At 44.2% G+C, this 144,179-nt stretch overlaps 3 protein-coding genes across 4 annotated transcripts in view; 2 read left to right on the top strand and 1 right to left on the bottom strand.

Moving 5' to 3' along the window:
- Positions 1 to 41,408: 41,408 nt before the first annotated feature.
- LOC129404404 (proline-rich protein 2-like) lies at positions 41,409 to 42,272 on the bottom strand. The gene has a single exon (XM_055136788.1). It carries the CDS (start codon positions 42,270 to 42,272, stop codon positions 41,409 to 41,411), a length of 864 nt encoding a protein of 287 aa, XP_054992763.1.
- Positions 41,908 to 119,992, top strand: TPST1 (tyrosylprotein sulfotransferase 1). The gene is made up of 6 exons (XM_004615917.2): positions 41,908 to 42,125; positions 67,552 to 68,496; positions 86,023 to 86,221; positions 111,067 to 111,117; positions 115,450 to 115,496; positions 119,457 to 119,992. Exons 2-5 carry the CDS (start codon positions 67,652 to 67,654, stop codon positions 115,465 to 115,467), a joined length of 1,113 nt encoding a protein of 370 aa, XP_004615974.1. The 5' UTR covers positions 41,908 to 42,125; positions 67,552 to 67,651; the 3' UTR covers positions 115,468 to 115,496; positions 119,457 to 119,992.
- A 15,526-nt stretch (positions 119,993 to 135,518) lies between these two features.
- Positions 135,519 to 144,179, top strand: part of KCTD7 (potassium channel tetramerization domain containing 7) — a 19,508-nt gene continuing 10,847 nt past the window's right edge. For both annotated transcript variants that reach the window (XM_055134283.1, XM_004615918.2), the window contains exons 1-3: positions 135,519 to 135,891; positions 138,753 to 138,922; positions 143,892 to 144,070. In XM_055134283.1, coding sequence (XP_054990258.1) covers positions 135,748 to 135,891; positions 138,753 to 138,922; positions 143,892 to 144,070 — 493 coding nt within the window. In that variant the 5' untranslated portion in view covers positions 135,519 to 135,747. The remainder of the gene's footprint in view (positions 135,892 to 138,752; positions 138,923 to 143,891; positions 144,071 to 144,179) is intronic.

Below are 144,179 nucleotides of genomic sequence, written 5' to 3'. Positions count from 1 at the left end.
GCACTGTCAGGTGTGACCCAAAAGCTTAAAGGGAAAAAAAGTTCAAATTTGGCCTTGAAACATGTTTCGGGTCTGTCAGTGGATAGTGTGTGGACTATATGCAAATGTAGACTTTAATCAACGCAATTCAGTAAAGCCAAAGACACTGTATCCTGCTGGTTAATCCCGTAACCATCCTAGAGTGACCATCTGGGCATTCTTAGTGACAAAGATGTTAACTAAATTATGACCAAAGTTATAAAGTTTTAGTGTGCGAGCATAAGAGTAGGACAAGTAAGTGCTTATGTTAGATAAAATTTTCTATAAAAGAGTATGAGGGTTTTTTTGTTTCTTTGTTTCTACCATTGACCTCTATTGATCCTTCCCAAAGAGAGACGGTGAAACTTCCACAGAGAACATAAAACAGAGTGTCTGCCAGCTCCTGAAGTGTGAGGGAGAAGCTTTCTAGAGGCACCAGAGAAAATGAAGTGCAATTTAGACTGTAAGCAGGTGAAAGCCAAGTGTCCAGGCCAGCCCCCCTGAAATCTATTTGGAAATAGCTATTTTAAATCTACTCATGTGCATTAATTGCACATGAGTTAATTGCATGTGCAAGAGAAATGAGTAATTTCTATTACTCGCTGAGTAAAAGAAATCCAGATAAACCTAGTTTAAGCCTAAATATGTATTTGCTTCTTTATTGTTTGCGGGTCATACCCAGCAGGCTCAGAAGGCCACTGCAAGGATGGGGTTTGGAGGTTGTTTCCACCGGTGCTTGGAAGACCTTACGGTACTTATGGTACTGAGGATTGAGCCTGGGGTCTCTGAGGCTGGAGCGATAGCACAGTGGGTAGGGCGTTTGCCTTGCATGCGGCCAACCCGGGTTCGATCCCCAGTATCCCATATGGTCCCCCGAGCACCGCCAGGAGTAATTCCTGAGTGCAGAGCCAGGAGTCAGCCCTGAGCACCACTGAATATGACCCAAAAAGAAAAAAAAAGAACCTGGGGATCCTGCATGCAGAGCATGTTCTCCATCTCTCTAAGTGTGTCTCTAGTGGGGCTTGGGGGACATATATGGTGCCAGAGATCAAACCTGGGTCAGCTGCATGAAAAGCAACACCTTACCAGTTTTACCGTTGCTCAGGTCCGCACATTTTTAATAATTGCCCTGCTCTCAATAAGATATTGTGGGAAAAATATTTACCTTTTAAGTTGCCTACCTAGAAAATAAAAAATTGTTAGAAAAATAAGTGTATATGTGTTTCATGTTATCTTTATTATTATTTCTACATCTTCCTGATTTTCAAACAGTTAAGTACTGTTTGCAATCTTATAAGCTTCTATGTGTGCTTTCCCCCTCCCCCACTTTTTGGGTCACACCCGGCAATGCACAGGGGTTACTCCTGGCTCATGCACTCAGAAATTACTCCTGGCAGTGCTCGGGGGACCATATGGGATGCCAGAAATCGAACCCGGGTCGGCCATATGCAAGGCAAACGCCCTACCTGCTGTGCTATTGCTCCAGCCCCCTCTATGTGTGCTTTGAAGTTATTTATTGTCACCTTGGCTAGATGGTTAACATAAGGATTATATTATAATGACCTGAGTTTCTTTCAGGCCAATTATCCAAACCCTTTTGATATTTTTACGAAGCTTTCCAAAGTTGAACTCTTAGTGAACACTTTTATTTTAAATGAACAAATTTTAGAGTGTTTTGGGAATATTTTATTTTTCTCATTTGTAGAGATAAAATAAACTAATTAGACTTGTTTGGTATTTATCATATTTCCAAAGTATTACTATTTGAAGGTTATTTGATGTTTCTTTTGGACCCCAAAGAACTTGAATGGTCAGCTGGTAAAAGAGCTAACCAAATAGTAAGGAGTTTAGACAAGATCAAAGTGATGATTTAGAGTCTCGGGCCGGGGCCAATACCGGCTCGCGCTACGCCAAGTCTCGACCCGGGCGGCCACACACTTTGGTGCGGCCGCTTTGCTGCTGATTGACCACGATCCAGAGGCCAGCTAGACTACTTTTGGTCCCAGAAACTGCTTGCAGCCATGTCTCTAGACTGTGGACTAAGCCATTGCCCCATACAATGAAGGGAAATTATGCAATTTCTAACATAAATCTTCCTGGACTTAATTACTAAAATACTAAAATACAGAAATCCAAGTCTAAATCCTAGGGACTTCATATCTCTCCATTCTCAGCAATGGAAAACAAATTATCAAATGCTTCCTTGTCAGTAGGGCTGGTTTTTTTTCGGGGGAAACTCCAACAACAGTGAGTTTTGTGTTGAAATATGGAGTGTAACCAAGGTAAAGAGAAAATGAAGTGAAATTTATCAGTTACGCAGGCGGGAGTGGGGGGTGGGAGGTATACTGGGGATTTTGGTGGTGGAATATGGGCACTGGTGAAGGGTTGGGTGTTTGAGCATTGTATAACTGAGACATAAGAAACTTTGTAACTTTCCACATGGTGATTCAATAAAATAAATTAAAAAAAGAGAAGGATAGGGAGGTATAAGAAGTTTTATATTTCTATTCTTTGAAAATTAAAAACAATTTTCTACTTCAAAAGAAAAACAAAGTGATGATTTATTGAATTCAGAGAGAGGTCTGCTTAGCACAGGCTGTAGAGCCTAATATCTTTTTTTTTTCTTTTTGGGTCACACCTGGCGATGCACAGGGGTTACTCCTGGATCTGTACTCAGGAGTTACTCCTGGCAATGCTCGGGGGACTATATGGGATGCTGGAAATTGAACCCGGTCGGCCACATGCAAGGCAAACGCCCTACCCACTGTGCTATCACTCCAGCTCCGGAGCCTATTATCTTTTTTAGCCCTCCTCACCCCTAGTGGTTATTTGGGGAGGGGAGATTAGGTAAAGGACACTATTGTTTTTGCAAAACCATAATCCTGGGAACCAGTGTCGAGCTTGGTGGGGCTGTATGATGCAGGAGGGAGCTCAGGTCCAGAGTCTGAACGAAGGGGAGGGCCAGTGCAGAACTCAGAGCATTTCTGGACCTGTCAAGCCTATTTTCATGACACAGACTGAGACAAACAGATCAGATAGTTTTCCCCCACGGGAACTAATTTTAATTCATTCTATTTGTGTTCTGCAAACCATTTAAAATTCCTAGCCATTTGATAATTTCTGGTCACAGAAAATAGCCAAATTATCCTATTAATTATATTATAATTAATCCTGATTAGATATTTAAGGGCTGGAGGGATAGCACAGTGGGTAGTTCTTAGAAATCCAGAGGCTGACCTCTCATCATACTCAAAGTGAGCAATAGAAAATAAATTATCTAGCATCTGCCTCTGACAGGCAGGCTTGAATGAGGCTGGGAAAATTTGAGCAAACTATAATGCCCCAAAGTAGAGAGAGTGTATTGGGAAAATTGTCTGCCATAGAGACAGGGTAAGGACTGGGATTGGGCATGGGGCGGGGGGAAACAGTGGGAACATTGGTGGTGGAAAATGTGCACTGAGGGGGGGAAGGGTGTTCCATCATTGTATGGCTGAAGCTCAAACATGAAAGCTTTGTAACTGTATCTCATGTTGATTCAACTAAATAAATAAACAAATAAAAGTGAACTGGGGGACTATGGACATAACTTCAAGGGCTATAGCTCATCCTTTAAGTGTGGGAGCTCTGTGTTTAGTTCTCAGTATAATATAACCCCCAAACACCATGGCAAAATAGCTCGTAAATACCACAAAGAGTGAGCCCGAACAAAACACAAAAACTAACCTGAGGAACCTTCTTTTCTGTAGTGAACACAACTGACAGTGCTCATCAGTTCTTCCTGGCACTGTGCTCAGGGGTCACTCCTGGCAGTGCTCAGGAGACCATATGCAGTGCATTTAGTCTGATGCAAGATAAGCACTTTAACCCCTGGACAACCAGTCTTCTAAACTGGGGGAATTTACTAGAACTAGTGGGAAAAAAATGGATTTAAGTAAAACAAGAATTGATTACACTGAACTGAATGATTGTGTAATTTATACCAATTTACACACTTTGTAAACAACAATGAGACTTCTTTATCCTTCCTTTCTTAATCCCTCCAGTATTTAAAAAATTTTTAAGTCCACATGCTTTTCTGAATAAGAGCAATATAATCTGTTTTCCTCATAATAGACTAACTGGAAACAACTGTTACAATATCGAGTTTTGACTGGAATGTCATATTTAACAGAGAAAGTCAATTAATTGTAGATATTGCGGGTAAAATCTGGTGGTGATGCATTATTTTTACCTCCTTATGTTAGTCTTTGAAAAGTTCCAACAAAGCAGTATTTTGTTTTCATTTGGCTTTGATTTTGGGGGATTATTTCTTGCTCTGTGGTTGGAGATCGCTCCCAATCGTGCTCAGGGGACCATATGGTGCCGGAGAGAGAAAGCAGGCTGAGTGCAATACAGCCAATTTTGTTATCTCTCCATCCCCCAACAAATCAGTCTTAAAAGGAATTTCACTTACAGGGCCAGGGATATGACTTAGCTGAGTAGTCCATGGTTTACATGTGTGGTTTATATGTGTGAGGCACTGGTCTTAATCCCTGACAAAAAAAAATCCACTTTACTTATAAAAATAAACATGTCAGACTTTATGGGAATTAATTAGTTTAATGTTGACTTCCTTTGGAAAGATTATGAGGGTAATTATAGCATTACAACATTTCTCTTGGTATATATAAAACCAAATAAATCAGCTACATTTCTTAGAAAATATCTACCTTTGCCCCGTCCAAACACTCCACCCAGAGCATTCTGATGTCAACTAAGCAGTGATTTTTATCTTATTGTGAAGAACAGTGGGGCAAAAAGCAGGGAAAAAACATGAGGAGAGCCTGTGTCCAAGCTGACCTCTGTCTTGTTTATAAGTTGCTAGAATAAGCAACAGACTACCCTCACATCTGTTTTAGGGACATTTCGAAAAGATTTAAACAATCTCTGATTCTCTCATCTTCCTAAACACAGATATTTCAGATGAAGTTAACTCTGTAAATTATGGACTGGAGCGATAGTACAGTGGGCAGAGTGTTGATTTGCACGTGGCCAACCCGGGTTCGATTCCTTCGTCCCTCTCGGAGAGCCCGACAAGCTATTGAGAGTATCCCGCCCGCATGCCAGAGCCTGGCAAGCTACCCGAGGCGTATTCGATACACCAAAAACAGTAACAAGTCTCACAATGGAGACGTTACTGATGCCTGCTTGAGCAAATAGATAAACAACGTGACGGCAGTGCTATAGTGCTGTAAATTATATCTAGGGATTTTAAATTAATGTTTTAAATAAAGTTCAAAGAAATCCCTAGAATGCTTCTTCTTTATCATTTATCTCTGTTTGAAATAAACTGAGACAGACTACTTATTGCAGAGGGATCAGCTGTGGTTTTCCTAAGTGTTTCCCAAGCACACCCTGAGGCTGCAATGCCCACTCCCCTCCTTCCACTGGGAGGGAAGCAGAGAGCCCCAAACACTAAGCAGACCCCTTGGAACCTAACTCCACTCAAAGGTCAGGAGTCCCAAGGTTTCCAGAAGTGGGTGTGGCCAGAAGATAATCTTCCTCCCTCCATGGAATCCCTCAAGAGCTCCCACACTTAAAGGATGAGCTATAGCCCTTGAAGTTATGTCCATAGTCCCCCAGTTCACTTTTATTTATTTATTTATTTGAATCAACATGAGATACAGTTACAAAGCTTTCATATTTGAGCTTCAGCCATACAATGATGGAACACTGGTCACTTACATAAAAAAATTTATTCAGACCTCTTTCTAACACCATTCACGAAAGTCAAATCAAAATGGATTAAAGACCTTGATATGAGACCTGAATCCATACTGTTTATAGAGGAAAACATAGGCAGAACTTATCATGATAATGAAACTAATGGCATCTTAAGCATGAAACACCACTGACCAAGCAAGTGAAAATGAAGATAAGCTAATGGGACTGTGTGAAACTAAGAAACTTCTGTACCTCAATGGAAATGATGGGATACAAATTCAACCCACAGAATGGGAGAAATTATTTGCCAACCACTCATCTGATATGGGGTTGATATCAAAGATATATAAGACACTGGTAGAAGTTTATAAGAAAATAAATACAACCCCACCAAAAAATGGGGAGAAGAGATGAGCAGGAACTTCCTGAAAGAAGAAATATAAATGCCCAAAAAGCACACAAAAATGCTCTGCATCATTAATCACCAGGGAGATGCAAACTAAAACAATAATGAGATATCACCTCACACCACAGAGAATGACACACATCAAAAAGTACAAGAGGGGCTGGAGCGATAGCACAGCGGGTAGGGCGTTTGCCTTGCACGCGGCCGACCCGGGTTCGATCCCCAGCATCCCATATGGTCCCCTGAGCACCGCCAGGAGTAACTCCTGAGTGCAAAGCCAGGAGTAACCCCTGTGCATCGCCGGGTGAGACCCAAAAAGCAAAAAAAAAAAAAAAAAAAAAAAAAAAAAAAAAAAAAGTACAAGAACAACCAGTGCTGGCATAGATGTGGGGAGAAAGGGATTCTCATCCACTGATGGTGGGACTATTGACTGGTCCAGTCTTTCTTCGAAACAATATGGACATTCCTTTAGAAATCTAGAAACTAAGCTTCCATTGGACCCAGCAACCCTGCTTCTTAGAATATACCCCAAAGACCCAAAAGCAAAATGGAGGAAAAGCATTTGTATCCCTGTGTTTCTATCAGCACTATCCACAATAGCCAAAGCCTTGAAGCAACTGAAGTGTCCAAGAATAGATGAATGGATAAAGAAACTATGGCGCACATAAACAGCAGAATATTTCTTAGCCACTGTAGCACTGTCATCCTGTTGTTCATTGATTTGCTCGAGCGGGCACCAGTAACATCTCCATTGTGAGACTTGTTACTGCTTTTGGCATATCAAATACGCCATGGGTAGCTTGCCAGGCTCTGCCGTGTGGGCAGGATATTCTTCGTACCTTGCCGGGATTTCTGAGAGGGACAGAGGAATCGAACCTGGGTCGGCCGCCTGCAAGACAAATGCCCTACCCACTGTGCTATCGCTCCAGTCCTTTGATAGGTAGCCATAAGAAAAGTAGAAGTAATGAAATTTGCTGCTACATGGAGGGACTTGGAGCATATCATGCTGAGTGAAGTTAATCAGAGGGAGACAGACAGACAGACAGACACAAAAATGATCTCTCTCATATACGGTATATAAAGAAACATAATGGTGGAATAACAAATATCAAAAGAGAATGGACACAAAGAACACAAGAACTGGTTTTCAGTAGGAAACATGTCACTTGAGGGGACTGGAGCATAGGAAGGAAGGGGTTGCAACAACTGTGCTTGGGGGAAGTGTTCAACCAGGAGGAATTGTTGCTAAAAGGTGGTCAAGGCGGTAAAACTATCAGCAACAGCACTGTAAATCACAGTGGAAAACTTTTTGTTTTTTGAAATGGACCTCTAAAAGGGACTGGAGTGATAGCACAACCGGGTAGGGCATTTACCTTGCATGCAGCCGACCCAGGTTCAATTCCTCCGCCTCTCTCGGAGAGCCGGCAAGCTACCAAGAGTATCTTGCCCGAACAGCAGAGCCTGGCAAGCTACCCCTGACGTATTCGATATGCCAAAAACAGTAACAACAGGGCTGGAGCAATAGCACAGCGGGTAGGGCGTTTGCCTTGCACGCGACCGACCCAGGTTCGATTCCCAGCATCCCGTATGGTCCCCCAGCACTGCCAGCAGTGATTCCTGAGTGCAGAGCCAGGAAGTAACCCCTGTGCACTGATGTGTGTGACCCAAAAAGAAAAAAAAAACAGTAACAACAGGTCTCACAATGGAGACGTTACTGGTGCCCACTCAAGCAAATCGATGAACAACTTGTACCTCTCAAAGGTACACTGGTACAGTGCTACCTCTCAAAGAGGCAGGCTAGTGGGTGGGAGGTAAATAACTGGTGGAGGGGCACACTGGTGGAGAGAAATGGGCACTAGTGAAGGGATTAGTGTTGAAACATTGTATTCCTGAAGCCAAATCATGAATAACTATAATTTCATGGTGACTAAATTGAAAAAAAAAATCAATGTAAATGTAGTCTATAATTGACCTAGACGGGAAACAATTAAAAAAAGCTTTTTCCTGAGAAAACTGCTTCTTTGTGCAAAGTTTCATGGCAACAATACTCTATTATTCCCTGAAGCAAACATCTTTGTGTTTATCCAATGGCCGTTTTAACTATTGCTCCTATTCTTTACCTTAACAACATCAATTACCTTTTCCCATCTTGGATCAGTTCTGTCTTTTATGGTGTCTCTTTTATGTACCCAAACATAAAATAAGTAAGGCAGCATATTATTTTCTGCTTGTTTCTTTTTTTTTCCTCTCTCTCCTTTTCCTTTTGTGGATTATGTTTTACAATACAGGTACTAATAGGTCATCGTGTTTGTTCAGGGCGTTCAGTATTTTTATTGGGATAGTAAGGCTGGATTAGCTTTTTAACTGGGTGGCAACTTTGAGGTGTGGACATGACTGCAGAGGCTTCCAGAAATATAGAGAAGTGGGGAGAGGTAGCCCATCCCGACCTCAAGAAAGTCTGGAAATTTGTCACAAACCCACATATCCGAATTGTCAGCAGATTACATCTTAGTGAGGTCTGTCCTGAGAAGATGGAGTCCAGTTAGGGGCATGGTGGCGATTTTGGAGTGTGCAAGCAAGCAGCTGCTGGGGCTCTGCTTGGGTGGGCACTAGGCTGACCCACCCACCCCCATCCAATTTACCCATGACTGTTACAGCCTTGCATGAGTCTAAGACTAACTTCGGTTTTTGATCTCTTCTGAAATTTGCTTGTGGGTCTCTGAAACAAGTCCGGTAATGAGCTTGTATAGCAGAGTTGGAGGTGGTTTGTGGGTGTGGCTCCCACATACCTAACTTTTGCTATTTGCTTTATCGGGAAACTTGGTCCTGAGTTGTTGGGGACAGGCCAGAGGCACAGCAGCAATTTTGGAGTATTAGGAAGCCTGAAGGCACCATCAGGCTGCTGATACACTTGCCCCACTGTACAGGTTGACCTGCTGGCAGCACTGCACCCGAGTGTGTATCACTGTATCACTGTCATCCCGTTGTTCGTCAATTTACTCGAGTGGGCACCAGTAACATCTCTCTTGCACTCAGCCCTGAGATTTTAGAAGCCCCTCCTTACTCGTCTTATCCAACGATTGGAGGCTCTTTCAGGGTCAAGGGAAGAGACCTATGGTTACTGTTTTGGGCATATCGAATACGTCACGGGTAGCTTGCTAGGCTCTGCCGTGCGGACGGAATAAAAAGGGCACCCGAGTGTGTACTTTTAAAATATACTTTTAGTAAACTATCATCCTTAGAAACTAAGCTACTAGGGGCTGGAGCAATAGCACAGTGAGTAGGGCGTTTGCCTTTCACTCGGCTGATCCAGGTTCGATTCCCAGCATCCCATAATGTCCCCCGGGCACCGCCAGGAGTAATTCCTGAGTGCAGAGCAAGGAGTAACCCCTGGGTATTGCTGGGTGTGACCCAAAAATTAAAAAAAAAAAGAAACTAAGCTACTAATTCTTTGGGGTACATTTTCACTCTGATTCATATGTGTATACTATTTTCTAACAAACCTTTGCTATTCTTTATTTAACTTGCACTTGAATCATTTCCATTGCAGGTAAAACAGACCTTGTTGCCAGATCAGTACCTAACAGTTTTAATCTTCACTGAACACTTCCTGTAATGCAACATTCCTTTGGTTAATTGAGAACAATAAGAAATTAACAAGATGTCTTTTCTCAAGAACAAGTGTATATTCTTTCTGTGTACATAACTTACCTACATAAATTAAGACCAAGCCTCTGAAGGTGGGTCAGTCACTCAACCAGAGAACCAAAAAGATCTGCTGAATGTTCTCCCAATCCAGGTAAATCACTTGGCTCTGACTAAATTTATTTCTTGTATCTAAATTCATTTTTATTGAATTGACGTTGGTTTATAAGACTATATTTTTAGAGCTATACTTCCACACCTCTTCAAATGTCTATGACCTCATAAAATCAAAGATCCAGTATCGCCCCACTGGATCTCTCCACTCTTTCAGCCTCCACCTCCTTCCATCTTTGGAAACTTAAGTCCTGTGATCAGAATCCAAGGGTTTGCTTTCATTTGATTTTGTCTGTCTCCTTGCTTTGATTCCATATGTGCCATATCAGTGAAGTCATCCAGTGTTCATTTTTCTTCTTCTAACTTATTCCACACACAGCGTGGCCTTCTTCATTTCTCTCCATGTTGTCATAAATGGCAAGATTGCAGCATTTTTATGGCTGCAATCCCATTGCGCATATAAACTTCATATTTATTATTTCTTTATTTGTTTATTTGCTTTTTGTGCCACACCTGGCGATACTCAGGGGTTACTCCTTGCTCTGCACCCAGGAATTACTCCTGGAGGTGCTCGGGGGACCATATGGAAGGCTGGGGATCGAACTCAGGTATCCTGCATGCAAGGCAATTGTCCTACCTGTTGTGCTATCACTCCAACCCCATATTTTGTTTGTTTGTTTTGTTGGGGGGGCCACATTCAGAAATACTCAGACTACTCCTGGATCAGTGCTCCCAGGTTGCTCCTGGTGGAACTTGGGGAATGAGACAGTCCCTGGGATTGAATCTGGACCATCTGTTCAATCCCTGACACCATAGAGATTAGAAAACAGGAAGCTTCAGCCCATTTAACTGTAGCTTTAGCCCTAAACCTAACATTGTATATTCACCTGTTGTTAAGTACTTGGGTTGTTTCCGTGTCATTGTTTAATCTTCACAGTTGTCTCCATGTCATGGCTCAGTGAACACCAGAAGTGCATGTTTCTTTTTTATATTGAAGTTTCTAAAACCATATGATTCATCGAATCACATAGTGGATCTTAGTTTGTTTGTTTTGGGGACCACACCCAGCAGTGGTCAGGACTTTCTTCTCACTAGGTGCTTAGGGATTTCCTGCCGGGCTCTGGGGACCAGACGAGATGCCAGGGATCAAACAGGTTGGCTGCATGCAATGCAAGCACCATACCCGTTATACTCCAACCCCTGGTAGATCTATTCTTAACAAGAATCATCCTGTTTCTTTAGGGACTAGACAGCTTGCGTTCCCATCCACAATGTAACAGCACTCTTATTAACATCCTCACCAGAACTTATTCCTGGTCTTTACTGTGGGCTGGAGCGATACACAGCGGTAGGGCATTTGCCTTGCTCACAGCCAACCTGGGTTCGATTCCTCTGCCCCCTCGGAGAGCCCGGCAAGCTAACAAGAGTATCTCGCCTACACGGCAGAGCCTGGCAAGCTACCCGTGGTGTATTCGATATGCCCAAAACAGTAACAACAAGTCTCGAGATGGAGACGTTACTGGTGCCCGCTCGAGCAAATCGATGAGCAACAGGATGACAGTGACAGTGACAGCTCTTATTGTATTTGGTCATTTTCACTAGTGTGAGATGAAATCACATTATCATTTTGTTTTTCATTTCCCTGATAATTAGGGATGATGAACAATTTCTCAGTGCCTGTTGGCATCAGTATATCTTCTTGGTAGTGTCTATTCAGTTCTTCACCCCATTTTTTTTATGAGGTTGTTTGTTGATGAATTATTTTGTGAATTATTCCTGTATCTAAGATATTAACCTTTCATTGGGTAAATTATTTGTGATATTTTCTATTTTAAATTACTTCTGATAAATTTCTCTTTTACTAAACCCGCTGTTTGCTCCTAGCAGTAATTGTTAGAGTTGACAGTTTAGCACCAAGTGACCCAAATGATTCTTGAGGAAAAATATTGTTCCATTATTTAATTTTATTCATCTGAATAAGAATCCAGAACACTATTCTTTATTTGATTTGCTGTCCACAGCAGGTGTGCTCAGAGGCTACTCACAGCAGTGCTCGGGGACCTTATGGGGCCCGGAATCAAATTTGGGCTTCCAGCATGCAAAACATGCCCTGTAGCCACTGAGCCACCTCCTGGCCCCCCAAATACTATTCTTTTTTTTTTTTTTTTTTTTTTTGCTTTTTGGGTCACACCCGGCGATGCACAGGGGTTACTCCTGGTTCTACACTCAGGAATTACTCCTGGCGGTGCTCAGGGGACCCTATGGGATGCTGGGATTTGAACCCGGGTAGGCCGCGTGCAAGGCAAACGCCCTACCCACTGTGCTATTGCTCCAGCCCCACCAAAATACTATTCTTGTGGGCTCAGAACAGTGGTGCTGCTGCAGGATACTAATTAAAGTAAAACTTCATGAAAGAAAGGGAAGTGAAAAAAAAAAACCACACATTTTTTAAGCATTCAACTTGAGGGCTACCCAGAGGAAGAAGTCAGCACAGCATGGCAATTCTAACATCCTGAATTAATTGGAAAAGGCATATTTGGAACTTGAATCATTCTTTCTGAGGCAAGGTTCATTTCAGGTGTGAGAAAATGCAGGTTAAGGGATAAAAAAAAATTGTCATAAGATTGGTGTGTGTGTGTCTGGAGGGGAGGAGGGGATAGGGATTGAACCAAGGGCTTCTTACATATAAGGCAAGAACTCTAGAGTTGAGTTATTTCTCCGGTCCCAAGAGTTTAGGTTAGATGAAAGTTGGGTTCTGGTTCTTATAAATGCTGTGGTCAGCCTGTCTCTTTGTGTAACTGCAGCAGGGGCTGTAATGTAGGTGGGCAGGGGCCACAGAGCTTTTTACAGTATAAAAGCTATTTTTTTTTAATGGTCGTCTCAAAACATTCCTGCAAGGCTGAGGGGAATAGCTCCGAGGCTGGAGTGTGTGTTTAGCATGTGGAAGGTCTGCATTCAATCCTAGCATCACATCGTTCCCCAAGCAGCACCGGAAGTGGCCCTTCTGTGCTCAGCATGTAGCCAGGACTAGCCCGTAGTCCCTGAACACTGCTAGGTGTGCTCCCCACACCCCCAAACACACGAATTGGTGGTGGGGGGGAACAAGCTGTGAAAATTCACCTCATCAGTGCTCAATTTTACTGCACTGGAGAGTATGTAGCACATAAAATCTCATTTGCTCTCCAAGTAGTTTCTGAGAGAGGAGAATCAGAAAACACTCCGAAAGAAAAGAGAGAAATTCCACTTTCTGTTTTGGTTCTTCTAGGCTGGTAAGTCAGTCAGTATCATACAGAGAAGGGAAATACCAAAACGACTAATAATATGGAGCCAGAGAAATAGTACAATGTCTTCATGCGATTGTCTTGGGGCCGCTCTCCAGCACCACATACGGTCCCCTGAGCATTGCCAGGAATGATCCCTTAGTACAAAGCCAGGAGCAAGCCCTGAGCACTGCCAGGTGTAGCTCCAAACCCAAAACCTCCTAAATAAAAAAGAGTAATATATTTATGGGGCTGGAGCAATAGCACAGCGGGTAGGGCGTTTGCCTTGTACACAGCCGACCTGGGTTTGATTCCTCTGCCCCTCTCAGAGAGCCTAGCAAGCTACCGAGAGCATTCCGCCTGCACGGCAGAGCCTGGCAAGCTACCCGTGGTATATTCAATATGCCAAAAACAGTAACAACGAGTCTCACCATGAAGACGTTACTGGTGCCCACTCGAGCAAATCGATGAGCAACGGGATGACAGTGACAGTCACAATATATTAATAATATGTACACATACAGAAAGCCTGAAATGACCATAGTAACCTACTTAAATAATATTAATTATGAGAGTTTACCAGGAAAGAACAGTAAAGGAGAGATGGGCTAAATGATTTAAGTTGCTATCTCCTCCATTGATAAGAGTTAAACAATTTCATGGAGGAAGATAAATGAAATGGTCTAGCATAAGGCCATGGAATGTTGTCCAACTTCTCTCCCCATATCTAAGATGCTTGATAATGTTGAAAGGTTCCTGCTAACATAGTCAGCTGTGATAGGAGACTCGAGAGACCCTATTGTCACTCTCTCTGCCACTCAACCCCCAAAGCAAGCTTAGGCAGCCCTGCCTCGCACAGCCAACTCAGCAAGTCAGTCTGTGCATCTTGCTCCCACTCAAGTTCCTAGAATTAGGCCCAGGACTCCTTTTCCTGGAAAGACTCAAAACTATTTTATATAGATCTCATTATCCTCACATGATTGGCTCAGAACAGTTAATATACAACTTGTTCTTTTCTAAGAGTTGGCTACCCATCTCCTGCTCACCCACTTCTCAGAATTTACTAATTTACAGAAAGCAGAAATAGCCAACCGAGGCAGCCCAGAGACATGCAATAAAAAGCTTCCCCCAGAGTGCTGGAGAACCTCTTTCCCAGGGAACGCTTCCACTGTGCCAGCCTGAATATGGAGCTTTTTCCTCTTAAAAACCTTGCTTTTTTTCTTGCCTACACAATATCACACTCCTACTAAATGCTTTCACAATTTCTACTCAAACCCAGAATTTGAGTGGGCCCAGAATTAAAAAAAATTTTTGTTAATGAATCACCATGAGATACAATTACAGACTTACAAACGTTCATGATTAGGTTTCAGTCATCCAGTGATTGCATAGCCGTCCCTCCACCAGTGCCCATCCTCCACCGCCAATGTTCCCAAGATCCCTCCCACCGCCCCCACCTTATCTCCCCCTGCCTCTGTGGCAGGCACATTCCCTTTTACTCTCTCTCCTTTGGGGTGTTATGGTTTGCAAGAGAGATATTAAGTGGCCATCATGTTCGGTCTATAGTCTACTTTTAGCACGCATCTCCCACCCCAAGTGAGCCCTCCAAGCATCCTTTACTTGGTGGTCCCTTCTCTATCTCAGCTGCCTTTCCCCCCCAGCATACGAGGCTGGCTTTGAGCCATGGAGCAATCCTCCTGGTCCTTATTTCTACTATCCTTGGGTGTTAGTCTCCCATCCTGTTACTTTATATTCCACAAATGAGTGCAGTCATTCTATGTCTGTCCCTCTCTCTGACTCATTTCACTTAGCATGATACTCTCCATGTCCATCCACTTATATGCAAATCAGATATTTTTTATTGAGATAAAAACCACTGTCACTGTCATCCTGTTGTTCATCAATTTGCTTGAGTTGCACCAGTACTGTCTCCATTGTGAGACTTGTTGTTACTGTTTTTAGCATATTGAATATGCCACGGGTAGCTTGCCAGGCTCCACTGTGGTAGGGCGAGATACTCTTGGTAGCTTGCTGGGCTCTCTGAGAGAGACAGAGTAATAGAACCCGGGTCGGCCCCATGCAAGGCAAACGCCCTACCCACTGTGCTATTGCTCCAGCCATTTTTATATAAAAATATCTTGATAAAAATAGCAAGATAATACAAAGCTTTCATGAGTTTCAGTCATACAATGATTGAATACATATCCCTCCACCAGTGCACATTTTCTACCACCAATGTCCCCAGTATCCCCCCTACTATCCCAAACCTCCCTTGCCTTTATGGCAGACAATTTCCCCCAGACTCTCTCTCTACTTTTGGGCATTATGGTTTGCAATATAGATACTGAGAGGCTATCACATTTGGTCCTTTATCTGCTTTCAGCACACATCTCCCATCCCGAACAATTCCTCCAACGATCATTGACTTAGTGATCCCTTCTCTATTCCAGCTGCCTTCTCCCCTAGCTTATGAGGCAAGCTTCCAACTATGAAGCAATACTCTTGGCCCTTGTGCCTACTGTCCTTGGGTATCTGCCTCATATTATGTTATTTTATATTCCACAAATGAATGCAGTCATTCTAAGTCTGTCCATCTCTTTCTGACTCATTTCACTTAGCATAATACTCTCCATGACCATCCACTTATAAGCAAATTTTATGACTTCATCTTTCCTAACACCTGCATAGTATTCCATTGTGTAGATGTACCAAAGTTTCTTTAACCAGTCATCTGTTCTCAGGGCCCAGAATTTGAGCTCCTTTCCCTTCAACAGATACAAATAGCAAATAGTGATATTCTTTTTTATATGTAAAAGTTGCTCACAGAATGCCAGCCTCCACCTAGCTTTCAGAGTACCTCCTAATGAAATAATATTTTTGCCAAAAACAAATTTTATGATGGTAAATTTTGATTCCCTACATTTCACACAGAGTATAAGAATGCACAGTAGGCTGTGAAAAGTGACTTAGGTTATAAATTAGGGCGCAAAGAGTCCCAATGAGGAGACTCAGTGAAGCCAGCATGTGCAATGCCATGTTGCAACCACCAAGGCCCAGTTCCACTGCTGTCTAGCCAAGAAATCAAGAGATTGGGTAGTGGGTCAAGGAAGAGCTTTGTTAGCAACTAGCTAGTAGGTTGGAAGATGATAGTTTCATGTCCTCAAAGGAATCTTATTCAGCTGCATGGCCACAGAAGAGGTTTTTATAGAGAAGGAGAACAGGGAAAGAGTGTTTCATACTTGTGATCACCAAAATAAACAGTAACATTTCCTTGTGGGCTGGGGCAAGTTCCCCGAGGCATGCTTTATCTTTTCTGCAAACATAAGAAGTATGGTTTAGGATTAGAGGGGAAGGGTCAATTGAGGTCTTATCTTTAAGCATTGGGGGGGGGGGGAGGATAATATGGAAAACAACCTTGCCTAGATAAGCTTGTTTTGGTCCCTGTCTCCCTCCTCCTCCCCCCTCCCCCCCTCATCTCCATCATCCCCTTGGTCCCATTTCAATCAATTCTCCCTTCCATGTCTATGAAAGTTGAGACTCCAAGTAAAATCTGGCCTCTTTTTGCTGTGTAGTGGTGGTTTGGTAATCAGGAATGAAAGAAGCTGTCATGGTGTAAAAAATAACCCATTAGGCAGTCTCGGGCCGGGGCCGGTGCCGGCTCGAGCTCCGCCGAGATTCGACCCGGGTGGCCATGCCTTTGCACAGCCGCTTTGCTGCTGAACGAGCAGGATCCCGAGCCAGCTATATGACTTGGGGGTCCAGTGAGTGCTTGCAGCCATGTCTCCAGGCTGTGAACTAAGCTTTTGCCCCACGGCGGCTAACGGAGGAAATATCCCTCTTCCTTGGTTTTTCTTCCCTTTGGAAGGAAGAGGTGTGGTGTCTGCCATTTTATGGGACTTTTAAGCAGGTTTTTTGAACTTGGTGGCACGGGAAAAAAAAATGTGCTTTGAACTTGAAACAGCGGGACGCCTGGGCAGTCTCGGGCTGGGGCCGGGGCCGGTGCCGGCTCGAGCTCCGCCGAGATTCGACCTGGGTGGCCATGCCTTTGCACAGCTGCTTTGCTGCTGAACGAGCAGGATCCAGAGCCAGCTATATGACTTGGGGTTCCAGCAAGTGCTTGCAGCCATATCTCTTCATATCTCTTCATTCTCATCAGTGGAAAACTAATTATCAAATATTTCCCTGTCAATAGGGCCGTATTCTTGGGGGATAAATTCCAACAAGAATAGTGAGTTCTGTGTTGAAACTCCAACAACAATAGTGAGTATTGTGTTGAAATGTGGAATGTAATCAAGGTAAAGAGAAAAGAAAGTGAAATTTTTCAGTTATGCAGCGGGGGGGGGTGGTTGGGGGGTGGGGCGTGGGATGTATATTGGGTTTTTTTTGTTTGTTTGTTTGTTTTCTTTTTGGTGGTGGAATATGGGCACTGGTGAAAGGACAGGTGTTTGAGCATTGTATAAATGAGACATAAGCCTGAGAACTTTGTAACTTTCCACATTGTGATTCAATAAAAGAAATTAAAAAAAAATAACCCATTAAGCCTTTCCCTGGATATTTGAGCATAAGAGAAAACTGTTTTCTACAAGTTGTTTTTTTTTGTTTGTTTGTTTGTTTTTGGGTCACACCTGGCGATGCACAGGATTTACTCCTGGCTCTGCACTCAGGAGTTACTCCTGGTGGTGCTCAGGGGACCATATGGAATGCTGGGAATCGAACCCAGGTTGGCCAAGTGTAAGGCAAACGCCCTACCCGCTGTACTATCACTCCAGCCCCCTGAGTTGTTTTTCTTATATGCCTGTCCTTTTAGTGCCTGCTGTCAGCTGTTACTTGTTCACTTGGGAAATGGGGTACCAACTCAGGTTCAGCTATTTCCTGCTGACTTACGCCATCACTGGGGGATGAGAGGAACAGAACAGTTTGGCATGGGTTTACCTTCAGAGCCCTCCTTTGAAGTAAAGCTTTTACCCAAGCAAGACATACTTTGGGGTAGTAGGGCGTTGCTTCTTTGCAGTTCTGCCTTTGGAACTACTCAAAAGTTGCGTGTTCATGGATGGGAAGGATTGTCAAAATGACAGTCTTGCCTGAAGTATTATACAGATCCAATGCAGTCCCCCCAAAATACCATTGACATTAAAAAAAAATCAAACACTCTTAAAATTCATATGGAATAATAGCCCCCTTCCTGAATAGTCACAGCAATCATAGAAAATGATTTGGATTTCAGAGTTGGAGACTTCTTTTTCCCCAACTTCAAACTGTACTATAAAGTTATAGTAATCAAAACAGGAAAATGGTATGGTGCTAGAATAAGAACAGACCAATGAAATGGAATTGAGAGTTCAAAGACAGATTCTCAGGTATCTGGACATTTATAGCTTCAGTAGAGGAGCAAAAAGTAAGAAATGAAACAAAGATACCTCTTCCACAAATAGTATTGGGATAACTGGTTGGTCACATGCTAAAAAATGAAGTTAGACCCCTTTCTTTAACCACTAACAAAGGTCAGATCCAAATGGATTATAGACCTTGATATCATACCTGAATCCATAAATTATATTGAGAAAAATATAAGTAGAACACTCCATGACATTGAAGCAAGAGGTATTTTTAATGAATCAACCACATTGCTCAAGCAGATGGGAGCAAAGACAAACAAATGGCACTAATTAAGAAGTTTCTGTACCACAGAAGAAACAAGAACCAGAATAAACAGATACCCCAAAGCTTGGGAGAGGACATTTGCCCACCACCCATCAGATAAACAATTAATATCCAAGATATATAAAGCACTGATGGAACTTTACAATAATAATTTTAAAAGCGCACATCAAAAATGGAGTGTAGAGAGATAATCATAAACTTGCTCAAAGAAGACATACAGATACCCAAGGTGTATTTTTAAAAAATGCTCTGGATCACTTCTCATTAAGGAAATACAAATTAAAACAATGATGAGATGTCATCTCATGCCAGTAAGATCTACACACATCATAAAGAGCAAAACAACTGGTGCTGTTGTTGTGGGGTATTTTGGTTTTTTTTTGTTTTTTTTTTTGCTTTTTGGGTCACACCCAGTGATGCTCAGGGGTTACTCCTGGCTTTGCACTCAGGAATTACTCCTGGAAGTACTTGGGGGACCATATGGGATGCCGGGGATCGAACCCGGGTCGGCCGCGTGCAAGGCAAAAAAGCTGTTGTGAATGCGGAACAAAGAGGGACCATCTCATTCACTGCTGGTGGGAATGTTGACTGATCTAGCCTTTGTGGAAAATAATATGGACACATCCCAGAAAACTAGGAATCTGAGCTCCCATATGATCCAGCAATTTCACTCCTTGGCATCTACCCAAGAGCCCCAACAATCTATTCAGAAAAGATGTTTTCCTATGTGCATTGCAGCTCTGTTCGCAATAGCTAAAATCCAGAGATATCCAAGATATCCAAGATATTGGAAACCGAGGTATCCAAGAACAGATGACTGGGTAAAGAAACTATGGTACATATACATATACATATACATATACACAATGTAATACTATTCAGTGATAAGAAAATATGAAATCATGTAATCTGCTGCTCTTAGATGGATTTGGAGAGTATCATGCTGAGTGAAGTTAGAAGGAGGGAGGTTGACCCAAAATGATCTCTCAAGTGTGGTATATTAAAAACAACCAAACTCACGATAGGGGTATAACAAATATCCAAAGGCATGAGGCTGGAGAGATAGTACAGCGGGTAGAGCGTTTGCCCTGCACATGGCTGACCCGGGTTCAATCCCCAGCATTCCATATGGTTCCCCAAGCAACACCAGGAATGATTCCTGAGTACAGAGCCAATAGTAACCCCTAAGCATCACCAAGTGTGACCCAAAAAAGCCAAAAAAAAAAAAAAAAAGAAAGAAAGAAAGAAAGAAAGAAAGAAAGAAAGAAAGAAAGAAAGAAAGAAAGAAAGAAAGAAAGAAAGAAAGAAAGAAAGAAAGAAAGAAAGAAAGAAAAAGAAAGAAAAATATCCAAAGGCAGAAACCAAGAACTGGTCAGTGGAAATCTTACCACAGGAGAGATGAGAGGAATTTTAATTTGGGTGGGGACACTGGACAATGGTGGAGGGAAGTAGAGGCTCTGAGGAAGGGTGTGGTAAGGGTTGTGTTATTCATGAAATCCTATCATTAATGGTGTTGTAAACCACAGTGCCTACCATAAAATTTAAAAGGAAAAAAACCCTTATATCCAGTTATTTCATAGAACAAATTTTTTAGTTCTAAGAATAAATCAGTCAACTTAAGGAGTTGGGTCGATCAAAGATTTTTCTATTTTTGTTTTGTTTTGTTTTGTGATTGTTTTGGGACCACACCCAGCAATGCTCAGGGGTTACTCCTCACTCTGCACTCAGTCAATTACTACTGGCAGTGCTTAGGGAACCCTATAGAATACTGGGGATCAAATCCAGGTTGGCTGCGTGCCAGGCAAGCGCCCCACTTGCCACACTACCTCTCTAGTCCCTGTCAAAGATTTTTCAGCATTACCCCTTCTTTTCCCCCACCTCCCAGAGTTTAGAAGGACTCTCTTGGCATTAAGAAAAACTTAAAAAAATATATCAGTCCAAGGCTTGTAGCTTGGAGGGTATAGCAATGTCTCCTAGAAGAAGCTACATTATTTATTTATACATTATTCTTACATTATTTAGACTTTGATTGGACCAAGACAGAACCTTAATACTTTTGTACTAAGAATCCCAGACCTGTGACTGGACAGTGCTGGCTCGGAGGAGAGTGGACACCTCTGCAACCTCCTTTCTTCTTGCCATTTAAGTGCATACTAAAAACACAGTTCTGGGGCTGGAGTGATAGCACAGCGGGTAGGGCGTTTGCCTTGCACATGGCCAACTTGAGTTTGATTCCCAGCATCCCATATAGTCCCCTGAGCACCGCCAGGGGTAATTCCTGAGTACAAGAGCTAGGAGTGACCCCTGTACATCGCCGGGTATGACCCAAAAAGAAAAAATAATAAAATAAAAACATAGCTCTAATGACATTTCTCCAACACTCTGTGTCCATGCAATGTGTTGGGCATACATTGCATGTTCTTCAGTTGCTCGTGGTCAAACATTAGGGTGCATAAGTGTGCATGAATTTCCTAAGAAACTAGAATACATATAAGCTTGTGACATCCCATCTATTGTTTGCTGGGCATTAAACCAGATTCTTTGTTCCTCTCTGAAGATGTTCTTCCAACAATGCTGCAGGATACCACCCCACTTAAGCTGTTTTCGTGCCATTCAAGACCTTTTTATTTAGTTGTTCCAGTGATTTTTTGGGATATCATTAAATCTTTGTTAAAAAAAAAGAGAAAACATTTAAAGGAAACTGAAAATCTAGTTAAGAGTTTCAAGAGCATACCAGTGTTCACTGATGTCCTCACACATTCAGAAAAACAGTGTTTCTGATTTGTATATCAAGCGCTTCATTTCCAGTTTTGCAGAAGACTGTCTGTTGGATAGCATTGGGTTGTCCTTGCTCCTCCCACAAACTTTAAGCTTAATATATGTCAACTAGTTAATATATATCAACTAAAAGACCAAGATGCCGATGTCCTGATGGATCTATCACATCTTCCAGAAGGGCAATGGAGAGGATTATTCAAGACTTCTACTCGGATCTCTTCGACAACCACATCCACCTACTCACACACCAAATTCCACAGGATGGATGTGTTGTTCCCAACGTCCTCCCTTCCAAAATCCGACATGCCATTTTGTCGGTAAAAACACGTACAGCACCCAGTCCAGACAAGGTCAGACCTGAACACCTGAAGAATCTGCCGCCAGTACTCATCAATGCACTGGCTTGGCTCTTCATACGTGACCTGTCCAAATGCAAGGTTCCGTCCCAATGGAAAACCAGCAAGACCATCCTATTGTACAAGAAGGGAGACATCCACGACATCGGCAACTATCGCCCAATCTGCCTGCTGTCTGTCGTCTACAAGTTGTTCACTTGTGTCATCCTGAATAGAATAGGCAGAACACTAGAAGAAGGACAACCATGTGAGCAAGCCGGGTTCCGAAAAGGATTCAGCACGATCGACCATATCCACACAGTAACCAAGCTCACTGAGGTCTCGAGAGAGTTCAAGATGCTGCTCTGTCTAACATCCATCGATTTAAAGAAGGTCTCCAATTCTGTTGAGACTGAAGCGGTTATCGAAACCCTAGCCAAACAGGGTGCTCAAACTCAGTACATCAAGATCTTCTGCGAACTGTATTATGGATTCACCACCAGGATCTCACCTTTCTACAAGGAAGTGATCATTGACGTAAAGAGAGGGGTTCAGCAGGATGATACCATTTCACTGAAACTCTTCAGTGCCACCCTCAAGAACGTCATGCAATGACTGCAATGGGAAGGAATGGGAGTGAAGATAGAGGGTCGGCAACTACACCACCTCCGCTTTGCTGATGACATATCCTAATAACACCAAACATTAGCCAAGCGGCACAAATGCTGGCCGACTTCGACCATGAGTGTTGAAAGGTCGGACTGCAGCTGAATCTCACCAAGACAATGTTCATGAAAAATGAACTAGTCCCTGACGTACCATTTGTTCTCAAGGGAACAAACATCTCCAAATGCAGCAGCTCTGTGTACCTGGGTTGAGAACTCAACATGAGGAACGACTTGGTGCCAGAACTGTGCAGGAGGAAGAGAGCATCATGGAAGGCCTTCAAGAGCATCAAAGAAGTGGTTAAGAGGATGAAGAAACTCTGGCTCCAGGCACATCTTTTCAATTGCACCGTTCTTCCTGCACTAACATACGCCTAGGAGACCCAGGCCCTACAAAAACAGGATAAGAAGACACGTAATGTGATTCAGAGACAACCGCTGGACTAGAGCTGTTACCAACTGGATTCCACGGGACATCAAAAGACCACGTGGCCACTCATCCATGAGTTGGTCAGACTTCTTCATCAAAACCCTGAGCAAATGGTTTGAGGCTCTTCGTGTTCCTGGAGTGAGCAGATACCATTGGACTATACTAGCATGTGATGGGAATTAATGGAGACATTACTGGCGCCTGCTCAAGCAAATTGAAGATCAATGGGATGACAAGTGATGATGAAGTGATATCTTTTACTGTGTTCATACAAAATGACTAGAAATATTATAAGTAAATTTCCTATGACTGTTTAAATGGATTACTAGCTGAGGAAAGGAGAAAGCAATACAACCTGGGTGGAATCCCGCCCTTGAGCGGATCTCCTAGTAATCTGGAGTGCCGAAACCCTCAAATGAGATTTTGTCCTTGAGTTAATCCCCTAGAACTTCCCCTGAAGGAGTGGCTTTACCTCTGTTTGTTGCTATGACAATGTTCAAGCCCACCTATGTGTACACCACCCTTCATGATTTCTATATAACTATGCTGTAAGGGGTAAGAGAAAGACGACTTTGAGGTCTACAAGGAGATTAGGATGATGGAACTATGATAACCAAGACTAAGACCAAAACTACGACTACAGCTGTGCTGTAAGGGAAGAGATCGGACCATGCTGGGGAGGAGAGAGAAATAAACTTTCTACCCAAAAGCCTGGGGTCCTGTTTCTTCGTTCTCCTGGTCATTCGTCCATCTGTTGCTGTGGGCTGGCCAGGGGAACAGTTCTCGGCCACCGAACACTCGAGTCCCCTGCATGCCTGTGCTTTTCCTTGAAACTCACAACTGTCCAAATTCTTTTTTTTTTCTTCCTGTTTTTGTTTTTGCTTTTCTGGTCATATCCTGTGATGCTCAGAGTTCTGGGCAATATGGGATGCTGGGATGAAACCCAGGTGGGCCCCCTGCAAGTCCAGTACCCTACCCACTGTTCTTTTGCACCAACCCCAGACTGTCCAAATTCTTAACCAATGACAAAGTCAACTAGAAAAATCCTGAACACAAGTTCAGAAACTCACAGCAAAGTAGTAGAAATATTCAGGATACATCCTGTTGACAAGCAAAAAAACTTCAGAAAAAAAAACCAAAAATAAAAAATGTTTTGAGGGGCTGGAGCAATAGCATAGCGGGTAAGGAGTTTGCCTTGCACGCGGCTGATCCGGGTTTGATTCCCAGCATCCCATATGGTCCCCTGAGCACCGCCAGGAGTAATTCCTGAGTGCAGAGCCAGGAGTAACCCCTGTGCATCGCCAGGTGTGACCCAAAAAGCAAAAATAAAATAAAATAAAATATTTTGAAACATTTTTCTTTCCACCCTCATGCCTAAAGTACCAAATAACAGTAAATCGTTAAATTTACTTTTAATACATGTGGCCAGTTAAATTACATAAGCACAATAGAAGCAGAGATGTTAAGTAAATATTCTATTCTTAGCACGCTGTTTACCTCCATTGTTTTGATTATTTTGCTAGGAGAAATCTTGGGAATTGGCTAAAGACAGTAGGCAGCTCCAATATCAATTAAATTTTAATATTCTTACTCTCTATGCTGAGTTAATTAAGGCTCAGCCTAATGATGATTCCTGGGAATAATCAGGTTAATGGGAGGCGGCTTTTAGCTTCTTTAGTCTTTTCCTCTCACCCCCTTTAGGATTGAGAGTGATTCTGTTTTCCAGAACTTTCTTTTGACAATTAGAGGAGGGGGCCATAGGCAGAGGTCACAGATTCTCTGACCAGTCTTTGTTCAGTCTTGTTTTCTTGTTTTGTTTTGTTTTCTTTTTGGGTCACAACCGGTGGTACACAGGGGTTACTCCTGGCTTTACACTCAGGAATCACTCCTGGTGGTGCTCAGGGGACCATATGGGATGCTGGGAATTGAACTTGGGTCAGCCACGTGCCAGACAAACGCCCTACCCGCTGTGCTAACACTCCAGCCCCTCAGTCTTATTTTCAACAGTAAAGATATTCCCAGTTTTTGGCTGGGTCTTCCTGTATTTAATCACCCCTGAGATTTTAGGGTGGACTTAGTCAACATCTGCTATCAGCTGAGCATTATTTTGTCATTGAAATACATGCCTCTGGACTTTCAGCTTCCTTGGAAGAGGGCTCTGGAGTCCCACAACAGACTTTTGAATTTTCATCTTTGTCTTAGAGGTAGTCTATTATAGAAAGGAATGATGTCTTCCTTTATACAAATATATATATACAAACACGTTGCCATTCTATTTGTAATAATATAGAATTTTCCAGTTTTCTGTAGTTCTAAATTACATTCATTCTCAATTATATATTCAATTTAACATAGAAAATCTTGATCTGTAATTTTTAAGTATCCAGTTTTTCCATAAGCTCTGCAATTTTTATCCTTGATTCTATGACAAATATGCACTCCGCGGTAACTATCAAAATCTTTCCTGCCCACAAACTTCTCTGAACACAAGGAATTCTTTAAATTCTATAAATGGCTTTAGAATGATCACAATTAGAGGTGTGTTTAATTTTGTAACATACAATTTCTTAAAGTACCCAGAAATGATCAGAATATATCAGAATCTTCAGGAGCTCCATATTAATTTTATATTATCCATCATATTATCCACATATATTAAGACAGCTTCTTTTTTTTCTTTTTGGTTTTTGGGTCATACCCGGCGATGCACAGGGGTTACTCCTGGCTCATGCACTCACCCGGGTCAGCCGTGTGCAAGGCAAATGCCCGACCCACTGTACTATTGCTCCAGCCCCAGTTTCTTTTTCTTTTTTTTGTAAAATATTTATTTGATTTGCTTTTTGTATCACACCTGGTGATGCACAGGGCTTACTTCTGGCTCTACACGCAGGAATTACTCCTGGTGGTGCTCGGGGACCATATGGGATGCCAGGGAATCGAACCCAAGTCCGCTATGTGCAAGGCAAATGCCCTCTCCACTGTTCTATCGCTCTGGCCCTAAGACAATTTGTTTTTATGAGGTAATGTTTTCTATATAGCTTTTCCATGCCAAATAGACCTAACCTATGTGCATTTTCCTTCCCATAAGGGGAGAAAGTAATTATTATGGAGTGCCTTAGAAATTCTCCTAAGCCCATCCGTATTTACTTTACCTTTAGCCAGCAACTAAATTTTGTTTTCCTAGAATTTTGATTCCTGGGAAGTTTTGTCTCACAGATATCAGAAGATTTAAAATACCTACAAAAATTACCATAGCACAAGAAAAGATTTCAGAACTGCAAATAAAATTTAGTCTTAAAACCAAAGTAGGTTTACATTATTTTAAAAAGTCTGATAATAAAATATAGAGTTATTTTAATAACATCTGTTTTTATTTACGAGGCAGGCCAGTTCAATAACTAAAATCATTTCATCTTTTACCCCTAGAGCAAGCTGACCTGACCATTGGCCTTAGCAAAAGTAACTCCATTTTGTCTCCATGCTAGTCCAAAAACTCAAAAGCCAGTCAATTTTCCTGTTAACATTACATGAACTAGTTTTAATTGATAAACAAAGTGAATAAAATTTTTGCATCCATTTTTATAACTTTAGAGATCTGCATGCTTTAAATGACACCATTAAAATTTAAATTAGTTTTTACTTACCAAAATTACTTCAGCTCATAAATATTTTAAGATCAGATTTAGAAGAATTCTATTCAGTAACAAAATAAAAGTGGGAAAGGCATACAAATATACATTCAGACATAAAATGAAGTCTTTTGTTTTTTATTAAAATATCAGATACCTAGGTTAGTTTAGAAGAAAATATTTGAGGAAGTACAGGGTTTAAGATATTTGCCTTGTTAGGCCTGGAGAAATGGTACAGTGAGCTGGGCGCGACCAACCTCAGCTGATCCCAGGCATTCCAAATGGTCCCAAGTCCCACCAGTAGTGATCCCTGAGCACAGAGCCAGGAGTAAGCCCTGAGCACTTTCAGATGTGGCCCCACACCCAATTCCCCCCAAAACAGACAAATAATTAAGAAAATCAGAGATTATAACTATTTATTTTTTTATTAGTGTATCACCATGAGGTACAGTTACAAACTTATGAACTTTCGTGTTTGCATTTCAGTCATACAGTGATCGTTTACCCACCCCTCCACCAGTGCCTGATTATAGCTATTTTTAAGTCATTTGCCTTGCATGCAGCTGACCCTGATTCAATCTCCAAAACTACGTAAGGCTCCTGATCATGGAGCCAGGAGTGATCCCTGAGCACTACCAGGTATGGTTCCCAAAACTAGCAAAAACAAGCAAAAGAAAGTATTTGGATTGCGAATCCTTGTAGAAACAGAAAAACTTTCTTTTATTTAATTTTAACATAGTTCTGGCTGGAGCGATAGCACAGTGGGTAGGGCGTTTGCCTTGCACACAGCCCACCCGGGTTTGATTTTTCTGTCCCTCTCGGAGAGCCTGGCAAGCTACCTGGGGCATATTCGATATGCCCAAAACAGTAACAAGTCTCAAGATGGAGACGTTACTGGTGCCCACTCGAGCAAATTGATGAGCAACAGGATGACAGTGATACAGTGAACATAGTTCTGTACCCTACTTCAAGAGGTATCTCTTTAGTGTTATTGAAATTTTACCTTTATTTGTAAGACAAAGATGGCCTAATTCCTAGTTGAACCTGGGTCTTGACTCGTAAAATAAGCTCTGTAGCAATTTAGTATTTAGTGAGTATAGGGGGCACTATTGCCAGTGCTCAGGGATTACTCCTGGTTTTGAGCTCAGGGATTACTTCTTGTGGATTTGGGGGACTATATATGGTGCGAGGAATCAAACCTAGGTCATCCCGGTTGGCCATATGCAAGGCAAGCACCCTACTTCCTGTATTTTATTTAATATTTTTGAGATCAAGACATTTACTGCAGTTTTTGTCAAGAAAGAAGAAAGAGAAAGAAAGAAAAGAAGAAAGAGAGGAAGAAAGGAAAGAAAGAAAGAAAGAAAGAAAGAAAGAAAGAAAGAAAGAAAGAAAGAAAGAAAGAAAGAAAGAAAGAAAGAAAGAAAGAAAGAAAGAAAGAAAGAAAGAAAGAGAAAGACTGACTTTAAATCTAGTCTCTCGATTTTCCCTTCTCCCTGAATGTCACAAAAATGGATCTCAGACAAAGGTAGGCTCAGAAGATATACGGATAGTTCTTTTCTTATTTTCCATCATTTCCAGACTTTAGCCAGATGATTCTATTTTGATCCTATAGAAACAAATTTTTTTCTATTTTTTTTTAGATCTGCTTGTTAGTACAGCTTTAAAGCACGCTTTTTTAAGCCTCAAAAGTACCTAGTGATGTGTACCTAGTGCCTTCTAAAATTTTTGTAGCTTTTTGACTTTTAAAATTTTCTTTCTATAAAAGAAAATGTTTCAGCATAGAAAGTTATGAGGCAGACATGAAGAAAAAAAAAACACCTCTCCAAACTCTCATGTTCACAGACAACCCTTCAAATCACCATATAACACAAACAACATACAACAACATATAACACAAAACAATATATAACACAAACCAAAACTGGCACATAAATAAAGCATCTGGTCACACTCCCCGGAGGCATGGGGAGGTCACGGGGGGGGGGTAGGAGAACTCATCAAGCTTTCCTAGCTAAGTAAGGGAAACCTAAGTCCCTCAAATTGCTAAGTAGGTTTTTTTTTTCTTTTTGGGTCACACCTGGAGATGCACAGGGGTTACTCCTGGCTCTGCACTCAGGAATTACTCCTGGCAGTGCTCAGGGGACCATATGGGATGCCGGGAATCGAACCCGGGTCAGCCACGTGCAAGGCAAACGCCCTACCTGCTGTGCTGTCATTCCAGCCCTAATTATTTAATATTCAAATTAAATAAATATATATTTAACATTTATTTCTAGATCCCCTACTCCTACTCTTGGCTTTTTTTGGGAGTGGAGGTCACATCCGGCGATGCACAGGGGTTACTCCTGGCTCTGCACTTTAGGAATTACTCCTGAGGGTGCTCGGGGGACCATATGGGACGCTGGTAATTGAACCCAGGTCGGCCGTGAGCAAGGCAAACGCCCTACCCACTGTGCTATCACTCCAGCCCCATAAATATAATATATATACATATATATATATATTGCTTTTGGGGTCACACCTGGCAATGCACAGTGGTTACTCCTGGCTCTGCACTCAGGAATTACTCCTGGTGGTGCTCAGGGGACTATATGGGATGCTGGGATTCGAACCCGGGTTGGCCTCATGCAAGGCAAACACCCTACCCACTGTGCTATCACTCCAGCCTCATATATATATATATTTTTAAATAAAAATTTTATTTTATTAAATCACCATGTGGAAGATTACAATGCTTTCAGGCTTAGGTCTCAGTTATACAATGCTGAAACAACCATCCCTTCACCAGCACCCATATACCACCACCAAAAAAAAAAACACACACAGTACACCTCCCATCCCGCCCCCCCACCCCCCCCCCCTTGTAACTGATAAGTTTCATTTTACATTATGTTTACTTTGGTTAAATTCAATATTTCAACACAAACCTCACTATTGTTGTTAGGAGTACCCCACTAGATTCAGACCTACTGTGAAGACAAATGAGGTCGCGCGGCCGCACTAGTGGCCGCGCGGTTTTGAATTTCCATACTTTAACAACTAAGTCCAGGGAGATTTCTTCCAGATATTGGATCATTGCAGGCTTGAAAATCCAATCTGTGGTCGTCATAATATGGCGGACACCGCGCCCTTCATCCCCGGAGAGAAAGAGGCAAGAGAGAGAGAGAGAGAGAGAGAGAGAGAGAGAGAGAGAGAGAGAGAGAGAGAGAGAGAGAGAGAGAGAGAGAGAGAGAAATACCTTTCCCCTCCTGGGCGGGCACGGGCCGAGGCTTAGTTCTCAGGCAGGAGACATTCTGCGAGGAGTTGCCCATGCCGAAAGAGGTTTTGCTGGGTCTGGATTCACACTCATGCAGCTGCGGAGAGCTATATATATATTTTTTAAAGCATTTTTTTGGCAACAAGATGGCAGGTTAGAAGACAGACTTGTGTCCTCAAAGCGGCCATCTTGTCTGCATGTCATCAGAACTGGTTTTTTATAGAGAGAGAAAGAGTACAGGAAATCAGATTTTAATAAAGAGGGTTTGCCGATTAGTGGGTACCAAAATGAACCATTAAATTCCTTTGTGGGGGCCGGGGTCTGCAGCCCATACTTTGCATGCAGAAATCTTAGATTTGATCCCCTGCATTACACGGTCTCCTGAGCATAGCCAGAAGTGACACCTCTGCACCCAGTCAAGAATAGCCCATAAACATCCCAGATATTAATCAAACAACAACGACACAACAAAGCAACAAAAAAGATTCCATGTGGGCTGGTTTTATGAAACATAGACTGTATCATAGTGAAATAAGGAAGCGTTAGGTTTGGGGGGCAAGGGGAAAGTGAGACCATCCCTGGAGGGTTTGGAGGAAGGGCAAAGCAAGGACAACCTTGCTTAAATAAGTTTTCTTTGGCCAGGTTTCAGCGTGAGGGTGACTGAATTACGCGGGCACAGCTGGGTTGAGGAGTTCAGTGCAGGTAGGAGGCTGTGCATGAGCCACGGAATAAAAGTGGAAACTAGGACACACTGAGAGCTGAGTAAGTGCTTTGCTTGTTTGTTTTTGCTTCAAGTGCTGGGGCTTGAACCTAGGGCTTCACGTACGCAGGCATTTCCTTGAACAAGTCTTACTGCATCGTGTTTTTATCAGGTGCGCAAGAGAGGCGACTGTCTCCTAGTTTCCTTGTGGTGATGGTCTAAGAATCTGACCAAATATACATTACCAGGAGAAACTACTGCACAGTCCTGAGGGAGCCAGTATGGGGAGTAGGTGGTTCTGGTTTGTTTTTGGTTTTGTTTTTGCTTTTTGGGTCACACCCAGCAGCGCACAGGGGTTACTCCTGGCTCTGCACTCAGGAATTACTCCTGGCAGTGCTGGGGGACCATATGGGATGCTGGGAATCGAACCCGGGTCGGCCGCATGCAAGGCAAACGCTCTACCCGCTGTGCTATCGCTTCTGAAAGTGGTTAGAGAGGCTTCGCTTTGCAGGAGGGAAGGAGTGGTGGGTGAGCTGCTGGAGACACGTGTGTGAGAAAGGAAGATAAAGGGGATTCACAAAGGTATGTCTCGTAGATTTAAACAGGCCCAACATAAGAGCATTCTCCAAATTGTTCTTCTCTGTCTGTTAAGGAATTGGGGAACAATTTTACAAATGGAAAATTTCTTTACAAGAGGAAAATTGATTACCTGCTCTTGGCAGAAAGGAGGTAGACAAAAACTCCTGCGTGTTCTGTTTCTTAATTTCCTTCAGCAGAAAGCAGTTCCAGAATATTCCTAAAAGTGGCATATTTTGGAATAGCATACCGCTCCCTTTCATATGAACTTGAGTGTTGGGTTCTACGTAAAAATATAAACCCAGGAGATTTGACCTGGGTGGCCATGCCTCTGCACAGCCGCGGGAATGCCGAACGAGCAGGAACCAGAGGCAGCTATAAGAGTTGGGTAGGAACCAGAGGCAGCTATAAGAGTTGGGTTTCCGGCGAGTGCTTGCAACCATGTATCCAGACTGTGAACTAAGCTTTTGCTCCATGCTGCTCCAGGAAGGGAAATGATTAAATTTCCAACTTTAATATCCCTGGATTTAATTACTAAAATACAGAAATTGTAAACCGTGCGGCCGCTATAGCGGCCGCGCGACTTTTTATCTCGTCATTCTCGTCAGTGGAAAACTCACTATCAAATATTTCCTTGTCAATAGGGCTGTATTCTTGGGGGATAAATTCCAACAAAAATAGTGAGTCTGTGTTGAAACTCCAACAACAATAGTGAGTTTTGTGTTGAAATATGGAATGTAATCAAGGTAAAGAGAAGAGTGAAATTTATCAGTTACCCAGGCGGGGGTGGGGGTGGGAGGCATATTGGGGTTTTTGGTGGTGGAATGTGGGCACTGGTGAAGGGACGGGTGTTTGAACGTTGTATAACTGAGACATAAGCCTGAGAACTTTGTAACTTTTCACATGGTGATTCAATAAAATAAAATATATATACATATATATATATATATATATATATATATATAAACCCAACAGGGGCTGGAGTGATAGCACAGTGGGTAGGGCGTTTGCCTTGCATGTGGCCGACCCGGGTTCGATTCCCAGCATCCCATGTGGTCTCCTGAGCACCACCAGGAGTAATTCCTGAGTACAGAGCCAGGAGTAACCCCTGTGCATTGCCGGGTATGACCCCAAAGGCAAAAAAATAAAAAATTAGGTATCATGATTTATAGGTATCATGAGATACAGTTACAAAGCTTTCATGAGTTTCAGTCATGCAATGATCAAACACCCATCCTTACACCAGTGCGCATTTCCCACCATCAGTGTCCCCAATATTCCTCCCCGTCCCCCATTCCATTCCCTGCCTCTGTGGCAGGGACCTTCCTTCTTGCTCTGTCTCTGCTTTGGGCATCATGGTTTGCAATACAGATACTGAGAGGCCATCATGTTTGGGCCTTAGTCTGCTTTCAGCACACATCTCCCATCACGAGCGATACCCTCAACCATCATTGACTTAGTGGTCCTTTCTCTATTCCAGCTGCCTTCTCCCCCAGCCCATGAGGCAGGCTTCCAAACCATGGAGCGATCCTCCTGGCCCTTGCCTGTACTATTCTTAGGTGTTAGTCTCATATTATGTTATTTTATATTCCACAAATGAGTCTCCAGATACTTTAGCCCACACTCAAACACATGAAGAATCTCTCTTTAAAAATTTAAAAAATGGGGCTGGAGCAATAGCATAGCGGGTAGGGTGTTTGCCTTGCACGCCACCGACCCGGGTTCAATTCCCAGCATCCCATATGGTCCCCTGAATACCACCAGGGGTAATTCTTAAGTGCATAAGCCAGGAGTAAGCCCTGTGCATCACAGGGTATGACCCCAAAACCAAAATAAATAAATAAGGTATCATGATTTGCAGCCATAATAGTATTAATGTTTCAGGCACACAATATTCCACACCCACAAGGAGTGCCAGTATCCCTCCATGATTGTCCCCTGGTCCCTTCTAATCCCTCCCCCAGCCTCAAATCTCCATACTCCACTTAGCAAATGCAGTTTTATAGGTGAAATCTCAGGGATTGTTTGCATTGGTCAATGTCTATTCCATTAAAAAAATTTTAATTAAAAAAAAGAAATTTTAAAAATTTATTTGAGAGTGACTATTTATTATTTGTCCTTTTCAACTCATATTACTTCGAGTGATAGCCTCTGGTTTCATCTAAATTGCAGAGAACTGCAATATTGCACCTTTTCCTATAGCTCAGATACAGTCCGTTGTGTATATATACCATGGCTTCTTTGTCTTCTTTGTCCAGTCATTTGTTGTTAAGTACTTGGGTTACTTGCAGATCTTGGCTATTGTAAATAATGCTACAATGAACTAGGTGTGCATATATCTTGATGCCAAGGAGTAGAACCACCAGTTCACATGGAATCAACATTTGAAACATTTTGCAAAATCTCTATACTGTTTGCCATCCAGGCTGATCCAGACAATAGTTCTTCCGATTATAATGGGTGATTCTTTTTTACTTCATCCCCACCAGCACTAGATGTTTTGATAAAGGTGATTTTTATTGGTGTGGGATATTTCACTGTCATTTAGATATGCATGTTTCTAATAACATGTGATGCTGAGCACCCTTTCATGTGCTTGTTTATCACTAGTATATCTTTTTTTTTTCCTTTTTGGGTCACACCTGGCCATGCACAGGAGTTGCTCCTGGCTCTGCACTCAGGAATTACTCCTGGCGGTGCTCAGGGGACCATATGGGATGCTGGGATTCGAACCCGGGTCAGCTGTGTGCAAGGCAACGCCCTACCCGCTGTGCTATTGCTCCAGCCCCAGATCACTAGTATATCTTTTGTCAGAGAACACATCTGTATAGTGACACTCCCATTTTTTGAACAGGGTTGCTTTTTGTTGTTGTTGTTGAGCTTTGGAGTCAGGTATTAGCCTTTTGTCAGACATATTGTGTGAATATTTTCTTTCTTTCTTTCCTTCTTCTTTCCTTCCATCTTTCCTTTCTTCTTTCTTTCTTCCTTTCTTTCTTTCTTTCTTTCTTTCTTTCTTTCTTTCTTTCTTTCTTTCTTTCTTTCTTTCTTTCTTTCTTTCTTTCCTTCCTTCTTTCTTTCTTTCTTTCTTTCTTTCTTTCTTTCTTTCTTTCTTTCTTTCTTTCTTTCTTTCTTTCTTTCTTTCTTTCTTTCTTTCTTTGTCACACCTGGCGATGCACAGGGGTTATTCCTGGCTCTGCACTCAGGAATTACGCCTGGCAGTGCTCAAGGGACCATATGGGATGCTGGGAATTGAACCAGGGTTGGCTGCGTGCAAGGCAAATGCCCTACCCGCTGTGCTATCACTCCAGCCCCGAGTGTGTGAATATTTTTGTTCAGTGAGTAGAGTATTTTTACACATCATTTCTTTTTTAGTACAGAAACTTTCTAGTTTGACATTCTATCTGTACTTTCCTTTATGTATTTTATTGGGTTTGGGTTGATAATGAGGTCTTTTTTTTTTTTTTTTTTTGGTTTTTGGGTCACACCTGGCGATGCACAGGGGTTACTCCTGGCTCTTCACTCAGGAATTACCCCTGGCGGTGCTCAGGGGACCATATGGGATGCTGGGATTCGAACCCGGGTCGGCCGCGTGCAAGGCAAACGCCCTACCCGCTGTGCTATCGCTCCAGCCCCGATAATGAGGTCTTTAGTCCATTTTAAATTAGCTTTTGTATATGGTGTGAGAGGGGGGTTAGGTTAATTAAATTTTTTTTTATATAATTAACCAGTTTTCCCAGTACCTTATTTTTTTTTCCATTTGATTTTTGGGTCACACCAGCAGTTCGCAGGGCTTACTCCTGGATCTGGACTCAGGGATTATTCCTGGTAGGACTTGGGGGACCATATGGGGTGCCAAGGGTGAGACCTGGACTGGCTGTGTGTAAAGCAAGAGACTTACCCCCTGTACTATCTCTCCAGACCCTCCTGGTCCTGAATGTTGAAGAGATTTTCCTTGTTCCACTTCATAATTCTATTCCATTGGACTAAGAATCTGCCTTTATTCCAGTCAGTCACTCTCACTGTCATCCTGTTGCTCATCGATTTGTTCGAGCAGGCACCAGTAACGTGTCCATTGTGAGATTTGCTGTTACTGTTTTTGGCATATTGAATATGCCACGGGTAGCTTGCCAGGCTCTGCCGTGCAGGCAAGATACTATGCAATTTTGATTGCTATGGCTTTATACGATTTTAAATCAGGAAATGAAACTCCCCTCCCCATATTCCTTTTTTCTAAGTATTGCTTTGGCTAGTCGAGAAGTTTTATGGCTCCATACAAGTTTTAATAGAATTTGTTCCATGTCCTTGAAGAATGCCAGAGAATTTTTATGGGGATTGCATTGGATTTGTTCAGTGTGTTGGCACCCAGAATTTCTTTAGTATAACAGAAATCTCCCAACCTGTACCTCTGAACTGGTGGTTCTTAAACCTAACAAGGGAATAAGATAAACATTTAAGATGTTTTATTTTTAAATAAAGTATAGTGAACATAAAAAAAAAAGTGCATGTGTCGACTTCGATGAGTTTTCACAAAATGAACAAATCGTGTAATTTTCAAGTCCGGAAATAAGCTTCTCAGAAACATCTTTCTGGCACCTCCTGGTCATCACTCCCATCTCTGTTTTCTGGAGCTGAGGGACCCCTTTCCCCATAGTTTGTTTCAGGAAACTGCAGAAAGGCCTGGTGTTGATTTTGCAGGGGGGGTTATATTCATCGTTAGGTTAGGAAAACATCCCTGGAAGTCATATAATGTCTGTGTCCCAGGAATGCGAGGATGCTTTTCTCCCAGTCAGCAGCAGTAGCTGTGCCACTGGTTTCCCCCGAGCTCTGCAAGTTTCCCGTGCCAGGGTTTGCCCAGCTTGGGGCACAGCTCCCAGGCTCAGGAAACCCATTTAGTTGGTTCCAGACTGGGCATGCGGCCCTCCCTGCCTGGCAAGAGCAGCATGAAGAGGTATTTTTTGGAAGGTGCAGGAATCCTGTAGCCATTTGGAAAAAAAAAAAAAGTCTGCTCAGAGGCTGGGCTGGATTCTGACTTTAAAGTGATGATGTGGCTGAGGGGCCTGACCTGGCTCATTTTCCTGGATCTAGGGGTGGGGAAAAAATTTTCCCCCTTTTCATCAAATGGCATCACCATTTTCTTTTCTTGGTGCAAGTTCCTCTATGCCACCGGTGTCAAGAGAATTGGGAGGTGTCTCCTGAAGCTCGTTGGCTCTTTGATGCTGTTTGTGGTAAGTTTTATCTTGTCCCTGAGTCAGCTTTGGGTCACTTTAAGTAGAGGAAAGAATTAACCCTCAATCTTCGGCCAAGAATTTTTTGGTTCTGGTGGTTCCCACCAGCTTTCCCCACCCCCGTCCAGACAGGACTGAAATGCCCTCCTCTTTTCTGCTGGTTCCTCTGCTTTGCCTTAAAACCTTCATTGGTGGCTGCTGGCCTTGTAGTTCATCTCTCTCATTCATTCACTCACATAGTCATTCAATGAGTGCCAGGGCTGTGGAGGTGTGGAGGGGACAGGACCGAGGACCAGGGAAACACAAGCAACTTCTTTCACCATGTTTTGCCCTTGTTCTTGAGGACTCCCTTTGCCTCACTTCACTCCCCTCCAATAGTGAAGTCTGAGCTCTCTGAAAGTACACGGTAAAGGTGCTTTGCTCTTTCTGTACTGTTTCTAGTTCCCTTTTTTTCTGCCCTTCGCGTCTCACTCCCATGGACAGAATGAAAATAGGACCTGGCATAATTCTATTCCCCAGTTCTTCTTTACTGAGGGCTGCCTCCTCCCTCTACCCCCCACCTCTGCTTCCATCCTGCCAGATCCTGGGAAGGAAACGCTGTGGAGGGAAATCCATGGCACTTCTGTCCTTCCAAACACCAGAGAAACGCTCACACCCTCTTCCCCCATAACGGTGCTAAGGGCTGTGCTGCCTCAGGTTCTTCTCAAGCTTTCTGAGGGATGTGGGCACAGAGGCTTTTTCCAGATGAATCTCAAGTCCTCTTTTTTTTTTTTTTTTTTTTTTTTTTTTTTGCGTTTTGGGTCACACCTGGAGATGCACAGGGCTTACTCCTGGCTCATGCACTCAGGAATCACTCCTGGCAGTGCTCAGGGGACCATATGGGATGCTGAGCATCAAACCCCGAATCGGCCGTGTGCAAGGCAAACACCCTACCTGCTGTACTATGACTCCAGCCCCTCCTGTCCTTACTCTTGACCAGGTCTTCCTCTCAGGCAGAAGCCGTGTAAAGGCTGACCTTGTGGGCTTTTCCTGAGGTGACTAGTTCTCTTTTCTTGGGTCCCACACAGCAGCCTGTGTTACTTGGGGGAAAAAAAGTGGGTTGGGGGCAGACTGATAGTACAACAGGTAGGGCGCTTGCCTTGCATGTAGCCAAGCTGGGTTTGATTCCCGGCATCCCATATGATCCCCTGAGCACTACCAGTAATAACTCCTGAGTGCAGAGCCATGAAAAACCCCTGCGCATCGCCTGCTGTGGCTCAAAACCAAAACCAAAACAAACCAAAGTGAAGAAAAACAACAAAAAAACCCTGAGTCCTTTGAATGGCCTGTATACAGGTCAGAGGGCAAAGTCCTCTGTTCTCTCAGGTGAAATCAGAACCTGGGCAAAGTGTTCTGTGAGTTACACAGGCTTATTAAATTGATATTATAAGAATAGTATAAGTGCCATGTGAAAAGTGAGTTCTCCAGGAAATATTTCTCTAAATATATATATATGTGTGTGTGTGTGTGTGTGTGTGTGTGTGTGTGTGTGTGTATCACTGCACTGTCATCCCGTTGTTCATCGATTTGCTTGAGCGGGCACCAGTAACATCTCCATTGTGAGACTACTTTTTACTGTTTTTGGCATATCAAATATGCCACGGGTAGCTTGCCAGGCTCTACTGTATGGTGGAGATACTCTCAGTAGCTTGCTGGGCTTTCCGAGAGGGGTGTATGAATTTTTTTTTTTTTTTTTGCTTTTTGGGTCACACCTGGCGATGCACAGGGGTTACTCCTGGCTTTTCACTCAGGAATTACCCCTGGCTGTGCTCAGGGGACCATATGGGATGCTGGGATTTGAACCTGGGTCGGCCGCGTGCAAGGCAAACGCCCTTCTTGCTGTGCTATCGCTCCAGCCCATATACATACATATATGTATATATACACATATACACACATACACACATATATGTATACATATATATGGGCCGGAGAGATAGTACAGGGGCTAAGGGTTTGCTCTCTGGCATCCCATATGGTTCTCCAAGCCCATGGGAGCGATTCCTGAGTGCAGAGCCAAGAATAACCTCTGTGCACTGCAGTGTGTGGCCCCCAAACAAAAACAAATATAGATTAATCCAGGGTACAAAATTTCAAAAAATACCACACGGTAAAAATAAATCTCTTTTGGTCTTGCGTACACATCCCTCAGTTTCCCTCCCAGACACAATCACGGGTCCCAGTTTGCTATTCTCCCTGGTGGAGATTATCTCTGCAAGATCACAAGTGTGTGTATTCTCATATTATTCAATTCAATAGGCCATATAATATAATGTGTTTCTAACTTTGTTCTTTTCGTTTAGGAGTACATCATTTTGGAGTCTTCTTTACATGCTTATTGGGTAGGGGTAGTTTTGGAAACCTGGAAAAGCTTGCTTCTGAAGTTGCCTTCCTGCCCTTCGCTTGTGGCTGCAATCAGCAAATGAGGGCCCCTGGAGATGTGCCCAGGGACACATCCTGCCAAGCTCCCTGCCAGGTTTTCACTGAACAGCCTCCTCTCCACGGGTCTTACTGAATTCTCCCACATCTGGAATTTGTTCTCCCAATTTAGTACATGAGTCTCAAGCAACAGCCTCCCACCTGGCCGCTTCCTTTCGGAGGTGTGGAAAGCATTTGCTGGGCTGAAGGTCAGCCCCAAGAGCTGCGTTTCTCATCTGCGGAGGGAGGCTGGCAGGGACCATGTTTCCTCCGAGAATGCCTTTGAGATTCTAATAGCAGCACCCGTAGTTTTGTTTGCTTTGACTTTTAACCAGCAGTGCAAGGGTTACGCTAGGTTCAATGCTCGCTCCCGGTGGTGCTCAGGGGATCATGTGATATTGGAGGATGAACCCCGGGCTTCCCACGTGCAAAGTGTATTGAGCTATCTCTCGGACCCAGGTTCAGGATCTTGTTTTTGTTTCTATGAGGTGGGGGCACACCCATGATGCTCAGGGGTTACTCCTGGTGCTCAGGAACCATGTGGGATCAGGGATGGAACTTGGGTATCCTGCAGATAAAGAATGCTCTGGGCCGGGGGCCGGAGCCATAGCACAGCGGGTAGGGCGTTTGCCTTGCACGCGGCCGACCCGGGTTCAATCCCCGGCATCCCATATGGTTCCCCCAAGCACCACCAGGAGTAATTCCTGAGTGCAAAGCCAGGAGTAACCCCTGAGCATCGCTGGGTTGTGACCCAAAACGCAAAAAAAAAAAAAAAAAAGAAAGAAAGAATGCTCTGGGCCGTTGACGCATCTCTCTGCCTCTAACTCCAGTATCACTCAGGTCATGGTGAGATCGTTTTATGAAGGGGTCTGGAAAGAAGGACATGGAATGAGACATAGTCCCTTACCTTAAAAGACTGGGCTTCTAGTCATCTTGTTGAGTGCCACCTCCTTCCTTCCCTTTTTCCCCTGTTCTCTGCCTGTGGGCCTTGCTGATTTCCCTGTGATGTGCTTCGTAATTATAGCAATCCATTTTTGCCTGCCTAATAGCAGGTTTGCCTAAATCAGAACATCTTCTTCATTTAATTGAAATGTTTCAAAGAAAAATGCCTTGCGTATCTATTTTAATTTTCTCAGATCAAATTATCCAAGATTTTGCAATAGCATCTAGAAGAAAGTGAAGTTTCTTACTTACTGAGTTCTTCTCTAAAGGGCTTTCAGAGGTTTATTATCTCATTTTATCTCAATTTTTAAAATAACTTTTTTTTTGAGAGGCCAGGGATATGGATATGGCTTACTCATATATCGCATGCCTTGCATATATGAGGCCCTGGGTTTGATTCCTGTCATCCCTCCCTCCTGCCTGCCCCCGGTAACCCTAGCTTTGTTAAAAGATAAGTTACCATATAATTCAACTATTTAAAGCACTTAGTTCTTGTATATTCAAAGATTTATACGACTGACACAATTTTATAACTTTCATCAGTCACCCCCCCAAAAAAAAAACTCCATACCCATAAAAAGCCATTTCCTATTTCCCCTTAATCCCTTCAGCCCAAGACTTCCATCAATGTTCTGTAAATTTACCAATTCTTACACTTCATATAAATGGGGTTGGCTTCGTGCAAGGCAAATGCTCTACCACTGTGCTATCGGTTCGATTCCTCTGTCCCTCTTGGAGAGCCCGGCAAACTACCGAGAGTATCTCGCCCACACGGCAGAGCCTGGCAAGCTATCCGTGGCGTATTTGATATGCCAGAAACAGTAACAAGAAGTCTCACAGTGGAGACATTACTGGTGCCCGCTCAAGCAAATTGATGAGCAACGGGATGACAGTGACAGTGACATATAAATGGATTTAGATGATTTGTGTTATAGTTTCTTCAGTTCCCTTCAGATATTTTCAACCTCCATGAACAGTGTAGCATGTTTTAGAAGTTAGTTTCTAAAACAGGCTGAATAATATTTTATTGTATAGATATGCCTTATTCTCTTCAACCATTAATCAGTTCATCTACATGTCACCCCCCAAGTTTTATTGACTATTATTAATAATGCGGCTACATATGTTATGTTCAGATACTTTTGCTTTTTTGTTGTTATTTTGGGGGCCACACCCAGTGATACTCAGGGCTTATTCCTGATTCTGCATTCGTGGATCACTCCTGGGGACTATATGTAGTGCCAGGATGAAACCTGGTTCCGCCGCGTGCAAGGCAAGCGCCCCACACGCTGTACTATGTCTCCAACCAACAGATACAAATTTTTGTGTCTACTTGCTCGATATTCACAGAAACTTCCTAGGGCATATGCCCCATTCTGCAGTCCTCATTGTAGAGCTAACACAACTTTCAGGATTAATAGGATTTGCGTGAATGCTAGCGATGGAACCCAGGACCACCCTATTTCTGAGCTATCTTTCCAGCAAACAGGCAAACACTGTAAAACAGAGTTATCAGATTGCCCATCCCATGCTTTTTCCTAATCTATTTAGCGCCGAAACAATTATTGTCTGAAACAGGAGAGCCTGCTGGAACATACAGGGTTAATTTTAAGTTGTGAAATTCCACTGTCTCCCCTGAAATTTAAACAGGCCATTTCCACTCCTGTGCGGTATGCAACATCCTGCGAATCTGTGTTTGCACTTGCTGGTCTCCCGTGAGCCGAAAGCTGCTGGGCCGGAGGGCCAGAGGGTGGGCATTCCTTGGGACGCCTTGTGGTTGCAGGCCACCCCCGTGGGGTCGGGGAGACAGTTACTGCGCCGGCCAGTGCTCCAGCTAGGCTCGCCTCGCCTTCGCTCCGGCAGCACCCGCGCCTTCAGGTGCCCTCCGGGCAGACCCCGAGGGCAGCGAGCGAACTCCCCCGCCCTGGGGCATCTCTCGCGGCCAGGACGTCGGGTCCACTCCAGCCTCTCTGCTCCTCCTGCAGCTGGAGCAGCGCCGAGCCCCGCCTCCGTCGGGGTGGCACGAATCAGAGAGCCCGACACATCAGCCGGGCCTGGCGCGCGAAGGCCAATCAGCGCGCGCCTGTGATCCCCGGCGGCCCCGCAGCGGGGCGGGCGCTCCCGCGGCGGCGGCGGCGGCGGCGGCAGCGGGAGTCGCTGCTGAGCGGCCGCGGGCTCGGTCGCGTCCGCTCTGCTCCGCGGGGCCGGCGGCGCGTGGCGCCCGGCGGGGAGGGCGAGCGGGACGGTCCCCGCCCGGCGCGGTGGGAGACGCGGGGGAGCCCAGGATGCTGGGGAGGCGGCGCAGCGGCTCCTCGCTCGTCCCAGGTAAGGCGGACTGTGCGCTCCGCTCGGGGCACGGTCCGGCCCGGCCGCCCCGCGTCCCCTCCTCGCCCTCTCGGGGCTGGCCCTGAGCTCGGGCTCCGGGACCACACTGCCGGGGCTGGGCTGCCGCTGTCGCTGTCGCACCCGCATCCCGCTCCTCCCCCCCACCCAACACCCCCGAGACGTTTTTTCGCGCCCGCTGCAGTTTCATCCTGGCGATCGTGGGGGACCGACTGATGGATTTCAGCCGTGGGGAGGGTGGGGGACCCTTGCCTCTGGGGTCACGTTTCTGAACATCCCGGCCCAGCAACCGTTTGGTTCCGTGATCCAGAGCCACGGTGGGCTGGTCTTCCCTGTGGACCCCCGCGCAGTCATGAGTCAGAGCAGAGGGCAGCAGCACCGTCTGCCCGGATGCCCCGAGAAGCGCGCGCGCTGGGCAGGGCGGGGGAAGGATGTCTGTCCCCAGGCGCCTTGCTCTGTCTAGGACCATCTATATCCACCCCGTTGGTGCTTGATGATTTGGGAGTGGGGGCTAGGGCTTCAGGGTGCGGGGAAGAGCATCGGGCCACATCCGATGGTGCTCAGGGCTCACGCCTGGAGGTGCTCGGGATCCTCCCGGGTACCAGGGATTGAATTGGGGTTGGCGTGCAAGGCAAGTTCCTTAACCCCTGCCCTCTCTTCTGGCCCCTCGCTGACTTTTCTTTGTGTTCTAGCTACATCTTTGCTCTGTGGTTAACCTATTAAGATGATGTTGTCTTATTTTTTTTCTCTCTGATTCGTTAACAAACATTAAGGAAAGGGGTTGTGTCTTATGTCATTGTATCTCCTGAATGTGGAGATACAATGTTTCAAGTGCTGAAAACATTCATAGAAGGTGCTTAGCCAACCAATAAAGTTTTCAAAAGAGATGATTGCTGAGCTGAATGTGGACAGTGTAGTAAAGGAGAGATAGACCGTCTTGAGTTATGCACAGAGATGTGGGTCCTGAGAGGTAGCACAGCGAGCAGGCAGGGCATTTGCCTTGCATGCAATCGCTCTGGTTCCATCCCAGCACCCCATATGGTCCCCTGAGCCCCGCCAGGAGTGATCCCTGAGCACAGAGCCAGGAGTAAACCCAAGCACTGCAGGGCATGGCCCTCAAACAAAAATATACAAAAGCGTGCCATAGCCTGCCGCATTTGGAAAAGAACTGGGGTCCGGAACCACTGGAGAAAGAAGACGTGGTGTGATGAGAGACGAAACTGAAAGCGTATGGAGAGACCGCTCATTACTGAGCTGTATCTCCTACTGCAGTTTCCTTCTGATAGTGGGAAACTACTATTTCAGCCAGGGAGTGGGGGAGAGGGGTGGGGAGAGTAGTGGTGGGTGGGTGGGGAATCATGCTAAGTCTAACCCGTTCCTATCTCAGGTTTATGTCATTGGCCATGACTTGCCTTTTGCCTCTGTCTTCTAATCACCCACACTACCTTGAATGCCTGAATACCTCATGCCTTTTTGTTCTCTCTCCACAGACTGCTCTTTCCGCCCATAGCAACCTATGGATTATACATGCCTCTAATTTACTCATTTTATTTTTATTTTTTTTATTTTTTTGCTTTTGGGGTTACAGCTGGCAATGCACAGGGGTTACTCCTGGCTCTGCACTCAGGAATTACTCCTGGCGGTGCTCAGGGGACCATATGGGATGCTGGGATTCGAACCCAGGTTGGCTGCATGCAAGGCAAACGCCCTTCCCACTGTGCTATCACTCCAGCCCCTAACTTACTCATTTTAAAGCCATTCACTCCTTCTTGAATTTATATTTTGATCTCTATTGTCAAAGAACCCGTAAAGGTTACCTTTTTTTTTTTTTTTTTGCATGTCTTTCTTTTCTTTCTAGGCTTTAAGGTCATGGTCTTGGACGTCCCACTTGGTCACACTGTCATTACAGATGCTAGGCTGTGTGACATCTGTACATATCATGTACATCTGTACATATCATGTACATTCACTCGCTTGTGGCGCTTGCCAGGGCCTGCACATCTGGATATGATGCTTGCAGCACTTGGCCGTTATTCTCAGCAGCGGTCGCTCTCCTCAGCTGTGGCGCTCGCACATGCGCTGGTGGGAGTCACGGTCCTTTAGTTGTAGTGCTTGCCAGGGGTTGTTACGGCTGTCATGTTACATGCTGGCCAGCGATCACTCTCCTGGCCACGGTACTCACACATCTTTAGTTGTGGTGTTTGCAGCAGTCACATGCTTTAGTTGTGGTACTCTCAGATACCTGGGTGTTAGAGGCTGTGTACGCACCATGCTGGGGTCCCAGACAGTAGTAAACTACAGGGACTGTTCCTGCAGGGGACACCAGGGATTGAATTCATGTTTGCAAGATGGGTGCTTCACTGCTGAGCCATCCCCTGGGCTCTTTAAGACCACACAAACATACACACACTTCCCCCCCCCCAACACACACACACATACACATTTGGCTGGGCTCAGGGCTCCTCATGGCTTTGTGCTCTGAGGTCACTCTTGGAGGTGCTTAGGGGACTGGCTGGTGCTGAGGCTCAAGCCATGGTCCACCTCATGCAAAGTAAGAACCTTAACCTTGGACTATCTCCCCAACCTTCAGGTGGATTTGAATCCATCCATTCCTACATTCCCTGACCTGGATGGAGCATTGTAATTAGATGGATTTTTCTGGAGATGCCCCTGATTCTTCTGGTAGCATTGTTGAGAAAGGGCTCGAGAGAAGGATTAGAGTGATGTATGGAGATGAAGGTGTTTGTTACAGGGATCTAGGTGAAACATGTTGAAGCCAGTGAGAGAACCTAATGTGTTCACACTCAGCATGAAGAACTGGTGAAGGGGCCAGAGAGAGAGAGAGAGAGAGAACAGCAGGTGAGTACTTGCAAGTGACTGACCTGGGTTCGATCCCTGCTACCCTAAAGAATGGAAGAAAGGAAAGAAAGGATAGAAAGAAAAAGGAAAGAACTGTTAATTGTGGAAGGTGAGGAGGCAGGGAGAATAAAAGATGACTTGTTGATATTTGATGAAAGTGACTAGGCTAGTGGTGGCTCTGTTCATCCAGACAGGAAATACAGGAAAATACAGGTTTTGGAAGAACAAGGAAGAATCCAGTTTTGGATCTATAGGGAATGGAATGCCTGAGGAACTCTCAGTGTCTGTGTTGCAAGCTATAATGCCCAAAGTAGAGAGAGAGAGTATGGGGAATATTGTCTGCCATGGAGGCAGGGGGAGGGTGGGAAAGGGGGGGTATGCCAGGGATATCGGTGGTGGGGAATGTGCCCTGGTGGAGGGATGGGTGTTTGATGATTGTGTGATTGTAACCCAAACATGAAAGCTTGTAACTATCTTACAGTGATTCAATAAAAATAAAAATAAAATAAAATAAAATAAAATAAAATAAAATAAAATAAATGCTTGAGGAACTACAGAGGGGATGGTTTGGCCTGAAAGTGCTGATGTTATGGTCTGCAATAGGAGAGTAACTGGAGTTACGGAAAGTAGGTGAGATTTTCTAGTTTTCAACTGTGATTCTACTTGAAAACTATCTGGGGAGCTTTTAAAGGGTAAGGATGAGGGATCAAGGCATTAAAAACTGCTTCCCATGTAATGATGATATGCAGTTAGGGCTGAGAACTGGGCTCAGAGCCAGCCAAGGAAGTGATGGAACTCTGAGGAACAATAGCATCCAACATTTAAAAATCAGGATAAATGTCACACTTTGTTGTAGTTACTTGCTTTTTCTGTACTTGGGACACGTAGCTGTTGAAGTAATTGTCTTGAAAATATTTTACCCTGATCATGGCTAGAAGCTCCATGGGGTATGGAACCCTGCCTAAAACTAAACTACTGTTTTCCTCCACTGCTCGAAGCTCTTCTGACACAAAGACTTTGAGTTTTCTTCTCACAGTAAATGATTCCCAACTCTGGATGACCTTCACTAGCGGAGTTGGTGCAGACCCCAGAGGTGCAGGACTCAGTTTCAGCCACCTTCCTTTAAATATCAGTTGGAAGTTTCAGGTTGTGATTTTTACTTTCGAGCAACTGGCTATAAGTTAAGGTTCCTGCAACCCCCTCCTTAGATCAGCAGTTTGCTAGGAGGACTCAGACAACTTTAAGAACACTCTTACCGGGGCTGGTGAGATGGTACAGTGGATAGGGTGCTTGCCTTGTACGTGGCCGACCCGGGTTCGATTCCCGGCATCCCATATGGTCCCCCAAGCACTGCCAGGAGTAATTCCTGAGCACAGAACCAGGAGAACCCCCTGAGCATCGCTGAGTGTGCCCCCCCCCAAAAAAAAAAGAAAAAAGAAAGAACGCTCTTACAATTACCTCTCCATTATAAAGGTTAAAAATGAAGACTAGGGCTGGGGAGACGGCACAAAGGGCCGGAGCACAAGTCTTGCGTGATCTCTGGCACTGAATACCCGCTTGCATACCCACTCTCCCATCACGGCTGGGGCAATCCCAAAATGGGGCTGGAGCGATAGCACAGCAAATAGGGTGTTTGCCTTGCACATGGCCGACCCTGGTTCGATTCCCAGCATCCCATATGGTCCCCCAATCATCGCCAGGGGCGATTCCTGAGTGCAAAGCCTGGAGTAACCCCTGTGCATCGCCGGGTGTGATCCAAAAAGAAAAAAAAATTAAACTGAAAACAAGGAACTGCCAGGCAGTTCGGATGCACGGGGCAAACTGTGGCAGTGGGCACTGAGCTTCCATTCCTTCTCCAGTTGCACCACCACTATCCACGTGTTTGCCAGTCTGAAAGATTTCTGAATGATTGAGGCTTAGGAATTTTATGCAGTCAGTGTTACATGGGGACACTTGATCTAATCATTGGATACTGGTGATTGTTTTCAATTTACAGCCCCCTACTACTTTTCTCCTAGGTCAGCATCTGGTTGCTCTGGCAAGAGTCATTTATTTTACTAGTATAAACTCCAGTAAGATTGAAAGAAATTGGGGCCGGAGCAATAGGACAGCGGGTAGGGTGTTTGCTTGCATGCAGCTGACCCGGGTTTGATCCCCGGCATCCCATATGGTCCCTGAGCACCATCAGAAGTAATTCCTGAGTGCAGAGCCACCAGGAGTAATCCCTGAGCATCACTGGGTGCGGCCAAAAAAGAGATTGCAAGAAATTTATTATGAATCACAAATTCCTTCTCATTCCTATCAAGTAATTCAAGAGATTTAGATTTTTGTGGCAGGTATATAATTATGGTAATTATGATAATTATTATATTTGTTATTTATAGTAATTAATTTTCTCAGACTATCAAAGCGCCTTCTTTCTGTTTTTTCACTGCCTTGCACAGGATTTGTTGTTTTAGAAACTTGATGTAATATTGGTTGTATGACTCAGTTGGTAAATAAATCTGCTAAGACAGGTCTTGAGTTCACAGTTTTGAAAACTGACCAACTATGTTTTGGCTGCTTTACAGATAACTATTCATGCTCGCAGTCTTCCTTGTTTCAGCCCCTCCCACCGTGCACATAATCGTGATAAATTAGAGTAGATACCGATGAATGGAATTGTGATTTAGCTTTAAAATCATTTTGCTGGGGCTGGAGCAAGAATACAGCAGGCGGGGTACTTGCCTTGCACAAGACCAACCGTGGTTCGATCCCTGGCATCCTGCATATGCCCCCAGCACCGCCAGTGGTAATTCCTGAGTGCAGAGCCAGGAGTAACCCCTGAGTATTGCTGGGTGTGACTCCAAACACCAAACAAGCACAAAGGTTATGGTGTGATAGTATAGAGGTTCCTTCATAGAGCTTCTATTCATTCTGGACAGAGATACCTAGTCTCTTTCAGATGGTTGAGGCATATAGAACACATCTCTTTTTGGGGGGGATAGGGGGCTGGGTCACATCCAGCAGTCCTTGGGGGCTATTCTCAGCTGTTTTCAAGCATGGCTTCTGCTGGTGCCGGGGATTGTTGTAACTGCGATCAAACCTGAGCTTCCCACATGCAAGGAATATGTTCAGTCTATTGAACTGTCTCTGGCTCAGTCATAGCCTTTTAAAACAAATAGCTTTGGTTTATACTTCGGCATTTCTAACCAGGACAAAAATTTCTAATAAAAGATCTTAGGCAGTGGTAGAACTCTCTCTCTCTCTCTCTCTCTCTCTCTCTCTCTCTCTCTCTCTCTCTCTCTCTCTCTCTCTCTCTCTCTCTCTCTCTCTCTCTCTCTCCAGGCCACACATGGTAGTGCTCAGGGGCACTCCTGGCTCAGTGCTTAGGGATTGGGCTTATCAGTGCTCAGGGTCCGTCCCTTACCGAACGTCTGACCCTGATATCAAGCGTTTACTTCAGCCCATTGAGCTATTTCTCTGGCCCAGAACCATTTCACTTCAAAGAGATTTTTCAGAAATGATGAATATGCATTGTTACCTACCTATAAGAATCTCCTTGGCTTTAGTGATAGGGAGGGGGCGGAGGGGAGAAATCTGTAATTCCCAAATATTCAATGACTGTTATAGAAAAGTCTGTAATTGCTTATTTATTGATCAGCACATTTTGATAACAGCACATTTCTGTTAGAGCTGAGATACAAACTGGATCTTGTTTTCTTACTCTGTGGTCAGTAGTGTTTTCCCCCTTCCCTTCTCGTTGTTGAGATGAGCAGCAGTAACTGCACATGTCCTTGGTGGCCGTGCTCACCAGGGCCACACACCTGGTTGTGGTGCTCGCCCTTGGACTCACTTACCGTGGTTGCAGTACTTGCACACATCTGGCTGTGTTTTTCCAGAGCGTTCGCGTTCTGTGGCAGTGCTGGGGTCCCAGACAGCGGAAGCACAGGGAGCACAGGTGGGCTGCGATGGGAATTGCACGAAAGCCTCATGCTTGTGCGGTGGGTGCTCTAGTGACTGAGTCAGCCCTGGCCCCTACTGGCCCCGGGGAGAATTTTCAGTTGACTCCTGTTTCAGCATATGAAATGGTTTGCATTTTATTGAGAATTCGGGGATTTTCGATGAGAAAATCTTCCTTACTTAAATTAATTTCATGTTTCTCTAGGTACCCTTCTCCCGAGCTGGTTTAAAGATTTATTCTTCGCCTTTGATTTTCAAAAGTTTAATTTTTATGTGTCTTGGCATGCTTTTTTTTTTTTTTGGTTTAATCTTTGGGGGAGCTCAGGAGTCATGGCTCTGCACTCAGGAGTTACCCCGGGTGGTGCTCGGGGAACCATATGCGATGCCAGGATGAAACCCGGAGCAGCTGTCTGCAACGCAGGCGCCCTGCCTGCTGCACTAACGTCTGCAGCCCCTAACGGTGGCTACTTAAGATTTTTGTTATGATTCCCATTATCTGACTCATCTTGGTATTGGTTTCTGTTAGTGCCTTGAACTTGTGGTCATACTGGTTATTGTTTGAGTGTAGCTTAGTCTTTTTAAAAAATTTTTTAATTGAATCACAGTGAAATATACGGTTACAAAGTTTCATAATTGGCTTTAAGTCATACAATGTTCCAACACCCATGGCTTCACCAGTGTACTTTTCCCACCACCAGCGCCCCCAGTTTCCCTCCTGCCTCTATGAGGCACTTCCCCCGCCCCTCCCCCTCCTTCTCCCTTCTCCCCACCCCACAATCTTCCAACCATTGCCCAGTCCTCCTGGCCATTTTCCCTGGCCTTAGATATTAGTCTTATACTTCTCTCTCTCTCTCTCTCTCTCTCTCTCTCTCTCTCTCTCTCTCTCTCTCTCTCTCTCTCTCTCTCTCTCTCTCTCTCTCTCTCTCTTTCTCTTTCTTTTTAAAATACATCCCACAATAGGAATGCAGTCATTCTCTATCTGTTCCTTTCCTTCTGACTTCTTTCACTCTACCCTGATCATTTTTCATATTGTGTTAGGTGACTCAAGATCATGCTTCAATCTTCTGCTTTAGTAGGCAGCCACCCAAAAAGTCCTAATATGCAGGTCCTAGCTTGTGTATTCCAGTAAAAGCCTTATTCATATATAAGGCTTATACCGTGCATTTATTCATTTAAAAATAGAAGTTTTCTTCTCATGCATTTACTCAGCTAAAGTCTAATACTTTTTCCTGTATACACAATTGTTCACCCATTATCACAGTTAACTTTAGGACATTTTCACACCCCACAGAGATACCGTATACATGTTTCACTTGTCACTGCTCGTCACCCCCCTTTCGTAGGCAACCACTATTTTTTTTTCCTGTTGATTTCCTTATTCTGTACATCCTATGTAAATTTAATCATACAATATGTCGTATATTACTGGTGTTTTCCTTTTACCATGTTGTTTTCAAAGCACTGTTGTAAAAAATTACAAAGGCGTGCGCACAGGAGGGTGCAATGATGTGCTGTGTGTTGTGTTCTTGGGCTCTCGGGGCGATTCTCTCACGAGTGCCGCTTGAGTGCCGCTCACATTCGGTGCTCTCAAGCCGCTGTGTCAAGATCGGGTCGGGATGGTTCCTCCTTGTGCTCTGCTTCTGTGTGTGCCGCTCTGCTCTTTTCTGTCTGTCTCTCTGTCTCTGTCTCTGTCGTCTCTCCTCTGGTCTCTTCAGACCTCTCTCCGTCTCTGCTTCTGTGTCTTCTCTCTTGCTTCTGCATGTTCTCTCTCTCCTGCTGCCTCTGTCTGTGTCCTGCTGCCTCTTCTTCTGTCTCTCCTGTCTCTTCTTCTGTCTCTGCTGTCTTCTCTGCTGTCTCTGCTGTCTCCGTCTGTGCTGTCTCCCACAGTCTGAGTTTATATAGCAATCACATAGGGGGCTGACACAAAGGTGGGTTGAACATTAACAAATCAACAAAGAAGGGTAAGACCATTTCTCGAGGAGATGAACAAAATCTCATCTAAGGAGATTGCTAGGAGGTTCGCTCAAGGGTGGGGTCCAAACAAGGGCATGTCAGGGTATGTCCCTTCCTTCCTCAGCTAGTAATCCACTTAAATAGTTATGGTAAATTTACTTCTAATATTTCTAGCAATGTCATTCAGTATGAGCCCAGTAAGAGATATATCACACTTAAAGTTTGGTTCTTCCTGAGGACATCTACTGTATATTCCAGACCACAGTCCTCTGGCCAGCTTAGTCTTCCTAACCCCAGCAAGGTCCTAGTCTCAACGTTACTTTTGGATCGTGACAGCATTTGTCTATGACCATGCTCTCAACTTATAGTTGAGTATTGTGGCGCTTTGGCCTGGCCCATTTCAATGCCAGGGTAGCTCACAGCTTGCCCTGGGTCCATTCTGTCCCTCATCGGGACCCTGCTTTTGGGGTGCTAGGAATTAAGGGCAACTGTGTCAAGAAAGCAGATGCCCAGGAGTAAATATTATTGGAGTTAATCGGCTCCCAAGTTACAAGACATAATATTAACTGTCTTCCTGTGTCCATTAAAAAGGCTCTAAGGTTAACTAAGTTCCCTGTGGCAAGGCTGAAAGGCTATAATAAAGCAGTTTTCAGTGCTCAGGACAAAGAAGAAGATAAAGTATCCAATAATGGAGGAAAGAAAGATGCTTGTGATAGAGAAGAAGAGAAAGGAGCCAAAGAGAAGGGGAGCAAGAGAAAGAAGCCGGCAGAGAAGGGGAACAGAGAAAGACGCTGTAAAGGAAGTTAACAAAAGTGGTGATACCATTTTTTAAGATAGAGAGGAATAGCGCTTTAGAAGCTAGGACTCAGCTGAATTTTTATTACCATAATGTTACTTGCACAGGCCTCTCTGGCTAAATAAATTTATGTCCTGCAATTGAAGCACATGCAGGGAAAGACATTTTTCTAGCCTAATAATTATGAGTTGCTCTGACCATTGTCTTACACGAACTGGTTTAATAATCCCTAGACCATTAGTGGACATTCAGTTGTTTCTTATTTTCAGCACTAGCCAAGTAGGAAAATGTAAATAAATTTCTTCTGAGTCTTAAAACAAAAAAAAAAATGGAATATCGGCCTGTTCCTTCAGAAACCTGCCCTAGTATGTGCATTCCTGGTCTTTAATCTGCTCACTGGAACCCACTATAAATATGGAACCCAACATAAACCCATTGTTATCCTACATACTGTAATGTGGAATGCTGTATCTGTATTTTTTTCTTTTGAATGCTGTTCCATTTTATGACTCAGTCACATCTTATCCATTAATTGATGAATGTTTGAATTGTTTCCTACTTTTGGCTTTTGTGACTAGCACTCAGGAGCATTTGTACACAAGTTTTTTGTTGTTGTTGCTTTTTAGTGAAACAAGATAGGGTTTTTTGTTTTGGAACAAGATAGTTTTTATTGAATGAAGCTGACCTAGCAAGCTGTGGGGGTGGGAGAAGGAAAGGGATTGTGTTAGTTCAAGAGAGAGCAGGAGTTTGGAAGAGCAGGGATGCCGGCAAGCAAAGAGACGTGGAGACCAGGGGATCGTGCCGGGCTGCAGAGGGAGCCTGCATGCAGGTTTTTATGTGGACATATTTTCATTTCTCCCAGGTATACAGCTAGGAGTATAATTGTTGGGTCTTATGGTAACTCTAACACTCCACACCTAACGTTTGGAGGAACTGCAGAGCACTTTCCAGCTGCCACTCCATTCCAGCCGCAGGGTGCCAGTGTGAGAGATTTCGCTCCTGCTTGCCAACGTGTTATTGAAAGGTTGGCAGAGAAGTAAAGAGACCGAGGCTGAGAGGGAAGAAAACTAAAGCCAGGTTTATTGGGGACGCTCCCTCAGCCCCGCGCTGGCAGCCCATACCCCCTGGTTGGAGGGGAGGGGCAGCGACGGGCACAGCTTCCAGAGCCTGACACACACCACAGGAGCTGCTGCAGGAGAATGCAGAGAGGCGGTGGGAAATGAAGTAGACGCTCCGATAGGAAGGGAGGGAGGGAGGGAGGGAGGGAGGGAGGGAGGGAGGAAGGAAGGAAGGAAGGAAGGAAGGAAGGAAGGAAGGAAGGAAGGAAGGAAGGAAGGAAGGAAGGAAGGAAGGAAGGAAGGAAAGGAGTCTCAGGACTGGAGCGATAGCACAGCAGGTAGGGTGTTTGCCTTGCACATGCCAACCCGGGTTCGATTCCCAGCATCCCATATGGTCCCCTGAGCACCGCCAGGAGTAATTCCTGAGTGCAGAGCCAGGAGTAACCCCTGTGCATCGCCAGGTGTGACCCAAAAAACAACAAAAAAGTCTTGAAACTGAAAAAGGTCTGTAGAGCGCATCTTTAGAGTCACACTCAGCATGAGACTGTACGGGCATCTTGTGGGGCAGTTCATCTTGGACACAGTTGTAAGTGGAGTAGCACTGTGGCACTGTCCTTCTGTTGCTCACCAATTTGCTTGAGTGGGCACCAATAACGTCTCCATTGTGAGACTTGTTACTGTTTTTGGCGTATTGAATATGCCATGGGTAGCTTGCCAGGCTCTGCCATGGGGGCGGGATACTCTTGGTAACTTGCTGGGCTCTCCGAGAGGGACAGAGGAATCAACCCAGGTCAGCCGCATGCAAGGCAAATGCCCTACCCGCTGTGCTATTTTTATCAATTTATCAAGTTACATAAAAGGTCCTCCTCCCCTCTTTAGCCCTAGGATGTTTTAATATGTAAATGAATGTAACACACCATGTCAATAAAAAGAAAGAGAAAAGTTATGACAATAATTGTAGATGCTGAGAAAGCACCCGATCAGATGCAGACCTATTTAGGTAAAAATTCAGCAAAAAGGGCCTAGAATGATAAGCTTCGTGTACAACTAATATATTATGAAAGATGCAAGGCTTTCTTTTCAAGTTAGGAACATGACCCAGTTGTTCACTCACCCCATTTTTTCTTTCAATGCTGGGGATTAAATCCAGGACTCACAAACACAAGGCGAATGCCCTGCTGCTGAGCTAGTATTACAGGGCTTGGCTAGAGCAATTACAGACTGCAGCAAGAAATAAAATAAAAGTGAAACTATTGTTTGCTAATGATAGAATACACACAGAAAACTCTTAAGTTTCATTAAAGGCAATTAGAAACAATGAGTACAGCAAGATGAAATCTTTCCACTCCTGTTTATAAATTATGAGCCAGAATACATTGATAAAACTACTCCACTTACAACTGTGTTCAAAATAATTAAATTCTTAGTTACAAATTTAATGGTGACATCCATAACATAAAGTATAAGATGCTATTAAAAGACATAGCAGGGGACAGAGAGATAGTACAGTGAGTAGGCACTGCCGATTTGGATTTGATTCTGATACCCCATAATGTCGCCTGAGTCTTTTTTTTTCTTTTTAGGTCACACCCAGTGATGCTCAGGGGTTGCTCCCGGCTCTGCACTCAGGAATTACTCCTGGAGGTGCTCAGGGGACCATATGGGATGCTGGGAATCAAACCCGGGTTGACCGCATGCAAGGCAAACGCCCTACCCACTGTGCTATAGCTCCAGCCCCAGCCCCCTGAAAACAGGGCCAATGGTAAAGCCCTGAGCACAGCTGAGTGCAGCCTCCAAACACACACACACACACACACACACAATGGAAGACATAGCAGAGGGAACAGACATGGTGCCCCAGGCACCACCAGGGGTCCTTCCTGAGCACAGAACCAGGAATTAGAGCATGGATGGGATAGACTTCCCGTGTGTCTGACAGGAAGAATCTATATAGTTAATCTTTCCATTTTCCCAAAAGCAATATGTAGCTTAAATGTAATTCTACTCAGAATTCCATTCTCTTGGAAATAAAACAGAAAAAACCCTGAAGTTAGTATGCAATCATGAAAGACCCTGAATAGCTGTAATCCTGACGAAGAAAAATAAAAATGGAGGCATCATGTTAGCTAACTCAAACAGTACTATAAAATGACAGTAGCTAAAACTAGAAAAACCACAAAAATTGACATGTGGATCAATGAATTAGTATAGAAAGTTTAGAAATAAAACATTTATTGTTAATTTATGACAAAGAATCTCAGACTGTCCAGTTGAGAATGGAGAATCTCTTTAACATATGGTACAGAAAATAGGATAGCCATATATACAAACTAAATTCAAAATGCGTTCAAAAATTGGATCTAAGACCTGAAGTCATTAAGTATATAGGAGATAATATCAATGAAAAATTCCATGGTATTAGCTTTAGAGATGTGTATGGGGACTGAACTCCAACATCAAGAAACATGAAAAAACAACAACAACAACAGTGGGACTGTATTAACTTAAAATCTTTGTACAACAAAAGAAAATATAAACAGAATGAAAAGGTGGCCTAATGAATGTAGAAGATATTTCACATCCTATATCTATTAAGGGTTAATACCCAAAGCTAACTCATAAGAACGTTAATAGACAAGGTTAATATGTGTACCTTACAGTAAAATAGAAACCCCAGTGAAGAGATTTGAATCATTTTTCAAAGGTATTCATACAGATGGAAGGTACTGATTATCAAATTGAAAAGGGAATGCAAATGAAAACCACAATGAGAGAGCACTTCAGCCCCTGAGAATGGCTTCCATCAAATGGAGCAACACTTGTAAGTGCTGGGGAGGTGTGGAGAAATAAGGATCTACTGTGATCTGGGATTGGGGATGTAAATTGGTCTGACTATTTTGAAGCATAGTATGGAGAATCCTTAAAAAGATGAAGATAGGGGGGCTGGAGCGGTAGCACAGCGGGTAGGGCGTTTGCCTTGCACGCGGCCGACCCGGGTTCAATTCCCAGCATCCCATAGGGTCCCCTGAGCAGCGCCAGGGGTAATTCCTGAGTGCAGAGCCAGGAGTGACCCCTGTGCATCGCCGGTGTGACCCAAAAAGCAGATAATAATAATGCTAATAAGAAAGAAAGAAAGGAAGGAAGGAAGGAAGGAAGGAAGGAAGGAAGGAAGGAAGGAAGGAAGGAAGGAAGGAAGGAAGAAGAAAGAAAGAAAGAAAGAAAGAAAGAAAGAAAGAAAGAAAGAAAGAAAGAAAGAAAGAAAGAAAGAAAGAAAGAAAGAAGATAAAGATAGGCTTTAGCGATAGTATAGCAGGTAGGGCATTTTCTGTGTATGCGACCAACGTGGGTTTGGTCCCCGATATTCCATATGGTCCCCTGGTCCCTGTCAGGACCGATTCCTGAGTAGAGACATAGGAGTAACCTCTGAGCATTGCATAGTGTGGTCCCAAACCAAACCAAAATAAGTTAAAGAGAGCTACATATGATTTAGCAGTTTTACCTCTGGGTATCTTAAAAAATATATACATGTCAGCACATATGCATGTCAGCACATATACACATATACATGTCAGCACAAAAAGTTAGATTCACCTAGTATTTATTGCTGATTTAGTTACAGTAGTAGCAATAGTAAAAATATGGAATCAGCTGAAGTGCCCCATGCCAGACTACAAAATGTTACATTTATACAATGGAAGACCATTCAGCTATTTAAAGAAAGATGAAATTTTGCCACTTGCAGCAAAATGGAAAGGCCCCTATGTAATTAAATAAGTCAGAAAGCAAGTCAGGTTGAGTCAGAAAAAGTCTTATTTGCCTGTGCTAATAAAATCGGTGAACAGACGAAACCAAAAAAATTAAAAATTAACCAGAGTTCTCTTACAAGAAGAAGAGGTTGGTGTGTGAGAGACAATTTTGGGAAGTGTAGGGGGGAAAAAAAGGTGGTAGATTTTATTTGTAACGAATAAGTTAATGAAAAAAAATAAAACAACCTCTGTGCTTATTTAAAACTTAGGTAAGAGGAGTTCTGAGCATTGCTGGGTATACCTCACCCCTTCAAAAAAATAATCAGGGGGACTGGAGCAATAGCACAGTGGGTAGGGCATTTGCCTTGCACACGGCTGACCCTTGTTCGAATCCCAGCGTCTCGTATGGTCCCCTGAGCACCGCCAGGAGTAATTCCCGCCAGGTGTGACCCAAAAAGAAAAAAAAATCAATCATCACTCAAGAAACAGTAGCTATTGAAATGCTCCTTTGTTGGTAGAAATGATTCTAAAAATAGGTCTGACCTTCTGTAATTTTCTAAATTTGTACTCAGTGTATCTTCTGTTAAAAAATAAAGTGGGCCCCAAGAGAGTACAAGGGATAAGATGTATGCCTTGAAGCTCGAAGATTCTGGTTCGATCCCTGGCACCACATGGTCCCTTAAGCACAACTGGGTGTGGCCCTGGAAGGCCCCAGGTAACACAGTGTGATCTGGGTCACCCCCAGCGCTGCAGAGCCCCGGCAGCAGTACTGGCCTGTCAGAGCCAGAGAGCATCAGTGCAGTATCCTCTGTTTTTGAGTGATTACGACTGAGACTTGGGGTAGAAGTCTTATTTGTAAATAGATTTGAGAGACATCAGAATATCTGTTGTGCTTGGGGCTGGAGTGATAGCACAGTGGGTAGGGCGTTTGCCTTGCACACGGCCAACCTGGGTTCAATTCCCAGCATCCCATATGGTCCCCTGACCACCACCAGGAGTAATTCTTGAGTGCAGAGCCAGGAGTAACCCCTGAGCATCGCTGAGTGTGACCCAAAAAGCGAAAAAAAAAATAAAAGGAACATCTACTGTGCACGTGTGTGCTTGTGTGTGTGTGTATGTTTGTGTGTGTGTGTGTGAGAGAGAGAGAGAGAGAGAGACACCACAGATGAAGCATTGGTAATGTAGGTGTATGTATCATGAATACTGTCACTGAAGTATTATTTTGTTTTAAAAGTATAAAATTGGTATACACATGTGAGTTTGCTTTTTATTTATTTATTTTTAATTTATTTTATTGAATCACCATGTGGAAAATTACAATGCTTTGAGGCTTAAGTCTTAGTCATACAATGCTGAAACAACCATCCCTTCACCAGTGACCATATCCCACCACCGGAAAAAAAAAAAACCCACAGTACGCCTCCCATCCCGCCCACCCCCACAGCCCCCCTTATAACTGATAAATTTCACTTTACTTTCTATTTAATTTGGTTACATTCAATTTTTCAACACAATCCTCACAATTATTGTTAGGAGCACCCCACTAGAGTCAGACCTGTTGTGAAGGGAAATGAGATCGTGCGGCTGCGGCTGCGGCTGCGGTTTTGGATTTCTGTACGTTAACAACTAAGTCCAGGGAGATTTCTTCCGGATATTCGATCATTGCAAGCTTGTAAATCCTGTCTGTGGTCGTCATAATATGGTGGTCCCCTTGCCCTTCATCCCCGGGAAGGGACAGGCGAGAGAGAGAAATACCTTTCCCCTCCTGGGCGGGCATGGGGTCACGGCTTGGTTCTCAGGCTGGAGACATTCTGCAAGTAGCTGCCCACGTTGAGTTTGGTTCAACTGGGTCTGGATTCACGCTCGTGCAGCTGCAGAGGGGCCGCACATGCGTGCGGCCCCCGGGGTCACATCTCAGCGGAGGGCTGAGTTTGCTTTTTAACCTTGGCTTTCTACTTTGTTCCATTTAATTCTGCTAGTATCTTAACAGTTAAAATATTCTTAATACTGGTGTTGTAACATTATATGCCTAAAATTCAATCATGAATAACTGTAACTTTGTAATTCATGGCAATTCAATAAATAAAAACACTTGTGTTAACATTTTACTATGTATTTGACTCTTTTTCCATAGTTTTGGAAAAACTATTTTTCCTCCATATTATTTCAATATGCCAAAAACAGTAACAACAAGGCTCACAATGGAGACGTCACTGGTGCCCCCGCAAGCAAATCGAACAACTGGACAACAGTGCTACAGTGCAGTGCTACTATTTTGTAGAATTGGAGCAATAGCACATCAACCCACGTTCAATTCCCCCCATCCCTCTCAGAGAGCCCGGAAGCTACTGAGAGTATCCTGCCCACACGGCAGAGCCTGGCAAACTACCCATGGCATACTCAATATGCTGAAAACAGTAACAAGTCTTACAATGGAGATGTTACTGGTGCCTGCTCGAGCAAATCCATGAACAATGGGACGACAGTGCTACAGTGCTACTATTTTGTAATCACTTGTTGAGTCAACTAAAAAAATCTTATATGGGTAATGATTAAGATTGCAAAAATTTTTTTTTTTTTTTTTTTTTTTTTTTTTTTGCTTTTTGGGTCATACCTGGCAACGCACAGGGGTTACTCCTGGCTTTGCACTCAGCAATTACTCCTGGCGGTGGTCAGGGGACCATATGGGATGCTGGGAATTGAACCCGGATCGCCGCATGCAAGGCAAATGCCCTACCTGCTGTGCTATCGCTCCAGCCCCTGCAAAAAAAAAAAAAAAATTATGGCTTCCAGATTACTGTTTCTTTGTAGTTCTTTATCTCATTTTCACATTGTTCAGCATTTTCTTTATTTCAAATGATTCCGAAGGTGTTTTAAGATTTAAGAGAGAAATCCCATTAGTAGCTTAATCATCTGTAAATTTCTTACTTTACATTTTATCTGAGCTGGAGTGGTAGCACAGCGGTTGGGCTTTCGCCTTTCACGCAAACAACCCTTGTTCGATTCCTCTGCCCCTCTCGGAGAGCCCGGCAAGCTACTGAGAGTATGGAGCCTGCACGGCAGAGCCTGGCAAGCTACCTGTGCATATTGAATATGCCAAAAACAGTAACAATAAGTCTGTCAATGAGAGACGTTACTGGTGCCCACTCGAACAAATTGATGAGCAACGGTATGACAGTGACATTTTATCTGCTGTTCATGCCTTGAGTGCATGAATGGTGAATGAATTTTAGGTGGGGTATTTTGACCCAGGGATCAAACCCAGGACTCAAATGCAAGGCAATTGCTTTACTAATCATCTATATCCCCAGCATCTTAGTTTGTCCTTTGTTTTGTTGTTTGTTTGTGGTGGGGGCATTGGGGTGACTCCCAAGTGGAGCTTATGTGTCCTGGGAGCGCCTCCTGGTGATTTTCCACCAACCAGGATATTGGTTAACCCCTGTATTACCTCTCTAGCTTTCTCTAGAAAAAAATTAAGTTTAGTGGAAATAAGTGTGTCAAGAATGTGCAACCTATGTATTATTCCAGTTATTTGAGGTCACATGTAAAAGGGAGAAAGAAATCCTGTATGAAACTCTACGTTTAATGCTCAACACGGCAGGAAATTATATCAGGTGTTTCTTCATGTATGAGGCTCGTCCAAACGTGTGGAGAGTGGCCTTGAGCATCTGACAGCCTAGTTCTCCCTCTTGGAGAACCTGGCAAGCTACCAAGAGTTTCCTGCCCGCACGGGGGAGAGCCTGGCAAACTCCCCATGATGTATTCATATGCCAAATACAGTAACAATGATGGGTCTCATTCCCCTGACCCTGAAGAGCCTCTAATGTGGCACCATTGGGAAGGATGAGTAAAGACAGGCTGCTAAAATTTCAGGGCTAAGATGAATGGAGATGTTACTGGGCCCTCTAGAGCAAATCGATGATCAACAGGATGACAGTGATACAGTGATGCAGTGCTTCATTAAAAAGGAGGGAAGACCGTGCCGGGAGGGGCAGAACATGAGCAGTGGTCAGGCGTGGCAGGGCCTGGTGTGGGTGGGGAATGACCCTCAGGGGGTCAGTCTGTAGGATTGCCCAGAGGGAGAGGTCGATGAACAGTGTGTGAGGGTGTCACAGGTGCTGTTCTTTAAAAGTAACATTATCTACCTTTTTTTGCATCAGGATTGTGAAAGGAAAAGACTATGTGGTGGTGCCTTCATCTCTCCATTTTTATTTTTGTTTTGTCTACTCTTAATTTCATGGAAAGAAGTATGTTATTAGCATTATCTCTATTTTGTGGATGTAAGAACTGGTGCTCAGTGATTTATCCAATTCCATATGGATAAACAGAAAAAATAAACTGATTTCAGATTAGATCCCAGTTCTGACTAACTGTACTTACTGTTCTGTTGTTGTTTTTGTTGTTGTTGTTTTCCCTAAAAAAAGACAATGCACAAACACTTATTCAATGCCATGCAGTGCCAGGGGCTGAGCGCCAGGCTTCAGTTTGCAAAGCATTGATTTGCTCTACCCCGTTGAGGTTTCTTTTATTGACAAAGTTGTCATTCACATGAATCTTTTCACTTTTCATTCACATGTCACTCACATTAAATATCAGTTATGAGTTGACAGGTTCAGGGAGACCCTCTAATGTTTCCTTGTGTAAGAAGCTAGGAGTGATGAGACAGCTGTGGACTAGATTTTAAACACCATACAAGGTGGCATTACTTATTATTTTTACCGAATTAGTTAGAATCATGGTCATCGGTAGCAAGGAGCTAATGGTTAACTAAGGGAAGAAAATTTTTAGGGAATTGCTACATTCCTATAATTTTATATTTTACTAGAACATTTCCTCAGTGTCTCTTTGGACCTCACACAGGGTCACTGTCCTTACTACAACGAATGTGCTCATGATTGCACGTGCCTGGCCCACGTGTTTGCACAAGGTCTTGGACATAGCCTTGCTGACCTCCATACCCCTGCTTCTGTTGACTGACTCTGGCTTTGAGTAAGCAATCTTCACAAATTTAGAGAGAACTCAGTATAAAGTTATAATCTCAGTATTCTCTTCACCAGAGCATTATTTCTGGCATATTTCATTTGGCATACTGGGAAACAGTAGCCTATTAATAGTCATTTCTCAGAGATATTTATTTCAGTGTTTCAATAGAAAGAAACGAAAGCATTTTCTTCCTTATGGGGGGGGTGAGAGAGATAGAAAGAGAGGGAGAGGGAGAGGGAGAGAGGGAGAGAGAGAGTTCAAACTGCAAAATGTCTCTTTTCTAAAGAATGTTTTTCCAAGTCTGATTAATGTATGGGTGATATTTTAAAATGCATTTATTATCTTTTTTAATTGAGTCATTTTGAGATAGACAAAGCTGTTCATGATTGGGTTTCAGTCGTAGAATGTTCCAACACCCATCCCTCCACCAGTATACATTTCAAACCACCAATGCACCAATGTCCTCAGTTTCTCTCCCAGCTCCCCTCCCCCTGCCTGCCTCAATGGCAGGCACCTTTCCTCTCTCTCTCTCTCTCTCTCTCTCTCTCTCTCTCTCTCTCTCTCTCTGCATTATGATTTGCAATATAGGTGCTAAGAGATCATTGTATTTTCAACACCCAAGAGGAGGTGGGGTGGGGGTGGCGGGAGGGATACTGGGAACATTGGTGGAGGAGAACGGGCACTGGTGGAGGGATGGGTAAACTATCACTGTATGACTGAAATGCAAACACTAAAGTTCGCAAGTTTGTAACTGTACCTCATGGTGATTCACTAATAAAAAAAATATATATATATATTAAAAAAGAAGTTATTGTGTTTTGTTCATGGCATTCAGTATTTTTTCAGGAAGGTACAGCTGGAGTAGCTTTTTTTTTAACTGGTTGGCAGCTTTGGGGGTGAACATGACTGCCGGGGCTTCCAGAAGTACTGGGAGGTGGTGGGAGGTAGCCCATCCAAACCCTGAGAAAACCTGGAGATTTCAGTCACAAAACCTGCATACCCGAATTCTTAGGAGATTAATATCTCAGTGATGGTCATCCCAAGACGGTGGGGTCTGGCCGGGGGCATGGCAGCAATTTTAGGTTGTGGGAGCAAGTGACTGCTGCGGGCTCTATTTGGGCGGGTGCCAGGCAAACCTGCACCCCTCCGACCTACCCCAGTCTGTTTAGCCGTGTGTGGGTCTGAGATTAACTGCAACTTTTGATCTCTTTTGAGATTTATTTATGGGTCTCTGAAGCAAGATGCATGTGTGAGTTTTAAAGACTCAGTGTATACTATAAGCTGTGTTTCTGGTAAGCGTGCTGTGGTGGGGAATGGATAAGACATCCGAATTCAGGATTTTTTTTTTTTTTTTTTTTGCTTTTTGGGTCACACCCAGCGATGCTCAGGGGTTACTCCTGGCTTTGCACTCAGGAATTACTCCTGGCGGTGCTTGGGGGACCATATGGGATGCCAGGGATCTAACCTGGGTTGGCTGCGTGCAAGGCAAACGCCCTACCCGCTGTGCTATCGCTCCGGCCCCCGAATTCAGGATCTTAAAGTGTGTTAAGACAGGAAGTATGACACATATCCAAAGGATTGGAGAGAGCACATCTCTCGCATGTTCAGGATATAAAGGAACAGTGGGGAATAATTAATGCCCAAGGCCACAGAAACTAAGAACTGCTCTTTCGTAGGAAGCTTACCGCAGGAGAGGGGGTTTGGAATGGACAGGAAGGAAGGTGAGCTGTTAATGCACAAAACCTTTCATTGACAGCTTTGTAAACTATGGCGTTTAAAGTAAAAGAAAAAACAGATTGGATTTGGAAACAGCTGGTGGGATGTGGTGATTAAAAAACAGAACAAAACACTTTACTATGCTATGGCCTTCCAGTCACTGCTCAGCTTGAGCCCCAAACCATCATACCCAGACTACCAGCCAAGCTTTTCCAGAAGTGTCCCTGCACCCCCAACTCTTGCCATGATTCTTATTAAAAATATAGTACAATGAAGGGCAGAGCCAAGATAGTGGTGATTCAATACAATATGGGGGTGGGGTGGGGAGAAATGAAGCCTTTATTAAAGACGGTTGTCTTTATTACTATGGCATCATATTAACTTGGGAATTTTGAGTTCTCTGTCTTGTTTTGTTTCCTTTTTTCTTTTGGATTTTAGGCCACATCCAACAGCGCCCAGGGCTAACTCCTGGTACTGAATTGAGGGATCACTCCTAGTGGCTCTTGGAGGACCATATAGGATGCTGGGATTGAACCTCAGACATCCTAGTGCAAGACAATCATCTTACCCCTGTGCTATCTCTCTGGCCCTGAGTTTTGTTGTTTTTCAAGACTGGGATTGCATAAACCCCAAGTGAATGAAATCATTGGAATTAAACATCTGATATTTGAAATTGCTAGAATGAGTCCTGGTTGCATTTATTGGCATTTATTTTGCTTAAAATATAGACCCTGGGCCAAGATAGCTCAAAATTCTCGAGCACATGCTTGGTATGCCTCAACCCAGATTCTGTCCCCAGCACCACACATTCCCCCAGGTACCACCACAAGTGACCCCCAGGCATCAAGTTCGGCATAGCCCAGACTCTGCCAGGTATAGCCATAAAACAAAACAAAGGGGCTGGAGTGATAGCACAGCAGGTAAGGCGTGTAAGGCGTTTGCCTTGCACACGGCCAACCCAGGTTCGATTCCCAGCATCCCATATGGTCCCCCAAGCACCACCAGGAGTAATTCCTGAGTGCATGAGCCAGGAGTGACCCCTGTGCATCACCGGGTAACCCAAAAAGAAAAAAAAAGTCCATCCTCATATGTAAGACTGATTTCCCACCCCCCCCCCCCAATTCAGGAATGCTTCCTTTTGTATTTGTATGTGTTTTTTTTTAACCAGATATTATTTTGGGATTGAATCTTAGTTTCTTGGTTTCTCTGTTATTTTTTCTCTCCATTGTTTTTCCCTCACCTAACCCACTTGTAACTTGAACTCGGCATAGCAAACTTAAGTGTGTCTTCCATACCATGGGTACAGCTTTTGCACAATGACTTTCATGCCATTTTCTGCCAACTATCTTTATACTTTTTCTTTGCATACTTTTCTTATTAAGCTGATATTTTCATCTCAAGCTGTTTTCACTTTATGGTTCTTTGTTGCTTGCAGCTTTGTAAATGAAGGCACAGTAAAATACGCTCAGCATGCAACTAGAGGAATGAATATTTGAGTAAACAAAAATGAATCCTAGTTTATTCTGCTTTATTCTGCTGAGAGTATCAAAATATTTTTCTAGGAGTATATGTATGTATATATACATGCATGTGTATGTATATATTTGGTTGTATATATTTGCATGGGTATATATTTGATTTGGGGGCCACACCTGGTGATGCTTAGGGCTTACTCCTGGCTCTTGCATTCAAGGATCACTCACAGCAGGCTCCAGAGACAGTATGGGGTGTCGAGAATTGAACCCAGGTCAGCTGCAAGCAGGGCAAGTACCTTAACTGCTGTACTGTTGCTCTCTCTGAACACACACACACACACACACACACAGCTGTGCTGACGTATATATGATCTGTACCAAAAAAAAAAAATCTTACCCATTATAAGTGTGTAATTCAGTGATTTATAGTCCACTCATGGAGTTCTGCAAACATCTTCCCAGTTCAGATTTGGAACATTTCCATCTTGTCCCCTCATGTCTGTTTGCTGTTAAATTCCCGCTGCTTTTCTGCTCCTTGCTTTCTGGTTCTGCAAATTTGATTTATGTGGACATTCCATGTAAATGTAAGCTGATGTAGCAGCTCACCCCCCCCCACACACACAAACACACACGAAAGGGTTTGTTTTATTTTCATGAAGCTACACCCTGAGGTGCCTGGAGGCTGCTCCTTGGCTCAGGGGACTCAGTGGTGCTTGGGGACTTGGTAGGTGCCAGGGTCAAACCCAGGCCTCCCAGAGGCAAAGCTTAGCTGTTGAGCTCTCTCTGGCCAGAGAGTTTTTAAGAAATCGATTGACGAGGTTGCGGGGCTCTCAATTCTCAGCTCCGTAGGATAGCCTGGAAGGTAACAGTTGAAATTCCTTGGAAACTCACACTGGGTCTCTGTGTTGCAGTCTTGAGAATTCCCTTTTGTTGAGGAAACTTATTTTTAGTCTGGAGGACTTGGTTAGGTGAGGCCAACCTATTTTGGGAGGACAATGGAGGATGGTCTGCTTTTTTTTTTTTTTGCTTTTTGGGTCACACCTGGCGATGCACAGGGGTTACTCCTGGCTCTGCACTCAGGAATCACCCCTGGCCGTGCTCAGGGGACCATATGGGATGCTGGGATTCGAACCCGGGTCGGCCACGTGCAAGGCAAACGCCCTACCCGCTGTGCTATCGCTCCAGCCCCGAGGATGGTCTGCTTTGCCTCGAGTCTGTTGACTTAAATATTAATCAGATCATGAAAATATCTTCAGATCTCCTCTGGTGATTGGCTCAAATACTGGACATCATATTGCCTAGCCAAAATGACACAAGGATTGATTATCCTATGTGGCCATCTGAGAATTTTCAGGGGAAAGTTTTTAGTCTAAATATAGTCTTCTTGCTATCTACATTAGCTAAACTAGCATTTCAAAAAGTTTTGCATACACACCCCACTTTTATACATCTACACATCTACATATTTGGTCATAATGTATCTTAGAACATTCTGTGTCTAAATCTTATCTGTTCCCTCCTCTCTGGCTGCCCTTCCTGGTCCCTTTCTCACTCTTCCTTTTCTCCCTTTCCCCCTCCATCACACACACACACACACACATACACACACGCACGCACATGCACACACGCACACACATACTTTGTTACTTTTTTTTTCTTTTTGGGTTACACCCGGCGATGCACAGGGGTTACTCCTGGATCTGCACTCCGGAATTACTCCTGGCAGTGCTCAGGGGTCCATATAGGATGCTGGGAATCAAATCTGGGTCAGCTACGTGCAAGGCAAACGCCCTACCTGCTGTGCTATTGCTCCAGGCCCTACTTTGTTACTTTTATGCCAACTCTCCTCAGTTATTTTCTATTATCCAATAGGAATCTGTGTTTTGTTAAGTGATTGTGCTTTTTCATATATGTCCTGCTTCTTAGAGTGGCTCTCCATCTTATTTTCACTCACATTTTTCCAGATTTTCCCGAACCCTTATGCCCTCCCATTGTCCCTTAGCTTGTTTCTACTAAAATGCTGAACCATTTCACTGTCATTCTTCGCATATCTGTCTGGCCATGGGATTGTTTTTTGAGGCAAGGGTCAGGACACGATTGTCCTTAGCAAAATTTATTCTTAGCCACACACAAGAATCTAGCCAAATAATTAATGTATGGGGTGTATAAACTGAACCTGTGTGAAAGATTGGGAAATTGTGTGTTTCTTCTGTAATTTCTCTTTATGGTAGTGTGTGGAAGTAATGTCTTAGAAATGAAGGATTTTTTTTTCATACCAGAGGCAAGCTATGGGTTGGGCTCGAAACATTCTTTAGTGTATTAAATATCTGCATACCTCACTAATAAGAATAGTTTTATTTTTCTACTCCACTTACAGAATTACATGGGGCCAGAGGGCTATAGATGAATAGTTAGAATGTGTGCTTCGGTTGAACCGTATTTTTGGTGCATGGCTCCACATGGTCTTCTGAGTACTACCGGATACAGCCTAAAAACAAGCAAAAAATGTCATACTAAGAAGAGCCATTTGTAGGGGCTGGAGAAATAGTGCAGTTGAGTACGGCATTTGTCTTGCACACAGCGACCTAGGTTCAATCTCTAGGACCCCCATTGTCACCCGAGTCACATCAGGGGGGATTCCATGAGCGTTGAGTCAGGAGAAAGCCCCGGTGTGGCCCAATTGCAAACAAATGAAAGAGCTATTTGTTTATAATGTTGATTTATTTGTGTTTGAATTTGTATATCTACTTGTGTTCTATGAATATTAGTGTATCTAAATATTGTGTTAGTGTCTTTCCCACTAGAATGATAACTGATGACTGATATGTAAACACTCTTGATGTAGTGGTAAAATAATGTTTTTTTAATTTTTCTTATTAGATGTTGATCATCTTTCTGAAGTAGACTCTCCATGGCCTGAATATTTTCTGAAAATCATTTGAGTGAAATCTCTTTTTAGTAACAAGGTCGCAACATCAAGATGGTTGGAAAACTGAAGCAGAACTTACTCTTGGCCTGTCTGGTGATTAGCTCAGTGACCGTGTTCTACTTGGGCCAACATGCCATGGAATGCCATCACCGAATAGAGGAACGGAGCCAGCCCCTCCGATTGGAGGGCACAAGGACAACGGCTCGAACCAGCCTGGACATCAAAGCCAACACAACGCTTGCCTATCACAAAGATATGCCTTTGATCTTTATTGGAGGGGTGCCTCGGAGTGGAACCACGCTCATGAGAGCCATGCTAGATGCACATCCCGACATTCGCTGTGGAGAGGAGACCAGGGTCATCCCCCGGATCCTGGCCCTGAAGCAAATGTGGTCACGGTCCAGCAAAGAGAAAATACGCTTGGATGAGGCTGGTGTCACCGATGACGTGCTGGATTCTGCCATGCAAGCCTTTTTACTAGAAATCATTGTTAAGCACGGGGAACCAGCCCCGTACTTATGTAACAAAGATCCCTTCGCCCTGAAATCCCTGACCTACCTTGCGAGGTTATTCCCCAATGCCAAGTTCCTCCTCATGGTCCGAGATGGCCGAGCGTCAGTACATTCAATGATTTCTCGAAAAGTTACGATAGCCGGGTTTGACCTAAACAGCTACAGGGACTGCTTGACCAAGTGGAATCGCGCCATAGAGACCATGTACAACCAGTGTATGGAGGTTGGTTATAAAAAATGCATGTTAGTGCACTACGAGCAGCTTGTCTTGCATCCTGAGCGGTGGATGAGAACACTCTTAAAGTTCCTCCATATTCCGTGGAACCACTCAGTATTACACCATGAAGAGATGATCGGGAAAGCTGGGGGAGTGTCCTTGTCAAAGTGAGTAGAAGTTACTTTCGTTGTTGTTGTTGTTATCTTGACCCTATATTAAGCTCTGTGTGTGTGTGTGTGTGTGTGTGTGTGTGTAAGCAACATTTATTGGAATAGATTTGTATTCATTGACTTAAAAGAAAAAAATGGATGCAGAGATTGTAAAGGAGGTAAGGCTGTGGTCTTGCGTGCATCCGAGCCTACTTCGGTCCCTGGCACTGAGATAAGGTCCCCCCCATGGAATACCAGGGTGAGCTGAGCACCACGGATGTGATCCCAGAACCCCTCCGTATATTTTAAATTCTCTTACCAGTATATTTGGGCTCTAAAAGTTCATCATTCAATTTCTGTGGCTTCTGACCTCCAAGTTCTACATGGCTTTATGTAGATGAAGTTCAATATTGGCAGATACATCTATCATGGGGTGTGCATGCAAAAAATTCCAAGCATTTAGGAATTTTTATTTATTATTTATTTTTATTTTATTTTTTAAGGAATTTTTAATGATAGAGAAAAATCAAAGATAAAATTATCCAACTTAATTCCTTCATGGTCAAAAAATACTGAAATAAATTTGCTTAAATTTAGATGCCATGGCCAGAATTAGAGTCCATGCTTTAGTCTCAATGGACTAGTGTTTTTTTATTTCACCGTTTTATTGCGTGTTGTTCTTTGTCGTCTTTGTCATAAGTGATTTTTATTCTTTTGTTTTTCACAAAAGGCTATAAAACCTCCCCAATTTGTAAGATTAATCTATAATCCTTATAAGAAGTTCCATAAATTCAAGTATTTCTTAAACCATTGCATTATGAAGAGATGACCAGAGTGATCTGATATTCTTACTTGAAGATTTTCATGCTGAGGATGAGAAGATAATCATAGAAAATACTGTGAGATTCAGAAAGCATCTTCTCAAGAAAACAAAATTGCCTCTAACTAAATTTTACTTATTTTCTGTTTATGAGAATAGCATTTATCCCTAAAGCCATTTATTCCCCTGTGAGTTTTACTTGCCACCAAGAAATATCTTCTTGATATTTTTTACTGTAAAGAGTTTATAAAGTATTGCTTACAAATTTAATTTAAAAGAAATATTTTTCTTTCTAAATTGAATTTCTTAACTTTAATTTAATAGAGATATCTGTTCCTAGCTTTTAGTTATTGATTACAAATTATTGTCACTACAGTTATTGTCACTCTAGTTTATTTTTTTTAATAATGTAGGAGCACTGCTATTTATTCAGCCATTGATTAAGCTGATTGAATTGGGCATGAACTCCACATTACTTCTTTTAAAAATTCTATTCTGAATGTTAACTTTATTTTATTATTTTATTATTGTTTTTCCCCCTATTTTTTGATTCACCATGAGATACAGCTACAAAGCTTTCATGTCTAGGTTATTTTTAATGCAAAGAGGATTACCACTCTACAGTTATCACAATCTATTATTATTTTCAGGTAGTAGACCATGACTAATTTCTAATCACGTAGGTATTTCATTTTATGTTGGTTTGTTGGCCCAAAGACTGTGAAACTCCTTGCTTATTAATACAAAATAAACATACTGTAATGTAAGTAGATTAAAAATATTTTTAAAAGGCTTGAAACAGACCCCTCAGCCTAATAGAGAATTAAAGAAATATTCTCAGATTAAATTGTGAAAGAAATCAGGAGATTGTTTTGTGTATCTACTAACCATGTTTAAAGCAATCAAAACTGGGACCACTGGTGATGGGAAAAGTACATTCATGAAGGGATGGGTGTTGGAACATTATATGATTGAAATCAAATCGTGAACAACTTTGTAATTGTTTATATCACTGTGATTCAATTTTAAAAAATAAATAGAAGAATAAAGCCATCAGAAAGACAGGAAATTTGTAGAAATTTTTTTTTTGCTTTTTTGCTCTTTTGGGTCATACCCGGCGATGCACAGGGGTTACTCCTGGTTCTGCACTCAGGAATGACTCCTGGCGGTGCTCAGGGGGACCATATGGGATGCTGGGAATTGAACCGGGGTCAACTGCGTGCAAGGCAAATGCCCTACCCGCTGTGCTATCGCTCCAGCCCCAAAATTTGTAGAAATTTTGATGTAGTTATTTGTAGAAACTTGGGTGTATTTATTTGTAGAAACTTGGATGTATTTTTTTTTTAATTTTATTAGTTCGCCATGTGGAAAGTTACAAAGCTTTCAGGTTTAAGTCTCAGTTATACAATGCTCAAACACCCGTCCCTTCACCAGTGCACATATTCCACCACCAAGAATCATAATATACCTCCCCCCTTCCCCCCACCTTCCCAGCCCCCCACCCCGCATGTGTAACTGGTAAATTTCACTTTACTTTCACTTTACTTTGATTACATTCAATATTTCAATAAAAAATTTCACTATTATTGATTTGGAGTTTCTCCCCCCTAAAGTCGATCTGCTGAAAAGAAAGCATTTGGTAATTTGTTTTCCATTGCTGAGAATGAAGAGATATGAGGTCCGGAGGCCGCACTAGCAGCAGCATAGTTTTGGATTTCTGTATTTTAGTAACTAAGTCTAGTGAAATGTCTGTCAGGAATCACAACATTGTAAGCTTGTACCTTTCAGCTACTTTATATTCCACATATGAGTGCGATCTTTCTATGTCTGTCTCTTTCTTTCTGACTCATTTCACTCAGCATGATACTTTCCATGTTGATCCACTTATATGCAAATTTCATGACTTCATGTTTTCTGACAGCTACATAGTATTCCATTGTGTAAATATACCAGAGTTTCTTTAGCCAATCATCTGTTTTCGGGCACTCTGGTTTTTTCCATATTGTGGCTATTGTGAACAGAGTGGCCGCTCTGTTCACAATAGCCACAACTTGGATGTATTTTAAAAGGAAACAAAATATTTTTTTACAGTGTAGTATGTGGAATGGATATCTAGTGAGGTTCTTGCATTCCATGGCTAGAACTTCTAGTGCTAATATCAAAACTCTTAAAATATTAATTTTTAATTATAGGGATGTAGGCTAGGGAGATGGCGCCAGGATTGGAGTGAATGCCTGGACAAAGTTTAATTACTGGAACAAAGGCCCCGAGTTTTATTCCCGGCGCTGCTTGACCTCTTTGCTACCACCAAGTATAACCACCAGGGGGAGCCCTCAGTACTGCTGGCCCCAAGCCTCATAGATGTTAGGTCCCCACTGCCTGAGCAAATATCCCAAGTATCACCCCCATCACTGCTAAATTGGCTTGTCCAAAATAAAACTAGAATAAACCATGGTGTAGACTGGGGAATGTAGCTCAGTGGTAGAACACACTCTTTGAACGAGGCCTGGATTTGACCTGCAAGAAAAATAAACAATAACAAAGGTATTAGATGCAGAGTAAATGTGAAAATACTCTTTGTACTATTTGATGCACATATACCTTTGTATGTATTCCCGCACGGCAGAGCATGGCAAGCTACCCGTGGCGTATTTGATATGCCAAATACAGTAACAATTATAGGTGTCATTCCCCTGACCCTGAAAGAGCCTTCAGTTATTGGGAAAGACGAGTAAGGAGAGGCTGCTAAAATCTCAGGGTTGGGAGGAATGGAGATGTTACTGGCGCCCACTTGAGCAAATCGATGAAGGACGGTGACAGTGATACAGCTGGAGTGAACTTTTCAACTTTGGAGTCCCGAGGCATCTCTGCAGCTTGTTGATCTTGTGGATCTCTTCCAAGATTTATTTGTGAGCCTTTGGATCATGGCTGTTAGTGAACCTATATGGTGCCAGAGGCAGTTCTGTGGGTGTGGGAACCACCAGGTTCCCAGAAGAACAAGGAGATGGGGGGAGGTTGCCCATCCCTGACTCCATGAGAGCCTGGAGAGTTTGGTCACAAAACCTGCATATATGGGAATTTTTCAGCAGGTTCAGTCATGAATGAAGCTCATCTGAGTCTGTGCAGATCGGGTGTGAGAATGGCGGTGATTGAGTTCTGGAGGCTTTTGGCTCCCAGGGCTCTGGGAATAGGTGAGTCCCATCACCTGACCCCCGCCAGGCTGCCCAGGTTATCACACACACACACGCACACACACACAGACACACACACATACACTCTTTTTTTTTCTTTTTGCTTTTTGGGTCACACCCGGCGATGCACAGGGGTCACTCCTGGCTCTGCACTCAGGAATTACTCCTGGCGGTACTCAGGTGACCATATGGGATGCTGGGATTCGAACCCGGGTTGGCCACGTGCAAGGCAAACACCCTACCCGCTGTGCTATCACTCCAGTCCTGACACACATACACTCTTTAAAATCCAGTCTCTAAGGGTCAGGGACATGGCTAAGTGATAAGGCCTTGCCTGTGTGCAGCCTGTGTTTGACCCTGGATAACATGCAAAATTTCCAAACAATGAAAAGTATTCTTACAGTTCTACTTGCCATAACTTGTTACCAGTGAAAGTCAAGCTTTTTTTTTTTTTTGCTTGCTTGCTTAGGTTATTTTCAGAGTGGCATCTTCTTTCCCTGTAATCAGATCTAGTTAAGGACTTATAGAAAACTAGGAGGACAAGGGTAATTATCGACTGGAATGCTATGAAAGAATTCGGAAGAAAGCATGCATTCAGTTGGGGTGATCAGAGACACATTGGAGACTGTATGTAAACTGAGATCAAATAGCATTGTTGAGGTATAATAGACATGCTGTGAAATGAATATATTCAAAGTGTATGGTTTGATAAGTTTTGACCATGAAATATGTATCATAAATATATCGAAGATGCATGAAAGTGTCCTCATGAACTTTTGTTATCTCCCTCTCAGTCCACTCTTTATAGCCCTTGTCCCTCCTTTCAGCCAACGATCGATATGCCTTCTATCACTATTGAGTAGACCATGTCATCTAGCTTTTTCTTATAAATGGGATAATTCAGAATGTACTCTTTTTTGTATATGTCTTTCTCTTACATGTCATACTTGATATTTTGAGATTGAGCCAGGAGGTTGTGTGCATCGTGGTTCTTCCCTTGTTATTGCTGAGTGATGTAACAGTGTGCAGACATACATTAATTTATCTATTCGCTTGTTGATGTATATTTGAATTTGTTCCAATTTGGGGCTATTAAAAATAAATCTGCTATAAACATTCTTGTGTAGACATATGCTGTCATTTCTCTTGGACAAGATAAAAATTTTCTGGATGACATGGTAACTATATGTTTAAATTTTAAAGAAATTACCTGTCTTCCAAAGTGGTTGTATGTAGCAGGAGTTTATTAGAGTTTCTTCTATATCCTTAGTGTCCACCATGGGACTTAGTTGCATTTATTTATTTTGCTGGATTTTAAAAAAACTGATTTATCATTGGTTAACAGTATACCATGAAATTTCAGGGACATAGATTTCCACTTCTGTATGGGTGTGACTCATCACACTTGACATCAAAGGTCCAGTGCCATCTTCTCAATAAAAAGATCCTTCTACCTATTCCTCTTGCTGTCCTCATTCTCTTCATTTAGTGCCAAAGGTTTTACCAAGTCTAGGAGTTAGTTTTGTTGTTTAATTTGCCAGTGTACTTGCTTTAGTTTATATTCTATGTATTCATGAAACCATCCTGTGATATCTTTTGCTGCTTGACTTACTTCACTCTGTCTAATTTTGGCACTTTATAACCATTTTGTTATGAAAGGAATGTGGTGATTTACCACAATAAAGCAAATTTTCAGCGGTTGAAGTTGCCTTTGGTTCCCAGGAGCGGGCCTGTTGGGCTGGGAGGCAGTGGTGCCATCACTGGTCATGGAACAGGCTCTTAACATCAAAATAAATTATCACTAAGAGGATTTGTATCACGGTTTGTGAATGGCATCCCAATATATTAGCTTCATGGGGTTGAGGTTACTCCACCAATCCCAGTCACGCCTTCTTGATTTCTTCTTGAATGTCATTCATTTGTTGAGATAATAAAACATCACCACTGTTAATTTTTTTGATAAATTTGGGTGAAATGCTACACATAAATGTTATTCTTCTTTGAGGTGTTGATTGATTATAAGGGAATGCAGTCTTCAACACATTTATTGAAGTAGTGTCACAAAGATGTCTAGATTGATATATGAACATGTTGTCATTGAGCTAGTCAACAGTGGACTCCTTTCAGTGGAGTCAGGATTTACTTTATCAATGGAAGTTGGAGTTAACAGTTCTTGGGAGGTGGTTTGCATAATCTGTTTTATTAGATCAAACATCAGTGCAGATGCTGGCTGCTGGCTGAGGAGAATGTGCCAGTGAAGTATAATAGTCCTATCATGACTGAAAATAGATGCGCTGGGATGTTAGGTGTTACTCCCTGACTTTTTTTTTTAATAAATTTATTTATTGAATCACCCTGAGAGCAGTTACAAAGCTTTTGGGTTTAAGTCTCAATCATACAATGATGAAACATCCATCCCTTCACCAGTGCATTTTCCACCACCAAAAGCCCCAGTATACCCCCCATCCCACACCCTCCCCCTACTTGACAGATGATTTCCACATTACTCTCTCTCTACTTTGATTCCATTCAATATTTCGACACCAGACCCACCATTATTGTTTGGGATTTAGCACAGCAGGTAGGGCATTTGCCTTGCACATGGCCGACCCAGGTTCGGTTCCTCTGCCCCACTTGGAGAGCCTGGCAAGCTACCGGGAGTATCCCACCCGCATGGCAGAGCCTGACAAGCTCCCCGGGGCGTGTTCCATATGCCAAAAACAGTAACAACAAGTCTCGCAATGGAGACGTTACTAGTGCCCGCTCAAGCAAATCGATGAGCAACAGGATGACAGTGACAATGACAGACAGTGACCCCAACACTCAGACCTACCGAAAAGGCAACATTAAACAGTTTGTTTTCTCTTGCTGATTATGAATAGCATATGATGTCGCACGGCCACGGTAGTGCAATTTTGGATTTTTGAAATTTTAATAATGAAATCTGGAGAGATTTCTGCCAAAAGTCGCTGGGTTCCAAGATTTATTTTTGAGTCTCTGGGGTCGTGGCCATTAAGCAGCTTGATCAGTAGCTAGAGGGGCCGTTCGTGGGCAGTGACTCGGGGTCTCGTTGGGGTGGGGGGGATTGGGCCGGCTCCACCCCCATCTATGAGGCCCCATGTGTCTCCTCACTGCTGGCTCATACCTGATTGTCCATTGGCCTCTGGAAGATGGTGGCCACCGAGCCAGCAGGGGGAATAGGCAGAGAAACGGCACCTTTTCCCACCTGGTTGGCCCTGCGCCGGTAACCTAATGTGAAATCTGGACGCATTTCTGCCAGAAGCTGCTGGGTTCCGAGATTTGTTTCTGAGTTTCTGGGATCATGGCCGCTAAGCAGCTTGATCAGTAGCCAGAGGGGCAACTTGTAGGTGGCGACTCGGGGTCTCTTTGTATTCCCTGACTTTAGAAAGCATCAGTTCCGCTTGCTCTCCCGCTCTCTTGGGGCTCCCAGGTAATGTTAGGTGCCGTAATTCTAGTTGGTTTTGTGCCTCCACAAGATTCTTTTCCTTGAAGTTGGTTGCCCTGGGGTCAGTCCTTCAGTGTGAGGTGTCCCGTTGACTCGTTCAGAGGGCTGAGGGTGGTCTGCCTCTGGTGCCAGCGCATCGTAGGCTTTTGCCCTTCCCGCTGGGAGCCATCCCAGTTGTTTTCCTGTTGAGATTCAAGCATACTATCTCTTCTACATTATTAATTCCCCCAGTCCTTGCCAGCCATCTTCTAGCAAGGGTTTTAAAGGAATTTTAGGTTTGAGTGAATTCTTGGTGAATTGTACATGTTTTTGTGAAGAGTCCTCAAGAGCCAAGACTTAAAAAATTTTAAAGGTTGGGGCTGGAGTGATAGCACAGCGGGTAGGGCATTTGCCTTGCACGCGGCCAACCCGGGTTCGATTCCCAGCATCCCATATGGTCCCCTGAGCACGGCCAGGGGTAATTTCTGAGTGCAGAGCCAGGAGTAACCCCTGTGCATCACCAGGTGTGACCAAAAAAAAAATTTTTTTTTAAAGGTACCAGAGGTATAGATCAGCAGATAAAGTGTTTGCCTTGTACATGTCTGACCCAGATTTGATCTCCGGCACCCCATTTGGCCCCCTGAGCCCAAAAGAAATGATCCCTGAGTACAGAACCAAGAGGAAGCCTTGGACATAGCTGGGCGTGGTTTTGCTTTTTGATACTGTGGAGTTTTTGTAGGCAGACCAAAACCAAAAACCAAAACCAGTCCCCCCCCCCCAAATAAATAATATATTTAAATCACAGTTATATTTTGGTCCACAGGCAGCTGTCTTATTCGAATCTACCCCCTTCCTTGTTTTTTAAGGAAGGATTTTCTGGTTTGATGGGCTCTTTCTGCTATTGCTTGGTTTTGTGAGTTGTAGAGTATTCTGTATAATTTAATGTGCCAGAATTGTAAATTTCTGTTTGAGAGCCATTGTTGGTGCTTAACTTAAAACCATGCAGCAAATGCTGGCAGTAGGCTATAGTAGTCCTGGTTTTTTCTTTCAAGTGGGCTTTGGCATGGATAGCATCAGAATAGCTATGGATAGGTACTTGAATATATTGATTTAGGCGGAACTCTACATGATTGATGTTTACTTGCCACATCCACTTGTCGTCACAGGTCATTTAGCACCAGACCTTTTGGGTTGGTTTCATGTCTGTGTGCGATATGAGAATTAATTTGGCAATCTAGGCAGACTCAGATGTGAGATTAAATGCTTTAGAGAGGGGGCTGGAGCAATAGCACAGTGGGTAGAGCGTTTGCCTTTCACGAGGTCGACCCAGGTTCAAATACCAGTACCATCCCATATGGTCCCCCGAGCACTGCTAGGAGTAATTCCTGAGTGCATGAGCCAGGAGTAACCCTTGTGCATCACTGGGTGTGACCCAAAAAACAAACAAACAAAAAAATGCTTTAGAGAGGGCTTCCCAATTCTGATGCCACAGGCTATTTCGTTGTTGAATTTGAAAGGGATAACAGGTTTGATCTACCTTAGCATTGCTTTATTGAGTTGTAAAGATAGTCTACTTATGTACCTGTAAGGAATGCTGCAGAGAAATTTACACAGTATCAAAATTTTTACGGTCTGTTACTGGAATATTTCATGTATTTTGGGGAATTTGAATTAGTTTTACCTAAAAAATAAATTAAAAAAAAGAAAAAGTTAAATAAATAAATAAATAAAATAAGGGGGCTGGAACAATAGCACAGCAGGTAGGGCGTTTGCCTTGCATGTGGCTGACCTGGGTTCGATTCCCAGCATTCCATATGGTCCCCTGGGCACCGCCAGGGGTGATTCCTGAGTGCAGAGCCAGGAGTAACCCCTGTGCATCACCGGGTGTGACCCCCCCCCAAAAAAAAGGAAGAAAAAGATAAATAAATGATGAATTCATTTTACCACATATTGGGAGTCCAAAACTAATGTTTAAATGTTCATGAGAAAAGATATTAAGGGCTATAAGAATATTCCTCAAGATGCTGAGTGGAAGCTAAAGCTGTGAATTTTTTTTAGGGATTTTCGTAAACTTTTGTCTTACAATGAGTCTGGAGCACCTGTCTAAGACCTATTCCTTTGACTCTTTTTGAACAAGTGGACTTGAGCAAATTTTCAGATACAAGTTTTTAAATACCCAGAAATAACAGAAATATAAGTCTTTAGAGTGTTTCATCAACTTAAGATGCCCATATTACTAGTTGTATTACATATTAAGAAGGCTGGACACCACTGCCACAGAGGCGGGGGCGGGGGCGAGATGGGGGTGATGGGAGGGATACTGGGATCATTGGTGGTGGAGAATGGGCACTGGTGGGGGATGGGTACTCGATCATTGTATGACTGAAATGCAAACACGGAAGTTTGTAAATATGTAACTGTATCTCACGGTGATTCATTATTAAAAAATTTTTTTTAATAAAAATGTTAAAAAAGAAGTCTGGACTGGGGCCGGAGCGATAGCACAGCGGGGAGGGCGTTTGCCTTGCACGCGGCCGACCCGGGTTCGATCCCCGGCATCCCATATGGTCCCCCAAGCACTGCCAGGAGTAATTCTTGAGTGCAAAGCCAGGAGTAACCCCTGGGCATCGCTGGGTGTGACCCAAAAAGCAAAAAAAAAAAAAAAAAAAAAAGAAGTCTGGACACGAACAATCTCTTCCCTGTACTTCCAGAAGCCCCAGCGGTCATTCCCATGAACTGCCTCTGGTGCCAAGTAAGCTCATCTACTGGCTGTAAAAAACTAAGCACACGGAGGGGCGTGTGTTCGCAGGCTCTCCGGGCGGCTCTGTCTCACCGCCCACGTTCGGTGCTCTGGAGCTGCTGTGTGCCGCTGTTGGTCAAGGGCAGGCGAAGGAAAGAAGAAGGCCAGACTGGTTGCACGATCAGTTGTCATTTATTTCATTCTCTCTCTCTGCTCCTCTCCTGGCTCTCGATCTCTCTCTGGATCTTGCCCCCCAACCCACTCTTACAGCCTAGTTAAATTCCCCCCAGCATGAGGGGGTTGTGGTCATAATCTATAGGGGTAAAGTTTTTTCCCTCAGGGGATGCTGCCTCTAGGACAGATTCTCATTCAGCAGAGGATCCACCCAAGGGCAGAGTCCCATGAGTGTGTTTCTCCTCTCCTCGTCCAGCAAACATATAAGCATTCACAATATTAATCATTTCGTATGGACACAGTAAGAATTACATTAAGCTTATAGAATTGCTCTCCTGGGGCCATCTCAATCTCAGACTGCAGTGCTCAGACCAGATTAGTCTTTCCTATCCCTAGCAGGGTCCTAGTCTTGTTGTTACTTTTGGATCATGACAGCATTTGTCCATGACCAAGCTCTTAACTTATAGTTAAGTATTAGGCACATTGGCCAGGCCCATCTCGATGCCAGGGTAGCACATAACTCACTGCTTGCCCTGGGTCCATCCGGTCCCTCGTTGGGATCCTGCTTTTGGGATGCTAGGAACTGAGTGCAACTGAGGCTTAAGTGGAGAAAGCAGATGCCTGGGAATGAATAATATTCGAAGCCAATTAAATCCCAAATTACAAAAGCATAATATTGTCTTGTGTCTATTCAAAAAGGACATTGCTTTAAAGTAAATTATTTAAAAGACATAAGGAGAGGAGAAAGGCAATATTAACATAAGAAGGTTCAGTGTCCTAGAAAGGTCTGACCTTAAAAATTAACAGAGTCAGATTAGGGGGGAAAGCTGATGAACTGTTTTGGGGAAGAGAGCATAGAAAAGTGATTACAACTAAACAAAGGAATGGGAGTGACTCCGGAGCACCTTGATGGGTGTTACTGGGATAAGTCTAAGCTCCTTGTGGCAAGGGGGGAAGGACACAGCAATGTCATCCTACAACTGGCCTTGCTCCAGAGACTCAAATAAATTTCAAAAGAGTTGAAACAGCTGCCAAAAATCTTTCGGACACCCACACATGGCTGAAACATCCAGGCGCCGGGAGGATGGCAGGCCAACCCAGGGTCTGCCCAAACAGAACCCCAGCAGCCACTCCCTCCCACACTGCAAAATCACTGCCATGTCTCCAGCCAGACTTCATTGTCTTGGGACTAAGTGTCATCCAGAAATTAAGCTGCTGAAAATTTAGGTATGTGGGTCTAGAGACTGCAATCTCTAGGCTTTCTCAGAGATGGCATGGGCTACCTTCTCCAACCTCCCTGTACTTCCAGAAGCTCCAGAGGCCACATCCACACCCAAAGCCACCCTCAGTTAAAAGTTTGACTCCATAAAATGGTCCAACACTGATTCCTTCACCAATGTAATTTCCCAGTACTAGTGTCCCCAGTTTCCCTCCCACCATTTCAAGTACTCTCCTCACTGCCACCTGCCTCAGTGGCAGGCACCTCTCTTCTCTCTCTCTCTCTCTCTCTCTCTCTCTCTCTCTCTCTCTCTCTCTTTCTCATTTTGGGCATTATGGTTTGCAATACAGATGCTAAAAGATTATTGTGTAATCCCTTTACCTATTTTTAACACTCAGTTTTTGTCCAGAATGATTATTTTTAACTAATATTGTCATAATGAACCCTCCTCTATCTTAACTACCCTCCATCTCCCACACCTTTATGCTAATTTCCAACAATTGACCAGTCCTCCTGGCCTGTTTTCACTGGCTTTGGATATTAGTTTCATACTATACCAGATAAGCGGGACCCCTGGCTGAGATCTCCAAGCCTGCCCCAATTGGGACTGGGCCTCCTTCACCCAGATCCCCCGTTTTCCAGTAGCTTGGCAGTCACACCCACAAACTGCCCTCGGCACCATGTAATTTCATCAACGGCCAATATCCAGAGACTATAAAACAAAGCTCCTGGAAGAGAGCAATGCAGAATCTCTTGCCCCCATGCCAGGCTATCTTCACCAGGGCCCCCTCATAGAAGGACAGTTTGAGTTCCCCTCCCTGCCCCAAACAGAGCCCCGGCAGTCAAAAACCTCCAGAACCCAGCCGCAGCCATGCTCAAGGTCACTCTCCACATGCTCAGACGAGCCTCACACATGAAGAAACTGACAGAGGAACCCAGGTATGTGGGACCTGTGACTGAGATCTCCAAGCCTGCTTGGATTGGGACTGGGCCTCCTCCACCCAGGTCCTCAGTTTTCCAGTAGCTTGGCAGTCACACCCACAAACTTCCCCCTGTGCCATGTAATCTCATCATTGGCCAAGATCCAGAGACTGTAAAACAAAGCTCCCGGAAGAGAGCGATGCAGAATCTCACACAGCAGAGCCTGGCAAGCTACCTGTGGCGTATTCGATATGCCCAAAACAGTAACAATAATGGGCCTCATTCCCCTGACCCTGGAAGCAACAGGAACAAGTGGAAACATTACCGGTGCCTGCTCAAGCAAATCGATGAGCAATGGGAATACAGTGATACAATGATACTATTTTTTAAAAAATATTCCACGAATAAATGCAGCCATTCTATATCTGTTCTGTCCTTCTGACTCAAGGGATCTTCTAGGGTACTGGGGATCAAATCTGGGTCTACTGCATGCAAAGCAGGTACCCCACCCACTACTCTGGCCCCTGTGCTCCATTTTTAAAAGGTAGTTTAAATGTTTGGAGAAACAGCTAACTTTGTGGTGCAAATCAAAGATAAAGAACTAGAAGTAGTCCCTGGGCACCACCAGATATGATTCAACCCTCCCCACCCACCCCAACCCCATCACCACAAAAAAAAAGATCTCTATACCAGATCTAGGTATAAAGTGAATCTGCTAATCACCCAATTTTGTTCTAGTTATGTTGATTTTACATATGTCAAATTCTAAAAACTACATAATTTGGTTAACTTTCCTTTGCTTAACTTAGTTCTTAGAGTCTAGAATGAGAAATTATTAGTTATATTTAGCCATTTTATTAGTGATGTTTAACATTTGAGTTATTACGGACTGTTTCCTGTTGAATTATGCTGGAGAACCAAAGCAAAATAAGCAAGAGGGAACTTTCGAGAAATAAACAGCCAGCATTTTTACAATTAGTTGTGGACCATCAAAAATAAATACAATTGGGAAGGTTTAGAGATAGCTCAGCAAGCTGGAGCTTTGCATGCAGGAGGCGTGGGTTAAATTCCAGCACTGCATGATCCTCCAAGCCCCACTGGGTTTGGCACCCAAACCAAGGAAAATAGAAGAAAAAAAATCGGGAAATAAAATGTGTTCCTTTCAAAGACTGTGAGACTAGCCAAACACCAACATGCTGCTACACAGAGAAAATAAAATAAACAGAGACAAAACCGTAATGGAAATGCTTTTATCCTACAGTGTTCTAGGATCCGAGTGACAAAAGTGTCAACACGGGGTCTGGAGGGACAGTACAGCGGGGAGGGTGTTTGCCTTGCATGCGGCTGACCCGAGTTTGATCCCCAGCATCCCATATGGTCCCCCAAGCACTGCTAGGAGTAATTCCTGAGTGTAGAGCCAGGAGAAACCCCTGAGTATCACTGGGTGTGACCCAAAAAGAAAAACAACAACAACAACAACAACAACAAAACACTTCAACATGACCACTGTATTGGGGAGAGGGCAGGTAAATAGAGAAAAGTAGAAATTGTTTCTTTTTTTGTGCTATTAATCTCAACATAGAAATGCAGATATTGATGAATCTGAAACACATTTTTCTGATTATTACATTTAACAAATATTTGTTGACCTTTTGTGATGTGCCTGAAACTAATTATAGGAACTTGAAAGACATAAACAAAGGGAAAAGAAGTTTCTCTTTGTGGAACATATTCTGAAGGTGTTACTGAGATAGTATACACAATACATGTTGCAGTGATCTTAGCTTAGGGAGTTACATTTCTTGTTTTGCCATAGCTTAGCTTTCAGCAAATTATACTGCTAAGAACCTCTGATTTAGTACTACTATTAAAGCCCCTTTACCCTTTCTAATTTTTTTCTTTTTTTAGGGGGGGGGTCACACCCAGCGATGCACAGGGGTTACTCCTGGCTCTGCACTCAGGAATCACTCCTGGCGGTGCTCAGGGGACCATATGGGATGTTGGGAATCAAACCTGGGTCAGCTGCATGCAAGGCAAACGCCCGACCGCTATGCTATCGCTCCAGCCCCCTTTTACCCTTTCTAAGGAGACAACTCTCAGTAAATAAAGAAGCCTCCTCACATATGAATCAAGATTGATCTGTCGTAACTAATAAAGAATGGAATAATAGAACCAAACCAAGCCGTGATGTTTCCAGTGAGTGAATGTGGCATGGGTGTCTAACCTCAGCGCTGCTGAGGGGCTGGGCCCCTCTCAGCACGGAACCAGGAGCATCGCCTGAGCACTGCCGGTTGCCCGTGTGGCCTCAAAACAAAACACGGACCTAATTGGACCACGTTTGTTTTTCTCTCAACTTAAATTGTGATAGCATCAAAAGTGTTAATAGTATGTAGTGTTCCCAGTGCTTCTGTCCCACACCTACTGGCAGAGTGCCAATATCCTTCCACCACGGTCTCTAGGTCCCTTCTCCCGCCTCCCGTGGCAAGTTTAGTTCTCAGTCCTGTCATCAGTATCTCAGCTTTATTTCTATTGGTTCTTTGTACTCTACTTAGGAACAGGATCCTCTGGCATTTTCCTTCTTCGCACCCACTTGACTCGTATCCTCCAGTTTCATCGACGTTGAAGGGAAATACAAGATTCCATCTTTTTCTTATAGCGGAGTGATATTTCACTGTGTGTATATGCCACAATTTATTTAATCCCACTCACCTGTTGTTGGACATTTGGGTAGTCTCCAGGTCTTGGTTATAAACACCAATGCAATGGACATAAGGGTACATATATATTTTTTTTGAATTAGTGGGGACTTTTTATGATTTTTAGGATTTATTTCCAAATTCATTTGAAAGGTCTTTAAAAAATTTTTTTTTTGCTTTTTAGTTCACACACGGTGATGCACAGGGGTTACTCATGGCCCTGCACTCAGGAATTACCCCTGGTGGTGCTCAGGGGACCATATGGGATGCTGGGAATCGAACCCAGGTCGGCCTCGTGCAAGGCAAACACCCTACCCGCTGTGCTATTGCTCCAGCCCTAAATATAAACACTAAAGCATAGAAGTTTTTAATAAAATAAATGTTTGTGAAAATTAATTTTCTGTTAAGTGGTCGAACATGCTTATTCTACAGTACTGAAAATCGTAGGCACTGAAACTCCGGTGGAGAGAGGTATAGAGCTGTGGTCCAAGGGGGCCAGAGCGATAGTCCAGCGGCTAGGGCATTTGCCTTGCATGTGGCCTAAAGTGTGTTTGATCCCTGGCATCCCATATGGTCCGCTGAGCACTGGCAGGAGTGATTCCCGAGTGAAGAGCCAGGAGCCCTGAGCATCGCCAGGTGTCACACCGCCACCCCCCCCCCGAAAAAACAAAAAGAAGTAGAGGGGCAGACAGAATGATCACTCTCATAAACAGGATATAAAGAAACATGGCAGGGGTGTTAAACCATGCCCAAAACCAACAGATACCAGGAACTGGTCTTCAGTAGGACTTACTGGGGCAGGGAGTTGGTGTCTGTGGGGAGTCTGTTAGGGATGAAAGGGGCTCTAGGAAAATAGTGGAGGGGAGCAGAGAGTTGGTGGATGGTGTGGTACTGGGAGTTTTGTGCATGAAACCTTACCAGTAACAATTTGGGCATCTAAAATAAATTAATTAATCTTTAAAAGAAAATCATACATATCACTTCTTAAAGAAGGGGTATCCGAAAGAGGAATTGAAAGAGCTATGCTTGGAATACCACGTTTCACTCAAATGAAAGAAAGAATCCAGAGTTCGAACTTCCGTCAATGATCAAGAATCAGGGAGGCTGGGGCCGGAGCGATAGCACAGCGGGTAGGGCGTTTGCCTTGCACGCGGCCGACCCGGGTTCGATCCCCGGCATTCCATATGGTCCCCCAAGCACCGCCAGGAGTAATTCCTGAGTGCAAAGCCAGGAGTAACCCCTGAGCATCGCTGGGTGTGACCCAAAAAGCAAAAAAAAAAAAAAAAAAAAGAATCAGGGAGGCTGTCTCGTTTGTCAAGGCGTCAAAAATCAGATGGACCGGACACGTAATGCGATTCAGAGACGACCGATGGACTAGAGCTATTACTGACTGGATTCCACGGGACATCAAAAGACCGTGTGGCCGCCCACCTACGAGATGGTCAGACTTCTTCATCAAAACCCTGAATGAACGGTTTGAGGCTCTTCCCATTCCTGGAGCGAGCAGATATCATTGGGCTACACTAGCACAGGACAGGGATGAATGGAGATGTTACTGGCCTCCGATCGAGCAAATCAAAGATCAACGGAATGACAAGTGATACAAGTGATACATATCACTTCATTTTCTTCTTTAAAAAAGTGATTTCTTCAGAAAGTTAGCGTAAACAAATGTTTTGCATTCTTAGTGGATCATGGGTTAGATGTTTATTTCCTCCAGTATTTTTATCTTGAAAACTTATCGGATATGAAAATAATAGAAAAAATTTTAGTCACTAGCTATAATGAACATTTTGCTCTACTTGATTTATCACATATCTTGCCCTCTCTGCTCAAGATTTATTGTTTCATCATGCTAGTTTGTTTTTTTATGTATTCAAAGTCGACTGACTTTTTCTTTTCTTTGGTGGCGGGACACACCCCTGGTGGTGCTCAGGATTGCAGGGGACACCGGGGCTACCCCTGGTTGTGCTGGAGATTAAACCCAGGGTTTCACACGCGCAAGTTATGTGCACTATATGACCTTTCCATCTCTTTCGTAAGCAGTCTTATCTTTATTTTTTATCCTGCATGTTTCAGTTAAAGGTCAGAACATTTTGTGCTGATATTTTCAGCTGACACTTCTTATTTATTCTAGAAATCTGAGATTGCCAATAATTACTGTCATGTTTAGAATATATAAATGCAGTCTGCCAAATAGGGTTAAGAGGGCAATTAATGGCCTCTCTTCATCGTGTTGACCTCGTCATTTAAAGTTATCAGAAGTAATTTCAGGTGTTCTCTTATCTCTACTTTTTTGTATTCTGAACAAGTAATTATTCACCTTACATTATTTCAGAGTGGAGAGATCTACGGACCAGGTCATCAAGCCGGTCAATGTGGCCGCTCTGTCCAAGTGGGTTGGGAAGATACCGTCAGATGTTTTACAAGATATGGCAGCGATTGCACCCATGCTCGCCAAACTCGGATATGACCCATATGCCAATCCCCCTAACTACGGAAAACCTGATCCCAAAATCCTTGAAAACACCAGAAGGGTAAGTTTTGTTTTGTCTTGTTTTGCTGTACCGAGGATTGAACCCAAAGGACATGCATTCAGTCTCTGTGAGCTGCATCCCCAGCTTATGTGATATTTTTTTGTTGGTGGCAGGGAGACTCCCAGTCAGTTCTTAGGAGGCCAAGGGGCCCTGCCCGATAATTCTCAGCTGATGGAACACGGTCCTGTATATGGGTCCACGGATGCAGGGCTGTTCAGAGAGCCTATGGTTTCAGGCATTCCCTGCACTACCCCAGTGATGCTGGGGGCCTCCAAACTTGCAGCTCTCAATGTTCTGGGGACCATTTGGTGTGGGGCTCACCCCAGATGGACCACATGTCCATCTGAACTGTCTCTCTGAGACAAGAATGTCCCCAGTTTCCCTCCCTCTACCAGCCTGCCTCTATGGCAGGCAGTTTATACCTACGCTCAGCACTGTTCTCCCTCAGAGTGATCACTTCCCTCACCAGTCTTGGGTTATACCCTTCCCTGACCTGTCATTCCCCCACCTTTCAGTGGCCGGCTTCCTACTGTAAGCCAGTTCTCTTGCTTATTGTTTCTATTGGGCTGGAGCGATAGCACAGTGGGTAGGGCGTTTGCCTGGCATGCGGCTAACCGGGTTCGATTCCTCCGCCCCTCTCAGAGCCCAGCAAGCTACCGAGAGTATCTCGCCCGCACGACGGAGCCTGGCAAGCTACCCGTGGCATATTCCACATGCCAAAAACAGTAACAAGTCTCACAATGGAGACATTATTGGTGCCCACTTGAACAAATTGATGAGCAACAGGATTACAGTGACAGTGAAATAATCGATTAAGACATGATTTCTTGATAGTGAAAAAGTAAACATTGATCACAATATTATAATTTTTTATAACTTTTTTTGTTTTTTTTTTTGGTTTTGGGCCCACACCCAGCAGTGGTCAAGGCTTACTCCTGGCCTGTGCTCAGAGATCAGTCCAGATTGTGGCTCAGGGGTCATGTGTGGTGCTGCAGGTAGAGCCCAGGCCAGCTGTGCACCAGCAAGCGCCTTACCTGCTGTATCACCTCTCTGGCCAAGTTTCTGTTAAACCTATTAAAATCTTGGGGCCGGAGCGATAGCACAGCGGGTAAGGCGTTTGCCTGGCACTCGGCCGACCCGGGTTCAATCCCCGGTATCCCATATGGTCCCCCAAGCACCGCCAGGAGTAATTCCTGAGTGCAAAGCCAGGAGTAACCCCTGAGCATCGCTGGGTGTGACCCAAAAAGCAAAAAGCAAAAAGCAAAAAAAAAAACTATTAAAATCTTATAAAATACAGGTGTCATTGATTCATGTGATTGAGCCTTTTCGAGGTATTACATGTATATATTCTTTGAGGAGCTATCTCTTAAGTTTTAAAACATGTTTCATGTGTAATAAAGTTTTATGTTCTGCTGAAGATGAAGTTTGTATCAAGTTAGCCTACTGATATACTTCTTGATAATTTCTCACGATTATTAACTTGTAGTTTTCTCCTTTCTACAATAAAGGAAATGGTTTTTATAAACCCAGGTCTAAGTGCAACTGATTTTTAGAGGTATTTCAGGCAATAGACATTATACTTTTTCTTCATACGTGTTGCCCTTCTAGATTATGTTTGGCTTAATAAATGGTAAGTTGGGAAGAATGCTGTGTGGTTTTGAGGCCATGTCACATTACTTACATTTTTATGGCTTTTGAAAGGCTTTTCAAAACCACAATAGGGAGGCAGACTTTTTTTCCCTTCTCTATCACTAAAGTGACATAATTTTGAGGAACAATGCCAGCTATAATCACATTTTAAGTCTTTCATTATAATGCATGCAAACTATAATCTTTTTTTGGTGTTTGAAATTTTCATAGGTTTAATTCAACTCAAATCCCTTGTCTTCAAAGCTTTTTATATAAAATCTTGGGTGATAATGATCTTCTACTGTTAGCCCTGACCATGACGGGGAGGGTTAGGCACCACACACCAAGGTACCAGCACCTCTCCACCATTGTCACCAGGTCCAAGGCTTTGTTTTCATTAAACATTATCTATTCCCTTACTGTATTTCTTTATAGAGCACGCGTGAATGAGATCATTTGGTATCTGTCTTCTTTACTACAGACTTAATTTTACTTAATAATTCTATCCATATTGTAGAAAAATGCAAAATTTCATCTTCTCTTATAGATATACACTTATTCCATTGTGAACATATCTAACAAAATATCTTTATCTGTTTGGGGGCTGTTGGGTTGTTTCTAGATTATGGCTATTGAAATAAATGTAGGTGTATATATATGTATTTCCAACTATTTTTTTTAATGCTCTTGGTTCTTGGGATTGGTATTAAGGAGTGGAGCATCAGGGTCAGATGATAGTTTTAGTTTAAATTTTTGAGAAGTCTCCATGCTGTTTTCCACTGAGACTGATCTAGATGACAGTTCCGCCAACAGTGAATAAGGTTCCTTTTTCACATCCGTGTAAGCACTGATTGTTTGCTTCCAACCTTTTGTATATAGGTCATTCTAAGTGGTGGAAGGTTTTGATATGCATTTCCCTAACAATTAGTGACAAAGATGGCTGGAGCAATAGTCCAGTGGGTCGGGCGCTTGACCTGCACACAGCCAACTTGTGTTCAACTCCAAACCCCATTTGGTCTCAAAAGCCAAGCCAGGAGTAAGTGCTTGGTGTGGACCCAAAGCAAAATAATCAGTGACAATGAACAGGTCTTTGAAAGTACCCCTCTTGGCCGTCTAAATGTCTTCTTTAGAAAGTTGTTTATTCAGTTCTTTTTTCTATAGTTTTCATGGGGTTATTTTATGTGTTGAGTTCTGCGAGTACTTTATGTATCTTTATCAGAATTACGATGTGAAATGAGTATTTACTTCCATTCCGCAGGGTATCCTTTTATTTTAGGCAATTTTTTTTAAGTGCAAAGGCTTTTTAGTTTGATACAGTCCTATTTATTTTGAGCTTTTGTTTTTTTGGCTAATGCTGTTGAGTCATTGAAGACTCCTCTGAGGTCAGTTTAATGAAAATTTTGTTTATGTTTTCCCAAATATATTTTTTTGGATTTGGGTCCAATGTTGAGAGATTTTTGTTTTGTTTTGTTTTGTTTTCATATTTTGGAAAGGGCCACTTAGTGGTACTTAAGGAGATCTGGGAACCCCTCCCAGTATTTCTTGGCCAACTAGGCAAGGTTTCAAGGCAAGGGCCCAAGGATGTGGCGCTGTTCAGGCCCTCTGGTGCTGAATATCACTCAGGCCACCTTGGCAGGGCGTAGGGGGCTCCACACTCACACCCAGAAGTGTTCAGGGATCTCTGGGGCTGCACCCAGCAGTGCTCCGGGGACCATATCTGAGGGGGATCAAACGAGGGTCAACTGTGTGCTAGACATGAACTTTTAGCCTTGTACCTTTCTCTGTCCCCCAAATTTTGAGGGCTTTAGCTCATTTAAAATTAACTTTTTTTTTTGTCTTCAAATCTAATTTAATGACGGTCAAGATATGTAACAGTATAAAGATTCATTCTGAGAAGAAATGTTACTAAACATTAGGTGGTAGTCATGTGTTATAGAGAATGAAGTTTTTATTTAAAGAAACTGTAAGCAACATAGGCTTTGGTGAGAAAAATGCAAAAATCATAAAACTCTAATACTTAGCTTTTAATTCAGTGACGTGGAGGCTAGAATACTCTATAATTCACAATATGTAGATAAATCAATAAATTTATATATCTACATATATAAACAGCATAATAAAATAGCACAAAAAGCAATGCACTGAGTTAACAAAATATGATTTAGAATAGAAAATTGCTTGTCATTTTTATAGCAATAAGAGCAAGTAAAAAGTAGGGAACTTGACTTTAAAAAAACATGTTAAACTAATTAAGAGGCGAATAGGTAGCATAAAATGGGATAGATCTTTCCATACTCTTTTCTCCCATGACATGTGAGGATTAATGAGATGCCAACACAGTTCCACTGGAAACAAAAGAAAAGTGATAAAGCTTCAGTGGGGAAAGTGGTTTTAATAATGAGGAAATATGCTTTGTCTGAATATTTAAACTTTTTATGTATTTGGGGGAGCATACCCAATGGCTCTCTGGGATTTCTCCTGGTTCTGTGCTGATAAAATTAACTTTTGTGTTTGGTGTAAGATAGGTTTCCAGTTTTATTTTGTTTTTGTGTTTTTTTGTCTTTTTGTTTTTCTTCTTCTTTTGGGGTCACACCCGGCAGTGCTCAGGGGTTACTTCTGGCTCTGCACTCAGAAATTACTCCTGGCGGTGCTCAGGGGACCATATGGGATGCTGGGATTCAAACCCAGGTCGGCCTCGTGCAAGGCAAACACCCTACCCGCTGTGCTATCGCTCTAGCCCTTGGTGGTTTTTGTTTTTTTGTTTTATTTTTTTTTTGCATGTATCTAACCAGTTTTCCGAGCACTGTTTAAGAAACTTCTTTTTTATTTTTCTTTTCGGGTCACACCCTGCGATTCACAGGAGTTACTCCTGGTTCATGCACTCAGGAATTACTCCTGGCGGTGCTGGGGGGCGGGTCCATATGGGATGCTGGGAATCGAACCCAGGTTGGCCGAGTGCAAGGCAAACGCCCTACTCGCTGTGCTATCTCTCCAGCCCCTGACAAACTTCTTTATCCACTTAATTTACCCAGTTCTTTTGTTATAAATTAACTGTCTGTCTGAGTTTTGCCCTTTTGGCTCTTGATTCTGTTCCTTTTAGTCGGAGAGTGATTTTATTCCAGTACCATGCAACTTTGATTAGTATAGATTAATAGTGTACTTTAAGGTTAGGTAATATGATATATCCCATATTTTTTTGCTTTAGCTGTTTGGGAACTTTTATGTTTCTGTAATCCGAATTTTAGAAGTGTTTGTTTTATGTTCTTGAACAGTGCCATAGGAATTTTTATGGGAATTGCCTTGAATTGGTATAGTGATTTTGGTAAGATGGCCACTTGTTAACATTAATCCTTCTAATCCATAAATAAGAATTTTGTTTCCATTTCCTTGTCTTACCTTCTATTTATTTTATTTTATTTTTTATTTATTTATTTATTTTTTGCTTTTTGGGTCACACCCGGCTATGCACAGGGGTAACTCTTGGCTCTGAACTCAGAATTACTCCTGGCAGTACTCAGGGGACCATATGGGATGCTGGGAATCGAACCCGGGTCGGCTGCATGCAAGGCAAACGCCCTCCCCGCTGTGCTATCACTCCAGCCCCTCTATTTATTTTAACAGTGATGTATATAGAGTTTTCAGCAAATAAGTCTTTTACCTCCTTGTTTTCTGGGTATTTGATATTTTTCTTACACCATTGTAAATAGGCTTGCTCTTACATTATTTGCACATAAAAATGCAACAAATTTTGATGTGTTGATTTTGTAGCCTGCCACTTTATTGTTTTTTAAAGTTTTTCTGGTGGAGTCCTTTGGGGTTTCCTGTAGTGATAATTTAGCTTCTTTTTCAATTCAAAAACCATTTATTACTCTTTTTATCCTTAGTGTTATAACTTCCAGTAGTGTAGTTAATAATAGCAGTGAGAGTGAATATCCTTATCTTATGCTTATCTTAGAGGAAAGGTATTCAGTTTTCTTGTTATTAAGTAGGGTGTTAGCTATGCATTTACAATATATTATCTTTGCTATATTGAGGCAAGTCTCTATTTTGTTGAGCATTTATAATCATAAATGGGTATTGAATCTTTGTAGGATAACAGCCTTGCCGCAGAGAACTTGGGTATATCGGGTTACACCCATCACAGTCCTCCCATTCCTTTGTTTATCTGTAAACTTCTCTACGCCCTCCTTCCCAAACAGTTGTCACTATTACTGTCACTGTTATTCCGTTACTCATTGATTTGCTCCAGCAGGCACCATTTGCATCGATTTGCTCCAGGAGGCACCATTTCCGTTGTGAGACTTGTTGTTACTGTTTTTGGTATATGGAATACGCCACGGTTAGCTTGCCAGGCTTTGCCCTGTGGGCAGGATACTCTCGGTAGCTTGCCTGGCTCTCCGAGAAGGATGGAGGAATCGAACCTGGGTCAGCCTCGTGCAAGGCAAACGCCCTACCCACTATGCTATGTTTAACCCAACCAGTTAATCACCTTTTTCCCTAATCAGATTCCATTAGCTTGTAAGATAAGATCTTTCTAAGGACACTGAAATTGTATTGTAAGTTATGTCTTTTGCATAGTTTACTTTAAAGCAATGTGCTTTCTGTATGGACACAGGAAGACAGTTAATGTTATGCTTTTGTAACTTGGGAGTTAATTGACTCCAAATAATATTTACTCCTGGGCATCTGCTTTCTCAAGTCAGTTGCCTTTAGTTCCTAGCACCCCAAAAGCAGGGTCCCGACGAGGGACTGAATGGACCCAAGAGCAAGCTGTGAGCTACGCTGGCATCGAAATGGGCCAGGCCAAAGCGCCACAATACTCAACTATAAGTTGAGAGCATGGTCATGGATAAATGCTTTCATGATCCAAAAGTAATGATGAGATTAGGACCCTGCTGGGGTTAGGAAGACTAACCTGGCCTGAGGACTGTGGTCTGGAATATATAGTGAGATGTCCTCAGGAAGAACCAAACTTTAAATTTGATATATCTCTTACTGTGCTCATACAGAATGACATTGCTAGAAATATTAGAAGTAAATTTACTCAGCTATTTAAGTGGATTACTAGCCAGGAAAGAAGAAAGTGACACACCCTGGATGGGATCCTGCCCTTAAGCGGATCTCCTAGTAATCTGGAGTAATCTCCTTAGATGAGATTTTATCCTTGAGTTAATCTCCTGGAGGAGTGGCCTTATCTCTCTTTGTTGATTTGTTAATGTTCAACCCCACCTTTGTATCCCCACCCTACATGATTGCTGTATAAACTCAGACTGTAAGAGTCCAGAGAGAGTCAGAGTCAAGATCCAGGGAAGAAGAAACAGAGAACGGGAAGAAGAGGCAGAAAAAGAGAGTCAAGGAGTCACCGGAGCAAGAAGCAATCAGAGTCAGAATCCAGAGGTCAGAGTCAGAGTCAGGGCGTCTAAGATCTAGGAATGAGGGGCTAGGAAGGAAGAGTGTGTGAGATGGGAGAGACAAGAGATTGAATAAACGGCAGCTAATCAGCAACCAGCTTGGTCCTCGTGCTTCCTTCGCCTGCCCATCGCCAACAGCCATCCTGATTCGGTCCATACACAGGGCTCGAGAGCACCAAAAGCAGGCAGCGAGAGAGAAAGTCGCCGGGAGAGAGCCCGTGAACACACACACACCCTTTCACGCGTGTGTATATTTTTTACAAATCTTGTTGGATGCTTTCTCTGCATTTATTAAGGTTTTTAACCTTTCATTTATGTGTTCTGTCTATGTCTAAATGGTGTATATTGAAGGATGTTCAATATACACAGTCAAAAACCATCCTTGCCTGCCTGGAATAAATCCCAATTGATTGTGGTTCATGATTCATTTAATAAATCAGTGAATTTGGTTTGCTAAGATTTTTTTTACATGACAAGGGAGAAATATTTTTAATTTTTTGGAGCATTTTCAGCAGTTTATTCATAATAAACAGTAGAAAATAAATTATTGTGGGTCTGTTTTATGGCAGTGGTTGGAATTTGGGATGAAAACATCCAAAATGTGGTGGGAAGGTGTAATGGTGGTGGGATTGGTGTTAGAATATTAAATCAAATAGCATTATCAAATAGTGTTGATGAAGCTGGTTGAATTGGGCATGAACGCCGCATTACTTTTTTTTTAATTCAGAATGTTAATTTTATTATTATTTTATTATTTTTTTAATCACCATGAGATAGTTACAATGAGATAGTCACCATGAGACTGTTTGAGTTTCAGTCATACAATCATCGATCACCCAGCCCTCCACCAGTGCACATCTTCCACCACCAAGGTCCCCAGTATCCCCCTACCATTCCACCCCTCCCCCTGCCGCTATGACAGACAATCTCCCCCATACTCTCTTTTTTATTGTTTGTTAAGAATAGCATAAGATGTCACCCCACCGCAAGAGTGGCTGCTTGCTCCTAGAATTCTAAAGTTTTAGATAATTAGGGCCTGGAGAAATCTCTGCAGCGAGCTGCACTCTTTGGTGATTCCTTTGTGTGTCTCTGGATCATGACCCTTAAGGAGCTCGAGTAGCAGCCGGAGGCAGTTTGTGGGCGTGACTTCCAGGGTCCCATGGGGGGGAGGAGCGTGAGAAGGACCGGCCCATCCCCTATCTCTTAAGGCCTGGAGTTTGCCATCACTGAACCCGTGTACCTGCACTTCTCATTGGGTTCTGGAAGTTGTCCGCCACCGGGTTTTTTTTTTAGGTGAAAAGCGGAGGGACATCGCCTGCCCCATCTGAGGCACAGCAGTGAAGTCGGCCTGGCTTAAAGTCCCGGGGCATCTCTGCAGCGAGCTGCTTTGTTTGGAGATTCTTGTGTGTGTCTTTGGATATTGGTCCTTGTTTCCATCTTTTCCAGAGAAATGAACTATTGGTATATGACCTGCAGGGCGCGCCCGCAAGCCTGCATTGCACCGAGCTGCTGGCCCAAACTGCAGCTTTTGATCTCTTTCAAGATTTATGGATCCGGGGCTGGGGCAATAGCACAGCGGGTAGGGCGTTTGCCTTGCATGCGGCTGACCCAGGTTCAATTCCCAGCATCCCATATTGTCCCCCGAGCACCGCCAGGAGTAATTCCTGAGTGCATGAGCCAGAAGTAACCCCTGTGCATTGCTGGGTGTGACGCAAAAAAAAAAAAAAAAAAAAAGATTCATGGATCTCTGAAATAAGGCCAATAAATGAGCTTATATAGCTGAGCCAGAGGTAGTTTGTGAGTGTGGCTCCCACATACCTAACTTTTAGCCATTTAATTTCTTGGTAAACTTGGCCCCAAGTTGTTGGGGTCTGGCCAAAGGCAATTTTGAGGTACCTAGAAGTCTGAAGGCACCATCAGGCTGCTGATGCACTCGCCCCGCAAGTACTGACCTGCTGGAGGCACCATAACCCCTAAATTTTTTTTTAAAGAAAGGAAGGCAGCACGAAGAATGGTATCTAAAGACAAATATGGGATATAGAATAAACAGACAATTCTGTGGCTTAATGATAAGATTTCATATCACCCTGTATAAAATGGGCAAAGAGGGGCTGGAGAGATATCACATGGTAAGGAACTTGCCTTGTATGCAGCTGACCCTGGTTTGATTCCCAGGACCCTGTATGGTCCTCTGAGCCCACAAAGAGTGATCCCTCAATGCAGAGCTGGAGTCTGCTGTGAGCACTGTCTGATGTGGCTCAGAGCCAAAGCCCAATGGGCAAGCACTTTGAATGAACACATTTCCAAAGGTACAAAAGAAGCCAGTGAGACATGAACAGATGTTTAACTAAGATAATGCAAGTGTAAACCAACTCCTTCACATCCACCTGGATGCGCTTATAATTAAATTACACAGAAAATAGCATGATAGTTCCTCAAAAACATTAAACACAGAGTCACCGTATTTAACAGCCTTACTACTGGATATGAGCACAAAAGAAAATAAAACTGACACTTCAGTTATAAGCATACCAGTATTTATTGCAGCATGAGTAATGGTAGCACACGGATGAGAACAATGGCCCAATGTCCAGCCACCAGTTACAAATGAGTGTCACAAAAGGAGTCTGAAGAGAGGACCAGGAAAATGAAGTTGATAGCATTCCCAGGTCCTGGGGACAGCGCCATGGTATGGGAAAACCCCAGGAGGCAGAAGTTAGGAAAACTTGTAGGCCAGGGACTCTGTTGGGGTTTCCAAAAGCAAGGCGGGGAATGGTAGACATTGGCTAGTTTGAGTGATTTGGGTGGGATTTGTGCTAGAAGGTTGTGCCTGTTTGCTGGACCCAGAGTCTGTTGAAGGGAGAGGAATCTTCTAGGGTGTAGCTGCCAGAGAAAGGACATAGGGCCTTGTGTTAGTTTATAACAAGGACAGCTTTGTTTTCTGTAAGAATTGACTAGTTCTAAAGAGGTTATTTCTTTCTAGTCAGAAAAGGGTGTGTGTGTGTGTGTGTGTGTGTGTCTGTGTGTGTGTGTGTGTGGTGGCCTCAAGACTCAAAATAAATATATAAAATATTGCTGATCTGCTAAAAGATGATACTCATAGGCATCAGTCCCAATTTCTAATAGACAGTGAGTCCTCCACAGTATGATGATTAGAAAAATTGCCTTATCGGACAGAATTTATAAGTTAGTACTATATGACTGTACTTAACAGGAAAGTGTTAATTAAGATTTTGGACCACTTAAATTTTTTGTGGTTCGTATTGTAAACCACAGTACCCAAAAGGGGAGGGAGGGAGAGGAGGGAGGGAGGAAGGGAGGGAGAGAGAGAGAGAGAGAGAGAGCGAGAGAGAGAGAGAGAGAGAGAGAGAGAGAGAGAGAGAGAGAGAGAGAGAGAGAGGAAAACCGCCTGCCTTAGAGACAAGGCAGGGGGTGGGGGGTGATGGGAGGGAACCTGGGGACACGGGTGCTGGGAAATTACACTGGTGGAGGGATGGGTGTTGAAACATTGTAAACACTGTATGACTGAAATCCATCATGAACAGCTTTGTAAGGGTATATCTCACAGTGATTCAATAAAAAAAAGTTTTAAAAAAATTTTTATGTGGTCCAAGGGCTGGAGATGATACAGTGGAACAGTGGGTAGGGTGTTTGCCCTGCACATGACTGGCCCTAGTTTAACCTCCAGCACCACATATGGTCCCCTGAGTCCCCCAGGAGTGATCTCTAAGTGCAGAGCCAGGAGTAAGCCCTGAGCACCGCTGGGTGTGGCCTAGATACCCCAAGAAAATTAATTTATGTGGTACAACAAGTAAAAAAAACTTCCCAAAGAGAGTTTTGGATGAGTCCCAGTTTCCCTCTCCTTCCAACCTTTGGTATCTTTCCCCAGTGATAATACTGTTGAATTCTCTACCTTATTATTATTGTTATTATTTTTTGGACAAAAGGGGGTAAAATTTTTATTTAAATGTACTGTGCTATTGGGGTTGGAGTGATAGCACAGCAGGTAGGGTGTTTGCTTGCACGAGGCCAACCTGTGTTCGATTCTTCCGCCCCTCTTGGAGAGCCCAGCAAGCTATCGAGAGTATCGCGCCCGCACGGCAGAGCCTGGCAAGCTCCCCGTGGATATGCCAAAAACAGTAACAACAAGTCTCACAATGAGAGATATTACTGGTGCCCGCTCAAGCAAATCGATGAGCAACGGGATGACAGTGACAGTGACAGTGACTGTGCACTGGGAGATAATCTCTGAGAAGTTCCTAGATGATTAACTTTCAGTGGGAGAACTGAGAGCAGAGAAGACAGAGGAGCTTGGGGGAGCCCAGCAGCCTCCTTGCCAGCGGTCAGTTCCCAGATTACCTGTCAGGAAAACAGGCCTTTGTTGAATTCCGACCTGCATCCAATACTCTCCGCCGGATGCAGGCCCGATGAGCTTGGTGGGCTTGGCTGTGGTTTCCCCCATCGTGTTTGCTTTTCGGAAATACCTTTGTAGTTAGCCCCAGAGTGGGGGCTTGTGAGGGGTCCCACTGCCTGTTGCTCTTTTCCTTCCCTGCTGGTCTTCACCCAGTGCCAGGAGGTTAAAGTGTGTGCTCGTGGCTGCAAGGATCAGGGTACAGGCGACCGCCAAAGGAGTTATCAGTGGGAAGAGGGGATGTCCGCCTGCAAGGTGGAATGAGCTAGCGGGGGAAGGGCTGGGCCGGGCTAGCTCATGGTAGAGCATCTGCCTTCCTGTGTGAGGCTGAGGTCGGCACCTTCCCTTCCCAGTGCCGCCCCTCAGCTGAGTGTGGTTCCAGCAGCACTGCCAAACAAACACCGCAGCCTGTGTGCCGGCTCTGCAGCAAAGCAGCAAAAGGGGAGGAAAGAAACGAGCAAAAGAAAACTCAGAGTATTCTTGAAGACATTGCTATTATAGAAATTGATCTTTGTGGTCGGAGAGCCACACCCAGCTGTGCTCAGGGAACCAAATGCTGTGCCGGGGATCGAACCAGGGTCAGCCACATGCAAGGCAAGTGCTGTACTGTAACATCTTTCCTGTCGCATTATCCATTGTCTTTCTCGTTTTTTTTTAAGTTTATTATACTTACAGAAAAATTGGGAAAACCTCTGTTGTATGTGATAGAATTCCTGGGTTCTAGATTTATTGTTTTAAAACATTTATTTAAAAATTTTGCTACTTACTCTTCATCTCTTTATCTCTTTGCACACATGTATAAACACATGCGGATTTTTTTTTGTTTTATTTTTTGCTGCTGCTTCTGTTTTTTTGAAGATTGCAGACCTTGCTCCAGCAACATAACTAAGAATAGGAGCATTCACCAACATACGTCATTGTTACCAAATTGAAAGAACATATCTGTGGGCTATTTGTTTTGTGTTAGGACTGTATAATTGCCCTTTCTGTAGCTTTTTGCTTATACCTTTCCTCTCATTTATAAACTATAGAAAGACTCACAGTAAGAGATTTTCTTTTACCCACTCATCAACTGATAGATTGTTTCCATGTCTTGGCTGTCAATTCTGAATAATTTGTCATGAACATTGGGGTACAAATGTCTCTAAGTGATATTCTTTTCTTTATGTAAATATCCAAAGTAGAAGTGTTGGATTATATGATAGTTCTGTTTTATTTTTTTTCCCTCTGGTGAGGGAATACACCCGGTGATGCTCAGGGGTTACTTCTGGCTCTGCACTCAGAAATCACTACTGGCAGTGCTCATACTATATGGTATTCCGGGGATCAAACCTGGGTCAGCAGCATGCAAGGCAAGCACCTTTCCTGCTGTACTATTGCTTTGGCCACTAATTTAATTTTTTTTTTTTTTTGAGGAAGCTGCATACTGTTTTCCCTAGCGGCCACACAATATACATTGCTATTTTCTCCACATCATTATCCAAACGTGTTCTTTGTCTTTTAAAAACAATCATTCTTGGGCTGGAAAGATAGTACAATGGGTAGGGCATTTGCTTTGCATGCTGCCAATCCCAGTTTGACCCCGTCTTCCTAAATATGCCCCCCACACACACACACTGAGTTTACCAGGAGTAATTCACAGAGCCAAGAGTAACCTCTGAGCATTACTGAGTCTGATCCAAAAATCCTAAAGATATAAAAAAAATAAAAATAAAAGCAATCATTCTGAGTCCGGAGAGATAGTACAACAGAACCTGCAGGTTCAGTGCCCGGCATTCTGTATGGTCCCTTGAGCACTACCAGGAGTAATTTCTGAGTACAGGGCATGGAGGAACCCCTGAGCATTGCCCAAAGACCAAAAATGAAATTAAACAATCATCCTAAGTAATATGAGGTGATAGATCTTTCATTGTGATTTTTGATTTGTATTTCCCTAATTAGTGCTCTGCTTCTTTTCACCTGATGGCTTTCTGCCACTTTTTTTTTTCTTTTTGGGTCACACCCAGCAATGCTCAGGGGTTACTCCTGGCTCTGTGCTCAAGAATTACTCCTGGTGGTGCTCAGGGGACCATATGGGATGCTGGGAATCAAACTTGGGTCAGCCTTGTGCGAGGCAAACACCCTACCCACTGTACTATCGCTCCAGCCCAGGTCTGCCCTTTTAAAAAAAAATCAGATTGTGATTTTGTATGAGGTTGTTATACTTGGATGTTAGTCCCCTTGTCAGAAACTCAATTTGCAATTACTTCCTTCCATTATTTAGATTGACTTTTCGTTTTGTTGATGGTTTTCTTTGCTGTGCTCTTTTGTATGGCTTATACTACTTGTTTTACTTTTTCATTAATATCTTTGTTGTCATTAATATTCTTGTAATGACCAGGTGAGGGAACAGGTGTTATTTTTTTAGACCACAATAAAAACATCTACACTGTAGCACTGTCGTCCCATTGTTCATCAATTTGCTCAAGCGGGCACAAAAACATCTCAGAAGTAAAAATATTTTTTAATGGAAAAATCAAAACATTAGAGCCAGAATTTTTAATCAGTACCAGAGCTATTAAGTCACTAGAGAAAACCTGTTAGAAATTTAGAAGCTTAGTTCAGATAATCTAATCTTGATTAATTAGAATTCCAGAATAAGAGGAAATGATGAACAGACAATTATCCAATTTGTAATCTAAGAGATTTCCCAGGAACACAATGATATACATTTCTAGTATTGTGAGTGAAGAAAAAATCCTCATTAAAGTTCATTATTATAAGATAATGGAACACCAGAGAATAAGAGAATTCTTTAAGTTTAGACCTCTTATAGCCTAGTTCTCCCTCTCAGAGAACCTGGCAAGGTACCAAGAGCATCCTGCCCACACGGCAGAGCCTGGCAAGCTCTCCATGGTGTATTTGATATGCCAAATACAGTAACAGTGATGGGTCTCATTCCCCTTTCCCTGAAAGAGCCTCCAATACGGCACCACTGGGAAGAAAGAGTAAAGAGAGACTGCTAAAATCTCAGGGCTAGGATGAATGAAGACGTTACTGGTGCCCACTTGAGAAAATCATTGATCAACGGGATGAGAGTAATACAGTGACAGAAGTGAAAACAAATATCACATACAAAGGACCAGGAATTTGAATGGTGTTTGGCCTTGTCAACAAAGCATGGGGCACTAGAAGAAGAATGGAGTATTCCCATCATTCCGAAAAGATGATTACCTAGAGTCTAGGTTTATATATCCAGATAAACTTTGAATGTGTCCGAATAAGATAAAGACAATTTCAGACATGGAAAATCACAAGACATTTGTTCCTTCTACTGCCTTTCTCAGGAACTGCTGGAGAATGAACCTCATTTGAAAAAAGGGATGGGGGGAGAGGGGGAGGATGAATCGAAAGGGAAGACCTGAGCAAGTAAACAAAATCCAAATCAGAAACGAGGCCAGAGAAACAGTTCAGCAGACTAAGCAAACACTTCGCATGCAGAGACCCAGGTTCCATGATCCCTGGCACCACGAGGTCCCCTGGATAATGCTAGAGAGACCCCTGCACATAGCGCATGGAGGAGCCTCTGGGCACTGCTGGATGTGGCCCCAGAATGGAAGGAAGGAGGCAGGGAAGAACAGTGAGAGGAAGACTAGGACGAAGGAGCAGCTGGGCTAGTGATCCTAAACACAGGCGGTCCAGAGAGAAGTCTGTGGGGTTTCTAGAAAGATGTTTTGGTAAAGAGGGATAAAATGAAACTGATAAATTATCCTTCAGGTTTGATCACGTTGGACATTATTTGGCAGTTTATAATCTGGTATCTTGATTATGGGCTGGAGCGATAGTGCAGTGGGTAGGGCTTTTGCCTTGCACATGGCTACCCGGGTTCGATTCCTCCACCCCTCGGAGAGCCCCACAAGCTACCGAGAGTATCTCACCCTCATGGCAGAGCCTGGCAAGCTACCCGTGGTGTATTCGATGTGCCAAAAAACAGTAACAAGTCTCACGATGGAGGCGTTACTGGTGCCCACTAGAGCAAATCAATGAGCAACGGGATGACAGTGATACAAGGATCTTGATTATGAGAAATGTTAGCCATAATTAAACATAAAAACTATAAGCCTTGTTTCTACTTTTAACTGGAAGTTAACTGGAAGTTAAAAGTAGAAACAAGGCTTCCCATCATCAGTCTCATCTTCAAAAAAAAACTGAAAAGTCTTGAAAATTGAAAGTCAGTAATTTTTGGATTAATAGAGAAATAATAGATTGAGGATTTCAACAAGAGTTGAGGTCACAAGATAAACCATTGTTCCAGAAACTGGAGGAGGAAGTGGAAGTCAAGAAAGATTTAAGAGGGGCTGGAGCAATAGCACAGCAGGTAAGGCATTTGCCTTGCACGAGTGACCGACCCGGGTTTGAATCCCGGCATCCCATATGGTCCTCTGAGCAGAGCCAGGAGTAACTCCTGTGCATTGCGGGGTGTGACCCAAAAATCAAAAAAAAAAAAAAACAAAAAAATAAAATTAAGGAAACATTCAAAATAAAGGTGAAAAAGATAATATCATGTTAGCCCCTAATAAAAGAAAACTGGAGGTAGCATATTAAGTTCAGGAAGCCTGAAAGGCCCTGGTAAATAAATGAAAAGACAAGTCACAAACTATGGGAGAAAGTGTTTGCAAAACATATCTGCTAAAGGATTGACATCCAGAATATTCAAGGAATTCTTGATACTCAAAATTAAGAAGCAACCCAATTTAAAAATGCCCAAGGATGGGCCAGAGCAATAGTACAGTGAGGAGGGCGTTTGCCTTGCACGAGGCCAACCCGGGTTCTATCCTGGCATCCTATATGGTCCCTCAAGTAACGTCAGGAGTAATTCCTGAGTGCAGAGCTAGGAGTATCCCCTGAGCATTGCCATGTGTGACCCAAAGAGCCAAAATAACTAAATAAAATAAAATGTCCAAGGCCTTTAACAGATACCAGGCCAAAGAAGATCTACTGATGGCAACTACACATATGAAAAGGAATATGTCATTAGGGAAATGCAAATCAAAACAATGAGATACCACTGTACGCATTTTAGTATAGTCAAAACCCAGAACACTGACAATACCATATGATTATAAGGATGTGGAGTAATAGGAATATTACTTCAGGAGGATATGGAGTAACAATATGTGGAGTATCAGTAACCGGAACCATATAATTTTGGGAATGCAGAAAGGTACAGTGTGACCAGTTTGACTGTTTCTTCTATATTTTCTGTTTCTGTTTATTTAGGAGCCAACCAATGCCTGTGGTGTAGGACCAATTGCGCAGGGGTAGGAGTGCCCCGACCTCACAGTGCTCTTGGTGATTCCTTACAAAGTTTCAAAGAGAATCATTAGTCTAGCAGTCATGTTACCAAATTAGTTGAAAACTTCATGCAGAATCTGTATACAAGGGTCTGGAGCGATAGCACAGCAGGGAGGGCGTTTGCCTTGCACACAGCCAACCCGGGTTCGAATCCCAGCATCCCATAGGGTCCCCTGAGTACCGCCAGGAGTAACTCCTGAGTGCAGAGCCAGGAGTAACCCCTGTGCATCGCCGGGTGTGACCCAAAAACCAAAAAGAAGAGAAAAGAAACTGTATACAGATGTTGATGACAGCTTTGTTCATTTTTTGCCAAAACTTGGAAGCAGTATGTTGTTCAACAGATGAAGAGACAGAATGTTCGATATCAAAGCAATGGAACATAATGAAGGGAACATTATTAATGGAACATTATTAAGCAATGGAACATAATTATTATCTTGTAAGGGAGTGGCTTGAGTTACCAAGCCACAAAAAGACAGGGAGGAAACTTAAATGCATTTTTTGCTCAATGAAAGGGGCCAGCGTGAGGAAGCTTCATCAGAAAGCTCTGACGTTCTGAAAAAGTCAAAACCCTGGAAGCAACAAAGAAGATTGGGGAGGGGCCAGAGCAGTAGCGTTGCTGGTAGGGCGCTTGCCTTGCACTCGGCCAATCTGGGTTCAGTCCTTGGCATCACATATGGTTCCCAAGGATCACCAGGCGTGGTTCCTGAGCACCAAGCCAGGAGTAAGCCCTGAGCACTGCTGGATGTGGCCTGAAACCTCTCCTCCTCCCCTCCACCAAAAAAATATTAGATCTGTTGGCTGAGATAGCTCAGGGGCTGAAGAGATAGTATAGTGGGTAGGATGCTTGCCTCGCACTCAGCTGACTCGGGTTCAATCCCCAGAATCCCATATGGCTGCTGAGGACTCCCAGGAGTAATTTCTGAGTGCAGAGCCAGGAATAATTCCTAGGCATTGCTGGATGGATGGTCCCTCTCCACCCAAGAGAAGGCAGCTCAAAGGGCTGTAGTGTCTGTTTGTTGTTGTTGTTGTTGTTGTTGTTTTTGCTTTTTGGATCATACCTGGCAATGCACAGGGGTTACTCCTGGCTCTGCACTCAGGAATTACTCCTGGCGGTGCTCAGGGGACCTTATGGGATGCTGGGAATCAAACCCGGGTTGGCTGCATGCAAGGCAAATGCCTGACCTGCCGTGCTATCGCTCCAGCCCCGAGTAGTGTTATGTTTTACATGGGAGGGCCCCAAGTTTTATCCCCAGCATTGTGGAACACCCCACCCCTGCCAAGCACCACCTGAGAAATCCTAGAGTACTTGCCAGGAGTATTCCCCGTACACCATCAGGTGTGTCCCCCAAAGCAAAGTAACAATTAATCTTTAAAGTCTATATGTGAGCCATTTATTAACTGCAATTAAGAGCAACATGATTGAGGAATTTATGGTTGTATCGTAAAGACCATATAGAAAACTGTAAAGACGCCACTAGGCGCATATGCTGCCTGAGCCCATGTGCTGCTTACGCCTGTGTGGCCCAGCACATGTGTCGCCCGCATCTCCCCCCTTGAGATGTGTACTTTCATGCTTTCGTGTCCAGTGCTAGGATGTGTGTAGAGCTTCCTCCACCCTTGGAGAAGCCTGCTTTCTTTCTTGAGCGCGTTACTCCTACTGTTTTTTCTTTTCCACTTATCCCTTCCTCCTTCCCTCAGAAACCTCTAAATAAAATCTATTTACTTAAAAAAAAAAAAAAAAGACGCCACTAAAGAAACTCCTAAAGGGGTGGAGAGAAGTCTAGAAGTTAATTCTTTTGCTGTACTTGCAGCTAAGCCCCTTCAACTAAATGACCCTAGCCCAGAACTGGGAGTAGCTCCAAATTCTACCATATGTGCCCCAACCTCCCTACCTCCCTACCTCACTATCCCCCAAAAACACTTCTAGAAACAATAAACTTAAACAGTTATGTAGAGACTATAAACCAATGCACATAAATCTGTTGCCTTCTTACATGTTAACAATGTAGAAGAGAAATAAAATTTTAAAACAACTCTCTCATTTCTAATCATGTGAAAAAAATGTCTAGGAATCAATTTTTTTAAGTAGGCAAAAGACCTAATTAGTGAAAACTATAAATTACAAGTTACTTCCAAAAGAAATAAAACATAAGAAAATGGAAACATATTCCTTATTTGTGGATTGGAAGAATCAACATCATTAAAATGACCATCTTACCCAAAATTATTTGCAGATGCAATGCAGTTCTTTCTCTCTCTCTCTTTCTCTCTCTCTTTCTCTCTTTTCTTTTTTTGTCTTTTTTTTCTTTTTGGGTCACACCTGGCAATGCACAGGGGTTACTCCTGGTTCTGCACTCAGGAATCAATCCTGGCGGTACTCAGGGGACCATATGGGATGCTGGGAATCGAACCCGGGTCGGCCGCGTACAAGGCAAACGCCCTACCCGCTGTGCTATTGCTCCAGCCCCTCTGTTTATGTCTTTTTGAGTCACACCTGACAATGCTCAGGGATTACTCCTGGCTCTTCAGTCAGAAATTACTCCTGGTGGTTCTTGGGGGATCATATGGGATGCCGGGGATCGAACCTGTGTTGGTTCTCCCTGCTGGATTTTCGCTCTAGCCCCACAATGCAAGTCTTACCAAAATTTCTATTGCATTTTGAAGAATATACATCAAATAATTCTCAAATTTGTATGGAACTTAAAAACATCTCGAATAGCCAAGCAGTTCTAAGGAAAAAGTCTGGAGTGTATTCCCAAACTTTAACATTTATTATAAAATTATAACTATCAAAACCACATGGTACTAGATCAAAGACAGACTCTCCGGTGAGTGAACTAGAATCGACCACAGAGGTAAACTCTTATTCATACGGATAATTAACTTGCCGCAGAGGGACTGAGCGCATGAAATGGAGAAAGGAGAGTATCTTTATCTAATGGTGCTTGGAAAACTAGATAGCCACAGGCAAAAAAATTTAGACCCCCATACCTCACACCATACAGAAGGACTAACTCAAAATGGATTAAAAATCTTGTCATCAAATCTGTCTCTGTAAAATACCCTGAGAAGAACAGTTCTCTCAAAGAACTTGACCTCAGAGGAATGGTTAGTGATATGACCCTCACTGGCAAAGAAAACAAAAGCAGGCAACTATGAATAACTTGAACCCAGGTTCAATTCCCAGCATCCCATATGGTCTGAGCACCACCAGGGGTAATTCCATAGTACAGAACCAGGAGTAACCTCTGTGCATCGCCAGGTGTGGCCCAAAAAGAAAACAAACAAACAAACAAACAAACAAGCAAAAGACTTCTTTACCATGAGAGAAATGAAGCCTAAAATAAAAACATCCTTCTGGAAGAAAATGCTCACATGTCGTACATCAGACAAAGGGCTAGTAACCAGGGTCCATAAAGCACTCTCAAGGCTCAGCAGCAACAACAAACCAACCTTGTCAGAAAATGAGGAGAAAATTTCTCAAAGATGACATTAAGAGAGCCAGCAGTTGTATGAAAAAAAGTGTTCATTAACTGTGATTATCAGGGAAATACAAATCAAAATGACTATCCCACCTCACACCAGTAATAATGGTATATATCAAAAAGAACTAAACAGGGGCTGGAGCGATAGCACAGCAGGTAGGGCATTTGCCTTGCACACAGCCGACCCGTGTTCGATTCCCAGCATCCCATATGGTCTCCCGAGTACCACCAGGGGTAATTTCTGAGCGCAGAGCCAGGAGTGACTCCTGTGCATCACTGGGTGTGACCCCCCTCCCCCCAAAAAAAGAACTAAACAAGTTTGTACCAGTGGGAATGTGACAAAAAAAAATCCTTTTACTCAGGAGAGAGAACAAAAGGGAATGCCCTGCCGCAGAGGCAGGGTGGGGTGGTGGGGGATGGGGTGGGGGTGGTGGGAGGGATACTGGGATCATTGGTGGAGGAGAATGGGCACTGGTGGAGGGATGGGTAAATGATCACTGTGTGAGTGAAATGCAAACACATAAGTTCATAAGTTTATAACTGTATATCACAGTGATTCTCTAATAAAAAAAATTTTTTTTTAAATCCTTTTACTCAATACTGGTCAGACTGTTGCATAGTTCAGTATCTTTCAAATATGGTTCAGAGACTACCTAAAAATAAGAATAGAGCTTCCACGCATTTCAGTTTCACCCCTGAACATCTGCTTCGGGAGCACAAAAGCATTAATCGAAAAGGACTCAGGCACACCTATTCATTGTAGCATTTTTTACAATAACCAAGATTTGGAAACAACACGAATGCCCAACAACAGATGAGTGAATTGAAAAAAAAAAAGCAAAAAAACACCTGTGGCACGTAGGGACCAGAGAGATAGTACAGCCAATAAGTGCTTGCCTTGTTAGTGAACAGCCCAGGTTCAGTCTCAGACACTGCATGTGATATCCCCCGGTACTGCAATTAGTAGTAGTAGTACTGATATTGTAGTATTTGCCAGTAATGATACCACCAGAAGTAGCCCCTGAGCAGAGTTCCAGGAGTAAGTCGTAAATACAACTGGGTGTGGCCCAACCCTCACCCCAAAGAAATGGTGGCATATGTGTGTATACACACACATACACACATATTAACTTCACACATATGAATACTCCTCAGCTACGAATACCCCTCAGTTATGAAAGATAAATCTTGCTGTTTGCTACAACTTGGAATTGAAGGTGTCATGATAAATTAGGTCATCAGAGAGGAAGCAAGACATCAGATGAGCTTGCCCATATGGAATGTAAGAACACAAAGCAAGGCTCTCAGTAGAACTAAGCTGAGAGTACTAAGGGTTGGGGAGACGAGGAGTGGGTTAATGGTGGAGGGATTCTGGCGCTCTGGTGGTAGAGCAGCACTGCAAGTATAAAATAGTAATATTGGTACTGTCACTGTCATCCCGTTGCTCATCGATTTGTTTGAGCGGGCACCAGTAACGTCTCCATCATGAGACTTGTTGTTACTGTTTTTGGCATATCGAATACACCACGGGTAGCTTGACAGGCTCTGCCATGCGGGTGGGATACTCTCGGTAGCTTGCCGGGCTCTCTGAGAGGGGCGGAGGAATCGAACCCAGGTTGGCCACGTGCAAGGCAAACGCCCTACCCGCTGTGCTATCACTCCAGCCCAATATTGGTACTATTGCTAAAATAATATTTTAAATAATAAGAAACAAAGTAAGGGCCAATGAGAATAAACCCCGAGATTCTGCCTATTGAACTGAACCTGTTAAGTGATATTGGGTGAGGGAGCAAGAAAGGACAGTGAAGAGAAGGATGTCACTTTGGTGAGGAGTGTGGTACAATAACATTGTTTGCCTGTACTCAGTTAAGTTGATTGTGGGTGTCTGAGAGAAGTACAGCAGATAGGGTGCTTGCCTTTTATGCAGCTGACCCTGGTTCAATCCCTGACACCCTGTAATGTCCACAGTTCCCACCAGGAGTGATCTCTGATCACAGAAGCAGAGTAAACCCTGAGCACAAAAATATATATTTCTTATATATATATGTTTTTCTTTTTGGGTCACACCCGGTGATGCTCAGGGGTCACTCCTGGCTCTGAGCTCAGGAATCACCCCTGGTGGTGCTCAGGGGACCATATGGGATGCTGGGACTCGAACCCGGGTCGGCCGCATACAAGGCAAACGCCCTACCTGCTGTGCTATCGCTCCAGCCCATATTTCTTATATTCTTATGTATGAACAAGATCATCTTATATCTCTCTTTTCCTCTGTGACCCAAAAAGAAGCAGAAGTTTCGTTGAAAGAATAAAAGGCAACCCAAGGCCAGGGATATGATTCAAGTGCTAGAGCACATGGCTAGGATATGCAGCTTTCGAGTTATCCCCCACGCTGCGGCGGGAGATGCCCCACAGGACCACCAGCGCCACAGGAGCAAGCACCACATCCTTGGACCCTAGTATTGAACTGTCCGGTGTTCAGTGGACATTTAGACATTGAGGTACTTGGCCAGATTCTGTCAGTAGTGGCATCCGTGCCTCCTGAGCACTGCCTGGGAACCAAAAAGAAATAAAATTGTTGCTGTAAAAACATAAGCATCATCTGAGACTTCAAGTCATAGTTGATTTTTTTTTGTTTTTTTTTTTGTTGTTGTTTTTGCTGTAGAACTGACTTTTGTGAAGAAGGAAGGGAGGAAGGGAAGGAGGGAAAGAAAGAAAAAGGGTCAGAGCCATTGTACAGTAGGTAAGGCGTTTGCCTTGCATGCAGCTAACCTGGTTTTGGTCCCTGGCACCATGTATGGTCCCCTGAGCACAATCAGTAATGATCTTGGAACACAGAGCCAGGAGTAAGCCCTGAGCGCCGTTGGGTGCCCAACAACAACACATGGGGCTAGAGAGATAGCACAGCACGTAGGGCGCTTGCCTTGCGTGCAGCCAACCTAGGTTCAATTCATGACATCCCGTAGGGTCCCCCAAGCACCACCAGGAGTGATTCCTGAGTGCAGAGCCAAGAGTAAGCCCTGAGCATAGCCAGGTGTAGCCCCAAAACCAAAACAGAAAAACATAACAACAAAAGATTTTATGGTTGAGCTGGAGCAATAGCACAGCGGGCAGGGCATTTGCCTTGCACGTGGCCGACCCAGGTTCAATTCCCAGCATCCTATATGGTCCCCTGAGCACCGCCAGGAGTAATTCCTGAGTGCAGAGCCAGGAGTAACCCCTGTGCATCGCCAGGTGTGACCCAAAAAGAAAAAAAAAAGATTTTATGGTCATGTATTATTTTAAGAACTATTTAGTATTTAAATCAATGTGGTACAGGGTTAATTTGAGAAAACATGGCTGGTTTGAACTCAGAGTTGTAAGAGTGGAGAATCCGAAAGTGGAGAATCTTTTTTAAGATTTTTGATTATATATGTGATAAAATATATTTTATCATATATACATGATTATATATTATAAGCTACCCGTGGCATATGTGATATGCCAAAAACAGTAACAACGACGGTCCTCATTCCCCTGACCCTGAAAGAGCCCCCAATACGCCATTGGGCACAAAACAGGGACGAATGGAGACGTTACTGGAGCCTGCTCAAGCAAATCGATGAACAACAGGATGTCAGTGACAGTGAATATATTATATGTGATATATATCATACATATATAGATAATATCGGACTGGAGCAATTGCACAGTGGGTAGGGTGTTTGCCTTGCACGCGGCCGACCGGGTTCAATTCCTCTGCCCCTCTTGGAGAGCCTGGCAAGCTAACCGTGGTGTTACTGGTGCCCACTCAAGCAAATCGATAAGCAACGGGATGCCAGTGATACAGTGATACAGTGATGTAGATAATATATATTTATCATATATATGATAATACATTATATATATGTGGTTTTATATATATGTTGAATCATTGTGAGATCAACTATCACAAAGTTATTCCTGATTGGGTTTCAGTCATACAGTGTTCTAACACCCATCCCTCCAGCAGTGTACATTTCTCACCACCAGTGTCCCCAGTTTCCCTCCCACCACCCTCCACCGCGACCCCCACACCTGCCTTTGTGTCAGGCACCTTCCTTCTTTCCCCCGTGCACGGAAAGCGTCTTGACCCCTGGGCTATCCCTCTGGCCTCAGGAGGTTCCTTTGCTTTATTTTGGGGGGGGGTCACACCTGGTAATGCACAGGGGTTACTCCTGGCTCTACACTCAGGAATTACTCCTGGTGGTGCTCAGGGGACCATATGGGATGCTGGGATTCGAACCCGGGTCGGCCGCGTGCAAGGCAAATGCCCTACCCGCTGTGCTATCACTCTAGCCCCAGGAGCTTCCTTTGTCTTCTTCTGTTTCTCTGAGCTTTCAGCCAGACCAGGTTCCGGAGTGCCCAGGCCGGTGTGAAGCAGAGAGGTGGGAGAAATGGGACTTCCACTCTGGCTGTCTCTGGCCGCCAGGGGCTTCCCTCCATGTGAATGCAGCCGTTAGCCCAGGCTATGGGCATATCTGGCATCCTGCCCCCTGCTGGTACAACCTGTTTCCTTCAACTCACTTACGGCTTTTTTTTTTTTTCTCCCTTCAGGTCTATAAAGGAGAATTTCAACTACCTGAATTTCTTAAAGAAAAACCTCAGGTACCGTATCTGCTTCCTGCTGCTTCCCCTCAAGGCTCCTGAGTCAGGACTCGCCTGTGGAGACGCACGCTATGCCCGCATGAGCCACATGCCCGGCCCTGGAAGTCATCTTGTTTTAAAGAGAGAAAGATATGTGCTGTGGCAGAAAGATTGATATCTGGCAATGGTGTTTTTTTTTCTTTTCTAAGGGGATGGGTAAGGGGGTTGATTTGGTTTGGTGTGGTCTGTCCTGGTCTTTGCAGTGCCAGGAATCAAACCCAGGCAAGTGCTATACTACTGAGCTACCCCTCTCCCCACCCATTCCTGGTAATTTCTGGCTTTAACAATAATTTCATAGTCAATTTCAGAGAGCTTTGGTGTCTTCTAAACCTAGGAAAGCATAAATTATTCAATAAAATTTTATGACGAGGTCTCACACATAGGTAGGCGTTGCCATGGTGAGTCCGCTTCAACCTCCGTATTTACCTTGAAATTAAAAATGTATTATTGGGACTGGAGAGATAGCACAGCAGGTAGGGAGGTCACCTTGCATGAGGCCGACCTGGGTTCTATTCCCAGCATCTTATATGGTTCCCTGAGCACCACCAGGAGTAATTCCTGAGTGCAGAGCCAGGAGTAACCCCTGAGCATCACCGGGTGTGAACCAAAAAAGCAAAAAAAAATAAAAATAAATAATTTTGTTTTCTTTTTGGGTCACACCCAGCAATGCACAGGGGTTACTCCTGGCTCATGTACTCAGAAATTACCCCTAGAAATGCTCAGGGGACCATATGGGATGCTGGGAATCGAACCCGGATCAGCGCATGCAAGGCAAATGCCCTACCCGCTGTGCTATCGCTCCAGCCCCTAAAAATGTATTATTGCCACTTGTTCTTATTACATAGCTATCCTTGACCGCCTAACAGTTGTCACTTAGAGCCTAGAAAACTTGGGAGTATATTATAGTCATGGCCCCTGGGTCTCTGCTAGGAAGTCCCCCAAGGTGAGAAAGGATGGTAACCATTGAAGCTTGCAGTTTTCCATTTAGTAACCTGAATTCTGACCCAAAAGACATAGTTATTGTCATACTCTCACTCAGATTCCCATATTGCTTCTTGAGTGGAATTGAGTGGAAGAGAAGCAGAGGTAGGAATAAGCCTGGAGTAGTATCTAGCAGAGTATCTTGCTCTGAGCATCATCGGGGTGTGGGGGGGGGCAGGAGGAGGGGGTTGGCACCTACCCCGTGAGTCCAGCAGCAGTGTTCTCTCTCTAGCACAGTGCAAGGGAAACATCACTAATCCCCAGGTCGGACACGGTGCCCGGAGACTGCTGCTGTATGAGGAAATAAAGGCTTAGTACTGAAATGGGTTTCTGGAAAATGTTCTAGGGACCCGGGAGACTCACAAAGCGCTGAGTGTGGGATTCATGTATGGATCCCAGGTTCGATTACCCTGCGCTCCACCAAGACCCTGGGACACCGAGTCAGGAGTTGTCCCCAAATACTGCCTGGTGTGACAGAAATAAGTAACTTTAAAATGCCCCAGATCTGGGGTGGTGAGGGAAACTACCATGTGACAGACCCTAAGTCAGATCGTCTGCAGCACCCCGAGTAAGGCCGTCGCTCTCCACAAGATGCTCTGACTCACACCATGGAGAATGGCAGCTCCACCTTCCCAGACCCTTGCCTAAAACAGTCGCATGTCAGTCATTGACTGAGTCCTGATGAATTTCTAGCCATTGCCTAGGCATATTCTCATTGGCATATCTATGTATATATTTTCTTTTGGGTCACACCCAGCAATGCACAGGGGTCACTCTTGGCTCATGCACTCAGGGCTGGGATTTGAACCCGGGTCAGCTGCGTGCAAGGCAAACACCCTACCCGCTGTGCTATCACTCCAGCCCCCCATACAGATGTTTCTTAAGGCTTTGTTCTTTAACTCCTGAGGTCTTATTTTAATTTCTTACCCATAATAGAAGCTTGGTAGAATTTTTTTAAAATTAAATTTTAGAAACATGGAATAAAGTCCGTGTATTTTAATGTAGGCCAGACATCCCTAGCCCTGCATGGTCGCTGGAGCCTGGAGCCAGGGGTAGCCCCTGAGCATAACCAGGTGTGGCCCAGAAAACAAAAATCAGAACAAAAGACGGTGATCAACTTTGGCCCATAAGAGCAAACATTGGCCCAAAGCCCACTTCGAAAGCTGGGGGGATTCCTGGAGAAGTTGTCTCTTCCAGGCTTAGTCAGTTGGAACCAGAGAATAACACAAAAGACAGAGTCTAAATGACTGTCAAATCCAAGTGCTAAGTCTGAAAGAATCAAGAAAGGGAATTAGCTATTAAAACCAGTGGAGTCGGGGGGCGCTGGAGTGATAGCACAGCGGATAGGGCTTTGCCTTGCATGCAACTGACCCGGGTTCGATTGCCAGCACCCAGTATGGTCCCTGAGCACCACCAGGAGTGATTCCTGAGTGCATGAGCCAGGAGTAACCCCTGTGCATTGCTGGGTGTGACCCAAAAAGTAAATCAAATGGGGGCGCCCCTAAGTCACAGCTATAACAAAAATCTTTCTCGGGCAGATTATAGACCTAAACAAGTTTTTAGAAGACCGTATCTTCATTACCTTAAGAAGGAAGGATTTTTTTTTAAGTAGCACTGTAGCATGGTCCTCCCGTTGTTCATCCATTTGCTCGAGCGGGCACCAGTAACGTCTCCATTGTGAGACTTGTTACTGTTTTTGGCATATCAAATACGCCACGGGTACCTTGCCAGGCTCTGCTGTGCAGGCAGGATACTCTCAGTAGCTTGCCAGGCTCTCTGAGAGGGACGGAGAAATCGAACCTGGGTCGGCTGCGTGCAAGGTAAATGCCCTACCCACTGTGCTATTGCTCCAGTCCAAATTCTAAAATCAATTAAAATAGATTAAGTTGGCTTACATTAAATTTGAGGGGTTTTTTATTATTGCTTTTGTTTTGAGGCCATACCGATGGTGTTCAGAGCTTATTCCTGGTTCTGAGCTCAGGGATCACTCCTGACAAGCTTGGGGGACCATACGGGGTGCCGAGGATCCCACACAGGTCCGTAGTGTGCAAGACAGACACTCTACCTGCTGACCTCGGCTCCAGCCCAAAGTTGAGAATTTTTTTTAGAAAGCATCACCAATGAAAAAGAATGAGAAAATGTTTGAAACAAAGATATATCTATAAGATCAAGAATTTTTGCAAATCAGTGAGGAAGAGGTGACAGAAAAGTTAGCAAAAGTCTCTGTAGGCACTTAAAGTGCCTTTCTTTTTGATAGTCTCATTTAATGCCTCACATGCATATTTAGAAGAGGAGCATAGCAGACTTTACCTCATTTAACTTTCATTTGAAAAAACTGGGTCCTGGAAGATGGCTTGATAAACAATGTCTTTGGGGGTGGGCGGGGGAGAGGGGTCTGGACAACACAGGGGGTGGGGCCACACCCAGCAGGACTCAGAGCTTATTCCTTACTCTGTGCTAAATTATGGTTTTTAAAGCTGGTCTGCAAGGGTAGGAAGATTGAAAACCTTCCTACCACCTTGGTTATCACCGCTGGCCTTTGGACCAGTCGTCAAGATAGGCTCTGACCGATGGGCAAACAGGTTTATGAAAACCATTTTAAAACATGTGCCTGGACATTCTTCCCTTTAAAAAGTGGGGAAGGGGAAGAGAAAATGGAAACCCACAGAACCTTATGTTTGACATGTAACAGGAAGAGCTCACAGAACTCAGATAAGACTGTGGGTCTTAAAAAATACTGAGATTGCAGGTTTATTCTAAAGGATATAAATCAAAACCAGACCGTTGAACATAATACATGGGGCCAGGCTGGGAGGACCTCACACAGAGCTCCTCTGCTCTCTCCCTCCTGACACCTCGCTATGTTCACCGACCAACCAGCAAATGCCACTGAAATTAGACACCTAGAGTTTGTCATGTGGGTCCAGCTCATCACAAAGACGTGATTGATGGATGAGTGTCCCCATGACCAAATTCACTTGTGTCCCCTCACTAGTCTTTGGGCTGGTTCAAAGCCGTTGGCAGTTTTGCAGTGACCCGTCCCTGTCCTTACTCTTCCCATCTCTACGCATAAACTCAGGTCTGATCCACAGGACAACACAGATACGCCTGTTGCATGGAATTTTCAAGGATTCCCTACCGGAAACCTGAGACAGACTCTTCTTAACACCACAGTAGCAGAGGGGACGCATCAGAAAGTATAAGCAGAGCCTGAAGGCTACAGCTAATGCGTCAACACTAGCAGTCACGTCTCGTGCTCGCCAACGTCAAGGTCTATAAGACTTCTAAGACGCCTTTTGTTTTCTCTGACAGACTGAGCAAGTGGAGTAGCAGAGCCAGGAAGCGCTTTCATACATGAGGTGAGAACTGGGTCTTGGGGATTCCCTGCCTGAGTCCTCATGGGGGGGCGGGCAGGGCAGAATTCCCACATTCTCGTGGGAAGCTCCAGTGGGTCTACCTGGATCCGATCTGAGCTCTTTGTGGTATTGAACAATTTGATTGGCTTCTCTGTATCTTAGTCTCTTCATCTATAAAGTGTACAGGTGGTGCGTACGAATTATTCATAATAATGTGGGCAAAAAAGCCTGATCCTGTTATTTTCAGTATGAGGAAGAGTTTAAAGTGATGAAATATTTTTATGTGGAAAATAAAGCCTGGAGACCGTCAAGCCCACCCCGTCAGTTTGCTGGTAAGAAAAACAGACCCCAGACAGAGCAGGTGATGGATTGGTCAGGGTCGTCCAGAACACCCCAAGAATGTGTCTTCTGACTCCTAGACAGGTTCTTTCCACAATCTGTGCTGCCTTCTCCGAGTATTTGTTATACTAATCATTTTACTCTGATACTCCTGTGGGTTTGAAGGAAGCATGTAGATTGGGAGGGGGAGGGGGGCTGGCAGCGAGGGTTTTCTTTGCTTGCTTGCTTGCTTTGGGCTCTGCTCTCGGGAATCACTTCTGGCAAGGCTCGGGGGACCCTCTGGGGTGCCAGGGATCAGGCCCGGGTGCTATTAGAGCCTTACCCGCCGTGCTCTTTCTCCAGCCTGGCAGTGAGTTCTTAGGAAGTGAAAAAACATGTTGGGGTTTAAAGTTCCTCTGTCACCAAGGCCTAAAGTAGCAAAAAGCTTTATGGCCGGACCCGCTCTATGGACACGGGGACGGAAAGGCCTCATAAGACTCTTGGCTGGAACTGGCACCAGAACTGGCCCAGAGGAGACTGGACTCTACTCTGGAAAGATGCTCCGGCAGGGACAAAGGGTTGTGGAAAGGGATGAAGGCGGACACCCAAAGATTCAGGTTCTTTCTTTTGAATTATTAATGGGCTCATCGCCATCGAAAGCACCACAGTGGAACAGTTGGGGAGAAAACCTGTAAACCGACTCTGAAAAAGCAAGCAGGGGCTTCCCTAGCGGGGGTGGGGGGTGGCCCCTAATGCCTTCTGAGATGTGTACTCTTAGCTCTCCCCTCCGGAGAAACCCATGACCTCGCTTGTCTGCGTCACTCTCTATCTCTTTCCTTCCTCATAATTTCTAAATAAATCTATTTTCAGTTCGTGGTTCATTTCCTCCTGAAATTCTTCTCTGTTAGGGAAGGTCACACTCTTGGTGAAGCCTGAATAAGATTTTTTTTTTGCTTTTGCTTTTTGGGTCACATCTGGCGATGCACAGGGGTTACTCCTGCTTTGCACTCAGGAATTACTCCTGGTGGTGCTCAGGGGACCATATGGGATGCTGGGAATCGAACCCAGGTCAGCCGTGTGCAAGGCAAACGCCCTACCCGCTGTGCTATCACTCCAGCCCAAGCCTGAATAAAATTTAGGACTTGACTTTTCTTTTCCGCAAACAGCAATACCTCTTTCTAGTCTGGGTTCCACAGCTCCCAGAAAAATGAGGTGGCAGGGACCATTTCCCGAGTCATGCAGGATAAGTGCCACCAGGTGAGGCTTGATGGAGCCGGTGGGACATCAGGTCTGTGCCAAGCAGGTGCTCCTGCCAACTCCCATCACTCCAGGCTCTCCCCAGGCACTTCCCTGGGTGCCCAGGGTGGGTAGAGAGGGAAGAGGCAGACACCCTTCTCGAAACACATATGCCGCCCACCACAGGTGGGTTGGGTTTTTTACCCCAAGTCTGCCCTTAATATATTTAATGTGTTATGATGTCTTAGGTTTGTAACCTCTTTGATCTCTTGGTAGCCGAGAGCTGCCTCTCGGGCTAGGTCAGCCAAACCATGTATATCTGAGCAATAGATCCATGCCCTGAAACGCTGCTAACTAATGGGTTTGTCTCTGAATCCCAACCTCTGATGGAGCTGCTCAGGGCTCATCCCCCTCTCTCACACTTGACTGTTTTTGCTCCCACCATACCATTCACTCGAAACTTGAATTTTGTCCCCCTACTTAAGGCCTGTATCAATTAGCCAATCAACAAACATCAGATGAACCCCTTGGGTCCGGAGTGAGTTACACTGCCCGAAAGGGAAGTGCCTTTTCTCTGAAAGACCCCTGGGCTCCAGTTCCAGCTCTGTGTTTACAAACTGTATGTTTAAGCAATTTCTTCAAGCTTCTCTCAATCAAAGTTTAGTATCAGATTCACTTTTGGGCAAATAGTAACTTGAAATTTTTTCTGTCTGATTTTTTTTTTTAACTTTTGGGTCACACCCGGCGATGCACAGGGGTTACTCCTGGCTCATGCACTCAGGAATCACCCCTGGCAGTGCTCAGGGGACCATATGGGATGCTGGGAATCGAACCTGGGTCGGCCGCATGCAAGGCAAACGCCCTACCCGCTGTACTATTGCTCCAGCCCCAGATTTTCTTTTTTTTTCTTTTCTTTTTTTCTTTTTGGTTTTGGGGCCACACCCAGTGATGCTCAGGGGTTACTCCTAGCTCTGTGCTCAGAATCACCCCTGGCCGTGCTTGGAGGACCATATGGGATGCTGGGAATTGAACCCGAGTTGGCTGCATGCGAGGCAAATGTACTTTCGTCTCTCCAGCCCCACTGTCTGATTTTCTTCTTATACTTTTACTTGCTGGTTTTATCTCTATTTTATGTAATAGCCATGTACCAAATGCAGACCCCATACCAGGCACAAAATACCAAAATTATATGTTATATATTTATGTAAAATATAAATATAAAAGTATAAATTATGAAGTTTTATATTTTATATTTATAGGAAATAGAAAATATTTCTATTATAAAATATAAATATATAAAAGAAAGTTATATGATATGCTCCTAAGATACCTCATGCTATATATGAGACATACTGTGCAATATACATAATAATCTGTATCACTGTATCACTGTCATCCCGTTGTTCATCAATTTGCTCGAGCGGGCATCAGTAGCGTCTCCATTGTGAGACTTGTTACTGTTTTGGGCATAGCTAATACACCACGGGTAGCTTGCCAGGCTCTGCTGTGAGGGCAAGATACTCTCGGTGGCTTGCCAGGCCCTCCAAGAGAGACGGAGGAATTGAACCTGGATCGACCGCATGCAAGGCAAACGCCCTACCCACTGTGCTATGGCTCCAGCCCACATAATAATCTATGATAAATATATATTAATTTATTTAATTTTAAAACTCTCCTGATAAATAGGCGCTGCTATTCCTGTTACGCTTTTGGGAGATGTGATTTAATAATTTGAATAACAGATATTTAGACTTTATATATTTATGGATTGTAGATACAAAAAGCATGTGAATATGACCATGCCGTGTTGTTGGAAGTGTTGATGGGCGTGAGCTGTATTAGTGTATCCAGGATGTGTTTGCTGGGGAGCAAATGCTGACTATTTGACCTATTTTCTGAGCTTGCCAGCATAAAGCAGTTATCAGGCTTTAGATAATTTTATCTGAACTATTTAAAAAACCTATGGATAAATTCCTTCCCAGACACACACACACACACACACACACACACACACACACACCATGCACTGCGCTTTCATCAGTTCACACACACACACCTGTGCTGTGCGCTTTCATCAGTTCACACACACACACACACCATGCATGCTTTCATCAGTACACACCCCCACACACACACACACACACACCCCACGCGCGCGCTTTCATCAGTTCTTTTATAAATTTTCTGAGCTGCCTTGCAGAGGCAGAGTGCAGTGTCCGTTGTGGTCTTCTACTGTTCTCGTGAGAAACGCCGCCGGGCCGCAGAGCCCTTGCGGGGTGCATCCAATGCCTTGGCTCTTGGACGCAGAATGAGCCAAGGGGCCCTGACGGGAGGCGTGGCCGCTGGCCAGGACGCCCGAGAGTGGCCGGTGGCTGCACACCTCTACCAACTTCCTGTTTGTTCCCCTAGGGAAGACCAGCGCCTTTGCACGGAGGACAGATTTCGTGGCCGGGCTCCCGTCCGAGCTCAGCGGAGTGTGTGCACCGAGACCCCCGGGCTCCCGTTCCAGTGCCAGTCCCCTCCCGAGAGGGCGGGGTGTGGAGTGGACCCCGCCCCCCGCAGGCCTTCCTGCTGATCTGCTTCTCCAGCTCTTGACCCTGACCCCCTGCACATCCCCGCGGGCAAGGTGCCCCGAGGCAACGTGGGCTTTCTGTGGAGACCGCCGTAGTCCTCATCTTTTTTACTGGATTCCAAACACTTGTTTTTCAATGGGTCCATTTAAAAGCAGAACTCTTTAAGCAAAATTTGGCAGTTGTCTGTACCTGTTCTAATGTTTCGTTGAACACTTGCACCTGCTTAAATGTATTAATGTGGATACTCTGAAATATCTTATTTAAATCCTTGCATTGTTTCTGAGAAGCTGAGGAATTACTGTCTACATTTACAACGTAATGACTTTTGTATTTTATTTTTCAAAATAAAAGCTTTAAATGTGAAGCACTGTACTTGATGGTTTGATGTGGTTTTATTAACTGTCATTTCAGGGAAGTGGTGAGACCCTATTAGCTGGCCTCCTGATAAACTAGTTTCTTGACTGGCTTGTACCTGTTGTCCTTCATACATCCCCATTCGAGCAGAGCTCTCACTGGGGTGTATTTCAGAGACACCTGCACCCTCTGTTTGTTTCAGAACCCTTTCCTTCTGTTTCATGCTTTCATACTATATTTGGGGACAGAACAGTTATTACCCCCCAACTGTTTTCTAAAAGACAGATCAATAAATTCCATGTCATGAGTTTGTCCTCTGTCCCAAACACTGAACATGGGTTTTTAAATGTGTGTTTTTTTTCTCATCTTTGGCCCTAAAACTACCTTCTCTAGGCTTATCCATCTTTGTCATTGTCTTTTCTTCTTTTTAAATTCCCTCCCATCCAGGGTTGGAGCAATAGTACAGCAGGTAGGTCATTTGCCTTGCACCCGGGTTCGATTCCCAGCATCCCATAGGGTCCCCTGAGCACCGCCAGGGGTGATTCCTGAGTGCAGAGCCAGGAGTAACCCCTGTGCATTGCCAGGTGTGACCCAAAAAGAATAATAAATAAACAGATAAATAAATAAATAAATAAATAAATAAATAAATAAATAAATAAATTGTTTTAGAAAATAAATTCCCTCCCACCCTCCCTTTGCCGTTGTCGGTGTTGTGATAGTGGGGTTGCACATCTGCCTGGCCGTGGGGCTCGGGCTGTACAGCAGAAGATACTGCTCTTGCTCTGGGCAACAGTGCTCCCCCTCTCGGGTTCTCCTTTTACTGGAAGTGCTTGTACACATGCCTACAGCAGGGACACACTCTCTAGTTGAGTCACACACCTTCTCATGGTGGCGCTCAGGGGGTTCGCAGCAGTGTGCTCACACTTGCTTGCCAGAGGCCCCACTTCTGGTCTGTGCTGCGCACATCAATTTTGCCCGCAGTGCTCGCTCAGGGTCACACCCCTTTGTTTTTGGGTGCCCACATACACCATGCTTTGATGTAACCAGATATCATCTGCAAAGTTGGGGGTCACAGGCCGCAGAGCTTCCGGGGTTTCGAACGGCAAAGCTGCCTTGATCAGGGATCGAACTTGTGACCATTGGCTGTGCAAGGCAGGATGAACCACTGAGCTAGTTTTCTGGGCCCCAGGCATTACATTTTTCTACCCAGTTATTCAAGCTGCAGGTCTAGCATCTTCCTCCCTCTTCTCACCCACCTTACGTGTATCATACTGAGGCCATTCTCCCTACCTGAGCTCTCAAGGGTTTTGTACTTCCTCGAACATGTGGAGGTTTTCTCCTGTCTTGGCACATGTCATCCCTTTCCTTGCAGTGTTGCTCCCTTGCTGTTTGCCTAAGAGCACTTGTAGGCAATTATTTGCCTACGTGACGGCCGCCTCAGAGACTGACTGCCTGCGCCTGCCCGCGCCTGCCCACGGGCTTCATAATGCCGCTTGGATTTCTTAATCTGTTCATTAAATGTTGTAATCATCTTCTGCATCAGACAGTAACTTCCTAAAAGGCAGGCATTGTCTTCTCTTTTCTGTTTTTGTACCCCTGACACCTAGGAAGGTGGCTGGAACATTCTTGGAACCCATTCTAGGAATGTTGTGAAATGATTACGGCCTCCAAGACAACTCTGACATGCCACTGCACCGGAGGAATCAAGCCTCTCCAGAACTTGTCACTTGACACTCAGCTGCTTCCCCGGTGGTGACCAGGTGTCTGTCCCAGTCTGACCTAATGTCCTTCCCAGCACGGGAGCCCTGTCTCCTTTGCTGCCTGATCAGTTCTTCATGCATCAGCCACTGCGTAGAGTTTAAGTGACTCCTTGTCCAGAAACCTTTTCTCTAACGTCTAACACATGACTTCTGTTCTGCCTCCACAACACGCCCTTACTCCATTGTATACAATAGATTTTTCTCTCTCCTCAAATATCTCTCACCTTTTTTTTTTTTTTTGGCTTTTTGGGTCACACCTGGTGATGCTCAGGGCTGACTCCTGCCTCTGCACTCAGGAATCACTCCTGGTGGTGCTCAGGGAACCATATGTGATGCTGGGAATCGAACACGGGTCGGCCGTGTGAAAAGCAAATGCCCTACCTGCTGTACTATCGATCCAGCCCCTCCCTCACTTTTTAATTCTCCAGAGCTCTATAAGCCTAAACCCTCTCCCTTCTACCTGGGAATATGGCTCAATAATCTGGAGTCCTGTTTCTTGTTACTTAACTACATCCTCCTACATAAAAAGCAGTAAAATCAGTTTCATCACAATAAGTGTTGTGTTGCATGATTGATGGATGATAGATATTCTATCTTTCCTGTGTTAGTCTCACATTACCACTTTGTAGGGAGGAGGTTCTCATAGAGTCTGTCACAAACAGAAGGAAGAACCTACTTAAAACTATCTGATTAAACCAGCATGATTCTAGTACTTTCCTCTAACGAAACATGTGATTTTTATTTACGACACCTGCACATCCCTTGGGAATTCAGCTGTGGCGGAAAGTATGTTGGACCAGGAAAAGGCAGAGAATCACTGCACAAAACATCCAACTCAGGCCAGCTGACCAAAGGAAAAACCTTCAATGCACTCCATTGGCCAAATAGCAACAAATCTAAGTTGCGGTGTCTCCATTTTTATTGATATTCGTGGGACTGGAGAGATAGTACAGTGGGTAGCGCGATTGCCTTGCATGGGTTTGAGCAGCCTACCTGGGTTTAAGCTCCAGCATTGTATACGGTCCCTGAGCCCACCAGGAGTGATCCCTGAACACAGATCCAGAAGTAAGCCCTGAGCACCAAACATACCAACCCAAAGACATTCTTTCTTTCATGGAGTGTTGTTTCTGGTCTAAGAAAATATGTGATGACAAGGGGAGTGATGATGATGGGACATTGCTCAGGAGTCACTCCTAATGGTGCTTGCGGGACCACATGTGCTGCTGGGAATTTGAACTGGCATTGGCCACATACAAAGTAAACACCTTAACCTCCGTACTAATCTCTGCAACCCCTTGGAACAAATTTCTTTTGAGCTCAATAAGGAAAGCATTTCTTTTCCACATGACATCTTCCATCACCTATAGAAAGGCAACTGTTGCATACTGTCATGATTCCCTCGAACCAAATGGAACTCCTGTTAAATAAAAGATGACTAGAATAAGTTTGATGATGACTGGGGATGTTGGTCAGTGGCAGAGCACAAGCTTCACAATATGAGCTTCACAATATCTCCTGTGGCTGATCTTTTCCATCACTGATAATAAATTATAACAGGGGTGGCAAGGTAAAGGAACAAGGTAGTCAAATGGTTTATGACTGTTAGAAAGTTTTATAGCCAACAGGTGATCCCGGGAAGCCTGGGGGAGGCAGGTGTCAAGGTGTCATCAGTGGTAATTGGGGGAGCTTTGAGAAAGCATCAGACCAAGTGGAAGCAAACTTAAATGGGACTACACCAAACTAAGACGCTTCTGTACTTCAAAAAAAAAAAACAAAAAAGCAGTGACTGGGGCTGGAGCGATAGCACAGTGGGTAGGGCGTTTGCCTTGCATGCGACCGACCCGGGTTCGATTCCCAGCATCCCATATGGTCCCCTGAGCATTGCCAGGAGTAATTCCTGAGTGCAGAGCCAGGAGTAACCCCTGTGCACAGTCGGGTGTGACCCAAAAAAGCAAAAAAAAAAGTGATCAAAAATACTGAAAGAGCCCACTGAATGGGAAAGAATATTTACCCAATACCCATCTGATAAGGGATTAATATCCAGGATATACAAGACACTAGCAGAATTGTACAAGAAAAAAAATCTCCAACTCCATCAAAAAATGGGGAGAAGAAATGAACAGAAGTTTCCTCAAAAAAGAAATACACATGGCCAAAAAGCACATGAAAAAATGGTCCATATTGCTAGTCAAAACAAATGTAAATCAAAACAACAATGAGATACCATCTCACACCACATAGATTGGCACACATTCAAAAGAACAAAAGCAACCATTGCTGGTGTGGATGTGGGGGAAAAGGGACACTCTTTCACTGTTGGTGGGAATGCCGACTGGTCCAGCCTTTCTGGAAAACAATATGGACAGTCCATCAAAAACTAGAAATTGAGCTTCCATATGACCCCGCAATACCACTTCTAGGAATATATCAAGGATGCAAAAAAGCACAGAAGAAATGACATCTGTACCTATATGTTCATTGCAGCACTGTTCACAATAGCCAAAATTTGAAAACAACCCAAGTGTCCTAGAACAGATGACTGGTTAAAGAAACTTTGGTACATCTACACAATGGAATACTATGCAGCTGTTAGGAGAGATGAAGTCATGAAATTTGCTTATAAATGGATAGACATGAGAGTATCATGCTAAGTGAAATGAGTCATAAAGAGAGGGACAGACATAGAAGGACTTTATTCATTTGTGGAGTATAGATTAACATTACATGAGGCTGATACCCAAGGACAGTAGATACAAGGACCAGGAGGATTGCCCCATAGCTGGAAGCCTGCTTCCAGTGAGTGGAGAGGAGAAGGCAGATGGAATAGAGAAGGGATCACTAAGAAAATGATGGTTGGAGGAATCAGTCAGGATGGGAGATGTGTGCTGAAAGTAGATAACGGACCAAACATGATGGCCTCTCAGTGTCTGTGTTGCAAGCCATAATGCCCAAAAGTAGAGAGAGTATGGGGAATATTGTCTGTCATGGAGGCAGGGGGAGGATGGAAAAGGGGAGGTATACTGGGGATATTGGTGATGGTGAATGTGCACTGGTGGCGGGATGGGTGTTTGACAATTGTGTGATTGTAACCCAAACATGAAAGCTTGTAGCTATCTCATGGTGATTCAATAAAATTTTAAAAATAAAATTAAAATTAAATTAAAAAAAGAGAAAGCATCAGACATGAAAATCTTTTTAATTATTTTTTATTGAATCACTGTGAAATACAGTTACAAAGTTTTCATATTTGATCCACCACCAAACCCCCGCATACCCTCCTCCCACTCCCCCTCTGCCTGTGTGGCAGACATTTTTCACTTTACTCTTTCCTTACTTTGATCACATTCAATTTTCAACAGGAATCTCACTATTATTGTTTGGAGGTTTTCCTCCAACAGTCAGACATGCTGGATGGCATCAATAGATTGTATGTTTTCATTTTTCAGAAAAGATCGCACGGCCGCTAATGCGGTTTGGAGATGTCCCAGTCCTGCATCCTGGAGCCGTGTTAGTAGCTGCTCAGTGTCACCGGGGCTCCATCTGGGGAAGGTGTACCGGCTATACCTCCTCCATCTGGCTCCCCAGTGTTGCTGGCCCTGTCTGGGGTCCGGAGCATTCTCCCGCCTGCGTGGCTTACCGGAATGCCCCGATTCTTCTCTGTTGAATGCAGCAAGATGGTGCCGAGGGTGGGTCGAGGGCGTGACTTTCAGTGGCCGGGGCGACCTGGAGGCTGGGCTCAGACATGAAAATCTTTTTAAAAAGCTTTTTAAAAATCAGACATGAAAATTTTTAAGTAAGGGGAGGTGGGAATCTTAGCAATCAGAGGCTCCTCATGGTCTAGACATGTACTTTTTTATGTTTAAATATTAGTTGTGAGGCTGGAGCAATAGCACAGCAGGTAGGGCTTTTGCCTTGCACGTGGCTGACCCGAGTTTGATTCCCAGCATCCCATATGGTCCCCCACCACTGCCAAGAGTAATTCCTGAGTGCAGAGCCAGGAGTAACCCCTGTGCATCATTGGGTGTGACCCAAAAAGCAATATAGATAGATAGATAGATAGATAGATAGATAGATAGATAGATAGATAGATAGATTGATTGATTGATTAATTGTGCTAATTACCTTTTGAGGTACGTTTTATAACTACCCACAATTAATGAGATGATGAAGAACCTTTGACTCAGGAAATAAGGTCCTCTGACACCTAGTATGCAACAGAATCAGGATCCAGACACATGAAGCCTGGGTCCCGCACGTATGCCCTCAGTTATGACTCTGCTTCTCAATTCCAGTACAGAAAATTTTCCATTAGCATTGTCTGACCTTGTAAGTATCTCCTGTGCTTAGTAATTTGCAAGGTATAATTGGGTATGGCAAAAAGCATAGACAAATTGTTGCCCTGGGGAATTAATGGTTTGGTGGAAATAAAGAGAAATGCACACAAAATAGTTTTCAAGTTCTAGCCAAATTTATAGTGCTACTTAGCAAGCCTGTCTTGTAGATGATGGATAGTGAGGATCTAGACATTCAGTTTTATTCCCAAATCTGCATTTCTGAGAGCTGCAAATCATGAGTTATCTGGGCTGGGCTGTGTGTGTGTGTGTGTGTGTGTGTGTGTGTGTGTGTGTGTGTGTGTGTGTGTGTGTGTGTGTGCGCGCGCGCACGCGCGAGACTTTTGAGTCACACCCGGGCCCCATATGGGATGCTGGGAATCAAACCCGGGTCGACCAAGTGCAAGGCAAATGCCCTACCCATTATGCTATCGCTCCAGCACCCTTGGGGCTTTATTCTCTGGCAAAGTCAGTATTATTAGGATGAAGTTCCCTTTTTTTGCTAATTTTTCACAATCCAACAGTTTTCTGTTGTGAAATTAAAATTTTAATTGGATTTGCATCTTTATATTTTTGCATAATCCAAAGTTGGGTATTTAAGTTATTGGGCAAAAGAGGTAATTTTTATTCATCTTTGAAGTTAAATTCTAACAAAACATCAAATATTGTATGTGATTATGTGATATTGTTGAATATAAATATAAATGGCTTTGATTCTTCTTTTGAAGTTTGTTCATTATTACCAGAGATTCAAAATTGAAGAACTTTATGTCAATAAAAACTTTTTATTTCTATAAAATCTTTCAATACAATAGGAAGAGCTTTATGGTCTTTCCCTGAGGAGGCAAGTGCTCTCTATTGGCCCAAATATGGACTACTGAATTTTTTAGTGAGGGAGGGAGTCTTAGCAACCAGGAACCCCTCATGGTCAAGACATTCTAAAACTTTAGAAGAGTTTTAAAATTGAAAGGCATGTTTATCACGGGTGTGCAAAATTTTCTCAACAAAGATGTATGTTGAGGGAGTCAGAGAGACAGCACAGCAGTAAGACCCTTGCCTTGCATGTGGCCAACCCTGGTTTGAACCCCGGCACCACATACGATCCCCTAAGTATACCCTGAGCACCACTGGTGTGAACTCCCATTTGCTCTCACCACCACCACAGAAGGAAAAGAGGGTGGGAGGGTGCAGGAGAGAAAGAAAAATATAGGTTCAGGGATGAAATATTGTAATAAAGCACATGCTTTACATATATCTTAAATGTATGAGAACATAAGTTACATTCCCAACACAGCACATGAAGTATTCTGTTTGATTTTGTTTGAAAATCAAACTTTTTTAAAAAATGGAAACCACAAAAGGGGGTCCTTGGGCTCAAAGGGGAGCTCAAAGGGCTGGAGCACATTCTTTACATGCAGGTGACCCAAGTTCCATCCCCAGCACCACATGGTCCCTTGAGCACAGCTGGAAGTGACACCTCCCCTCAGCACCGAACTAGGAGTCACTCTTGAACAGTACCAAGGTGGCCAGGGGGAAACAAATCTACATGTAGAATACTGTTAACAAACAGGATATTGTAGAAACTAAGTTAGCTGGGAAAATGTTACAGTAAGAAAAAAAAACCTAACAGGATTTTTAAAAAATATTATTATTATTATCATTATTATTTATTTGCTTTTGGGGTCACATCTGGTGATGCACAGGTGTTACTCCTGGCTCTGCACTCAGGAATTACTCCTGGCGGTGCTCAGAGGACCATATGGGATGCTGGGAATTGAACCTAGATTGGCCGCATGCAAGACAAACGCCCTACCCGCTGTGCTGTCGCTCCAGCCCCAAAGGATCAAGTACCCTTCCAGATATATTATCTCTCTAGCCCCTATAAAAATTTTTAAGCTAGTCCCTTTTTATTTATTTTGGTTTGGGGGCTACACCCGGTGGTGCTCACCTTACTCCCAGCTCTGTAGTCAAGGAGAGTTCCCCCAGTGGTGGAACTGGGGGGACCCTGTGTAGTGCTGGGTGAGGAACTTGGGCCAACCAAATGCCAGGTGAGCACTGCATAGTCCTTTCCACCTGTTACTTCCATTTTAATCTGTTCAATTTAATAGTTTTACCTACGTGTTGCTCCACTGTGCTATTGATAGCACAGCAGGTAGAGCATTTGCCTTGCATGCAGCCAACCCGGGTTCGATTCTTCCATCCCTCTCGGAGAGCCCAGCAAGTTACCAAGAGTATCCTGCCTACACGGCAGAGCCTGGCAAGCTACTCATGGTATATTCAATATGCCAAAAACAGTAACAACAAGTCTCACAATGGAGACGTTACTGGTGCCCGCTCAAGCAAATTGATGAACAAAGGGAGGACAGTGCTACATTTGTAGATTGAAAAGAACAGAAAAAAAAACTAAAAGGATGTATTCATAAGTTTTAATGGTAGTGTCTCCCCATGTTAGAATTGTAGACATTCTTGTTTTCTTCTTCTTAGCTATTTTCAAAATGTAAAAGTAGTTTTTTTTAAAAGAAAGAAATGAAGACATTGAACATTTTTTCTGAACTTGATGACAGTAAGATCTAGGGACTGGGGAGCTAGCACAGGTTCAGGGGCACAAGCTCTACATGTGCAGAAACTAGATTTGAACTATCACGGCAAACACCCCACCTCCTGCACTGCCAAGTGTAGCCCTGGGAACCCCCAAGCACCGATGGGGTCCTCCTGCTGGTCCCAGTACCACAGAGCCCAAGAAATATCACATCCTCCTGTCCTGAGCCAATTGGGCCAATTTGGGTAGGACCTCTTTAAGGCCCAATTGGCTAAGGGAAGGGTCTTGGAAGCTCACCCCTCAAAAGGTTAAGTATAACTCCATGTGTCACTCAAGACTATACATGTAGTTAGACTTAACCTTGACTGAGTATTCTGATAAACATCATAACTTTGGGGGACATATTCTGATAAACATCATAACTTTGGGGGACAGGGCATGCAGGGGAATGAACCTCAGACCTTAGACATGTGAGGCATGTATTCTCAGATACATTTCTGGAACTTTATTTATTTTGTTGAAAAATCTCTAACATGGACCAATGAGATCAGAGATACATAGATAGGTCTCCTGAGCAATGCCAGGAGCAACCCCCAGGCACAGAGCTGGGAGGAGGCCCTAACCATTTCCAGCTCAAGCTCTCTCAATAAATATCTGTACTAGTCTCAAGATAAAGGCGTTGTTTGTTGTCTACAGATGAATTACTGATATGTGAATCAAAGATAAAGTAAGATGTCAGCTACTAGGACATTAGATGGAACATATTTCAAGAGATCACAATGTGGTACAGTTTAATAAACTACAGTCAGCCATCTAGCTCTCCCCATATCTATTTTTTTTTCATTTTTTGGGTCACATCCAGCAATGCTCAGGGGCTACTCCTGGCTCTGCATTCAGGAATTACTCCTGGCTGTGTTTGGGGGACCATATGGGATGCCAGGGATTGAACCTGGGTCGGTCCTACCCACTGTACTATCCTACCCACCCTACCCATTGTACTATCACTCTGGCCCCTCATACCTATCATTTCCACCTGTTCTTTCTCTCACGAGCAGCAGAGTAGAAGTATATATCCCATGACCTGCTAAGCTAAAAATAATTATTTTCTGGTCCTTTAGAGAAAAAATTAACACATCTTTGCAGCTGTTTTTTATAATTTTGTTCCTAAAGTGCCTTGGAATATTTACTTTAGTCTTTTGTTTTATCTATATACTTATTTATTCAATATGCCAAAAGCAGTCACGATAGGTCTCTTTCCCCTGGCCCTAAAAGAGCCTCTAATTCGTTGGGAAAGACGAGTAAGGAGAGGCAGCTAAAATCTCAGGCCTGAGAGGAATAGAGATGTTACTGGTGCCCACTCGAGTAAATCGACGAACAATGGGATGACAGTGACACAGTGATACAGTGATATATTTATTTATATTTTAGAAGAATAAAATAGAATTCAGAGATGATAAATAAATAAAATGTTTGGCATATAATACAAATGTATATAACAAAAGCATTAGAACAACATGAGCCATTCTCAGAGAAAGGGAAATCAAAGGGAAATCTTGATTTGAATAAATGTTGAGTGAGCAATATAATAACAAGCATTTATTAATAATAATAGATGTTGGGGCTGGAGCAATAGTACAGCGGGTAGGGCATTTACCTTGCATGCGGCTGACCTGGGTTCGATTCCCAGCATCCCATATGGTCCCCTGAGCACTGCCAGGAGTAATTCCTGAGTACAAAGCCAGGAGGAACCCTTGTACAAAGCCAGGTGTGACCCAAAATCCCGTTGCTCATCGATTTGTTCGAGCGGGCACCAGTTATGTCTCTCATTGTGAGACTTATTGTTAACTGTTTTTGGCATATCCAATACGCCATGGGTAGCTTGCCAGGCTCTGCCGTGCGGGCACAATACTCTCGGTAGCTTGCTGGGCTCTCCAAGAGGGGCGGAGGAATCGAACACGGGTCAGCCACGTCAAAGGCGAATGCCCTACCGCTGTGCTATCAGTGACCCAAAATGCAGAAAAATAAATACATAAATAAATAATAATAATAGATGTTATTTTATTATAGAAAATATATTTTATTCAGTGATGGAATAAAATATGCTAAAAATTAATATACATAAATCTCAATAGACAAATAAGAACCAAATAATTTCAGAACTAAAATATATAACATCTAAAATGTAAAATTCAAAAAGTTCCCACCACTTTTTCCTTCTTTCCCATATTTTGTATTTTGTTTGTTCTCAGATATCTAGCTGCTTCCAAGTGGGATTTCTTTTCCTTTTATAGAAGTCCCAAGCATTTCTAGGAAGGCCAGTTTAGTGGCAATAAATTCCCTTGTTTGTCTGAAAATCTCTTTACTCTCCCATGCCCTCCAAATCTGAGTTATAACCTAGATGACTAAGAATACTGAACTGGACTCTTTTCCATATAGGACTGTGTGTATTATGTTACTCTCTTCTGGCCTGGAGAGTTTCTCTTGAGAAATCAGTGAATCTTAAGGCATTTCCCTTATATGTGAATCTTTACTTTTATCTTGCTGTTTTTAGAGTTCTCCCATTAGGGTTTGAGAGAGTTAAAGCACTTGCCTTGTATGTGGCTGACTTGTTTTGGCCCCACTCCCTCTTCCTCCACCCCCACAAAAAATTCTCTTTTAATTTTTAACATTTTATTATGTATAATTGTCATGTTTGATTTATTTTGTTATGAAATCTGAGTTTCCAAAATCTGGGTGTCTCATTTTTCAGTTTAGGAAAATTCTAATAATCCATCCTCTTTTCTCTCTTGTCCTTCCAGAACTACTATATGTAAATGTTGTTTCTTTTTGTTGTTGTTGTTGTTTTGTTTTGTTTTTGGGTCACACCTGGCAATGCACAGGGGTTACTCCTGGCTCTGCACTCAGGAATTACTCCTGGCGGTGCTCAGGGGACCACATGGGATGCTGGGAATCGAACCCGGGTCGGCCGCGTGCAAGGCAAACGCCCTCCCCGCTGTGCTATCGCTCCAGCCCCAAATGTTGTTTCTTTAGATGCTGTCCTATAAAGTTCTTATGTTGGCTAGAGATGTGGCTCAGTAGTAGAATACTTCCTCTGCATGAGAAAGAAAAGAAAGAAGGAAGGAGGGAAGGAAGGAAGGAAGGAAGGAAGGAAGGAAGGAAGGAAGGAAGGAAGGAAGGAAGGAAGGAAAATGTGTTATCTTTGGAATTATTCTTTTTGTTGGGTTTTTTAAAGATAATTTTCATTATTTTATCTTTGAGCTCACTTTGAGCTCAGGGGTTCAGTGTTTTATTTTTATTCTTCCATTCTACTATTGAGCCCTTGTAATATCTTTTTTGTTTGTTTCTTGGGCAACAATAGTCTTTAGATAAGGGAATCTAACAGTAGCCTTTAGATGAGGGATATCTATCTGGACTTTGTCTTTGAGCTCACTGATTCAATTACTTTTATTCCTTCCATTTTGCTATTGAGTCCTATTTTATTTTTTGTTTGTTGGGCTACTTTATCCTTTGGATGTAGGATATCTATCTGAACGTTCCTTAAACTTTTGTGTGTGTGTTGGGGGGCATCTATCAATGTTTAGGGTTTACTTCTACACTCAGGAATTACTCTTAGAGGTGCCCAGGGGACCATATGGGATTATGGGATGCCAAGGATCAAACTCAGGTTTGCTGCATGCAAGGCAAGCTCTTTCTTTTAATTTTCGTTTTGGGTCACACCCAGCGATGCTCAGGGATTACTCCTGGCTCGTCACTCAAGAATTACTCCTGGCGGTGCTTGGGGACCATATGGGATGCTGGGGATCAAACCTGGATTGGCCGTGTGCAAGGCCAATGACCTACCCACTCTGCTATCGCTCTGGCCCCAAGGCAAGCTCTTTTTTCTTTGTTGAAGTTCTCATCCGTTATCTCTTCATTTCCATGAGCATCATTAAAACTGCTCATTTTGAGTCCTTTTCAAATAATTTGCATAGTTCTGTTGACCAGAACATTGTCTTGATCCATCAGCGCAGTGAGTTTGTCTCTCTCCCCATCAAGGCTGATACCTCACAGAGCCTGCTCAGTGACTGGTTCTGTAGACAAAGGTTCTGAGTCACAACTCTGGCTCCCCATGCAGGTAGGCCTGAGAAGCACCAGGAGCTTCTATGAAGTGCTTAAAGCTGACATTATTGACCAGTAGAAATGCCACATAAACTAGTAATGAAGTGAAAGAACTAGGGACATGAGACTTAATAGTAACACTGCCAGAGGTGACTAGAGCAGTAATTCACTTAAAGTCATAAGAAATAAACTAATAAATAGGCACTATTAGGCAAGGACAACTAGGCACCCTCAAACCAAATTCATGAAAATGTTCATAGTTCTTGACATACATTTTGTCAATAGATGACATGTATTTTGGCACCTATATTTTGTCATATTGTTATATTATTTGTTTTGGTTTTTTACTTTTGTATTTTTATTATTTATTTTATTTTATTATAATTACATGCATTAAAATATAAAATTTTATCCAAAAATTGGTGTAAAGAACTTGGATGAGGGGCTGGAGCGATAGCACAGCGGGTAGGGCGTTTGCCTTGCACGCGGTCGACCCGGGTTCGATTTCCAGCATCCCATATGGTCCCCTGAGCACCATCAGGAGTGATTCCTGAGTGCAGAGCCAGGAGTAACCCCTGAGCATCGCTGGGTGTGACCCAAAAAGCAAAAAAAAAAAAAAAAAAGAACTCGGATGAGAGGGCCAGAGAGATAGTATGGGTTAAGGTGCTTGCCCTGAACATGGCGGACCCAGGTTAAAACCCCAGCACCACAAATATCCCCCAGGCATCCCCAGAAATTATTCCTGACCACAGAGCCAGGAGTAGGTCCTGAGAATGTCTGAAGGGAGCTTATCCCAGGCCCATTAATAAAAATTTCTGTGAGTAATGGGTCTAACTTGCAGCGGGAATAAGGATGTGGAAGATGTGCAAACTATTTAAGATATTGACTGCAAAGGCACATAGAAGATAATCGCTCCTGATTGAAGGATGTGAGATTGAGCAAGAGTTTTTACTCATTATAATGGAAGGAACCGTTACATAAAATAGCAAACAAAGCAATATAGAAGGGAGCCCTGAAAATTCAGGCAAAAGATGGCACAAGCACTGTACTGGAGAAAGCAAGAACCTCATTGGAAGAATTAGCCACAGTGGGCCAGCTCAGAGTATTGAATGCATAATGCACGCCTTGTGTGTATGAGACTTCAAGTTCTGGCATGAATGCCCTGTCCCCAGCACTGCCGGGTGTAGCCTTGGAACCCTCAGCACTGATGGGCCCAAGCATTGAACAAAGTATCACAAAGAATGACAACACTTGAGCATTATTTGGAAAACCACCTGCAAAAGACTACTACTACCATTAATAATCATGCACTGTCTGTAGCACTGTCATCTTGTCGTTCATCGATTTGCTCGAGTGGGCACCAGTAATGTCTCCATTGTAAGACTTGTTGTTACTGTTTTGGGCATATCAAATACGCCACAGGGAGCTTGCCAGGCTCTGCCCTGCGGGTGGGATACCCTCCGTAGCTTGCCAGGCTCTCCGAGAGGGACGGAGGAATAGAACCCGGGTCAGCTGCGTGCAAGGCAAATGCCCTACCCGCTGTGCTATCACTTCAGTCCATTAATAATAATAATTAACTTCAAACCCAGAAAAACGTCTTCCGCTAATGTTGAAGGAAAAGAGATGTTTGCACATAATTAATAGGTGGGTGAGGGGGGCTGGAGAAATAATACAGACGGTAGGAAGCTTGCCTTGTCTGACCTTGGTTTGATCCCTGGCATCCCATGTGTTTCCCTGAGCAATGCCTGGAGTATTTCTTGAGTGCAGAGCCTGGAGTAACCCTTAAGCATCGCAGAGTGCCAACAACCCCGCCAAAAAAGCCTAAAAACAAAAAAGAACAGATGGGTGAAATGGTAGTCACGAGTGAGTCCTTCATACACGATAGTCTCTATTCTTTTGCATGATGAAAGCCAAAAAGCCATTAGGAGTATTTTCTGAGAGCATGGATGGACGTTGAAAAACTAGTAAAATAGAGGAGAGCTGACTTGGATGCTCGCTCGACTTATTACTGTGAACATTTTGCAGTGAATTGCAACCTTCAGGTTATAAATGTGAAACTAGTATATGTCTGCTGTGTCTCCAAAGAAGCTGACTAGAAGACTAGAAGCAGCATATCGACAGATGTCCTGGTGGCGCTGAGTTAATTACATAAATTACATAAATTGCATTTATACCAGTGCCAATTCATAGGGCGGCAGCTGACACCCCAGGAGGCGCACAGAAAGCTGTTGATTTAATACAAGGTGATTGAGATCTTGACTTTGGAAGGTGGTCAGGTGCTGGAGAAAGCGGTAGCAAACACGTGTAGATGTTCTCTCCAGAGATTTGCGGGGGGGGGGGGGGGGGCAGCTCTCAAGCAGTGCTCAGAGGGGTCCAGGACTGCTACTAGAGATGCTCAGCCATCTGGGCCAGACCCTCGGGGCACCCTCCAGCCGCCTTCATTGACTTGGCCTGATCCCCCGCCTCCCGATCTCCCTGGCCGTCGGCACCGAAGGAAGCAGAGGGCCGCTACACTGGAGCCACACGAGCCCCTCTTCGTCTCGAGCTGTATAATACGTGTCTATCCCGACGTCCAAGACGGCTGCGAGTCCAAGACGGCTGTGAGTCCAGGGCCCCAGCTAAGACACTGTCAGCGCTGCGGGCGAGCGTCACTGGGCGGAGAGGGCGTGCCCTCTGTCAAGAAGGCCAATCAGAGAAGGGCGTGCTAGCAGGCCTGCTTCGGCTGGCCACTCAGGCGCAGGCTGCGCGCGCTGTCTGCGCTGGCACTGGGCGCGCTTCCTGTCAGTCAGGGGCTGAGCAAACGCGGGCTGGCCAATCGCCGGAGGCGGCCGGGTCAGGCGCGTGGCCGCGCGGTCCCCGGGGGTCCGACCGCCAGCCCAGCGGCGCCGAGGGGACGGGCGCGGTCTCTCCCGCGCGCAGTGCTCGCAGCTGCTCCAGCCCCGCCCGTCGGCCGCGCCGCGTCATGCCAGGCGCTGCTTGGCGTTAGTGCCCAGCCAACGTCCGCCTGCCCACGCGCAGCCGCGCCAACTGCGGAGAGCCAGAGGGATGGTGGTAGTCACAGGACGGGAGCCAGACAGCCGTCGCCCGGACGGTGCCATGTCCAGCTCCGACACCGAAGACGAATTTCTGGAGCCGGCCACGCCGACGGCCACGCAGGCGGAGCACGCACTGCCCCTGCTGCCGCAGGAGGTACCTGGATGGAGGAGGGTGGGGCGGGGCGTGGGGAGGGGCTCCGAGTGAGACACCGCTGACCTTGGGGTGGGGCAGCCGCGCTGGGATTGGGGGCTGGGGGGTTCGGGCTGGCGGAGGAGCGTGAACCCTGCTTCCATTGGCCCCATAAAACGCCCAGCTGCAAGAGCATCTCCCGGCTTTCTCTGCCTGCGAGGTGCATTTCCGCCCGGCCGGATGGCCCATTCTTGCCAGCTACGGGAGGGAGCCTCGGCCTGGGAGCGGAGGGGAACGTTGGAGGCCCAAGGGATAATAGTATCTTCTAGAATTCAAGAGGAGGCCCGAGGTCGTGGCCCAAACCCAGCCTCCGGCTGCCTAGAGTGTGGGCCGCGGGGGCAACCGTGCACGGATAGCAGTGACCAATGACTAGATGTGTCCACGCCCACCCGACTGCCACCGTTTCCCTCACTGCCGCTGTCCTGTGACGCACAGTGGCTGCTACCAGACTTGCTATGTGTGGCATCAGCATATTCACGTTCAGATGGGCCCCCCAGGAGAAAGAAGTAGAAGAGGAGGGAAGATGGGGCGCTTCTGGGCACTGACAAGCGGTAGGACTGACGTCGCGCTGGACACGAGAGCCTGGGAGCTGGGGGAATCGACAGAGACCGCAGTAGGGCAGGGCTGAGCAGGGTGATTCTTGGGGGTTGCCCTGTACCCCCAACATCATGCAGCACCTGTGAAACTGAGCAAAACTCTAGAGTCCTCCTTCTGGAAGAGGGGTGAGCGCTCTTAGAGACCCCAACATTGGGGGGACAGTGTGGTTTGAGAATAAGAGCTCAGGACCCAGAGTCTGGAGCCAGTCCCCGCGGGTTCCCCGCTGGAGCACACAGCCCGTTTCAGTGGCTTTCACCTTCCGGCCTTGGCTCTTCCTTCTAGGCGGGAGCAAGTGCTCAGTTGTTAGGGTAGATCCTTGGAAACGGCTCCAGAAATATGAAGTATGCATTGTAATTCCCAAGACATATTTGAGACCTTTGTATGAGCAGGCCCAGTGGCACTTGGGGATTACTCCTGGTTCTGCGCTCAGGGGTCACTCATTGCGGGGCTCATGGACCTGAGTTCAGTCAAGGGGTGATTGAACCCAGGTTGGTCCCGGGCAAGGCAAGCACCTTCCCCACTGTACTAGCTCTCCAGCTCTTAGTTTTAGAGAACTTCAGGAATAAGGCAGAAGGCATTTCCTGTTGATCGGGTACAGAAGTGTTGCATATTCCTTGCATACAGACAACTGTCAACACCTGTTTCTTTCATTTATTTAATACATCTTTGGGTCTTTTATGTGTGCTCAAGGCTCTGTGTAATTAACTTTTTTTTTTTTAATTTGTGGTGTCGAGGATGAAACCCAGGGTCCCACAACCTCGAGGTGTATTCTACCCACCACAGAGCCACGTCCTGACCTCGTGAGTTTTGAAAGCCGGGAAATGGACTGGCTTGATGAGTAAACCTAGCCTTTCACTGGAGCCAGATAGATGGAATAGAGAAAAGTGTACATTGGGATAAAAGTTTGATTTATCTGGAGGAGAGTTATCAGAGAAGTCGAGAATTGCTTTCATTTCTTTCAGATGCAGTTTGATAGAAACAGTAAGTGGTAGTTACCCTTAATAACAGCAGAAGGTCCTGAGCCTTTTGGGGAGAACTTTGAGTTTCTTGGGGCAAATCTATTCTATCATTTCCATGTTCTCCTCCAACCTGCCTTGTCCTCCAGTACCTTACCCTGCCTGTGTACTGATCTCATTCCAACAGTTAAGTGTTACACTGGTCAGGCACGGGAGTGAGGAGTGGATGCCTGAAACAGCCAACAAATATCCGAGTCCTCTCTGTTAGGTGTCTTCTTGATTGGTGAACTAGATACTGTTCTTGCCCTCTGGAAGTTTAAGGTCTGATAGAGTGGGCTGAGGAGAAAATATCTGCTGAAAAATGTGTTGTGCTAGTAGAGTGAAGGCAAAATTAAAGAGGTCTTGATTTTTGCTCCCAGAGTAGGGGAGTTGGAATAGGATTTTTTAGAGTGACTGATGCTAACTCTTATGGTTCGCTTCTGACCTAGAAAAAAGGGGCCCATGTGAGGCCAGGAAGACGGTTCAAAGGGATGGAGTGGGAGCCTTGCGTGTATGAGACCCTGAGGTGGATCTCTGGCATCGCATGCCCCTCGTGGTCCCCAGCTACAGCCCTCTGGCCCCCAGTACCACTGGGCCTAAGCAGTACTGGGTCACTGGCTGAATGAGAACCGCAGGCCCACCTCACTGGGTTTCACAAGCAGCTGAGTATCACAAGTAGCTCCCAGCTCTGAACAGTGCTGGGCTTACGGATCACTCTTGCTACTCTCACGCTGCCATTGGGAAATTTGCATTTGCCAAATGAACAGAGGGGAAAGTGGTGAGAGCACAATGGGCCCAGCATTTTGAGTAAGGATACAGAAATGATAAATTCAGGAAGCGGAAGAAAATGAAAGTTTTTGAAGTCTGTAGCAGAGAGAACGGGATTGGGGTAGAGAGATGTGATTTAAGAGCTCTTGAGAGCGGGGCCAAAGAGACAGTACAGTGGGTAGGGCACTTGCCTTGCCCACAGAGTGATCCCTGAGCAAAGATCCGGGAGTGAGCCCTGAACACTGCGGGATGTGGCCCCAAAACTGGAAAGGAAAAAAAAAAAGCTATCAGGAGGACTTGGAAAATGACAAGAAGAGAGGAAGGGGTGGGAGAGAGAAGAAATTTTGAAAAGCGTGGGCCTTTGAGTGACTGAATGATTGTATGGTGCTAACCTAGAAGACGATGATGATGCAGTTCTGGCTTTTATCCCCTTGCTGGCTGAGACTGCTGGTGGTTCCTTTCCAGTTTCCTGAGGTTGTCCCTCTTAACATTGGAGGGGCTCACTTCACCACACGCCTGTCCACCCTGCGGCGCTATGAAGACACCATGTTGGCGGCCATGTTCAGCGGGCGACATTATATCCCCACTGACGCTGAGGGCCGGTACTTCATTGACCGGGATGGCACACACTTTGGGTATGTCTTCCCCTCTGTGATCAACCCTGTGGTCCTCAATAGTGAGTGACACGGTCCTGGGGGTGGGGGGTCACCATCATCCGCGGTACATAGAAGAGGAAATCACTTCCTGATGGGACTCAGTAAATGTCCTTACTCATTTGAACTAGAATAATTCGTTACTTCCCCCAAGTTGATGAGTAAAGTTGGAGAAGCCCCAGATGACACAATGGGTAGGTTATGATGAAACTATTTCTTTATTTTTTTTCTTTTTCTAATTACTTTGGGTTTTGGACTCACCTGGCAGTGCTCCCAGACTATTCCTGGCTCTGTGCTTCAGGAGTTACCCCTGGTGGTGCTGGGGAAACCATATGTGCCTGCAAGACAAGTGCCTCACTCCTGTACTATCTCTCCAGTGATGAAACTATTTCTATTCTATATAAATGAAGACCTAAAACTTGTTATCTGTGTGTGTGTGTTCCCATGTAGAGGCAGGGAAGGTCCAAAACAATTTCTTGAAGTTGTTTTGAGATCCAAATTGTGAAACAAGCTTTGTTTGTTGCTTTGGTGGGGTGTCTCTGCAGTGGTGCTTGGGGGTGAGGGGTACAGGGCTGTGACTCACTTCCGGTGAAACTTGGCCTGGCCTGACAGTTTCTGGGCTTGGGTGGCAGTGCTGGCGACCACCAGGCCCAACCCTAGCAGTACTGGGCTGACAAACTTTCTTTGAGTTTTTTTTTTTTTAGAATTATGTGTCCAGGGGCTGAAGTGATAGCACAGCAGGTAGGGCATTTGCCTTGCTCGCGGCTGACCCGGGTTCGATACCCAGCATCCCACAGGGTCGCCCGAACACCGCCAGGAGTGATTCCTGAGTGCAGAGCCAGGAGTGACCCTTGAGCATAGCTGGGTGTGACCCCCCCCCAAAAAAAAAAAGAAAAAAGAAAAAGAATTATGTTTCCATAATTTAGGTGTTAAGATGGCAGCAGAGATTTTTTTCCTTGTTTTGTTTTTGGGGCCACACCTGACAGTGCTCTGCACTCAGGGGTCACTTAACGGTGGTTTCCAGGGGACCATATGGGATGGGATGGTGGGGCTCGAACTTAGGTTAGCTGTGACCAACTCTCTCTCTGGCCTGGACAGCAGGGAATTGTTTTAACCACCCCACCCTATCGAAAAAGGTTGGCAGGGGCAGGGGGCACAGAGAGATAGCTCAGTGTTAAGAGCATGTGCCCAGGTCATCCCCAGCCTCTCACGGATCCCTGAATACAGAGCCAGACACAGCCCCGCAGCACTGATGGGTGTGGCCCCCAAACAAAAGAAATTTTCCTTGGCAGTTAAGAAAAAGGCCAACATAGTGTTGGCCAAAAAAAAGTGTTGGCCAAAACTTTATGCCAAAAAAAGTTAAAAAAAAAAAAAAAAAAAAAAGGAGCCAGGGGTTCTAAAGGGCTGGTGTACTTGCACTGCATTATGAGGCCTGGGTTCCATCCCCGGCACCACATGGTCCCCTGAGCACCAGTGAGAATGACCCTTTAGCACTAAGGTACAGTCGTCCCCAAACGAGAGGAAAAAATTCAACATCTTTCTATTTTTATTGTCATTTTAACCAAGTCTCAAAAGATTTTCCAAGAAAAGGTTTTCTTTTTTTTTTTTTTTACAGTTTTACACTTAAATAATTTTAAAACTTTGTTTTAGTTTCCTTGTGTGCGAAATAAAGAAGAATTAAGCTCAATTGCAAGCCTGTCATGTGGGTGAAATAAAGGCAAGTGGCTTGACCCCCATCCAGGTCCTTTCCAAGTATGTGGCTGAAGCGCGTTGCTCCTTCGGGCTAACTTTGGAAATGACTCAGGAATTAATGTGGTCCTTGGCCGGGCCATGTGGCCGGGGAGGCAGAGACAGCGCCATTTCTCCCTCTCTCTCTGGGCCTCCAAGCAGCGTTGCCCAACGTTAAGAGGAAGGTCATTTTGATCCTCCGAAGGAGCCTCTGGTCGGATGACTTGGTTCAGAGCATGTGGGCTTCCCCATCGGGCTGTCAGCTGCCTCCCATGCTGAGAAAACAAAGTGTCACATAGCGCTGCAGAGCTATAAAAAGATTCTTGTTTGCAGGCTGTTTGGGGGAGGAAGGCTGGCCCCCGCTGGCAGCTCCCACTGCACGCTTCCGCTGGGCCTTGCCCTCGGGTTTTCTTTCTCAGCACTTAGCCAGCTTGGCTTAAGATCGGAGAAGGCTAATTTTGGAAGGGTTGTGGGAAGGGGAACCATGCTTGACTTTTACACTGATGTCGGGCTAGAGAGTGGCAGAGCCCACCAGCGGCATGGCACCTTGTGACATTTATCCTCGGGCTGCTAGACTCCGGTGTGATTCAGCAGCGGCAGGTACAGTTGTTGACGTCTGTCCTAAAAGAGGTTCAGCGCCGGTGTGCATTGCAGTTCTCTGCCGGTGTAGCTTAGGGCGGCTACCCACAGGGAAAGGCTGCCTGGTCTCCACATAGTACAGGGTTCGGGGACAGCGTCTTGGACCGCTGAATGAACTCCGAATCCACTGTGCCTGCATCCCAGCCTCGGAGCAAGATGTATTGCTTAACTCGTCTGAGCTCCACTTCTTCCTCATTCATAAAGTAGACACAAGATCGCACTTAGTCCATAATGTCGCCAAAAGGAATAAATGGGACATTGTGAGCAGGAGCAGTGGCTGAGAGCACTAGCCTGTGAAGCATTTTGGCTTTTTGGGTCACACCCAGCGATGCACAGGGGTCACTCCTGGCTCATGCACTCAGGAATTTACTCCTGGCTGCTCAGGGGACCATATGGGATGCTGGGAATCGAACCCGGGTCGGCCTCGTGCAAGGCAAATGCCCTCCCCGCTGTGCTATCACTCCAGCCGCTGAATTTTTATTTTAAGAAAATAAAAATTATCATTTTCTCGGCTCCTGAAATCAGTTTGTTCAAATGTTAGGGTTAGGCTTTTGGTCTTCTCCATCCAGCTACAGAATAATGCTGACAGTAGGGATGTGTAGAGTGGATCTCCTCCACATGGCTGTGGGAATGCACAATGTCGCAGGCACTTTGTTTAACCTGTGGCTGAACAGTGCTACTAGAATTCACCCCAGAGAAATTGGTGCTCACATCTTCAGGAGGTCTCACGTAGGCTGTATGCAGGCACAGTGGACTCTTGAGTTCATTCAGTGGTCCAAGATGCTGTCCCCAAACCCCATACTACGTGGACACCCAGGCAGCCTTCCACTGTGGGTAGCGGCCATAAGCTATCCAGGCAGAGAACTGAGAATGTTCATCACAGCTTCCCTCTTAAGAGCCCTACACCAGAAACTCAAATATCCATCCCAGCAGGAAGATAGGTAAATATAGTACAACCACTCACTGGTATGCTACTGGTGTGCTGGCAAGAAAGAGAACAAATAACTGTACTTCGCAACCTAGGGGATGCATCCCCAAAATTCGAAAATTAAGATGCACAAAAGAGGGGACTGGAGCGATAGCACAGCGGGTAGGGCTTTTGCCTTGCACGAGGCCAACCCGGGTTCAAATCCCAGCATCCCATATGGTTCCCTGAGCACTGCCAGGAGTAATTCCTGAGTTCAGAGCCAGGAATAACCCCTGTGCATCACCAGGAGTGACCCAAAAAGCTAAAAAAAAAAAAAGGGACTGGAGCGATAGCACAGCGGGTAGGGCGTTTGCCTTGCATGTGGCCGACCCGGGTTTGATTCCCAGCATCCCATATGGTCCCCTGAGCACCACCGGGGTAATTCCTGAGTACAGAGCCAGGAGTAACCCCTGTGCATTGCCAGGTGCGACCCAAAAAGAAAAAAAAAATTGCACAAAAGAAGCTGGGCACAAAAGGGATCAAGATGTATGATTCTACTGAATATTAATTCCAAGAGTGAGTTAGACTACCTCTGTGGAGAGTGAGACCGTCAATAACAAGGTAAACGAACGGGAGGAGGCGGAAATAGATCATCGAATCTAGACCAGTGTTTTCAAAGTGAGTGATACAATCCCCTGGGGGACACTTGGCTACTATTATAGGGTGCTTTTGTTTGCTTAAAGAAGGTACATTTTCAGAGGGGTGCTGAATGATTCCTCCTCCCCCCCACACCTCCTCAGAAAGGGGGAAGTAGACCAAGTAAGTTTGGAAGTCGCTGGTCTAGATGGCTGTATGGTACATTCATACATAAAAATAATTGGGAGGGTGGAAAGCTAGTATGGGGCTAAGGCATTTGCTTTGCATGTGGCCAACCCTGGTTTGATCCCCAGCACCCCATATGATCTCCTGAGCTTTGCCAGAAGTGATTCCCAAGCAGAGAGCCACGATAACTTTCCACAGTGCTGGGTGTGGTCCCAAAACTAATAATAGTAATTATAAGAAGAAAGAACTTACGAAGTATGATTTTGGTGATTTGGAGTGATAGTACAGCGGATAAGGTGCTTGCCTTGCACATGGCCAACATTGGTTCAATCCCTGGCACCCAGTATGGCTGCTGAGCACCACCAGGAGCGGTTCCTGGGTGCACAGCCAGGGGTAAGCCTTGAGCGCTGCTGGGTGTGCCTCCCCCCATCAAACAAACCTGATGATTTTTTACATTAATTGAATATGATTATACCTCCACCAAAGTATATGAAAGGACTAGGCATCCTGTATGTTCTTACATAAGAACATAATAACAGCAACACATAATGGCACAATCATAATTGCAGCGATAATCATACCGATGCTAATAGTAATAGCTGCTAACACTAAGGACTTGATCTGTGGCCAGAATTTCCTAGGCACTTTCTACCTGTTGACTAATTTAGTTCTCGCCTAACATTACAGGGTTACGTCCCCCTGTTTTCCAAATGAGAAGATGAAGGCAGGGAGAGGTTCAGCTCGCCGCCCCGGGCTTCCTGCTGGCGTGCGGACGCCCAGGCTGTGCTGAGCCACTCTGCAGCGCTGCCCGGATGCGGGTGCTCGTCTCACCCATCTTCTTTCCTCCCCGCCCAGAGACGTGCTCAACTTCCTGCGCTCGGGAGACCTGCCCCCCCGAGACCGCGTGCAGGCCGTGCACAAAGAGGCCCAGTACTACGCCATCGGGCCGCTCCTGGAGCAGCTGGAGAACATGCAGCCGCTGAAGGGGGAGAAAGTGCGCCAGGCGTTTCTGGAACTCATGCCCTACTACAAAGGTGAGGGGCCAGCTGCAGGGCGGTTGGGACGGGAGGGGGCAAGGCCTCGGTCAGTCTCCGTCAGCGCCAGCGGGTTCAGCAGCACCCGTGTATACAGCAGAGGATGGGA

The sequence above is a fragment of the Sorex araneus genome, chromosome 4 (assembly GCF_027595985.1).
Source record: "Sorex araneus isolate mSorAra2 chromosome 4, mSorAra2.pri, whole genome shotgun sequence".
Taxonomy (NCBI): domain Eukaryota; kingdom Metazoa; phylum Chordata; class Mammalia; order Eulipotyphla; family Soricidae; genus Sorex; species Sorex araneus.
The sequence above is the reverse complement of the archived record's forward strand: the minus strand, read 5'-3'. Positions and strand labels throughout refer to the sequence as shown.

Coding starts and splice junctions, on each gene's coding strand:
- LOC129404404 (XM_055136788.1), bottom strand. CDS start 42,272: ATGCGGGTGCGACAGCGACAGCGGCAGCCCAGCCCCGGCAGTGTGGTC.
- TPST1 (XM_004615917.2), top strand. CDS start 67,652: ATGGTTGGAAAACTGAAGCAGAACTTACTCTTGGCCTGTCTGGTGATT. Junction 68,497..86,022: donor GGGGGAGTGTCCTTGTCAAA/GTGAGTAGAAGT, acceptor ACATTATTTCAG/AGTGGAGAGATCTACGGACC. Junction 86,222..111,066: donor TCCTTGAAAACACCAGAAGG/GTAAGTTTTGTT, acceptor TTCTCCCTTCAG/GTCTATAAAGGAGAATTTCA.